Source organism: Girardinichthys multiradiatus, chromosome 6 (assembly GCF_021462225.1).
Source record: "Girardinichthys multiradiatus isolate DD_20200921_A chromosome 6, DD_fGirMul_XY1, whole genome shotgun sequence".
Lineage (NCBI taxonomy): Eukaryota > Metazoa > Chordata > Actinopteri > Cyprinodontiformes > Goodeidae > Girardinichthys > Girardinichthys multiradiatus.
In genome coordinates this window covers 29,635,662-29,777,744 of record NC_061799.1, presented here as the reverse complement: position 1 = coordinate 29,777,744, position 142,083 = coordinate 29,635,662, and the positions used below count along the sequence as shown (strand labels likewise).

The 142,083-nt window shown below is 38.8% G+C and overlaps 10 protein-coding genes across 27 annotated transcripts; 8 read left to right on the top strand and 2 right to left on the bottom strand.

The window, feature by feature from the left end:
• The first annotated feature begins 41,473 nt into the window (after positions 1-41,473).
• Positions 41,474-43,581, top strand: LOC124869515 (ATP synthase subunit g, mitochondrial-like). The gene is made up of 3 exons (XM_047367397.1): positions 41,474-41,631; positions 41,886-42,046; positions 43,399-43,581. Exons 1-3 carry the CDS (start codon positions 41,580-41,582, stop codon positions 43,495-43,497), a joined length of 312 nt encoding a protein of 103 aa, XP_047223353.1. The 5' UTR covers positions 41,474-41,579; the 3' UTR covers positions 43,498-43,581.
• ift22 (intraflagellar transport 22 homolog (Chlamydomonas)) lies at positions 43,582-46,323 on the bottom strand. The gene is made up of 5 exons (XM_047367396.1): positions 46,049-46,323; positions 44,614-44,696; positions 44,328-44,411; positions 44,031-44,233; positions 43,582-43,960 (listed from the first exon to the last, which is right to left on the bottom strand). Exons 1-5 carry the CDS (start codon positions 46,085-46,087, stop codon positions 43,812-43,814), a joined length of 558 nt encoding a protein of 185 aa, XP_047223352.1. The 5' UTR covers positions 46,088-46,323; the 3' UTR covers positions 43,582-43,811.
• A 59-nt stretch (positions 46,324-46,382) lies between these two features.
• LOC124870336 (outer dense fiber protein 2-like) lies at positions 46,383-54,296 on the top strand. Of its 5 annotated transcripts, none has more exons than XM_047368957.1 (18): positions 46,383-46,514; positions 46,624-46,728; positions 46,830-46,983; positions 47,092-47,215; positions 47,326-47,457; positions 47,551-47,625; positions 47,722-47,793; positions 48,518-48,634; positions 48,733-48,918; positions 49,000-49,109; positions 49,213-49,348; positions 50,790-50,900; positions 52,033-52,137; positions 52,448-52,606; positions 52,942-53,042; positions 53,417-53,579; positions 53,762-53,887; positions 54,001-54,296. In XM_047368957.1, exons 3-18 carry the CDS (start codon positions 46,832-46,834, stop codon positions 54,172-54,174), a joined length of 2,043 nt encoding a protein of 680 aa, XP_047224913.1. In that variant the 5' UTR covers positions 46,383-46,514; positions 46,624-46,728; positions 46,830-46,831; the 3' UTR covers positions 54,175-54,296. The 5 variants fall into 5 exon arrangements, with proteins under 5 accessions (XP_047224913.1, XP_047224911.1, XP_047224916.1 ...); XM_047368955.1 differs by having other exon boundaries at positions 46,817-46,983; XM_047368960.1 differs by lacking the exon at positions 52,448-52,606 and having other exon boundaries at positions 46,817-46,983.
• Positions 54,297-63,943: 9,647 nt separating this feature from the next.
• Positions 63,944-65,886, bottom strand: LOC124870362 (CCN family member 1-like). Its single transcript, XM_047369005.1, has 5 exons — positions 65,712-65,886; positions 65,402-65,615; positions 64,977-65,315; positions 64,698-64,888; positions 63,944-64,570 (listed from the first exon to the last, which is right to left on the bottom strand). The coding sequence occupies exons 1-5, from the start codon at positions 65,751-65,753 to the stop codon at positions 64,475-64,477; spliced, it is 882 nt and encodes a 293-aa protein (XP_047224961.1). The 5' UTR covers positions 65,754-65,886; the 3' UTR covers positions 63,944-64,474.
• A 12,805-nt stretch (positions 65,887-78,691) lies between these two features.
• bcl10 (BCL10 immune signaling adaptor) lies at positions 78,692-82,335 on the top strand. 2 transcript variants are annotated; one of them, XM_047369470.1, is made up of 3 exons: positions 78,692-79,170; positions 79,869-80,157; positions 80,244-82,335. In XM_047369470.1, exons 1-3 carry the CDS (start codon positions 79,120-79,122, stop codon positions 80,648-80,650), a joined length of 747 nt encoding a protein of 248 aa, XP_047225426.1. In that variant the 5' UTR covers positions 78,692-79,119; the 3' UTR covers positions 80,651-82,335. The 2 variants fall into 2 exon arrangements, with proteins under 2 accessions (XP_047225426.1, XP_047225425.1); XM_047369469.1 differs by having other exon boundaries at positions 78,699-79,170; positions 80,238-82,335.
• A 732-nt stretch (positions 82,336-83,067) lies between these two features.
• LOC124870649 (mucolipin-3-like) lies at positions 83,068-91,384 on the top strand. Its single transcript, XM_047369468.1, has 13 exons — positions 83,068-83,474; positions 84,029-84,254; positions 84,329-84,496; positions 84,575-84,728; positions 86,674-86,755; positions 86,839-86,935; positions 87,220-87,319; positions 87,435-87,547; positions 88,749-88,898; positions 88,994-89,095; positions 89,176-89,298; positions 89,604-89,810; positions 89,894-91,384. Exons 1-13 carry the CDS (start codon positions 83,311-83,313, stop codon positions 89,972-89,974), a joined length of 1,767 nt encoding a protein of 588 aa, XP_047225424.1. The 5' UTR covers positions 83,068-83,310; the 3' UTR covers positions 89,975-91,384.
• Positions 91,385-92,419: 1,035 nt separating this feature from the next.
• Positions 92,420-104,652, top strand: ssx2ipa (synovial sarcoma, X breakpoint 2 interacting protein a). 10 transcript variants are annotated; one of them, XM_047368618.1, is made up of 16 exons: positions 92,431-92,556; positions 92,639-92,684; positions 93,297-93,378; positions 94,206-94,338; positions 94,536-94,696; positions 95,850-96,056; positions 96,877-96,987; positions 97,076-97,211; positions 97,300-97,375; positions 97,460-97,640; positions 98,352-98,493; positions 100,684-100,820; positions 100,904-101,077; positions 101,149-101,266; positions 104,204-104,357; positions 104,465-104,652. In XM_047368618.1, exons 4-16 carry the CDS (start codon positions 94,305-94,307, stop codon positions 104,604-104,606), a joined length of 1,773 nt encoding a protein of 590 aa, XP_047224574.1. In that variant the 5' UTR covers positions 92,431-92,556; positions 92,639-92,684; positions 93,297-93,378; positions 94,206-94,304; the 3' UTR covers positions 104,607-104,652. The 10 variants fall into 10 exon arrangements, with proteins under 10 accessions (XP_047224573.1, XP_047224578.1, XP_047224569.1 ...); XM_047368620.1 differs by lacking the exon at positions 93,297-93,378 and having other exon boundaries at positions 92,429-92,556; positions 94,286-94,338; XM_047368615.1 differs by lacking the exon at positions 93,297-93,378.
• A 434-nt stretch (positions 104,653-105,086) lies between these two features.
• LOC124870113 (guanine nucleotide-binding protein G(I)/G(S)/G(O) subunit gamma-5-like) lies at positions 105,087-108,146 on the top strand. Its single transcript, XM_047368623.1, has 3 exons — positions 105,087-105,290; positions 107,605-107,747; positions 107,902-108,146. Exons 1-2 carry the CDS (start codon positions 105,210-105,212, stop codon positions 107,728-107,730), a joined length of 207 nt encoding a protein of 68 aa, XP_047224579.1. The 5' UTR covers positions 105,087-105,209; the 3' UTR covers positions 107,731-107,747; positions 107,902-108,146.
• Positions 108,147-113,091: 4,945 nt separating this feature from the next.
• On the top strand, positions 113,092-139,769 carry gpt (glutamic--pyruvic transaminase). 4 transcript variants are annotated; one of them, XM_047368047.1, is made up of 13 exons: positions 113,092-113,293; positions 117,845-117,938; positions 118,753-118,939; positions 126,215-126,304; positions 126,469-126,577; positions 126,704-126,837; positions 127,379-127,622; positions 129,759-129,838; positions 129,924-130,060; positions 130,207-130,381; positions 132,609-132,764; positions 134,161-134,273; positions 137,320-139,769. In XM_047368047.1, the coding sequence occupies exons 2-13, from the start codon at positions 117,862-117,864 to the stop codon at positions 137,408-137,410; spliced, it is 1,593 nt and encodes a 530-aa protein (XP_047224003.1). In that variant the 5' UTR covers positions 113,092-113,293; positions 117,845-117,861; the 3' UTR covers positions 137,411-139,769. The 4 variants fall into 4 exon arrangements, with proteins under 4 accessions (XP_047224003.1, XP_047224005.1, XP_047224006.1 ...); XM_047368049.1 differs by lacking the exon at positions 117,845-117,938 and having other exon boundaries at positions 113,093-113,293; XM_047368050.1 differs by lacking the exons at positions 113,092-113,293; positions 117,845-117,938 and adding an exon at positions 113,372-113,390.
• Positions 113,397-116,541, top strand: fuz (fuzzy planar cell polarity protein). Its single transcript, XM_047368051.1, has one exon. It carries the CDS (start codon positions 113,601-113,603, stop codon positions 114,900-114,902), a length of 1,302 nt encoding a protein of 433 aa, XP_047224007.1. The 5' UTR covers positions 113,397-113,600; the 3' UTR covers positions 114,903-116,541.
• Positions 139,770-142,083: the final 2,314 nt, after the last annotated feature.

The window sequence follows — 142,083 nt, the reverse complement described above, 5'->3', positions numbered from 1 at the left end:
TATTTGATGTACTGCTTAAATCTGCTGCTTGCTGCAACCCAACCAACTATCATTTGTCATAGTTCATGGGAACAACCATTATAAGGATCGCTAAAACAAACGGATAGGGCTTTGAGTGTGGGACACACACTGGTTTTAATGATCTTTGGCACATGAGACTGGAGGGTAAAGCACATGCTTGTAAACGTTACTGGAGCCTTTGTTTTGAAACTGTAGCGGCAACTCATGTCCACGGTTAAAAAAACTGTAAATTACTCTATTGGTAGTAATAAATGCATAACAGAACAATATTTTGAACTGTTTTTTGCTATTACTGTAAGTAAATTTCTTTTTAGATTTTTATTTCGATCTGGATAAGGTTTTTAACGTCTGGTGTACAAATGTTACACCAGCTGCAGTTCCCATACCTTTTGCTTTATAAACAACAATGGAATAATATTGTCTGTGTACTTAAATTGATAATTTATTCCTATCAGTATCCCTGTATGATTACAAAATACTGTTTTGCATTTCCATTTAGTCTCTTCTTACTTACATTTCATACCTGTAAACAAACTATTTCATACCAATTCACTTACAGAATGAATTGTAGTTCCGTATTTTAATGAATTATTGAGATAACTTGTCATAACAATGCTAAAATCTATTGTATAATTCTCTCAAGACATTTCTTAACCTCTATTCCAACTTATTTTGGTCATGATACCTGTTTGGAAGAGTTTGTTTTTATAAAATATTGCAGAATATTAACCTTAACCTCAAGTCAAAATAACTATATCTTATATAGTGGAGTCATATGACCATGTTTCTTGAAAAGATGAACGGTGAAAAAAAAACATGGAAAATGCTGTGGGAAATGCGGCCATTACAAACCCAAAAAAGTTGAAACAATCAAAACTGTAAAGGTACAAAATACAGAAGGGTCAAAATGACCAGCATTCTGTGGAATTACTTAATCACAAACAGGGTCTGATCATTAACCAACAAAAGTGTTTAGATTTTTGTTCCTCTGAAAGAAGTGCAAGAGGCCAGTGATGTTTTTTAGGGGTCCAATATGAGGCCTGGCTCTAAATTCCTTCCCACAGGACTGTTTACTGCCTTTATTTTTTTCATAATTTTTTTTTTTTTTAAGTAAGCTGACAGGAAGTGAGGTGGAGGGGGGGCGGACTCTACCCCCGGGACGACTGAGGCTCTACCGCTACGCAAAGCGCCACGCTTTTACTTTTCCTCTTAAGCACTAGGCAGACGGGGGAAAATATGAGTTGTTTTTTAGTTTTTAGACTTTTAAATAAACAAAAGTGTTGATTGTGTCCAACATTCCCCTGAAAAGAAAAATATGTAATTTCGACTGACCTTACATGCAGGTCATGACGACATTAACACTTGCATGGCTGTGAATTTATTTGAGATATAAAATGTGTTAAGGTAGAACGTGGCAATGAGGCAACCAGAAACACCAGTTTGATCTGTAGCAGGCCTTGCTTTTGCATTCACGGCACTGTAAAATCCTTCTGAATGAAAGCAGCCACCAAAGGGGCCTCATATTATAATAAAATGAGATCAAATTAACGCAGGGCAAAGAAACTGCTCTGGGATCACACATGTTTGGTTAACAGCAACCAGATGTACACAAACTGTATGATTACGGCATTGTAGTCAGAATTTATACCCACTCAGACAGGAAAGAGATGGCAGCTGTTTGCCATCAAGATGAAGGCACGACAGCCTTAAACTATAGGCTGTGCCTACACAAACACACATGAATATATGCATATGTTTCCAAAATTTACACGTAATGCAACCGGATGCAGGAGCATGTGGAGGCTTGAATACATATACTCCAGAACTGATTCCTTTTATCTTATGTTTAACATGGGGGCCCACAGTACGCCTACCGCCATCTTAAGGAGTAAAGAGCTTTTGCCAAATAACATAAACATCCTGAAACAACCACTGCTCAGCATCATCATCACCATTTACTAACAGAACTCGTTGATTGGTTTTATGGAGGGTCTAAATGACCCCCCAAAACGAAGTGTCCTCTGTCCTCCTCGGTTGTTATTTAGGGAAAACACTTCAGTGTTTCCCTTTCTGTGTGCCCTCTCCCTCCTCTGGGTGTGTCTATTTTTTTTTTTTTTTTCCAAAAGGCAAACTTATGTGAATGATGTGGACTCTCTCCAGTCGCAGTTTTGACTTAGTCCACACCCTTCAAACTTAAGAAAGAGTTAGTAGGAGGTGGAGCAAGCAGAGCAACTGCTCTAAGCACAGAGCCTTGGACTTGAGCTCTGAGGCTTCAGTGAGCAACAAATCTGCACGCCGTGGCCTGCGTTTACTTTGTCCCGCTATTCTCTGACTTGTGGATCTCTTCAGTTTGAACTTGTTATTTTATAGCAAAACCTCTCTGCACTCAAAGATAAGTGTGAGTATTAGAACAATTTCTGCTTCTGTAAAGTAGATCTTAGATTAAAAAGGGTGCTACATAGAAAGGTGAAAATGAAACTTAGAATGTATGAATGAGTGTGAATGTTTAACTTTATTAATTACAAAGCATAAGATGCACATTAGTTTTATTAGCACATTAGGCTAAAAATGTCAAAGCAAAGAAGACTGAGTAGTGTTTTGGGCATTAGTCTTGTGAAACTGGGATCCTTAACAATATTTTTTTTTCTTAAACTTGATTTGTTTGGGAAAAAAAATGTCTTTGTATTTGTAGATTGTCGTCTATTTTCTAGATTAAAAGCCTGTGACTGTAAAGTGGTGGTGAAAACGAAAATAATAATACAACAAAAAAATAAATTGTTTACAAAATGATTTTTTGTAGAAATAAACTCTTAAGCGGTGATTTGACTTCATGGTACCAGCTACAACGAATGTATTGAAGCGTATTTGAGTAAGGTCCTTTTTGTTGTTTTGGACGACAGCTGACTTAAATATTGGTAATTTTTGGTGTTGGGGTCATTCAAGTTCTTTCCATTTTAAAGTTGCTAAATTTCTTTACAATAGAATTTCACATAAACATTTAAGATTTTTTGCTTGATGTTGCTTTATTTTGTTGGTGTTTTTTCCATTGTCTGCTTTCTTGGGAAACTACTTGGCTTTTTTAAGCTGTGGACATACAGTTACTATTGTTTATTTTACAAAACTGCAATAAATAATTTAAAGCATAAATATGTGTTTGTTAATAGTGTAGGAATCTGAAAGAGAACATAGTAAGATTTCACCACGTGGCTTTGTCTTTTCTTTCTCATGCATTCTGCTTTCCTTCCTCCCTCTCCATACGTTGAAAATTGGCTCATAGAGAGGAAGGATCTTTTTCTTTTTTCTTTACCTGACCTCACTTTGTGATTACACACACGAACACATTCAGTACACAACGTCTTGAAGAGTTTTACTTCCTGTCTGATTTGCTTCTTAATAGCTGATCTGGGTTTTCTCAGAGACAAATAAAAAAATCTCACTGGTACTTTAACAAACCCCTGTGAAACTCACCCAGAGTAAACACACATGCCTAATTCTGTATGTCAGATAAGTGGAGACAGTCCAGAGCTGGTTCAGCTTTTCTTTAGCAAAGTAAGGCTCGGAACAAAGGGCCGGTGGCAGCAGTAGCATGTCACCATGACAGGACATGAAAAAAACCTTAGGATAAGTTGACTCTGAAGCTTTGCAACTTTTTTTGAAATTAAATTCCTCATTTTTAGGAAAGGAAATCAATCTGAAAAGTATAAAATGTACGTTTTCCTTTTTTCCTTTTTAATTGCAATGAGCCTTTAATTTCAGTAACATCATGATGCACAGTGTTGATGTTTTGGTGTATGACCCCTCAAGAAAATAACAGGAAAACGTCTCAGAGTTTGGCCATGGCGTCACTGTAAAACTGCTTCAGATGCATGGCGCTTCTAGTAAAATACACATCATTGGAGGAGCACTGACGGAGACAGTGTCCAGGCCTCGCCTATTGAATTTTATTGCCCTGATACTTCATGAGCACTGCAGTAACTAGGAAAACCCACACTGTTTTATAGATTATGTGGATTATACGCAACAGCTCCAGAAATACTGGGAGATCGTGTGATATGTTGACAAGGATCTGGCTTTAATTTCAGAAAATTGAGACATATGGCCGCATGTGAATGAATTTAACTCTCATTTTAGCATTTTAGATTTGTAGCATATAAGACTTTAAGTGTAGTTTACTTTCCCCAGGTATACAGCCCCTAGTGGATGCTAAATTGTATCACTTATAGGCACGGGCCTCTGTGAGATTGTAAAGATACCCCGGGTTTAACGATACGATGTACAATAATTTGTCAAACATTATTACAGATATATTACATTATTACAGATATAGTGATGTTTGACATAACATTAACCTATTCTTTTAATACTTTTGTACATACAAGCAAAGAACGTAATAATGCCATTAAATTTAGTAGTACTTTTCAAGTGTTTAATTTGCAGGATATTAAACCTTTTTACCGTTCTGCTCAGGGTTACCATAAACAGTTATGACTGGCTCTCTTTCATTGTTTCCACATCATGACAGTTCCTGTTTTGTTTTTCCATCCAGAAATATTTCAGAATAGTTGAATTATGCAAGTAGTCTTTTTTCAGCCAGCTGACATGCAGTGAAAAGCAATAGGTGGGGGAGGTGTACTACTCTATGCTTCACACAGAAACATTTTGTCACTCCAGCTCTTCCTCTGGAATCAAAGGAACTTTTAAACTTGGTAACAGTATGATGAAAAACTAACTAACTATTTAAAACCTTCAATATTTTCCTGATTAAACCAAAAATGTAGGTTATTCTTCTAATAAAGTGAAAACAGCATACTGAATATAAGAAGTCTGATGTAAGGGAAAAGAAACATGTTCAGTGAGCTATTCTGAGGATAAAACATAAACAACGACAAAGGCATAGGAGACACAAAAAGATGAGACCCAGATAGCTGAAAGCCCAGGAGCTGAAAGCAAAGCAGAGCTTGGGAAGAAATGGAGAAAAAGGGAGATGAAAGGCAAGAGCTTGGCAGCAACAATGTGCTGAAAGTGTGTGAGAGGATTTGTTCTTCTCAGACTTGTTTAAAGGAAGTTGTTTTAAAACTCCCACAGATGGCTGCATTCACAAAAAGGCTTTTTATTACATTTTTCCGAGACCCGTAAAACCCTCTTTACCTTAATTTATGTGTGGGAAACTATGATTGCTGCTGCTCCTGCTGCTGATGATGGTTGGCTGGAGGTTGGACTCATCTTTAGGGTGTCATCTTAGTGGATTGCATACTTGCTGCTGGTTCTCTGCACACAACCGTGAAAAAGTTGTTCAGTATTTGTCCGTATTGAGGAGCATTTATACAGTTCACGTCTTCCCAGACAGTTTGTTTGAAGACAGCTTAAACCTTTAGATACACTGGAACACTCAAAGCAAAGACCCAGCTTCTGAAGAAGTGTAAACAATTTTAAGTTGTATTTTGTTTTGTGATAATTTGACAAATGTGAAATGAATAAATGACATTAACTTGTCATAAAAGAACCCTGCATGGAAAATCTTCTAAAAAAGTTATGCATAGCACAATTGAGTCTCACACTCACATTCTTTAATATTAGCTCACTAATAAACCATGTTAAGACATTTATCAATTAAAACGATATTAGTATCAGCTGTAATTGTTCACATCTGCTATATTTTGAGTGCACAATACAAATACATGGATCCCTGTGTTGTGTTTTTCTGGAAACCTCCTTCAGCTGATGGATTGCACAACACTTTATAAGGTCCATAAGGTCTCTTATGTTCCATTCACCTTAAGTAGCAATTTGTTCTTGCATTCAAGGTGAAACCAAGGCTTTTACTCCATAGAGGGCAATTAAAGCAGAAGCAGACGCTTTACCCCCAAACCCCTCCCACAACACATAAAGACGTAAATAAAATGTACCCTTTTTTTTGGCTCCCAGACTCACCGCGATGTAGGCCTGCAAGAGATTTAGTGGGCAAGAATTTCCTGCAAAAGTGATTTGGCTCCTACAACCGAAACCGCTACCAAATTCATTTTGTTGATTTATTTCACAGGCAAATGTAAACCATCTTATGCTTTGTAATTAGGGATATTTGGGGGCTCTTCTTAAATTTAGTTTTACGCATATGTTGACAATTAGGACAATCTGGAAACAGGCCTCCATTCCAGGTTATGTTTGGAAATGAAACTCTTTAAATGAGCGCCAGTGGAGTTGTTAAACATGGATGTAATTATGAAATCTTTAGGTTCCAGTTGGAGAATAAACATAATTAAACACCAGTCTCTTTATCTCTTAATTTTAATAATTAATTATAAGCAGAGGGAAGAAACAAGGTTTTATCCCCACAAAAGGTAAAAGATCAAAGTTTTTCTCCTGGAGTCTGTACATTTTTGTTAAAGATAAAAATGGATTAATTTAAAAAAGCAAAATGATTTTGATGTGGCATTAGAGAGAAACCGCCCGTGTAGAGACAGTTTACCATTTTAATGGTAGAATATTAAAGTAAAATCACAGCTAAAAGTGGATCTAACAATCTTGTCTCTTCTGACTGTCCTGTCTCGACTTCTTTCTACTCTAATTTTGCTCCTAACAGAATGCCAATATGCTTTGAAAACCTCCCTAAAAATTTGTGAAAATCCAGCGCCTCCTTTAGTTTGCACTGACTTAAAACAGCAGAACTGATCCAAGTGTCTGCTGGCTCTAGTTAAATGTGTGGGTTACTGGATGCTGTAGGTCAAACTGGGATAAACCTACTATCTGCACGCCCCAAAACACACCCCCAACCAATCATGTGCGCCCTTGGCCTGCTCCCAGAAAAAGCGTCTAGTCAAAATACAGCACAGCTGAGGCTGTTAAAATCACGGGGTAATCACAAGAGAAGCGCTCAGGCGAGTAGCTCTCCAGTGAGCGAGAAGGTAAGCTGAGAGGAGCGGGGATTTATAGAGCATCCAGCGAGGGCTCTGGAACAACAGGTCCATCTGTGCGTTGAGTGTTGGCTTAATGCATTCCCAGATTGCTGTGGCAGCTGCTGATGTTTGGGTGCTTTGGAAATAAATGCACTTTCAGGCTTCCCCTGACACCACTTTTTCTATTTCAAGCATACTTTGCTACCTGATAAAAGCTCAGGCAGGAAAAAAGCTATTTTCTGCTAACATGATTAGTCTTTCCAAAGAACATGCCAGCACATGTAGATGGAAGGTCATCGTAAGGGGCATCACAGTCTCCTGCAAATGTGGCCGTTAGTGTGAAAATGTAGAGGATTTATGGAGGAGCAAAGTATAATTGTCATAAGATTTGTCTCTTTATACTATGATGGTTGAAAAGTAGAGATTTCACCTCAGTTCAAAAGATCAACACTTTTAAAGGGCTAGTTCAGGATTTTTAAGTAACTTTATTATAATATGTTTGGCAATTAATATTTTCAGCACATAACTCTATCGTCATCTTATTTTAATATAAATCCGGGTTAGTTGGTCCCAGAGGCTGAAGCTCAGTTTTAAGACTGGCCGAGACCAATGTGGACTTGAAAAAACTCCAATCTCAGAAACACCAATTTCTGAACCTTTAAATAATCTTCACGTTTGCATTGTGCTTATACTTACTCATAAGCTGATGATTCTTTGCACAGGAAAAAGAGCAAGGAACCAGTGCACCACTGTCTGAAACACATGCAAAACATTTTTCTGTCAGTGAAATTGTTTGGTATCACGGTAAAGCAAGTACAGAACTGCTATTTTATTTATAGTTATGTTGCCTTACTATACACTGCCTTATAATATGGCAGAGTTAGTTGTTTTTTTTGTTTAGGATCAGCTTTCTAAAGTCTGGTTTGGTTTTTAATATTACGGTGCAGTTAGGAGCCTACAACATGTCAGTAAGACTTCAACGATTTTAACATTAATATTTAAAAACATTGCATACAATCTACATCATAAACTGCCTAGACTTTACAGGGACAATAGGAATGTCATAGTGCGATGATCTATTTTTGACAAAAAAAAATGTACTCACATCTCGCCCTGAATATTAGCAGATCAGCTGGTGGCAGCTTTGCGCATGCCTCATTAATGTGTGGTCTAGATGTGGATGGGCTCCAGCTGGGACAAAAAGTCACAGGGGAGGTCTGAATATTAATATAGCAACGCTGCCAAAAAGGCTTTACATGTTCAGATCTCTGTACAAATTTCACACAAGAAGATCTCAGGTGGCACATTGCTTCCTACCTTCATTTCCGTTGTAAGTTAAAATTAGTTTTTGTGTAAATAACCTGTCATGGCAAACATGATTGCTTAAAGGTCCATAAAATTATGTTTTTGAGATTGGATTTTTTAATACAATAGAAGTCAGCTTCACCATTGGCTTCTCTCAAACCAGTTGTTAGATTCTGCCAACTTATCAAAATTTAAACAAAATAAAAATGACAAAACAATTATCCGCTAGAGGTAAGATATTGACTGCTTATAGATTATTAAGTGAACTTCACTTCAAAAATCCTTAATCATCTCTTCAGTCACATTAAGGCTACCCAATAAGGACTCAAATGGATAAACCATAACCTTCATTCCTAAGCAAGTAAAATCTGCATTAAAGTAATCAGGTTAAACAAAATAAAGACAAACAGCTGAACCAGGTCAGCAAGATTCAAACCCAATCAATGACACAGTATAAAATTATATTTTTGTTCTTCTCAGTGCATCTTTGGTTAAAACTAAAACCAAACTATTTATCAAATGAATAAAACTAATAATAGTAATACTAATTATGAAACCCAATTGCAAAAAATTAATAAATATTGCTTACTAATCTGTCTTTGTTGACTTTATGACCAAATTTGAAGCTTTAACGTAGTTAGCACTAGCATACGCTAACTACTTAGCAGCTAAAAAGTTAATGTTAAGTCAAAACTCATTAAAACAATCTACAGGGCCCCAGTGGGCCCACCACCTGCAGGGGAGTCGTGAGGGATCGGTGCAAAGAGGATTGGGTGGCGGACGAAGGTGGAGACCTCGACGGCCCGATCCCCGGATGCTTAGGCTGGCTCTAGGGACGTGGAATGTCACCTCGCTGGGGGGGAAGGAGCCTGAGCTGGTGGAGGTCGAGAGATATCGACTAGAAATAGTCGGGCTCGCCTCCACGCACAGCGTGGGCTCTGGAACCCATCTCCTTGAGAGGGGCTGGACTCTCTTCTACTCTGGAGTGGCCCGCGGTGAGAGGCGGCGGGCTGGTGTGGGTTTGCTTGTTGCCCCCCAGCTCAGCCGTCTTGTGTTGGGGTTTACCCCAGTGGATGAGAGGGTCGCATCCCTGCGCCTTCGAGTTGGGGAGTGGTCTCTGACTATCATTTCGGCCTACGAGCCGAGTGGTAGTGCGGAGTACCCAGCCTTCTTGGCGTCCCTGTCAGGGGTGCTGGATAGTGCCCCTCCTGGGGACTCCATAATTCTGCTGGGGGACTTCAACGCCCACGTGGGAAATGACAGTGAAACCTGGAGAGGCGTGATTGGGAGGAATGGCCTCCCCGATTTGAATCCAAGCGGTGTTTTGTTATTGGACTTCTGTGCTAGTCACGGATTGTCCATAATGAACACCATGTTCAAACATAAGGGTGTCCATCAGTGCACTTGGCACCAGGATACCCTAGGCAGGAGGTCAATGATCGACTTTGTTGTCGTATCATCAGACCTTCGGCAGCATGTTTTGGACACTCGGGTGAAGAGAGGGGCTGAGCTGTCCACTGATCACCACCTGGTGGTGAGTTGGATCCGCTGGAGGAGGAGAAAGCCGGACAGACTTGGCAGGCCCAAGCGCATAGTGAGGGTCTGCTGGGAACGTCTGGCAGAGCCCTCGGCCAGGGATGTATTCAACTCTCACCTCCGGGAGAGCTTTGACCAGATTCCGAGGGATGTTGGAGACATAGAGTCCGAATGGACCATGTTCTCCACATCTATTGTCAATGCTGCTGCCCGTAGCTGCGGCCGTAAGGTCTGCGGTGCCTGTTGCGGCGGCAATCCCCAAACCCGGTGGTGGACACCGGCAGTAAGGGACGCTGTCAACTGAAGAAGGAGTCCTATTGACTGTGGTTGGCTTGTGGGACTCCTGAGGCGACTGACGGGTACCGTGGGGCCAAGCGTGCTGCGGCCCGGGCGGTGGCAGAGGCAAAAACTCGGACCTGGGAGGAGTTCGGTGAGGCCATGGAGAAGGACTACCGGTTGGCCCCGAAGCGATTCTGGCAAACCATCTGGCACCTCAGGAGGGGGAAGCAGTGCTTCGCCAACACTGTTTACAGTGAGGGTGGGGAGCTGCTGACCTCGACTGGGGACATTATCGGCCGGTGGAAGGAGTACTTCGAGGATCTCCTCAATCCTGCCATCACGCATTCCCTGGTGGAAACAGAGGCTGGGGACTCGGGGTTGGACTCTTTCATCACCCAGGCTGAAGTCACTGAGGTGGTTTAAAAGCTCCGCGGTGGCAAGGCTTCGGGGTTGGATGAGATCCGCCCTGAGTACCTAAAGTCTTTGGATGTTGTGGGGCTGTCATGGTTGACACGCCTCTTCAACATTGCGTGGCGGACAGTGCCTTTGGATTGGCAGACTGGGGTGGTGGTCCCCCTTCATAAGAAGGGTGACCGGAGTTGTGTTCCAACTACAGGGGGATCACACTCCTCAGCCTCCCTGGTAAGGCCTACGCCAGGGTATTGGAGAGGAGAGTCCGGCCGATAGTCGAACCCCGGCTTCAGGAGGAGCAGTGTGGTTTTCGTCCTGGCCGTGGGACACTGGACCAGCTCTATACCCTCTACAGGGTACTCAAGGGTTCATGGGAGTTTGCCCAACCGGTCCACATGTGTTTTGTGGACCTGGAGAAAGCATTCGACTGTGTCCCTCGTGATGCCCTGTGGGGGGTGCTCCAGGAGTATGGAATCGGTGGCTCTTTACTAGGGGCCATCCGGTCTCTGTACAAGCGGAGCAGGAGTTTGGTTCGCATTGCCGGCACTAAGTCGAACCTGTTCCCGGTGCATGTTGGACTCCGGCAGGGCTGCCCTTTGTCACCGGTCCTGTTTATAACTTTTATGGACAGGATTTCTAGGCGCAGCCAAGGGCCGGAGGGGGTCTGGTTTGGGGACCAGAGGATTTCGTCTCTTCTTTTTGCAGATGACATGGTCCTGCTGGCCCCATCTAGCCAAGACCTACAGCATGCACTGGGGCGGTACGCAGCCGAGTGTGAAGCAGCTGGGATGAAGATCAGCTCTTCCAAGTCCGAGGCCATGGTTCTCGACTGGAAAAGGGTGGCTTGTCCTCTTCAGGTTGGAGGGGAGTTCCTGCCTCAAGTGGAGGAGTTTAAGTATCTCAGGGTCTTGTTCACGAGTGAGGGAAGAATGGAGCGGGAGATCGACAGACGGATTGGTGCGGCTGCCACAGTAATGGGGGCGCTGTGCCGGTCCGTTGTGGTGAAGAGAGAGCTGAGCCAAAAAGCGAAGCTCTCGATTTACCGGTCAGTCTACGTTCCTACCCTCACCTATAGCCATGAACTTAGGGTCATGACCGAAAGAATGAGATCCCGGATACAAGCGGCTGAAATGAGCTTACTCCGTAGGGTGGCCGGGCACTCCCTTAGAGATAGGGTGAGGAGCTCGGCCATCCGGGAGGGGCTCGGAGTAGAGCCACTGCTTCTCCACATCGAGAGGAGCCAGTTGAGGTGGCTCGGGCATCTATACCGGATGCCTCCTGGACGCCTTCCTCGGGAGGTGTTCCAAGCACGTCCCACCGGGAGGAGGCCCAGGGGACGGCCCAGGACACGCTGGAGGGAGTATGTCTCTCGGCTGGCCTGGGAACGCCTTGGGCTCCCCCCGGAGGAGCTGGAAGAGGTGTCTGGGGAGAGGGACGTCTGGGCGTCTCTGCTGAGTCTGCTGCCCCCGCGACCCGGTCCCGGATAAAGCGGAAGACGACGAGTACGAGTACGAGTACGAGTACAATCTACAGACCTTACTATTATAATACAGCATAATTTTACCATCTTACTATTTGTTATTTTATCCTGAGCGAGCGATTCAGTGAAGTCTTTACAGTTCAAAGTGCTGGTCTGTAAAGACAGATGAGGCTCCCCTCTGTGGGAGTAACTTTGCGCTCACAGCAGGGCTGCATCATGGAAGCAACTGACAATGATAAAAAATACTTATGTGGTTTGTTTTTATCTGTGGGATACCAGATAACAATAATTTGAGATCAATTTCAATTCAGTGCACTTCAAAAGTTTTTTATTAATCTAAAAGGGAAATGAAATTAGAATAGTTAAGTTAATTCTAATAAAAAGGTTTGTTAGAACTCTACACTGAATTTCCTCTCTTTTGTCCTAAGCAACGTTGCCTCTATGTCAGATGGCGCTGAAGTTTGCATTCAAATCACAGCTTGATTGGAGCTATTTCACTGCTTGTTAATAATCTGCAAGACCTTTGATCAGCTAAAAAATCTGATCAAAACAGAAAAATTATTTGATTTACTGTTTTTGGCATGTAAAACCTTTTTTCTATTTGGGGAAAAAAAAATTCAAAAGTTTGAAATTGACTTTCACATATAGAATAAAAGTTTCACAGATCAGACGTTGTGTGCAGTAAGTCAGGACAGTTTTAACTAATCTAAGAAATTTAGAACATGAACTAGAGTTGATGAAGTGTAGTCCAGATTCCATTAAAAAAGTAATTTACTCATAAACCAACAACATCAATCTGACGTAATGCTAGCATGTAAACGTTTGGTTTTGCTTTAAACGTCTGAAATCGTATGTATAACTAAAATATCTGCTGAAACACAAAAGCGTTATAGGTTGTGGTGACGCAATTCATAATCGCAGCATTTGGTTCCCAGTGCCCAGCTCTATGGAAAATCTGTGCCTAATATAGGAACTACGCCTTGGCTTGAGTACCACCCAGATTATTTTCAGTGTGTACCTCTGTATGGCTGCAGATTGAAGTTAGAAAGAAGTTGGAGGAGTCACCTCCTGTTAGTTGAGCTGCTCCATTTACTGAATAAAACTGGGCGGTCATTGTTTGTACGTTATTACTCTTAATATGTAAATAAGACTTTTAACATAACTTTTTATGTTATGTTACATGGAAAAAAAATCATAGGGAGCAAATAGCGGTGTGCAGCAGATGAACAGTATCTGAATGTCAAGAAAATAGGAAAGAAATTAAGACCTAATAGAGTTAAATTCAAAGATGTATCATTCTTCAATTGAGGTAAAATAAAAAAATTTTGGCTATCAAATTGTTATTTGGGTATTTTTTTGTGTGTGTGTTTCTGATCAAAACTCATCTTTTCATTTAGTTTTATTGGGCTTTTCTGCCACAATAATTAATATATCAAAGTTAGGTGGCCTAATAAACACACAAAAACCAAAAATACAAAGTGTTAAAGTGGATGACGATTTAAAAAGCAGCCACAGTTCAAGGGGACTTTTTCGAAAAATACACTCAGAAAGCATGGAGAACTGTTGATCAAAACCACTTCAAAGAAAGTCAGGGCTTTTGAGGTAGTTTGAAACCATTGAAGAATACTTCAGATTGAAATACACAGTGTCAGCAGCTGAAGCCACAAAAAGAGCACTGAAAATATCAGTGGGATGAAGCAAATTGGAAGGGACTCTGGGCACTGTGTGATGGGCAGAAGATCAGGGTGATGAAGTAAAGAATGGAGCATCTGGTTAGAACCTGCATCACTGTGGTTGTTTGTATCCATGGTCATCAAAGTCGTGAAAATGCAAGGATTTGGTCACCCAGCATTTAGTCAAATATGTGCATATTTTTGTTAAAAAACCTTTAGGGTTTAGGTTAACAGCTGGTGTTGGAAATAGATTTTTTTCAACCAGGATTTCTCAGAAAATGTAATCATCAAGAGGTGGAGTCCTTCGAACCATGATGGCTAAAACGTAGCAGTAGCAGGCGAAGGTTAACAATTTTAAAGTTTTCGATGTAAATCATAGCATCATGGGTCTCACATTTCAAAAAGTGTTGGGATGAACCTTTGAATCCGCCCTTCAAAAGACAACGAAAAGCGGGAAACATGAGCAAACGCTGGAATCAGATAGGAGAGTGATTGGAGGACATTAGTCATGTATGAACTTCCTGCTTTTATTGGGTAGTCAAGGCGGCGTGGCTCCCAGCCAGACCAATTGTGGCTCATTTAGCTGTCAGACGGTCATGGCTGAGAGGCAGCCCTAAGCCCGGAAGGGTACTGCTTTAATACTGATTGAAATTTGGGCTGATTTTTTCTTTTGTGATCATTTGAGACTCTTTTTTGACCAACTCATTCAGATTAAATATTCCAGATAATTAACATTTCTGTTTTTTCAAACTTCACAAGGACGTGAACAGCCTGCTGTGTTCAGAGTAGGAGTATTAATGCAGTGGTGCATATTCATATTTCCGTTCCAAACCACTGTCGTAGGGCTGGTGGTGGAAAGATGGAGACATTCAGAGATGGAGATATAGATGAAGATGAACAGAAAGCGCAGAGCTATCTAGTTACTAAGACTGACTGTCAGAGCTAAGGCCCAAAAACACACTAGTCTGTGTCTACTACTGTCAGCCAGTCAAAAATTTTACACAGGAGCGAAGTTTTTATGAGAACTTTGCTAATGCTGTTAATATAAAGGCGATTAGAGATGGTATCTGTAAAAACAAATTATGTTGAAGAACACAGTTTGCTGTTTACGCTTTATACAATATTTTATAAATCTGGAAAAGGACAAAAAAGTAAATAAAAGCATGGAAAATATTAGTATTTACAGACATTTTTTTATTTCCATCTTTATCTTCATTCTCTGAAGCTTACTCCCTTCCTTCCTCTTATGCTTTCTTGGGTCATTTCTTAATTCATTAGTTTGTTTAGTTAAAAAACTATCCATCCCTCATTTTTTATGTCTTTGGTCCATTGTTCCTTTCCTTGTCTTCTTTGTTCCTTTTTTTTCTGTGCACTTGCTTAGTTGTTTGTGTCCTTATTTCCTTCATTGTGTTGCCTTTTCCATCTTCCCTCTTTCATTATGTCCAACCTCCTTTCATTGTCCTTTCCTTTCTTGTGTCCTTTTTATCTCTTTCCTCTCGTGTTTCCTTCCATCCTTTCTTGTCCCCTCCTCCCTTTGTTCCTTGTGTTATTCCTTCTCTCTAGTTACCTTCAGTTTTTTATATTTTAAGGTAAACGCTAAGGTCTAGGAACTCTGGAAAAGTCTGGGATTTTTCCATGAAATATGTGTAGGACCCCAGAAAAGAAATGTAGAAGCACACAAAAACCCTAAAATAAAGGCTAACTCCTGCAGAGCCACCTGAATATTCTTACTGGATTTCCATCTTCAGGAGCAGCTTTTAAAAACACATAACTGGATGTCTGTTATTTTGGTTATTTTGTTTGGTCTGCAACATTTCTTTTCTCTCTCAGTAGCAACTCCTAAAGTTATGGCCCACAGCCAGAGAAATCTTTAACTAGAATATCTATATCAGATGAGCAGGAAGGCAGCTGTTTACTCTGGACTGGTCACTGAAATTTCCTCTTTCTTGTATCAAACACTGCTAGGATAAATATTTTCAAAGGACAGCCACAGGCCGCTCTTTACTTCTGTTTCTCAGATGTAAAATCAGGCATTTCCAAGTTGTCAAGTTTTATTTTCTGCCCGTTATGCTTCCTGTAAGGGAGGAGGCTGCGGTTTTATTTTACCCTCAAAATCAAATACAAACAAGGAACAATTCCAGTTTCAAATCATGTTCTAATGGGAGAGGAACTGCATAGTTAAACCTGCTTAATTATTTGGCTGCCTCAGTTTGAAATTTCAATTTTCCAATGTTTAAATCTCTCGCTGCATTAAGCTTGTCCAATATTTGTATTTCTGAGAGCAAGTTTGGCTAACTTCATACAAGGATCTGAGTGGAAATATTAAATACTGAGTCCATCGATTGGGTGAGCAAGATAAAAACAGTACAGTATGACTGTGGACATTAAAACATTTCTCATGTAAACATTTATCTTTGAGGGATCTTCCAATAGATTATGAACAAAAATAATTGGACTGAATCTTTGTCTTTCTGCAGAATATTGCACCAATTCAGATGCATCAGCTGCTTTTTCCAAACCATTGAAACATCCACAATATTTTACGTAAGATTAAATAGCAGGATATTCACTTTAAAAGCAACAAATTTGTTATCACTGCAAATATCCCTAGAGGTCAAAACAGAACAGTTAAAGAAACCAGGGTCAAGGTAGCTGGTAAACACTTCACTTCAAAGATGCTGAGGTTTTATGTTCCAAACTAATTTGTCTATTCTTAACCAGAACTTGACAGACTTTTCTTCATTCCCCTTTGTACTGATGCATTCACATATTCCTTGTTCCACCTTTTTGTTTCTCTTTTAATTGTACCACTTTGGGTTTGCCAAGTTAGGACATGTTCAGCGCCATGTTGTGTTTGGCAAACTGGTCTTGAAAAGAAACACAAGTTCATGCATACCTAGTGCTTTCATAGTAAAATAATAAAAGGTTTTATTTAATTTGGTTGAAATAATGATGATAATAATAATAACTACAATAATAATAATAAACAATAATAATAATAAACCATATCTTCATATGGAAGTATATATATATATATATATATGTGTGTGTGTGTGTGTGTGTGTGTGTGTGTTATAACTTAATTGAAACACATAATATAGATTACTTACACACATACTGATGTTTTCAGATCTTTTAATTTTGAGGATTTTCTGCTTACAGCTAATGAAGAACAACATTTAAGTTTACAATATTACATCTGACTAATTCAAAAAACATTTTTATTAAAGAAATGTGGCCTTGATGAAAAGTATGTTTAATACTTTCTTAAAGGTTGTCATTTTCAAAAGGTACTTTGAATCTGAAAAATGACAAGTATACCAATTTCTAATGTATTGAATGTGACTGTATGCCTGTACCTTTGACTGGCAACAGCCAACATTTTTTTTGATGAAACTCCTTCTTAGAGGGAATTTAAGTAGTTTTTTTCAGCTAACAGCCTTCCTGTCGACATTAGGTTTCCTCTTAATCAGCTACATTCAACAGTTCCTTGGCTTATTTAGTGCGGGCTGTATGTTTTGTTCAGACTTTGAAGGTTTTCATAAATTTCCTCATTCATTAATAGAGAAAAACCCATTAATAACATATTTCGTTAAGTTTTATATCAAATCTGTCGCCATTTTATTAGTAAATATAATAAAATGAATAAATATCCTGCAGGAGGGGTGAGGTTGAAATTCTCAAGGGTAAGATTAACTCTAGTGAAACTAAACACAGACATTCAGAGCTCCAAAGTACAAGCCTGATGGATTAGTAGCACACAATCTCATAAGCACTCAGTCAGCAGTAGCTTTAAGGACCCACAATCACCAGGAACCTATAGATGTGAAATAGAGTTGTGTTTGTCCAGGTGCATCAGTGACAGAAAACTCTTTCAGCACACACTTACACCACATGCATGACATGTGGGTGCACATGTGTTAACATTTAAAGGCGTGCGTATTGTAATTACATAGTGATGAAGGGGTAAATGTACTGTGTCACGCTGATGTGTTCTCAGACAGACACACCTGCAGTTCGAAGGCTTTCTCCGTCTGTCCTCACCTGCAACGTTCCCCTAAAAGAACATCCCTCCACCCCCCTCCTGTATAACCTCTTCATCCATCCTTCTCCTCCTCCAGTTTTGCCAAACAAGATGCTAAATGGTTGCTGTAGCTGGAGGGATTCCTGGCAGAGTGATTTGGTTGTCATGTAATGGAAATCACATTGCCAGGGATTTCCAACCAGCTATAGCAGACACCCACACGACTCTTCAAAACACAATGGCGGCCTCCTACACTCATGTCAACATGAACTGGTCTCTGTTGGGTTCTACTTCATGCCTCTTGCAGAAACAAATGCTCCTTCACAATTTGTGATTTTTTTTTAGAATGTCTTATTGAGAGATGGCTTGGCTTGATGTTTTATATATATATATATATATATATATATATATATATATATATATATATATATTATTATTATTATCTATATTTTCATTTACTTACATTTGACAAGTGAACAGAAGCATTATGGTTTCAAATATACTTTCTTTATCTTTAGAAATACCTTATTTGTGTATTAAAATAATGCAATACTTAATGCATCTTTACTGTACAGGAAAAGTGAAGGAGGTGCATTGATTTTTTTCTCCTGGACGTCCCACTCCTATGGTTTTCATGAGCTCCTTGTTTTGTTATAGGCGGGGACAGCTGCCCAAACACGATTTGCACAAATATCTGTTGATGAGAACAAATGACTGGCCTTTCTTCTACCAAATGACCCCAAAACGAACCTCACAACAGTGGAGACAATCTAAGCCTTCCCTAGAGATTAAATGTAACTAATTACTTTTTTAAATACTTTTTTAAATAACTCAGAGCTTAATTTATAATCCACAATGATTTTTCTGTTTACTTGGGTATGAATATAATGTGCCGCATGTTTAGCTGCCTGAACCTTGAAGCAAATAGAGCAACTGCACCCATTTTTTTATAATTAGGGATGCAAAATCATAAGTTAAAGTTTATATTTGTTTAACTAAAAAAAAATCTGATCACTCAAATCAGTCTGAATGATTTAACAAAGTAGCAAAATCAGGTGCAGATGCCTATTTGTCTTCAAAATGGGAAAGACAAATATGCCATTCAAGTAAGGCTGGTGTGTTTACGTTGATAAGAGTGCCAAGGAACTTTTTTTAAAGTATAATTCATGACCTCCCTATGGTCTAGAGTATAAAATTAATGGTAAATAAAAGCATGTTTCTCCTAGCCACTCTTCAAAATAAGAAAGACAAGAGAACATCCCATTAAAGTAAGGTAAATGCGTGTTGAGCTTCTTAAGTTAGAAAATAGCTACAAGAAGATGGATAGCAATGAATAATCAAAAAATAATAAATATTTAAAACGTTTAAAACTGGAACCAACAAACAAGTTTATCTTGCCACAAGAGGAGGATAATAAAGGAGATGGAAAAAATTCCAAACCTCACATTTAGAGAACTGTAACAAAAACTTATCTGAGATTTTGCTACTGCAATAAGAATGTACAATCATTTTCAGTAAATTAGAATATTACCGACAAGTTCATTTATTGCACTATTTTAATTCACTCATGTAGATTATTTACACACAAACCTTAAATACAGACTGATGTTTTTAAGCATTTATTTCTTTTAATTTTGACAATTTTCCACTTACACCTAATGAATACATGACATTTAAAATATATTACATCAGACCAATAAAAAACATTTGTTATAAGGCTATTATTTTCAAAAGACACTTTTAGTCTGGCAATCGAGCCTGAATCATCTTCTAATTTAATGAATATGAAAGTATTTATGTTAAGTATTTTATGCAGACCTTTGATTGATGTGCCAATAAATGGGGATGGCTTTGAAGGTCATTTCTGAAAAACAAGTTAGCTACCAGTGTCTTTGCACGCCACAGTGGCTCTATTCATGTGTGTATCCTGCTAATATTGTTCCTTGCAATCTAAGAAACAATCCTTGCAAGTCTAGACACCAATTACCCAGGGCGCAAAAAAACAAACACTGGTGATGTGTTTCTTTACTGTCTTACACAAAAATTACCTACTGCTTTATGTTGCAGGCATAACAACCTGGTTATATGGTTTAAAAACACATTATACAATTAAAAATACATTATATGTTTTAGGCCCACATCCATATAAGTATGGGCCTAAAAGCTACTGTTTTAGGTGACCATAAACCAGTCGATGCAGCAAAATAAAAACTAAAAGTAACAAATTACCTAAAACAAAGAAATGCTCAAATTATGCTGCCTTGGTGCATTTAGTGTTCATGAGTGGAAAGGTCATTGTGCTCATCAGGTGAAGCCTGTGGCCTTTAGGTGTTTCTGTGGATCAGTTTGGTGGAGGTGAAGGACTTAGCTCGCTCCGTGAACAGTTCAGTAAAAGCCTGTGTTCACAGTGGCTAAGTTCCGCTCCTCACAAACATTTCCAGCTTTCCACTGTTGACAGCTGCAACAAGTCAACATGGAAACAAGGCAAATATGGAATAACACACTAAAGGTGCCACATTTGAAGAAAGAAAAAAACATTATAATATGCACTTTTTTAACTTTGTGGTTCTGTCTCGAACTTCCAGTACTAACAATGTCTGGGTGTGCTGCATAACAGAGAGGCAAGGTTTCTAAGCATCCCTATGAAAATAACAAGCATCTGTTCATGGATATGTATGTAAGAAAGTCTCAAAGGCGCTCAGTATGTCATTCACTTTCTCCTCTCATTGTTTCTTTTATAAAACACCTGATTTGGAGCCTTTTTTGTGAGAATGAAGATACCAGCAATTAAAGGCGAGAGAGGACGCCTGCAGGGAGGGAGGGAAACTCTTACTCATACAGGAAGGAAGTACAGGAAATGTCCCATCAGGAAACAAGTAGCAAACATGATTGTGAACTCTCAGTTCATTTACTGTCTGGGTGGTCATGAAAGCAAACCACTGATTGTGGATATGTGCATGTGTATCCTGCTATTATTGTTTTTTACAATCAAATTGGCATTGTTTCTTTCAGTGTTATGAAAGCTAAAAGACTAGCTGAATAAACACCTGTAGAGGAGTGTAAATCTGAATTAGCCTTTTAAATAATTCAAAAATACATAAACAATCAGTGAAAAACTATGTCCTCCAAATGGTCTAATAGCTGGTAGGCTACAATTACATTTAGCTGCAATTATTTTAAATGAAATTATGATTCATGATCTTGTCAGTGTGTCTTATTGTAGTGAAGGGATTCTGTGAGCAAACCCCCACGCCCCACACCTTCCCTTTTACTACTAATAAAACTAATAATATGCCACAGGTTTTAACTCTTAAATTGAAGGCAGCAGATTTGATTAAAAATACTTCAGAATACAGAGAAGTTTGTGGTCAGCTTAATTACTGTAAGGTCTCAATTTCCTCCAGTTGTAAAACAAGCCCGTATTATGGCCCCTCCACTTCCATGCTTAAGTGCTGGTCTGGTTTTTGTGAAAAAACAAGTTGCGACTCTAGCTGCAGTCTATACCTCTTGAACAGGCAATCTTCCCAATCCTATTAATGCTTTTCCCTGTTGTGTGTGCATTATTTCCTACCACAGTTTTTCCTTCTACCAAACTTTCTATCATGCTTGGATACAGCACGCTGTGAACAGCCAGCTTCTTTAACAATGGCCTTAAGTGGCTTAACCCCCCATGGAGGGTGTCACTGACTGTCTGCAACTGTCAAGCTGGCTTTCTTCCATATGATTGTGTAGGTCATAATATAACATTTCTTTATTATAGACTCTTTTATTGGTGTTCTGTAAATCAAAATTTTCTGAGAAACTGAAGTTTGAGTTTTCTTTAGTTGTATGTCATAATCATTGAAACAAACAGAAATAAACCATTTAAATATATCACTCTTTATGTAATTAACCTATATATATATCGAATTCATTTAATTCAAATTAATACATTTTACAGTACAAGTGCATAAATATTGCCAGTATTTGTTTACAATTTAAGTAATATGTACAAAAACAATATACACACAATTGATCTTCCTGGTGAATCATTTTACACCATATACTCCCTACAATATGTGTTTTGTATCTGTTTTCAAATTGACTTATACTTGTGCTTTGCTTCAACTCATCATTCAGTCCATTCCACACATCCACCCCACACACAGAAACACACATCCTCATCTTTTTGGTACGAACACAATGTTTTTGAAAGTTAAGCTCTCCTCTCAGATCATAACCCCCAGAAAACATTCTTTAAATATTAACTGGAAGTAATTTGTTCCAAGCTTTAAACATGATTTGTGCTGTTTTAAAAGTAACCAGATACCCAGGTTTAAACATTTCTGACTTTAAATACGGAGTCTTGGTGTGCTCCCCAAATCTCACGTTGTGAACTATTTTGACTGCTTTTTATGTTGTCTGTGTAACGCCTCTATGTTGCTTTTGTATGTACCTCAACACAATAGCGCAGATATGGTAAATGGTGAATGAATACAGAATCAATGATGGTTTAAAATCCATATGTACCGAGCCTTTCTCATAACTGCGATGCTCTTTGTCAGTTTGGTTCTTAATAACTGGAGTATCACACCCAGAAATTTCATAAACTATTTCTATGTCAACATCATCTACAATAATTGTTATTTGTGTTTTAACAGGTATTTCAAATGAGAATGGCCCTGAGCTGTCATTACACATGCATAAAACTGCAGAGATGGTTGCAGCTGACATGAGTGCACTCCCCCAAAAAGCTGGATGTCTCGACTGTTGTGACTCTCCAGAGAGGGACAGTGTCTCCTCTTGTGTCTGATATTCATTTGTTCCAGCACTCCAATTTAACAGGTTCAACTGGTGTAGGCAGAAGTTGTAGCAAAAGCATATCAACACAACTATAGGAATAACACTCATTGGATTAGCTTTAGAATAACTCTTTCAAAAGATTATAGAAGCAGTTACATGTAGTATTATAGTTATTAAGGTGAAAAATATATTTTTTTAATGATTAATGCTTATTTACTTCATTTTACTGGTCTTTTAAAGTAAAACCTATTCAGGTAAATGTAATATGATATAGCCTCGTACTAATATTAGTACTGCTATTAAGGGCAGCATAGAAAAGTTACATTGTTAAATGTTTTAAAATTATATTACTGGGTACTGATTAAAAATCACAGTTGCAGAGTTATTTTTTCATATTTTTGATATCTTTCCTTTCAAACATTTTATTAAAATACACTTGAATGATTCAGATTAAAGAAGTCCCTGAACTGGTGTGTTTGCTGTTGTCCTCACATTTGCTGAAGATACTGATATTTCTTCTCTAATCGGATAAAAGTTATTAATTAACTGCTTCTTTATTTTTGGTACTATATTTTGCTAATAGAAACACTGCATTGTTCTCTCTGTTCATCTGATATGTTATTCTAAAATGTGAACAGAATCAGTTTTTTTATAACTCTTTATATTGCATGTAAAACAGAGAGCAGAGGGAGAATTTCCCTTCTCATATAAGCAAAGTAGTATTTAGATGCAGCATTATATAGATTGTGTTTACATGAAAATGTAAAAATTCATTTTAAACCTTATTTCAAATATTTGCTCTTTACCATTCTCAATCTTGTTCCTAAGGCAGTTAAGGATGTTGCTTTGTACAGAGTTATATAAATGTTTTCTTTCATAGATAAACAGGGAATCAACATTGAGTAAACATTTTTCAGTGAAGTAACTAATTAACTTTATAAAACAGCACTTGAAGTCCATTAACTAAATATTCTTTGTCTAATTTGAGGCTTACGCTTCATGAGGCAGGGTACCTGCTGATGATAACCGAGGTGCAGGTGCCTGGGCTCAACCTCCTGTGCCTACTGAGCTGATAACAGTTAGATATTAAACAAATACTGGCTCAGTTCAGCAGGAACCGGAGTTAGGCCCTCTCGAGACACACAGCAACTGGCATGAATCACCTGTCCAACTGAGATACCACGCTCTGTGGAAAAACAATTTGCATCTGTAATTAGTGTTTGCTATGTATACAATCCAAAAAGTGGTCTCTAACTTAAGTCATATTTTTTTACTCTGCTGCTTTATAAGCCCATTGTACATTTCAGGCAAAGCCTCATCACGGCATTTCTTCAAGAATTCGCCAGAACGGAGCGCAATCATCCATTAATCAGCGCAGAGGAAGCACATAATGTTCCCACACATCCTCTCTAAACCTTCACTGCAAAGCTTGTGATGGAGGAAATCTGCTTCTGTTGGTTTGGTGTATCTAAAAGATCACAGGAGCAGGGTTTTTCCAGCTGTGTTCACCACACTGTACATGTCAAAGTCTCCAGGTGTCGCATTCTGAGGTTTAGAGTGACCAAAGCACAGACAAGAGCTCAGCAGTTGCATGTTTAAAGGAGTCTTCTTTTATTTAAAGATAAGTTCAAAAGGTTTTCCAAATGTAGTAAAAACGTAGCAAAAATCACTGCAGGTACAAAAACACAAATCAAAACTCCAAAAACTTACAGAGTTGACTCTGCAGGAACATAGTAGTCAAAGTTTTAGGCGGGGATAGGTGAACGAACCAAGGAACCAGCGAAGAACAAACAAAAACAGAGAGCTTATGAACAGAGGGAAGTGGAGTATGGACCAATGAGATACTGAGGCAGGTAATCAGATGAGAATGGAAATCAGGTTGTGGACCAGTCTATAGAGAGCTGAGGGAATCTGGATGGTTGCTAAGGTGACCAAACTAGAATACAAAGGGAACATGAGGGAAGCTAGGCAATAACATAACCAAAGGAACCTGACTACAAAAACAAAACTATAAATAACAAGACTCAGGAAAACAGACCTAAGCAAAACTATAGACGAAGATAATAAACCAAAAGAGACATAAGGACCTAGAATAATCATTAACTAAAGTAAACTGAGAAACTAGAGGGAATAGAAGAAACACCAAAACCTAATATTTAACAAAGAACCCATAAAGAAACTCTGACCGTAAATAAACAAAACCTAAACCACCGAAAGCGAACCAGGACGAGGAGGAACAGAGAAAATAAACTAGTAAACAAAGAGCGCAGGTGAACAAATATTTAAACATAAATAAACACAGATATACTAAAAGGGAAACTAAACTAGAAACTACAAGGAAGACAAAGCTAGAATAACAACAAATATAATAATAGTCATAAGAAAACCATAACAAGTAATAGAAAATAAACCACTAAAGGAACTTAGACAAAACCCAAACTAAATGAAAGGTTGAAAACACAAGACCACAACAAAGACCAAAGATGTTCCCGACAACAGGAAAGTTTAATTGGGTATCACACGAGAACTAAAGTATTTCAGCATTACTTGACACGCATTCATTCAGTTTCTTTCTATTTTTTGTCTTGCATAGACTTAGACTTAAATCTAAATATTGTAAATTATGGTTGCAAGTAGTCATAAACAACAAATAGACTGGTAATTAAGGAATATTTCACTGAATTATCTTCTATTGTTGTAAAATTTGATGATCCCATCAAATATTTTGCATAAATAAATTGTGAAAAATAAATTAAATTAATTTAGAACAATTAATTATCTGAAATATAGTAATTCGGCTCCATCTTTTTTCTTAATTGGTAATTATTTGCTGTAGAACCTTTACATTCACCATTTGAGCATTAAGCTGGAACCCAATTAAAATACATACATGAATCCTTTTGCAGGAGGCTGTGTCTTTTCACGTTACAGTGCTCAGTTGGGCTCTTCAAAAGGAAAATGATCCCAAACCATATTAGAACTGGTTTTGGAATAACTAAAGCAGTTCACCATTACACTTTTAGAGTGTCCTCCCCAAAGCCCCATCTTCAGCCTATTCATTGGTTGTCTTTAAAAGCTGTGGAGGTATGTTAATATTTGAACCTGTATTTAAAATATTGACTCCATATTGTTTAGAGGATATCCACAAAAGTTCAAGCTTGTGCACCAAAGTTATCTTTGCATGATAGTTCCACCCTGGAAAAAGAACAATTCAAATGCATCATTAAAATATGACATGAGTTTATGTTAACTTGTCTCCAGAGCTGTAACGTTTCTTAATTGGTCCGCTCATAACTACCTGACAATCATTTCAATGACTGGCGAATGTTCAGGTAAGGATTTTCCAAGCAGTATTACAAAGTCAATGCTATCACCATTTTAAATGTGATTTTGTTAGGTTTACCCAGTACATCTCTGACTTCAGCAGTAGCTTGCACATTCCGTGAGAGGCAAAAACAGAAAAAGGAGTCCCATTCTGTGACTACAGCTGCAGTTTTGCTTAACTTATTGGCATTGCACTTGCAACAACTTATCCAAGCTGTAGAAAGATAACAGAAAAGCCACATATCATTCAGTGTGAGACAGTTATTAGAGACACACCAACTGTATATCATTGGGGCTGATAAAAGGGTGGATCTATACAATACAATGTTCTGAACTAGTTTTCAAAAGGACATTCCACTATACTATACAGTTCCTTGCAAAGTGTTCATACCCCTTGATACCACCTTTTGTCGTGTTACACCCACACACTTTAATGTTTTTTAATGGGATTTCCTGAGCAACACAAAGTAGCACATACATACAGAGGGTAAAATAAATATTAAATACGTCAGCATTTTTCTTAGTAAATTTATTTCTAATATATTTATTGACATACAATTTACTCCAGATGTTGGAAACAACCCAAGTAATTCACACCTACAAAGAAGTAAGAGCAAATTAATCCACAGATAAAGTTTTTGTAAAAAACTGGAATTATAAGACATAAGTACTGGACACACTTAAAGAAATGTCTTAAATACGTCAAGAAGTCCCATGTATCGAGAAACTTCTTACATGCATTGGTCAGGTCAGCTGATCAGCTGCTGCTAGGTGTTTCATAGACCAAGCGTGAGCTTAAAGGGGTCCGTGCCTTTTTGGTTGCAGCTCCTAGGATGTAGAATAACTTACCACTGCAAATTAGACAGGCCTCTTCTCATTCAGTTTTTAAATGACTCCTTTAAACTCGCCTCTTTACTCTGGCCTTTGACACCACTTGAGATGCTGATTTTTACTCTTTTTTGTGGTTTTACTTGTTTTTTTATTGTATGATTGCTCTTACTCCTGTTTTATGTTTTGTTTCAATATGTTGGGTACTTTGGTACCTAAAGTGTTTTTATAAATAAAGTTGGATTGGATTTGATTGGATGCATTGCTCAGGTGTGATTTTGACACATTCTTCCAACTGTCTTTAAATTTCAAAGCTGTGTTTGTGACTATTGCATTTCTTGGAAACCACACTTGTTTCATCTTTAGATTATTTTCAAGAATGTCCCGATACATTTGTCCATTCATTCTTCCCTCAGTTATATAGTCTGTCAGTACCACATGCGGTCAGACAGTGAAAACGTCACTTTTGGCACTGTGTTTTTGGGGTGATTTGCAGAACCATTCTTTTTCCAAACATGATGAGTGAAATGATATTGAAAAAGTTTCAACTATGGGCTCATCTGACCAGACTGTAATCTCCCCATATGTCACCGGCAAGTCCAAATGTTGTGCAGCAAACCTTAAACAAGGTTCCACATGCTCTTTCTTCCTCAGTTGAGTCTTGTGCAGTGAGTGTGCATAAAGGCCATTGTGTTTCTTATTGTCAGTCAGTAATTTTCTACCGCTTATTCCATAGTGGGTCGCAGGGAAGCTGGTGCCTATCTCCAGCAGTCTATGAGCGAGAGGCGGGGTACACCCTGGACAGGTCACCAGTCCATCACAGGGCACCACACAAACAACCATGCACACACCTAAGGGCAATTTAGAGTGATCAATTAACCTAACAGGAATATCTTTGGACTGTGGGAGGAAGCCAGAGTACCCGGTGAAAACCCATGCATGCACGGGGAGAACATGCAAACTCCATGCAGAAAGACCCCTGGCTGGGAAATGAACCCAGGACCTTCTTGCTCCAAGGCAACAGTACTACCAACTGTGCCACCGTGCAGTCCACAGTAATTATTGTTTTCATATGAAAAGCCGTACCTGACATTTCCAGGTATTTGGCTCTTGGACAACTCTTTTGATTATTCTTTTGACTTTTCTATCAGAAGGCGTACCAAGGACACCAGGCCATGACTCTTTTATGGTGAATTTATCTTCTTTCTACTTACGGATTATGAATTCAACAATGCTCACTGGAACACTAAAGTTTAGAAATGCAGCTGTAAGCATTGCCATTAGGAGACTATGTTTTGCAAGGGTAAGAAATTTGTTTTCCCGATCTTAACACTCTGTGGAGTACTTTTGTAATGAGCAACATTTTTATAGGGCATCATTTAATATTAAACCGGCTGATATTAACAGCAGGAATGCCTTGTAAATACTGATAGATTTCAGTTGGTTTCTTAGAATTGAGTGCTTTTTCCTCACATCTTTTTTTTTTTTGTTAAGTTACTAACTTTATCATTGTATTTTATTACACATAAATTAATTTGTATTGATTTCTTTGTACGTGTGGATTACTTAGGTTGTTTCCAACATTTTGTGGGAATTGTATCTCAATTGAAATATTAGAAATATATTTACTAAGAAAAACATGGACATGTTTAATACTTATTTAAAGTGATAGATGGCTTTCTTTTTTTTTAAATGAATATCTGAGAAAATGATGTGCCCTTGTATTCAGCCCCTCCAAAGCAATAATTTGTAGAACCACCTTTAGCTGCAATTCCAGCTGCAAGCATTCTGGGGATGTATCTCTGCCAGCTTTGCACGCTGTCACAGTGTGTGTTTTTGGTTCGGTATTTGTTTACGTTTAGTCAGGTGTTTTTCTGTTACTAAGTTTGGTTAGTTCTTGGGTCCTCGTTTCTGGTGTTTTATTTCCTACGTTCTATTCTGTTGGCTGTGTTATTTATTGTATTATTAGATCTGTTATCTTCCTGTATTTTGGTGCCTTGGGTTTGTTTACTGTTTGTCTTGTCGGGCTCCTCATGTTCTCGTTTATCCCTATTTGGTTCACCTGCCCCTCTGTCTGCCCGCACGCCTGTTCCACACCTGTGTCTGCTTTCCCTGATTACCTGCCCTATTGTTTCGTGTCCACCTTCATCTGTATTTAAGTTCGTTTTTGTCCTTTGTTCCACGCGGTGTCATTAGTCTATTTAGTCTGTCTGTTCTTGCTACGTTGTGGTTATGCTGCGACCCAGAAACCAGGACTGATTATTCACGAACTTTGTTACCTGGATCTCCTGTTAAGCCTGCACTGGCATTTGTAAGTTGGCTCTCCTCATGAAAAGAGTGATTATCTCATCAACTGTCTCTGCTCGTCCTGCACCTCTGGTCCACCACTAAATTGAATTATGACACACGCATTTTGCCCAGTCTTAAAATAGCCATACTTAGTCACACCAGATGGATAGTTTTTGTAAATAGCAATTTTCTTTCTGATTAAAATTGAGATTCTCTGGCATAAATTATTTCATGGACCTCTGGAACCAATTACCTGTATATCTGAAATGATAGGCAACTGTTGGCTCCTTCACATCAGGTCTGAAAACATAACTGTTCACTGCATCTTTCCCACAAAAGTCAGAAATCATGTCCTCATTTTATCTGTATCACCTCTTAGTTTTGTATTAGCTTAAACTTGTCATTTTAAGATTTCAATCTTTTTATGCAATAATCAGTGTTTTTTGTGTTTAGAGTGTCTTGTTGCTGATTCATTGTTTCAGATTATATGTAACAAATGTTAAACTGTATATCATTCTCTTTCCCAATTACAATTTCACATTTCTTTGTGTTGATCTATCAAATAAAATGCATTAAGGTTTGTGGTTATGAGGTGACCTAAATGTGGAAAAATTGTAAGTTACTAAGAATTGGTACAGGGTCCTAATTTTCTTCCTGAGTTGGAACAATGTTCCAACTTACACTAATCTTTTATTTACAAAATTAATCATATCATGCAAACACCTCTTTAGGCAGTACAGAGTGTTCTGTGACAGATAATTCCTACTTCAACAGATGTTGAATCTTAGGCTTAGCCCAGTGGACATGAGATAATTAAGAACTGTGACTGTGATCCCAGGTTTACAGGTCTAGAACAAGATAAAGGAGATTATTTTTGCTTCTTATCCTCATTCTTTCCACCATCTGGATTCTCCAGCATGGAGTCATATATCTGTTGTTTTCTTGTCATCTAAGCTTTGCATTAATTTAAACAGATGCATCTATAAACACATCTGCATATGTGCGAACCTAACTCTTACGTAAGGCATACTTTTTCCCAGCTACATTTCAACTCCCACAAGCTCAATACCAGCTGCATACTCCAGCCTGCAACGTTTTCTAACTTATACAACATTAATGAGTCACCAGTGTGAGTTTTCAACATTGTGTATTTAAATAAAAAATGCACAGGTGTAAGATTATCCTGGTGGATTAGCCATTTTGGGTGACATTGAATGATCTTCCCTGCTTAAGAAACAGCACAGAAACAACATAATGTGTGTTTGCATTGTTTCATATCTCTGTCAATATGATAGTGAATCATTTATAAGTGACTTTAAAGCTGAAGGCAGCATGAGCTCTGAGGCTTTAATAACTAAAGATGAGACTAGATTGAGTAGATTTCAAGACACATCTATTATTAACACTTTTTTTTTAAGAAGTCTTTTGGTTTAGATTAAATTCTACTTCTTAATATTCTGTGCTTATAGGCTTCACATTGTTAATTAGCAATCATTCACACAGAGTGTCCAAATGTGGTAATTTCTGGGTGTTTCAAATCCTGTATTGGTTACCTGATATAAGTAATGACCAGGGGTATAAAGGAAATCAAGGCATTTTATTGGTTCCTTTGTGAGGCAATGTTTTCTTGCTCTGTTAGCTGGGTGTTGTCTGGCTTCTTTCTGCATGTTTACTTGATTGCTTGTTCATTTTTTAAGCTTATGTTTAGATTAAAGCTATTTTTTACCTGAAAGCAAAACATAATTACATACACATGCACACATCTGCTAGAGATGAAATTGACAGCCCAAAAATACAGATGACTACAGTCTATATGAACTGCAACCACATGGTTATCGTGTGCATTAGAAACTTGCTGGATTATGTTTTTACTTGTAAACCACTATGTTTTTCTTTGTTGTGATTTTCAAAAAAAGCAGTTATTTCATTAAATCATTGGAAACTAAATTAACGAGGTACGTAGCTACTAAACATCTACTGCACCAGAACCTTTTTTCACCTAACTTGCGATATGTGTAAAACATTAACATCATTATAGGTTAAAAAGGGAATGCCTCCTAAAGTCAGAAGCTGTGGAAGTAATTCAAAAGGCCATATATAAGAACACACACAAAGGTTTCTGATCTGCACCAAGTGTACCAACTGTTACCTGACAAAAAAGTCGTTTGTCAGGTAAGGGAATAAAGCAGTGGACAATGATTATATGGACATTCTGTAACCACTAACATAAGTTTAAAACCTGAAAATGCTTTGACGTTGCCTATGCAAAACATTCCCAAATACTTGTAAGTTGGGAAATACAGTGTGTTTAGAAAAGTGATATGACAGAACATCCTAAGAAGGGAAAATTCACAATAGGCATTTCTAACCAAGTGTTAATCTGTATTAAAAAGGGAATGAGAATGAATTTACAAGCAATTAATAGTTGTAGAGAACTAATAGCTGTCCTTTTAACAGATTCTTCTACCTAAGCTGTGAATCTCTGCTGCTTTGCTGAGTAGCAGAGATTGTCCTTTCTTTAAAGCCAGAGCCAGAAGCTCCCTAGCTACACCTCCTCACCAAGTTTGTGGAGAGCTCACTTCCTGATGGGACCGATGGTTTTCAGGAGCCACTGTACAGATGTCTAGGTGAAGTGTCTACATCCAACCTCCACTGGAAATATGAATGCTCTACACCCAGATTGTGAGCATGTTGCTGATAGGTCCGGTCCGTACACTTGTCCTTTCACTCGTATGCAGCCTCCATTTGTTTCTGCATGGGATGGTCGGTTCTACTGTGATTACTGCTATGACAGGTGCTGATCCAAGCATAATGTCTGGACGCAGAGCTGTCATGGTGATCTCTGCAGGTGATCTTCAGCTGGCAGTCAATGTCAACTGCCAGCTGTCATTCGCCTTATAGTGACGGGACGGACCGTTCTGTCTTGGTGCAACGCTTGGTATTCCCTGGCCTGGTAAAATTGATCCACTTCCGGCCTGCCGGTGGGTTGATCCTGTTAACTTCCTGTCTGCGGACTTCCAGGATCTCTACTAACTTGAGCAGGACCTTGTTGTGCAACCACCTGAATCTGCCCTGAGACAAAGCTGTCTTGCAGCCAGAAAGGATGTGCTTCAAGTTTGGGTTTGGAGAGTTACACAGGTGGCTTGGTTATGTGCCTTACCAGGTGTATAAGCTCCAGGAAGTGCGCAGTGTATCGTATGTGGTCCTAATCTGGAAGCTCAATGTTGTAACAAGTGATGGTCCCATTGGTCACGACTTCCCATGTGGTCCACCTGCTATGCTGCTGCTGGCTTATCACTGTGATCTTGAAACTTTCCTCATCCATTTTGGAAACTTTAGAGATTATAAGATCGTTACTCTCTGTCTTCTTGGCTTTTGACTATCTCTTTAGAGCTGTTCCCCATCTAAGAACAGCTCTGCCTGGTTGTGTGGGGCCATCTCCTGATGCTTTAGCCAAGTTATAGCCTGTTCTAATGTTGCGTCCCTTCATTTCATTTGTGTCCCATGCGCGTCTGAGGACTGGCAGCTTGAATTTCCCAGTTTGTTGGGTCTCTCAGCTTGAAGAGGAGTCTCACCTTCTCCTTTTTGTACTCCAGGCTGACGGACTGAAAAGGAAGTTGCAGAGTATTTCTCCAAAGAGTGCCGAGTTGGAGAGCCATCAATGCAGCCCGAGCCATTTCCTGATGCAATTGCTGGCCAGGGCCTCCAGTTTCAGTACTGTTGTCATCATGATATCGCTCAGCTTCAAGGGCCACATTATGTGATGGTATAGTATACACCTGGTAGCAGCAGACTCTGAATTTTCCTGGTAGGGTGCACCAATCTATCTTGTGCAAGCCATACAGGAGTTGGGTTTTGACAACTTTAGCAAACTAACATTAATCATCTCCACTGTTGTTAAACTCTCATACTGAATACAGAGCCTTATAAAATGAGCTGGTTTGCAAACTGCTTCTTTAAGCCTAATGTTTTGCAGTTAGCTAGTAGAAATCGTACATAGACTTTGCAATTTTGACACACACTGAGCAGATTATGTAACAGATTTTGTGTGCAATGCTCTTTCATTTAAATATTGATAAAATCTTGTGTTTTTACAGCCATAGAATTATCTGGTATCCAAATACTGGCAATGATCCTTTTTGCAGGCTGCATGGCTAAAGATAAACTCTGCAAACACTGATTAAAAATGTAATCAAAACATGTTTGGCTAAAATGTTATGTGATTAGGAATTTTTTTAGTCTATCTAGTCACAGTCCAATATCAAATGTGAAGAAAGCCAAAGACAGGGGTAAATTAAAATCACAACAGAAAGACAAATAAACAGGCTGATTAAGACAAAGATGGTAATTAGAGGAAAATGGCTGTTCATCTCGGATTCCAAAATATCTACAATTCAGATTAAAACAAATGACCTCAACCTCCAGACTTGGCAATAAATCTCACTATTCCCCAAAATACTGAATGAGGTCTTTATCTGTCTTCATAGCGTAAAGTACTGATTACTGCCCAGCCCTGTTTGTTCTGTTAGTGAGTGTGCTGGTGTTTAATACCATGACTGAGGAGGTGATGTCATTTGTTTCAGCCATGTTTGCATGTAGAGACTATATTAAAGAATGAAAGAAAGAGCTACTCTGTCAAGGCAGCCTCTACTCTGGCTTGTTAACATTATTTGATATACACTCTAGCTGCAGAGAAGATCTCACTCTTGTGTGAAAGTAGAGTGAATCTCAAACGTGTACACATCCCTGATCAAATGTTAGGTTTCTGTCATAAAAAATAATTTAAACCAGGAAAAATTATTTTAGAGCTTTTTCCACCTTTAATGTGGCATTTATGCTGCATAATTCAAGTGAAAAACGAATTTATTAGAGGAAATAATAACCTGGTTGCATTAGGAGGCACATCTTTGAACTGATACTTTGTCATTGGATTGAATCTGATTAACCTGAAACACACGTACAACTGTCACAGCTGAGGATTTTCCTGACATTTGCTTCGTTTTGGAGGTTACAAAGGGTCCAAAGTATTTAATCGAACAAAGGTTTCAGTCAGGAGCAGGGTACAAAAAGATTCCACAGGGATACACCGTATGTACACCAGTGAAGGCAGTCGCCAATAAAATAAGGGACGACAATAATTTTACAAAACTGGGAATTTCTCCAAAACAAAAGACGAGACTGAAACTGATCAAAGAGGCTGCCAAGAGGCCGACATCCACACAAAAAGCAGCGGCAGGAATTTCCACGTGTGACAACATTGTCCTTATGTTCAACATGAACAAGGAGTGGGTTGCGAGACAGAAGCAATTTCTCGTAAAACAACACCCAAGCCTGGCTAAAATCTCCCTGAAACTTAAGAAAGGATGTGTTTCAGTCTGATGAAACCACAATTGAGCATTTGGGACACAATTCCATTAGGTATGTTTGGTACAAAAACAGCACAGAGCATCACTGAATGAATACCATCTTCACAGTGAAAGTTTGTGGTGGCAGCATCATGATCAGGGCTAACATACTTTTAAATGGAAGAGAGGAGGTTTTTGTCAAGATGGAGTAAATGCCAAATACCAGCCATATCTGTCTTCTAACCTTCAGGATTCAGGACAAAAGATGAAAATGGGCTTCAGTTTTCAGCATCACAGAGTCTAAGCATATACCCAAATCAACAAATAATGACTACCTTGGAGGACAATTTGAGTTTTGAATTGGCTTAGTCATGATGCAGAATTAAATTCAGCAGAAAACCTGTGGGGTCACCGGTAGATGACACAAGATGTCCTCACAATCTGACAGATTAGGAGACTATTTGCTAGGCAGAGTGGGGAAATATTATTCAAGATGTGGTATACTGGTTATTCCTACCAAAACAACTGAATGCTGAATTTAAATGAAAATGTGTGCTCTTGTTTCCAAGCTTTTTATGTTTAGGCTTCTTGCAGATTTATTTGATTTTCAACTTAATTGCACATAATGAATGTCACATTATACAGGAAAAACGTTTTAAATATGTCATGATCTAATTTTTTATACCACAAACACCTCCTTTTTCTATAGCAGTGTGTAGACTTATGAAAGCTAGCTACAAGATGACCTTGTGCCTGATTTAAAATTCTAAGTTTTGCCAATGAAATAACTTCCTTTTCACAGAGATTTTTTTTATTGTTAATTTTAAACTTTTCAGTCATGTTGCCTTAAATAGTCATATTTCATGTGTAGCACTCTAATAGCAGCTGTGTTTGCCAGGATGTAACTCTCTCTGTTTAAGGGTGTTTTTAGCTCAGAACAGCAGGTGGAAATTTTGTTCTATTAAAGCTTATTTAGGTGGTCATAGTCATTATAATTTTTCCTTAATGTTATGGCGGACTCATAACTCAGTTTTTAATTTGTTTCTTCAAATGCACTGATGTTTTTAACAGGAGTCACACCTACTATGAGCCAAATTTAATGTGACTTGTATTGCATGTTGAAGTGGAAATTCTTATAACAGCTGCTTTTTTTTTTTTTTGGTAATCATTAATGTATTTCAGGCTGATGTGTCTGGTATATTTGGAAACTATGATCATTTATGTTTATCTTAAAAACATGATACAAAGAAACATCAGTGTGTTGTTTTTCTGGTTGTTACTTAGCATTGATGAAGCCACATAATCAAACAAAACTGACATTTTTAGTAAAGACTCAAATCGCTTTACATTTAAAAAACACATGATCTGAGAATATACATGGCTTGTATAATAACAATTAACACTCAGTTACCAAAATATAGCAAAAACTTTTAAACCCTCCAAACCTATAAATCTGGGCACTCACTGTTTCATAAAGGTTTCAGAAAATAACAAAGAATTTAATGCAGAATCTCCCCATGACATGCGAAAGAGCTCCCCCTAGTGATTTGTATGAAAATCTGATCGCAGCTCATGTCCACAGCAGCAGTAAAACTTGACAGTAGGAAAAGATTAGACATCAGCATGTGAACATTGCAATTGCAAAACAAGCACACTTAGATCACCATGACGTGGCTCTGCAGTATTTAAAGATATCATATTGCACAATTTATTTAACATCTAATGTGACAGTCTCAGATTGCATCATGTGGGCTGTATAGTAAAAGTTAATCTCAGTTTATTAGATTATTGTTGAAAAGCTCATTTATTTCGGTAATTGAATTCAAAAAGCAAAATTCAATACATTATATATATATATATATATATATATATATATATATATATATATATATATATATATATATATATATATATATATATATATATATATATATTATATAATACATAACGCTGCATTACTTGGAGGGTGATGTATTTCTATTTATTTTATGAAAGCCCAAAATTAGGTTTTCAGCCAAGAATATGTACTCAATATGGTCAGGACTATTTTACATGGATAACTGCATCAATGTGGCGCGGCATGAAGCTGATCACACAGTGCCTTGCGAAAGTATTCGGCCCCCTTGAACTTTTCAACCTCTTGCCACATTTCAGGCTTCAAACATAAAGATGTAAAATTCAATTTTTTTGTGAAGAATCAACAACAAGTGGGACACAATCATGAAGTGGAATGAAATTTATTGGATGTGTCAAACTTGTTTAACAAATAAAAAACTGAAAAGTGGGGCGTGCAACATTATTTGGCCCCTTTACTTTCAGTGCAGCAAACTCACTCCAGACGTTCAGTGAAGATCTCTGAATGATCCAATGTTGTCCCAAATGACTAATGATGATAAATAGAATCCACCTGTGTGTAATCAAGTCTCCGTATAAATGCACCTGCTCTGTGATAGTCTCAGGGTTCTGTTCAAAGCACAGAGAGCATCATGAAGACCAAGGAACACACCAGGCAGGTCCGAGATACTGTTGTGGAGAAGTTTAAAGCCAGATTTGGATACAGAAAGATTTCCCAAGCTTTAAACATCCCAAGGAGCACTGTGCAAGCAATCATATTGAAATGGAAGGAGTATCAGACCACTGCAAATCTACCAAGACCCGGCCATCCCTCTAAACTTTCATCTCGAACAAGGAGAAGACTGATCAGAGATGCGGCCAAGAGACCCATGATCACTCTGGATGAACTGCAGAGATCTACAGCTGAGGTGGGAGAGTCTGTCCATAGGACAACAATCAGTCGTACACTGCACAAATCTGGCCTTTATGGAAGAGTGGCAAGAAGAAAGCCATTTCTCAAAGATATCCATAAAAAGTCTCGTTTAAAGTTTGCCACAAGCCACCTGGGAGACACACCAAACATGTGGAAGAAGGTGCTCTGGTCAGATGAACCAAAATCAAACTGTTTGGCCACAATGCAAAACGATATGTTTGGCGTAAAAGCAACACAGCTCATCACCCTGAACACACCATCCCCACTGTCAAACATGGTGGTGGCAGCATCATGGTTTGGGCCTGCTTTTCATCAGCAGGGACAGGGAAGATGGTCAAAATTGATGGGAAGATGGATGGGGCCAAATACAGGACCATTCTGGAAGAGACCTGAGACTGGGACGGAGATTTATCTTCCAACAAGACAATGATCCAAAACATAAAGCCAAATCTACAATGGAATGGTTCATAAATAAACGTATCCAGGTGTTGGAATGGCCAAGTCAAAGTCTAGACCTGAATCCATTTGAGAATCTGTGGAAAGAGCTGAAGACTGCTGTTCACGAATGCTCTCCATCCAACCTCACTGAGCTCCAGCTGTTTTGCAAGGAAGAATGGGCAAGAATTTCAGTCTCTTGATGTACAAAACTGATAGAGACATACCCCAAGCGACTTGCAGCTGTAATTGTAGCAAAGGGTGGCGCTACAAAGTATTAACGCAAGGGGGCCAAATAATGTTGCACGCCCCACTTTTCAGTTTTTTATTTGTTAAAAAAGTTTGACACATCCAATAAATGTCATTCCACTTCACGATTGTGTCCCACTTGTTGTTGATTCTTCACAAAAAATTTAAATTTTATATCTTTATGTTTGAAGCCTGAAATGTGGCAAGAGATTGAAAAGTTCAAGGGGGCGTACTTTCACAAGGCACTGTATGAGGGGCCGTTTGGGACATTATTCTAAATTTGCTCTCACACACAATACTGAAACACTACATGCTTTTACACACATTACTGAAACGCTCACCCTGCAAATGCTGCCTTAGAAGGATGCAGCCCCTGAACTTGGACAAAGCCCCTCTCAACGTCTTTCCTGTGCTACTTCCGTATCTAATGAAACATTTTCCGTTTCTACTGAAATAATTAGAAAACATTTCAGTAGTGTGTGTGTGTGTATGTGAAGTGAGAGCATTTCAGTAGTGCATGTGAGAGCATTTCTGTCGTACTTGTAAGAGCATGTAGCATTTCAGTAGTGTGTGAGAATAAATTCAGAATAATGGTTGCTCTAATAGCGATCTTCAAAGCATTTGCATTTTTGGGTCTGGTGTCCCCTCATCTTTTCCTTGACAGAACTGTCCTGACATATACTCCATACAGAAACAACAGAGCTCAAAGGTATCACACACAGCAATACTAAGGTCATTAAATCAGGTATTGGTACTTTAGGTAGTGTGGTCGTGTGATGAGTCCTGCTGAAAAATTAAATCAGGATCTCCATAAAGCTTGTCAGCAGAGGGAAGCAATAGGTGCTCTAAAATTCCCATGTGGACATCTATGCAGACTTTGGCGTAGCACAGAGGACCACCACCAGCAGATGACAAGGCTTGATAAATAGTCACTTTACTGTGGAAACTTCACACTGGATCTCAAGCGACTCTGACTTGATCTTTCGACTCTTCATGGGCCTTGATTTCCAAATGAAATGCTAAATTTATTTTCATCTGAATAGAGGACTTTGTACCACTGAGCAACAATCCCGATCTTTTTTCTCCTCAGCCCAGAGAAGTCATTTTTGTAATTGTTTCTGGTTCATGAGGGGCTTAACATAAGGAATACATCAGTTGTTGTAGCACATGTTATGGATATGCCTGATGTGTTAGCTCTTGAAAAACTGACTCCAACTGCAATTTACTTCTTGTGAATCTCCACACATTTTTTTATTGTCCTTTCTTCACAATCCTCTCAAGGCTGCATTTATTCTTATTGCATATGCACCTTTTCCAACCACACTTATTTCTTCCACTGAACCTTCAGTTAGTAATGTGTAAGCAGTCAGCTTCTTTAGCAATGACCATTTTTGGTTTACAGTCCTTGTAAAGACTGTCAGGGACTTTTTGCTGGAACACAATCAAGTCAGATGTCTTCCCCATGATTGTGTACGCCATAACGTGACATTTCTGTATTAAAAATGCTTTTTATTAGTCTTGTGAATTATTGTAGTTTTCAGAAAATTTGATTTTTGTATCATCAATACTAACGGGAAAAATGCTTGAAATATATAACTATGCTTGTTGAATTTATGAATTTAAATTTTTGATGTGAATAGCTAACATAAAAGCTTTTCTGTAGGGGGGCACCCTATTTTGATTGAACAAAATATGCAACATACTAAATATTTTTATAAAAAACAATAAGCTAAAATAAACTTTATTAAAATCACTAACAAATCAAGATTTTTTTTCATTGTTGCTTAATGCTGGCTTCACATTCGGAACCTGTATTTATTTTCATGTATTCATATTAGTAAGACCGACTTGTTGCTTTAACAGTCACAAAAAAACTGTGTTAATCAATAAAGAAGGCACTGAAGCTTGGCATTTTAGAAAGCTCAGCTCTTTTCTACGTCACATCTGGTATTTCCAAGTAAAGAGCTTTTTTTGGACTAAAAAAACTAAGTCAATGCTGTCTTCTATTACTGTATTAAATGCTGTAAAGATTTAGAAAACAACGTGAGAATGTCTGGATAAGTTGTAATTCTATGTCTTAAATTGCATTTTTACACACAGACTCAATTTCAAGTGTATCCTGCAGTGATAAAGTAAATTAAATCTGTAATTAGATGGCACTGGAGGTTATTATTTTGTTTTACAAAAGTAGCTCTCAGTTGTTTTTGTTGGTTGTGTTTTGTATTCTGTTTTGAGGGCAACGGGATGAGTCAGAAAAGAATGAGTCATCTATATTATACATAAAACCCCACAAGAGATATATTACAAAACTGACACTGTTTATTCCCTTTCTTTCATAACTACAGTCAGAAATACTCACCCCTCCAAAGGTTTTTGGGATTTATCAATGTTTTTTTTTCAAAGACTAATGTACTGCTTCGGATTACTTCACTGTAATGACGTTTTGGTACATTTTATAGCAACTTCCTGTCAGCTTGATGCCAGTAAGAAAAGTGTTTACAGTATTGTTACTGTAATTTCATTCCAAAAATAACAAAATAACTACAATAATTCATTGACAGTAGTATTGCTGTACTTTCATTTACATGAATACTGTATCACTACAGTCATTTGTTTACAGTATTGCTGTATTTTCACTCTTTGAGTTGAGTGATACATAAAATCAGCACAGTAAATGTATGTAAGCTGTTAAAATTGCTTGTTATTCAGCCCATACCTAATATTGTTGTCCCTAAAGCTTATGACAGTTTTCAGTGCCTAAAATGAAGTTGTTACATTAAGTCTTTTGGAACTCTAAAATGATCCTTCATCAGCTTCAGCTGGGAGTTCTTTATATCCATCCAGGCTGGTGTCTGTCATTAGCAGTCATTGGGCGAGAGGCGGAGGTCTTTATAATTCTTTCAAAAGAAAAGTTTATATATCTATGCCTAATCCTGTTTTATTTAACTGCAGAGAAGGAAGTGATTTAACTAGAAGTAAACACCAAAACTAAACTTGATTTATTCACTAAACAAAAAACTTTTTTTCCACAGATGGTCTCACATTTTCCACAAGCAACCTGTGATACACTGTAGAAATCATATTGAGCTGGCCAGGACCTTCTGCAGTAGGTAAACCATCCCTAAACCATGACACTAACAGCTCTATACATCACAGTTGGTGGAGATTCTTTTCCTGGAATGCTGTAGTTGATTTATGTCAAAATGACTTCCGTTCTAGTGTCCAAATAATTACATTTTAGACTCATATGGCCATAGAACATTTTTCCAGAAGTCCTGGTCCTTCTCTATGTTCCCTCTGGTAAACCTGAGGTGGCCTCCATGTTTTTCTTAGAATAAATGTTTTCTTTTTGCACACCTCCAATAAAAGTTAAACAAGTGCAGTCTCTTTATGATTATACAGAAATGCACTTTCATATCAACAGTAGGAAAAGTCTGCTATAGGTCCCATGATGTCATTTTATGGTTTTTAATTACTTCTTTTTTCACACTGACCTCTACTTTCAGAGGGAACTTGGTTGGACGGCCAGACCGGGCATGTTGGCAGTACTTTTAATGATTCTAAACTCCTCAATTATTTCAAATGATTTTGAAACCTCTTTAAAATACCTTACCTGACTTATTATATGCTATGTGTAATGTTAGCTGAAAAAAACGTTGTGTTTTTTTTTGTCTCAATAATTAATTATTAGTACTAAAATTACCATATATTCACATATAAAGATTAATGTATTCAAAAAACGTTTTATTAAAATTCGTTGAACGTAGACGTTAATATTTTAATCTGGAAACCGTTTCCGCTCATACTGCCACTCACAATAAGGCAGTTATGCGGCGTCTGGTTTTCCATGTTAGTTCTATTTTGAAATTACCAACCCGGAAACGGATCCCTTTTCTTCTTCCTGTTTCCTCTGCTGTGCACTTGGAGAGGATTTTACTATGGCTCAGAAAGTTCAGAAACTCGTCGCTAAAGTTCCCACACTTCTCGGCGGTAAGTGAATGTAGTTTTTCTTCTCTTTTCAGCAGGTATAAAATCATTTTATAGTATTGACCTTTTAAAAAAACTGCGTTGTTAAAGTTTCTCACACCTGCTCAGGTCCTCTGTGACCTCTGCTTATTTTCATCTAAGGTGTAGGCATTGAACACTCTGCTGCAGGTTTTTCTGTCTTATGTTTGGTCATTAAAACCGAAAAAAACTCTCCTGCCTTTCACTTTTTAAATAAGGTAGTTTGTGTGTCATTGCAGCCGCTGTCACATACTCCAAACCACGGCTGGCGACCTTCTGGTATTACGCCCGGGTGGAGCTGGTGCCTCCGTCCCCTGCGGAGATCCCCAAAGCCATAGAGGCCGCCAAAGGTCTGATCAGGAGCTACCAGACGGGACGCCTCGGACAGACCACAGTCAAAGTAAGTTTTATTGACTGCGACCTTTTAGACTGGTTTAACTTAACATCCATTGGAGCTAAAAATCTTCAGCATGAAAACAAGATTGTAGGAACTGAACTAGACATTTCGATCCTTAATTGAAACAGCACCTACTGATAAAGATATACTTTTAAGCAAAGTTTTTTTTTCATGCAGCCTTATTCAGTGTTTAAAAAGCCAACCTTTAAGTCTCTTAATTGTATTGTCCAGATCAGTTATTTCTATTTCATCTCCATACATTTTAATTGACAAAAAAAAAAAAAATACACAAACCATTTTCCTACATTTTACTTTCCCCGTGTTTCTGTCATGTGTAAAATGTAGTTGGAACTAGAACATCTAATTCTAGTTACTATCAACTCATGCAGCTTTTAGGTGTTCCCCTGCTGCCACACGCCTGACTTAAATGAATAGGTGTTTATGGGGCTTCTGCAGCACCCGATGGCATGCTGAGGAGGTAATACAGTCATTTGAGTCAGGTGTGGTGGAGCAGAGATAAATCTAAAACATGAAGGACAGTGGGTGCTGGGTTGAGAACCACTGATCTACATTATCATTTACAGATTTCTTCTGGTTTTGGCTTTTTTATCACATTTAATTGTTTCAGATTATCAACGGATTAACAGCAAACTTATTAACAGAAATAAAATTTTTATGAAAACGTAGCTAGATGACCATTGTTGTCTGATTTCTCTTCAAAATGGGAAAGACACGTGAGCTTGGCAAATGTTTTTTTTTTTTTACCAAAACATTTAAAGCAACTACTAGTGTGACAAACAAGGGTAAATCAGGACCCGACTTTGCCACCACACACACACACACAGTGAGCTGGTTATGGTAAGGAGCTCACTATTTGAGAAGTGTCATCATACTACTACAATTAAAGGAGTTTAAATTTTAGAAATCGGCAGGGCATTATTAGTCAAGGACAGGCTGGAGCCAATATAATCCCAACAGAAAAATGCAATAAATAATCGACAAATATATAGGAAAGTTTGGCGGGGGGAAAAAAAGAGTGTCTTTCAGAATTATGAAAACAATTTCCAACACATCATGACAAACGTGACATTTCAGAAGGAAGGTTTCTGACAAAATTAGATCAGTCTTGTCAACAAGGAGATTAACAGTAATGGATTATAATGAACTATCAATAAGTATATTCATCCACCAGGAGCTACCTTTGACAATGGAAAAAAAACATTAAACCTCCAAATCACAAGAGAAACAATGTAGAGTGAAAAAACCCCATAATACTCCTGTTTAGGTTTTTAAAGTTTGAACATAACTTGAAGCACTTGTCTTGTATGAAAATGTTATCGTTTGTTCTGCTTCAGGATGTCGTGAGGAATGGACTTGTGACCACTGAGGTGTTGATGTGGTTCTTCATCGGAGAGTGCATCGGCAAAGGAGGCCTGATTGGATACAATGTCTGACTAATGGATTTCTTCTTTTTGCACTTGTGATTATGACATTCTCAACAAATTCCACTTCATTTTAAAATAAAATTATTGAATCAGTTTTGGGTATTAACTTCCATTATGTTCGGCTATATTTTATTTACAGAAGATTTACAAAAATACAACAAAAGCCAACAAGAGAACCTATCTGTTAGAAAGTATCAGGGTTACAAAACGCTTTATAATACCTCATGGAGCTCTTATTAAGGTATTAATAATAACTTGACATATTTTAAATGTATGAGTCAAAGTGTATGCTAAATAAGATGGATGTTTGGTAGATTTTACTGCTATGTGATGATGGACATCTCCTCTCGCTCTCGACTCTCGGACATTGCTTTCACAACATTTCCCAAGTATCTATAGAAAGCATGTCGCAAATCGTCTGGCTCTTCCTCCAGGTTGGAGTGAATAAGTGGTAGCTTGCTCAGATTTGGTGCTGTGTCAAAACAATAAAACCCATTAGTCCAGAAAACAAATAACATTAATTTAAGAGGGACAGAGATTACCTAAAGGCAGTCGGCCATCTGCTATCTTGCTCCCAGGCTTGTGGTGAGCTATGAGTAAACACTGGCTGTCCAGTAAACTTTGGGTGGAGATGAACATGGAGTGCCATGTCTCGATTTCTGTTAGGTGACTCGGAACATCAGGATTAAAAATGATCACCACGCCGCTGCAGTCCTTCATGAGTGCAGGCCAGCAGGATTCAAATCTGCAAGCAAACAAAAAAAACATGTTGGGTTCAAGTTATGAAAAACTGCATTTCCATGGTAAGATTTAAACCATTTTCTAACAGGTCAACTAACTTAAAATCCCCTGAACAGTCCCAAAGTTCAACATCACAGGTCTTGTCATTGCTGCCCTCAGGCTGGGATTCAAATTCCAGGATCCTTGAGAGAGTAGAAAGCAGTAGCATTTAGTTGAAAGGGGTCCAACAATCAAGACAAGAATTTTTAAACTTTGTGAAATGCTTTAAACTTCTCTGAGGTAATTTAACATTAATATCTGTAAAAGGACATAAAATGGGTAATATGTTTGTGTAAAGTGTAGTATTGCGTGTAGTACTCTACATCAAACACAGGATTTGTGTACCTGGCTCCTTGAGTTGGTCTGTATTCCCCACCCACGTTTTCTGTTGTGTCCGAAAGAAAGTTTGCAAGAACAGTTTTCCCACTCTGGAAAAAAAAAGCAGGTAGGTGATCTTAAAAAAAATGTCCATATCTTTTTCACATTTGGCAACAATAACACTTATTCACTTTAAGGTGTTATTGTGTTTGGCACTTGCAGGCAAGGAGAAATAAACTGATGAAGCTTTTCCTGACCTGTTTTCTCTGATGTCGGACCTGCAGATTCCAGTTTCCTTTCTAAGGACGATGATTGTTACGAAATAATTTCTAGAATTATTTGTTTTAAATGCTTCAAAAAGGGCCATGAAGATTAAAAACAAAACTACAAGTTTATTTTTTTGTTTATAACAGGTTAGTGAATCCTACAGAAAAAAAAAATTTCTTGTTTATTTATCAAAGCATATGTCCCTAAACTTTATCTGATTTTTAATGAACTCAAAAGAAAGTCCATCTTTAAAACAGGCAATTTGCGGATCCATTTATGGACAAAAAAATAGCTGGAGCTGTTAGTTGTGAAGCATTAAATGAACTATAAAAAATACAGATATTTTCGTATTAATATGCTGATCACTGATTTAAGTAGACCAAGGGAAACCTAACAGTGATCTCTGGCCAAACAATTGCTGCATCACTATGTCAAAGTCAATTTTACAAATAAAGTTACAGTATTAAAACTAAAGAATAAGATATACAGTTGAAAATTTATGCATTAATGCAAATAAAACTTTGTTTAGAAATGACAGAAATAACTGCCATAAGGGATGACATTTTTGATACATATTTGACATTATAATGCCCTGAAAAAGGCAGCTGTATAATATGGATATTATACACTTATTTTTTGGACAAACGTTTTTTATTCCCTTGAACAAATGACAACCTTTAAAATACCACAGAACTACAAAAATGTTACTAATAACAGGTGTTGTGTTAAAATGTTTGTGGTACTATGGTTTTTTGGACAAGTGATATTTGAAGTTAATTTTTTGTCATCTATAATTCTCTTCATAGAAAAGTATTGGGACACAAATTAAGCTTGTATCATGATAATATGATTTGTTTCATGGCATTTTTTTTTTTTTTTTTTTACTTGCTCGTGATATAACTAAAGACTATTATCAATCATCCACTCCACAAATCTGGCCTTTATTTCAAAGTTGCAAGAAGAAAGCTATTGCTGAAAGAAAGCCTTAAATAGTGAGATTTACAGTTTTCCACTAAACATCATCCTTAACACACCATCCCCACAGTGAAACATTTGTGTTCACAGATGCTCTCCGTCTAATTTGACAAAGCTTGATTAATTACTTAATGAAGCATTGTATCATTGTACATTTTCATAATCAGGGTGACTGTCTACTTGTCAACACATTACAGCTACAGGCAGTACTCAATCTTACCTCAGAAGGACCAACGAAGAGAATTTTTGCTTTGAACATTTTCACCAGCTGAGCATTAGCCTGTCAAGCTAACTTGCAGTGATGGAGCCCCGGCCGCGCAAAGCTATCGTCTAGAGTAAAAACTTATATTAACATATATCTATGAAGAAATACCTATAGTATTTTCAGCTTCAAGTAGTCACATTTATATGAGCTACGTAGATGTTGTCGAAGCTGTTCAGTGGCAGTAAACATCCTCTTCGTTTCTATGGTTTCAGCCAGTTCCTTTTCCTTTGTTTTATTCATTGGCTGTGCGGAACTCTACTCAAAGTTAGCCCCGCCCATTTCCGGTCTAAAAAAATCCAATAAGCTTTTGGCAAATGTATTTGCGTTGTCACGTCGCTTGAAAGCTAACCAATCAGGCTTGGATATTGTGAAGGAGCGTTTCCAATTGTAGTAGCGTTAGTAACAGAGACAAAGCGAAAGCGTGAGTAATATTTCTGCTTTCAAAGCATATATTTGTACGGAGCTATGTTTAAGTGAAGTAAAAACAATAAATCTGTTGGTGGTTTTGCTTGTTTCATTAAACTAACAAGTGTTTAGTGGGTGGACCGAAAAGCTTAGCAGCTACTGAGCCTCATCTGTTGCTATGTGGTGATCTCAGCGTCTGTTCTGACACAAGTCTAGTTATTAATGCCAAGGTAATAACACACATGCTGTAACAGTAAACTACATTGCACAATTGCCATGTCTTCTGTTTTAGCACTAACTGTTACTCTCTTGTTTTAGTTTTTAATGTGAGGTATGTCTCCAGAGGGTAATCCCCAAAGTCCCCCCCTTGGTTTCAGCACCACCAAGGAGGATCTCCCTCTAAGTCGTGGTGACCTAGACAACAGTCATGAACCAGGAGGAGAGAACAGGGCACATAGTAGTCTCCAGACAAGAGCTGAGTCTGGGTGAGGATCTGGAATGCATGTTCTTTGTATAGCACAGCATAAACTGCAGAAAAAGTGCAAATAACTGTTGGATACCTAAAGGTTTTCTCTCTCTTATCTCCCTTTTAGCCATGAGAATTTCAACAATGGAAGGAGCCATTCTCTTAAAGTCCTAATTGATGCAGAAGTTGCTGCCAGTGCTGCAGCAATACAGCTTGTGGCTTTCAAAGATGCAATGGAAGACGAATTTGCCGTACGCTACTTTTGTGCAATTTTGTATCCTACGGGTTTTGTTTAAAATATTTGCAGTTTATTTAGAACGTGGTTGTTCCAGAACATATCTTAGAATTTGTGTTATTGTAGGGTTCTGGGAGGTCTACTAAAGACAAAAGACAAACTACACGGCAGAAAGGACTTTTGCTGGAGAAATTGGAGGAATTTAAGCGTCTGAATAAATCAGTACGACAGAAGCTGAAACAACTGCAAGATGAAGAGGTACATTTCTTTAGGATGTGGTCTTACTTTTGTAAATTTAGACCAGCAAACATTTTTCACTCATAAGTTCGTCTTAATCTGCATTGATTCTAGATCTATCGAATTGATGCTGACAGAAAGATGGACACTTTACTGAAAAGGATCAGAAAGGCTGAAAGTGAAAATGAGGTGACTGTTTTGTTAAATCATATTTGGTCAAAGAAGTTTTCTAAATGAGGTCTGAGGGGAGGGAATGACAAAATTGTCTTTGTTTTGGTACATAAGCACTTAAAAAGAGATCTCAATGAGACAGAGCTGAGGATTGGGAAACTGATTGATATGCGGAGAGAAGAGCAGGTAAGAACCACAGATGCTTTTATACAAATTTTTCAGAGTAGGCCTGGGCTCGTTACAGGTATCAAGTTATCGGCCAAGTGATTAAAAGGTCATGGTTTCAAGACCTCTAAAGCTTTCCGTCACACCGTCCCAACCATACTTTTAATTAGATGCCAGAGAAAGTGAAACCAGACTTTTCTCCAGCTTTTAGTTGCAAAATTAGCTCAAGTCTCCCCCCTCCCGTTTGTTGCTGCACACTGCTGGTCAGCAGGCTGAACGAAAGGTTTGCTTAAAATAGAAAGCTTTCCTGGACTAGGCTGTTAGTTGTATTAAGGTAATGCTATTTTTAAAAATGCAGTTGATATACTACGAGCTGCATGTCTGCCAGGCAGTCAAATGCTAACCGAGCAGATAGCCTCACAGTCTTTGTCTCTACTAGCAGATTTTATATTACAGGAATGCCTAAGTCCATGCATTAAAATTAAAATAGCAGTGAATTCATGTTGTAGATGATGTTATCAGTTGTAATCAATATGGGAAAATTTTTTGCTTTTTATGTTTTAAATAAAAATAATTACACCATGTTATTTTTGTAACCATTTTTTACATATATAGATTTTAACTATACATTTGGTATCTCTGCTAAAGATGATCATACCATGAGAATCTCATGCCAGCCCATACCTACTTTCATGCCTATTGAATAATTCAGTTTGAAAGCATGGGTTATTTTTTTTTTTATCAGGAGAACATTAAAAGCATGGTTCACACCAGCAAGTCTGCTGAAGCAACTCGTGCTCGTCTGCAGGGGCAGCTGCGCAACAAGGAAGCAGAGAACAATCGTCTGACTGTGCAGTTACGGGTAAAAACCCTCCACCCAATTAACCCGAGGCTGTGGAGGAAAAGTTTTAAAATATATGAGATATTAAGATACATTTTTGTTTTCTTGATGTGTTTTAGACCCTGGAGAGAACATTAACGGAGCAGAAGTTGGAGATCAATCAGCTGAAGGCATCCTTTGCCTCCCTGACCAAAAAGGCAGCGCAGGACAAAGAATCTCTGAAGAAAGCAACTCGAGCACAAAAACTGAGAACAGAGAGATTTGAAGCTGCTATAGAAAAATGCTATGCACAGCTAAAGGAAAAGGTACGACATTAACACAAATGTGAGTGCAAGTTTTAAGAACTTTAGTGCATCAAAACGTCAGGATATTGCATTCACTGTCAGGATGCTGAACTGGCTAAAGCCCATTCAGAGAGAGACTCCAGGAGACGACAGAAGGAACAGATGACGGATGACAGAGAAAAACTTGTTGCTTATATAGACCTTCTGAAAAGGTCTGCTGTGCACACACAATAATCATAGTCATAGACTTCAGCATGCACATGAGACAGCTACACATTTATACTGATGAACTGTATGACTGTTCTTTTCCAATAGTCAATTTGCAGATTTGACACTGAGGTTTCAGAAAGAGAAAGACGAGCTAAATGCAGCTAATGAAACAATGACACAAAGGCTCGAAAAACTCATTGCTGAAAATGGAGACCTCACCATCAGTAACGCAGCACTCAAGGTATGAAGCGCCACACAGCTTGTGTATGAAATTCACTTTTTCAATTTTACAAATTCTATGTGAAATTTTCTATGCACTGGTATTTGTAGTTTATTTGATGCTTTTGGGTGCAATTCAGTAGATTAGAAGATCATCGAAAAGCGTGGTAGAAAAAGGTGCACAGGGATAACCACAGCCATGTGAGGCTGGTGAAGCCAAACAAAGAGTTTGATAAGGTGTAGACTGTGGTTAGAGTCAGTGCTTCAAGAGCTACCACACACAATATATCAAGGACAAGGGATACAACTAACAGATTCCTTGTTTTAGTTTTTAATATAGAAAAGTTGGCCTGTTAAAATGTCCATGATCAGTACAGTATTTCCATTCAATAGTTGGTAAGGGCTCCTTTTACATTAATTATGGCACCAGTACTGCATGACATGGAGGAGAGCAGTCTGAGGTTCTGCTGAGATGTCAAAGAAGCCCAGGTTGTTTTAATAGCAGCCTAAGGAAACACAACAACAATCGGGATACAGGAAGTGCTCTAACATTTCCTGGCAGAGGACTGCACTGGCTTTGGACCTAATAAAATACGGTAGACCAGGACCAGCAGATGACATGGCACCCCAAATTATCACTGACTGGAAACTTTACACTGGACCTCAAGCAACTTGGATTGTGTGCCTCTTCTCTCTTCAAGTTTCTGGGACTGTGAATGAAATGCAAAATTCAATTTCACTTGAAAAGAGAACTTCACTTAAGAGCTCTCCAGCCCCTTCCTTGTAGCCAAGGTAAACCACATCTGATGTAGTCTCTGGTTCTGTGTGATTTAACATAAGGAATATTGCAGTTGTAACCCATTGCCTCTATACGTTTGTCGTACCCTCTTGAAGCACTCACTCCACCTGTAGTCATCACCTTCTGAATCTCTGCAAGCTGTTGAATATGCTTTGCTTAACAACACCGTAATGGCAGCCGTTATCCTTGTTGTTTGTGCAAATCTTTCTACCTCAGGTTTTCCTTCCACTCAACATTGCATTAATATGCCTGGGAACTGCTACCCTCCCTTACAGCAGTTGACAGTGACTGCTTGCTGCACATCTACAAAGTCAGCTGTATCTCCCATTATTGTTTAGACCATAATGGGGTCAAGGCTTAGCATTTCTTCTGCATTTTTTTTATTGTTCTTATGTAATATTCAATTACCAGAATTTGTGTTTTTCATTGCTGTCAGCTACAATCAAATTTAACAGAAATGTTTGAAATATTTCACTTTGTGTGTAATGAATCTATATAATTTATCTTCTTGTATTGAATTACTAATATTAATGTAATTTATTGAAATGCAACTATTCATTGTATTTCTCACTAGGCAAGATTTTTCCCACAACTGTTATTTTCTAGCATTTTCTTGCTCTTTAATGCTGAAGCTGAAATTATATTTATTTACGCTTGATTGCAGGCGTCTGCGGCTCGGTTGGAGGAGCAGCTCGCTGATTGTGAGTCCGCGCTCGTGGAAGAAAAGACCGTCTCTCTAGAAAGGAAGCATGAAACGAAACAATACCAGTATCAGGTCTGTATTCTTCAGAGTAACAACATGTCTGAAGGGAGTTGGTTATAGGGTCTAAAACTGATGTAAGGAGCATACTCCCCATCTCTGAATTGTGTCATCCAAGGCTGCCTCAGTGCTTGAGTCAAGTTCTTTTAGTGCTCAACAGGTGGCTGTAGGGAAGAATCTTGTTTTTGTTTTTAGTCTGGAAGGATCATGATGCTACTGTAGTGTAAAAATGTGTTCGTTGCTTTCCTATAAACACTTTACCAAGACATTGAAAAAATGAAAAACAATCCTTTATATAGTTTAAGGACAATGTAAGAGTGGGAGTTCAGGAAATTAACAGACCTTTAGACTCAGACGGCGATTCACTCTCTGCGGAGGACTTTAACAATCTTGGCGTTACGAGTAATGGTAGGACAGAGCAGTACAAGATTCTGTACAAGTGGCACTAAGGAGGTTTCTCCGTAGGGTGACTGGATTCATCCTTAGAGATGGGGTGAGGAGATCCATCATCCAAGGAGATCTTAGGGAAGGGCCACTGCTCCTCTGCACCGAAAGGAGTTAGCTGAGGTGGTTTGGACTAATGATTAGGATGCTTCCTGGAAGCCTCCTTTTTGGAGGTTTACAGAACTCCAAATTTTGTTTTTCGTGCTTTATCATGATGTTCTCATTCTGATGTTCTAAGGCTTGTTTTGTTGTGTCTTATGGAAACTGTTTTTCGTGGAGGATTGCAATTATCAGGAATAACTAAGATCATCAGTCTTGCCTTTTTTTTTTGTTGTTGCATAAAAAAAATGAAACCGGTTTACCTCTGGGTTTTAAAATAAGCCCAAAGTTCTTTAAGTGGGTTTGGAATGGAACCAAGCATTGTAAACCATGATTTAAAATAAGATGCCATGATTTAACTGACCTAAGTTTGTACAAATGCCAAAAAATAGTGAAAGAGCCCTTTACTACACTGCTGAATAAGCAGCCAGCTTCAGCCCTATGTTGTTTTGTGATTCGTGGGAAATAAACTGCTAATAAAACCCAGGAAAGTGAATGTTTTGTACTTGGATGTCCATATTGGAATAAAAGTTGATGAAAAAATTTGAAAATATCATAGGAACTCTGTTATCTCAAAGACTCAACTGTTTCTCCCTCTTTCTAGGTTGCAGAACTTAAAGCTGAGATTGAGAGCCTTCGAATAAAATATGCAAATCTATTGTTGGAAACAGAAAGGACACGAGAGGGAAAGGAAATGGAGGTTGAGAAGGTATTCCCACCTCTACATTTTAATCCTTTTTACCAGTTAATGACTAACAGTTGGTTTAAGCAGAAATTCAAGCATAACTCTTGAACTTTTTCTAGTATATTCACCTCCACAGCACTCTGTTTCTTGCTGATAGTTAACCTGTCATCATGCCATTAGATTTCTTCTGTTAAACCCTCAAATAGTGTGTTTTGACAACCTAACATAGTGCCACTCTTTTCAGTTTAAGAAGCAACAATAGGGAGCTTTGCAAACATAAACCTTTCCTCTGTGCTGTGCCTATTCCCTGCACTGCATCCACTCTGGAGCCCAGGTGAGGCAGGAGCTGCAGGGGAACGTAGAGGAGCTGAGGGTTTACCCCCAGTTACTGAGTGAAGCCCAGCAGAGTCTCCTCGAATGCCAGGAGAACCTGCAAAGCTTGGAGAGGAAGTGCTCAGAAAAGTCAGAGTCTGTTAAGCAGCTGCAGTTTAAGGTGTGCAACACTAGCTGTTGTTATCAGCAGATGTGACATGTAAAACTCATTTCCCAACATCCCACCACTAGGTGGTAGTACACCCCCTGTGTATCCTGGTGCATTTTGCTTCCTGATGTGAGTTCTTCTGGTTGCAATAAAGAAAATACTTGTTTGCAGTGTAGCATATGTGCTGATGCACCCCTGTGTATATTTTGATATGTTTGTTTGTGCTGTGTGAGGTCTCTATCACTTACATTGTGTGTCCCACATATTTTATTTGCTAAATAATTAATTTCCTGTAATTCTATGTCTCCAAACAATGCGTTTCTGATTGAAAAAATTTGGATGTGCAGGCGGAGAGTCAAGCTAAACAGCTGCAATCATCTGTGGAGACGAAAGAGTCCGTATATGAGGCCAATTTGAAGGTACAAGAAAAAGTACATTCTCTCCAAAGGTGAGACACACACTCTGCAGAACCACCTTATTGCTGCCCTTACAGCTGCAAGTCATTTGGTGGAAGTTTCTATTAGCTGTGCACATCTAGAGGCTGAAATGTTTACCCGTTCTTTGGCAAAGAGCTTCAGCTTAGATAGATTGGATGGAGAGTGTCTGTGAACATGCATTTTGTAGTCTTGACAAATGTTTTTAGTGGGATTTTGGTCTGAACTTTGACTGGGCCATTCTAACAGCTATGCTTTAGTCCAAAACTGGGGTATTTGATTCAGGTGTGTTGAAGCAGAGACACATCTAAATGTTTCAGGACACCAGGCCTCAAGGACTGCAGTTTGACACCTATAGACTAAGGGGATATCAATACTTTATCTTTAGAAAAATGGAACAGCTACAGCAGGAGAACTTGGAGCTCGTACAAAAGCTCACAGCTCAGGAGGAGGCTCTTAGCTACGGCAACCGGCAGCTGGATCAGCGCTCATCGGAGTGTCAGACTCTGAACCGGCAGCTGGAAGCAGCTTTGTCAGATGTCAGAGAACAGGTGAGGCTTAGCAGTCATCTGGCCCCCGGTCAGCATTTACTAGAAGCAATGTTTAATAGCATAGACCAAAAGAAAAATGCACCACAAACCAACAATTAATAGCCCAATATAAATGTAATCTAATATGTAATGCTGTACTTGTCCGAGAGAAAAAACACTAACGCGCAATTGATTTGTCTTAGGTGAACAAAGTAAAAAGCCATGCTTCCTCCAGAGAAGAGGCTCTGCAGACAAAAATCCTGGAACTCCATGCTGAGAAGAGCAGAAGGGATAATGAACTGAGGCTTCTACGCCAAAGCAAGCAAACTGTGAGCATCATGTTCCTAAAACATCCTCTTTTTCTCAGGTAGCAAATGATGAGATGACTGATTGTCGAGCTGATGTCAGAATAAACTGCTGCTTGTCTGTCATCGATCTCCAGGCTGAGAAACAGTTTGAGGTGCGTCTGAAGGACCTGCAGCTCAGCCTGGACCAATCAGAGAGCCACAAACGGAGCATTCAGAACTACGTTGATTTCCTCAAAAATTCTTATAAGACAATGTTTGATGAAGGGCTACAAACATCAGCTTTTGGACCATCGTATTTTCTAAAGTGATGGTTTGCATTTCTAATGTGTGTGTGTGTGTGTGCATGCATGCACTGTAATGTTCATTTCAAATGAGAGTGGAGAAAAATGTTTTATTGTTTTGCTGCAAACTAAAAGCAGTCTTCATTTTATGCTGTCTTAAGACGGTAGCTTTTGCATTTAGCTGATAGGGATAACCCTGAATTTATAGAGAGGTTCGGATGGCTGGTTTTTACCTCGGGTCCAAAGAGAGGCTGTATAATACAGGTCCTTCTCAAAATATTAGCATATTGTGATAAAGTTCCTTATTTTCCATACTGTCATGATGAAAATTTAACATTCATATATTTTAGATTCATTGCACACTAACTGAAATATTTCAGGTCTTTTATTTTCTTAATACGGATGATTTTGGCATACAGCTCATGAAAACCCAAAATTCCTATCTCACAAAATTAGCATATTTCATCCGACCAATAAAAGAAAAGTGTTTTTAATACAAAAAACGTCAACCTTCAAATAATCATGTACAGTTATGCACTCAATACTTGGTCGGGAATCCTTTTGCAGAAATGACTGCTTCAATGCGGCGTGGCATGGAGACAATCAGCCTGTGGCACTGCTGAGGTCTTATGGAGGCCCAGGATGCTTCAATAGCGGCCTTTAGCTCATCCAGAGTGTTGGGTCTTGAATCTCTCAACGTTCTCTTCACAATATCCCACAGATTCTCTATGGGGTTCAGGTCAGGAGAGTTGGCAGGCCAATTGAGCACAGTGATACCATGGTCAGTAAACCATTTACCAGTGGTTTTGACACTGTGAGCAGGTGCCAGGTCGTGCTGAAAAATGAAATCTTCATCTCCATAAAGCTTTTCAACAGATGGAAGCATGAAGTGCTCCAAAATCTCCTGATAGCTAGCTGCATTGACCCTGCCCTTGATAAAACACAGTGGACCAACACCAGCAGCTGACACGGCACCCCAGAACATCACTGACTGTGGGTACTTGACACTGGACTTCTGGCATTTTGGCATTTCCTTCTCCCCAGTCTTCCTCCAGACTCTGGCACCTTGATTTCCGAATGACATGCAGAATTTGCTTTCATCCGAAAAAAGTACTTTGGACCACTGAGCAACAGTCCAGTGCTGCTTCTCTGTAGCCCAGGTCAGGCGCTTCTGCTGCTGTTTCTGGTTCAAAAGTGGCTTGACCTGGGGAATGCAGCACCTGTAGCCCATTTCCTGCACACGCCTGTGCACGGTGGCTCTGGATGTTTCTACTCCAGACTCAGTCCACTGCTTCCGCAGGTCCCCCAAGGTCTGGAATCGGCCCTTCTCCACAATCTTCCTCAGGGTCCAGTCACCTCTTCTCGTTGTGCAGCGTTTTCTGCCACACTTTTTCCTTCCCACAGACTTCCCACTGAGGTGACTTGATACAGCACTCTGGGAACTGCCTATTCGTTCAGAAATTTCTTTCTGTGTCTTACCCTCTTGCTTGAGGGTGTCAATAGTGGCCTTCTGGACAGCAGTCAGGTCGGCAGTCTTACCCATGATTGGGGTTTTGAGTGATGAACCAGGCTGGGAGTTTTAAAGGCCTCAGGAATGTTTTGCAGGTGTTTAGAGTTAACTCGTTGATTCAGATGATTAGGTTCATAGCTCGTTTAGAGACCCTTTTAATGATATGCTAATTTTGTGAGATAGGAATTTGGGGTTTTCATGAGCTGTATGCCAAAATCATCCGTATTAAGACAATAAAAGACCTGAAATATTTCAGTTAGTGTGCAATGAATCTAAAATATATGAATGTTACATTTTCATCATGACATTATGGAAAATAATTAACTTTATCACAATATGCTAATTTTTTGAGAAGGACCTGTATGTTTTAAATGAATGCACATACTCTGGTGCAATATCTTAGTGCTACATTGTTCAGTGTAACCATGATCCAGGTGTAGCAGCAAAGATTATCCTCATCCATGAGATCTGATAATTGGGTAGATTTTCCTCTTTTTCAAGTTAATTTGAAAGGTGATATTTGGTGAATTGTTTTATCAAAAGATCAAAGAAGCTTCTATGTTGTAGGCTGGTAAATCACCATTCACAGCAACTTCCAGTTTGTTTTATCTTCCTGCAGTGTGACATTTTATCAATAATACAACATGGTCTCTTTTCCTTCTTTGCCATTGGCTGCATCAGAATGGCTCCTTAGTCAATAATGACATAAGCAAATGTTTGGAAAGTACATTTCATGCAAACACATTGGTGCTCAAACATTTGTGAAACTTGTAGGACATTCTTTGGGAAAAAAGACAACTCTTCAAGCAAGATGGTTTCTGTTTGAACAAGCCAGGAGCCAGACGTCTCACATCTAATCTCTTCTATTCAGTAAATAATCCGTCAGCAGCTTCGACCTTCAGCAGAGAACATGGAGTATCAACAACAATGATAACGCTGCCTCCAACAGCTCCAGCAGAAACAATCAGCCAGTTGGCTGAGAGAGAGAGGTCATCACAAAAGGTCTCCCCGTCGAAATCCACAGGAGAAGTGGACCCCCCCATTATACCCTCATCCCCCCATACCCAGACCGACACCCCCGGTAAACCCTCCTCACCCCAGACTGCACAGAACTCTCCCATCTCCCCACTGAGCCCGCTTTTTGCTTTACTGGATTCTGATAACATGAAAGGAGCTCTTAAAATCGGGACCCAAATGGCTCTGACATCTTCTCCATTCAACACCCCTCGTGGCCGAGGCCCTGCTACTGAACCAACATCTTCCAAATGCCGCAGACCTCCACCACCTCCTAATCTATCTCCTCCTAATCAGGACCTTCAAATCACTTCTCTGTGATACAGTCTGGGCCCCAGTGGTAACTATCAGAAATGAGCATGTCCAGGAAAGACTTAGGCCCCTAATAGGAGATAGTTGTAAAATCTCTGTGCTTATACGTGACAGAAAGAACAAAGCCAAAAGGATAAGAGACAGTAATAAACAATCAAGCTTAAAAGCCATAAACTGTCAGGTACAACCAGACACAGAGTTAATATCAGCAACTAAGTCATATAAACTGGCTTTACTGAACATTAGATCTATGTCAGGAAAATCATTTTTAATCAATGACTTCATTACTGACCACAATCTTGATGTTATGTTTTTAACAGAAACATGGTTACATGAATTTAATGAAGCTCCCATTCTGATAGAGTCGACGCCTCCAAACTACAATTTTCTTTGTGAGAGCAGACAGCAAAGAAAAGGTGGAGGTGTGGCCACTTTGTTTAAAGATTTATCAGAGTGTAAAAAATTATTTATGGGCAAATTTGACTCTTGAATATTTGGCTTTCCGGGTAAAGAGCCCGGTCCGAACAATGTTCTTGAATATTTACAGGCCTCCTAAGTCCAAAACAAACTTTTTCAGTGATTTTGATTAGCTTTTATCTGTGATATGTGTTGATTATGACTGTTTAATTATTGTGGGAGACTTCAACATCCACATGGACAATCCTGAAGACAGAAGTTCAATAGATCTATGTGACACTCTTAGATATTTTGGTTTGACTCAACATGTTAAACAGCAAACACACAAACAGGGACATATTTTGGACTTGATCATCACTAAGGGTCTAAACATTTCCAAGGTGTCTATAACTGATGTTGCCGTATCTGACCACTTTTCTGTTATTTTTGAAAGCATCATCTGCAATGACTCATTTTGCCAAAGAGACATGATAAGAAAACGCATATTTAAGGACGATGCTGCTGAAACCTTTAACCAGATTTACTCTTCTACCTCTACTTTGCCCTGTATCACTGTAGATGAGCTGGTAGATAACTTGCATTCGAAAAATCTCGGACATCATTGATATAATTAATCCAATTAAAGTGAAAGTCGTTTCTGGGAAGGAAATGTCTCCATGGAGAAGTGCTCCACCAGTCAGAAGTGAAAAAAAGGAGTGTCGAAAAGCTGAACACAGGTGGCAAAAGACTGGACTCCAGGTTCACTATATTATCTATAAAGAGAGACTATACAGATATAACCTGCAACTGAAAAATGCAAGGGAATCTTTCTTTTATGAGATCATCAGCAAAAACATTAACAATGCTCGTTCATTATTTGCCACGGTCGACTGGTTAACAAACCCTCCTGTAACTGTAGCATTTGAACTCCACTCTACCAGGGCCTGCAATGAATTTGCTAACTTCTTTACTGAAAAAACCCAAAAGATCAAAGAGGCAGTCAGCACATCCACATCAACTCCAGTACAAATGTTGTCTCCAACTAGAACTGATTTTGACAAAATTTCCCAATTTCACCAAATAAACTACAAAAACTTTGAAGAAATCTTACAGCAACTAAGCTCTTCTTCCTGCTGTCTCGATCTTTTACCCACAGCCTTCCTTAAGAAAGCTTTGCCTGTAATAACATCTGATTTAACACAAATAATAAACACGTCCCTTTTGTCAAGTGTTTTCCCCCAGGCCCTGAAAAGAGCAATTATCAGACCTCTATTGAAAAAGAGCAATTTGGATAAGCTGCTACTACAGAACTACAGGCCTATATCAAACCTCCCCTTCATCAGTAAGATTATTGAAAAAGCTGTGTTTCAACAGTTAAACAACTTCCTAACAACGACCAACCACTTCGATGTCTTCCAGTCAGGCTTCCTGCTCACCACAGTACAGAGACTACTCTTGTCAAGGTGTTCAATGACATCCGTATAAATGCAGACTGTGGAAGAACCACAGTGCTGGTATTATTGGACCTTAGTGCAGCATTCGACACTGTTGATCACTCCATTTTATTAGAGCGCCTAGAAAACTGGGTCGGCCTTTCTGGTACAGCACTCAACTGGTTTAAATCCTACTTGAAGGACAGGGACTGTTTTGTGTCAGTAGGTAACTTTACATCAGAGAGCACAAAAATCACATGTGGCGTTCCCCAAGGGTCCATCTTAGGGCCCCTCCTATTCAATATCTACATGCTTCCCCTAACTCAGATTTTAATAAACAACAATGTAAGTTATCATAACTATGCAGACGACACACAGCTATACGTTACAATGTCACCAGGTGACCATGAACCCATTCAAGTGCTGGGTAAATGCTTAGAAGAAATCAATGCTTGGATGGGCCAAAATGTTCTTCAGCTGAATCAAAACAAAACTGAAGTAATAATCTTTGGACCAAAGGCAGAGCGGTTAAAAGTTAGCACACAGCTTCAGTTAATACAGCTAGAAACCACCAGTCAGGCTCAAAACCTGGGTGTAGTGATGGGCTCAGACCTGAACTTTCAGAGACACATAAAGACAGTAACAAGGTCAGCCTTCTATCACCTAAAGAACATCTCCAGGATTAAAGGACTAATGTCTCAGCAGGACCTTGAAAAACTAATTAATGCGTTCATCTTTAGTAGAATTGATTACTGTAATGGTGTCTTCACAGGTCTGCCTAAAAAGTCGATCAGACAGCTGCAGTTGATCCAGAACGCTGCTGACCGCGTCCTCACTAGAACTAAGAAAGTGGAGCACATCACCCCGGTTCTAAAGTCCCTACACTGGCTCCCTGTAGCTCAGAGAATTGACTTTAAAATACTTCTGTTAGTCTATAAATCACTGAATGGCTTAGCATCAAAATACATTACTGACTTATTGTCAGTGTATCAACCACCCAGACCTCTCAGGTCTTCTTGCTCAAATCTACTCTGCATACCCAGAACCAAATATGGAGAAGCAGCTTTTAGTTCTTATGCTCCACTAATCTGGAATAAACTCCCAGAAAACTGTAAAAGTGCCAAAATCCTAAATTGCTTTAAATCAAGATTAAAAACATATTTGTTTAGGGTGGCCTTTGACTGTGCCATCTAGGCATGATTAGTTGTGTTTTCAGTCAAATTTTCCTTTCATTTTCTTGTCCATCATTCTATTCTCTTTATTTTATTTTACTTTTTTAAATTACCTCTGTTGTTTGATTTTATCATTTGATTTGTTTTTCTGTGTCTGTATCTGTGTTTATTTGCTTTGTGATTGTATTGTAATTGTATGTACAGCGCTTTGAGTGTCTCGTTGCTGAAAGGCGCTATATAAATAAACTTACCTTACCTTCATATATCTGGATCCATTTGTTTGGAAGCTCTCCAACCTCAGACTGTCAGTTGCGTTGATTGATTGTGAAGCCTGATTAACTTGGGCTTGCCACATGTGGGACATAACTATTCTATTATTCTGTGCATTTCTATATTTTAGTTGGAGCTCAGAATCCTGAAAGTTGTTCACTGTACATGGATTTTATTTTATTATTTTTTACTGGAAACAGGTTCTGGAAACGGGTTCCTGAGTTTATCTCTCATCTTGTCTGAGACCGCTGGCCGGCAAAAACTCATTACTATGTAGTGCTAGCTTTCTGTGGTCTCTGCTTTATATTTATTTCCTTCCTTTGACCAACTTCTGTGTTCTGAGTTTAAATACAGTGCGATTATGTTTAATGCTCAGGAACATTGAATTTTGACAGACACCATTGAGAATCGTCTTGTTATAGGGTTGAATTTATTCAGAAAAAGATGCCTGGATCAGAACCAGGTGAGATTATTTAACGTAAGGAAGCCCACAATCATCGTCAAGGTGAAGTCAAACCTTCTTAAAAGCCAAATAATTTTCTTCTAAGTGGATGTTCAGCTTATTACCATGAAAACACAAAAGTTATACTGAAACATTAAAGATTTGCCGACTTTTATCACTCATAATGCATGACCATAGTGATGCCAGATTTGATCAATTCTGCTGTTTTAGTCTATTTTTAGGTGGCAGTTTTACAAACAGAAATTTACAATTCATTAAGCACTTTTATTTTGTATGCAACAGTCACAGCTATAGGTGAATCTAGGTGCTGTATAGTATTTTCTTCTTTAAATCCTCATAAATCTGCTCTTTTGATGCCTCAACAAAAAAACAAACAAAAAAAACATTTCTTCGATGTTGCTGTGTAAAATAAAAGGTCGTTTTTTGCAGTGATTCGTGTTGAAGATGTGGTGCATATTTTTGTTCTCAGGTGGCGAGAGATGAATTAGGCTGTAAATTAATTGTTTAGTTGTGAAGAACATGCTTTCAGTTTCCAAGCATAATTACGGAATAACTTGAAACTCTGGGATGTTTCCCAAACACAGCAAATCTATTTGCTGGTGATTCAGCTTTTCGTGATATAGGTGAATTACTAGGGCTAAGTTGTCTAGGTGTCAATAAATATACTTGTCTTATTTGTATTCTGTAGTGTCACTGGGGGTTGCAATATCATCCTCTCTAAATGGTTAATAAACTGCTGTTTATTAGATGTCTGTAATGGTCCGATATGTTCTCACATAGACCTTTTAAAATAAGAAGAGCCCATTGTGTCAGGGATACGATGCTGTGGTGGTTTCCATCCCAGTAACAACCTGGGCCCCGACCATTATTTCATCTTAACAATGGCTTAATGATTAATGGTCTTGACTGTTTATCTTTGGAGAAATGTGTGCCTCTTTTGTCTGCAGCTCATAAATGCAGAAAAATAATTCCTAACATGATTTGTTAGTTTTGCTGGCATGACATTTGATATACTTAAAAGATTTTTCTTATATTATTTTCATAACATCTCAAACTATTGAAATGGGACACCTCTGACTGTCTTCCTCTGACTAATATAAATTATTATGAAAAGTTTAACGTTATAAATGTGTAACTCAACCCTGGGCCCAGTATAAGCAGCACAGCAGGAAATCTTATCAGGTTTATATTGCAGACATTCTTTGTAGTATTCCCAGGTGTGTAGGCCTTTATAGAAGCGATTGACTCAGATGCTGAAGCAGCTCTATGGCTTATTTTCTAATGTAAACCTTTATTAAAAAATTGGATTTTCAGTCTTTTTGATGTTTGCAATAATTTGACTGCCATATTTTCCTTTTAACTAACATGTTAAAATACACCCATTAGCCATATTTGCTTAGGTGACCTGCTGGCAATCACCTGGCAGCAGGTCAGTTCCATTAGGCTTCTACATATGGTGAAAGCAGTTGCTGAAAATTAAACCGAGCATCAGGATGAGGGAGATACAAATAAATCGGGGAACAGAAAGATGATTTTAAGTGACTTTGAACTTGGATGATCTGCTGTGAGTTTCATGAACATCCATCTCTAAGGTTTATAGTGAATTGCCTGAAAAAGAGAACGCATCCAGTATGGGCAAACTGGTGTGAAGCAACAGTAGCAAAACATAACACTTACAACCAAGGTACACTAAATTGCCAAAACTATTTGTCTACTTTTATATGTAGATGAACTTACATGACATCCTATTCTTAATCTATGAATTCCAATTTGTTGATGAACCCACTGTTGCCAACAATAGCTATTCTGTAAACATCTGCCACAAGATTTAGGAGTGTGTTCAAAGTCAAATGAGAAAACCAGAATTGCAGCATCTGCTCTAATTCATCCTAAAGGTGTTTAAGAAGGTTAAGGTCAGGTCTCTGTGCAGGCTAGTGAATTTTCTCCACACCAAACTTTATACACCTGCAGCAATGGAAGTGATTGTAACACCAGAATTAATCTATTTGGTGGTGTGACACAATACTTTTGGCGAGACATGTGGAATGCCATCTCTGAACACACAACACATCAAACCTTGAAGCAGATACATGGTATCAATCCGGTCAACTAATAGCAGAATCTAGGCTATAATTTGACACAGTCTCACCAAAGTTGGACATAAGAAAGTAGAAATTGTGGGATTTTTTATAGCACACTTTGGACCTCTTAGTACCAATCATAAATTTTATAGTATTGTTGCTGACCATGTCCATCCCTTTATGACCACAACGTACCCATCTTCTAATGGCTACTTTCAGCTGGATAATGCTACATTTCACATCGTTCAAATCTTCTCAAACTGGTTTCGTGAACATGACTACGAGTTCACTGTACTCTAATGGCTACTGAAGTCACTAGATCACTAGATCTCAATCCAATAAAGCACTTTTAGGTTGTGGTAGATCAGGGTATTTGCATCATTAATGTGAATCCAACAAAGCTGCAGCAACTGCATGATGTTTTATCAATATGGACCAACACCTTGTTGAATCTATACAACAAAGAATTATTGCAGTTCTGAAAGCAAAAAAGGGGTCCAGCACGGTACTTCATAACAACCTTATGAAGTAGCCAATGGGTGTATGAGACATAAATAGTTCCAGCTTCACTTTATTTCTGCCAGTTTTTCGGATGTTAGGTTGCAAATTATTATGGTAGTTCTAAAGGCAAATAGGGCCCAAACTTTGACTAGCAAGGTTTACCTAATGCACTTTGGCTGCTAAAAGTCCAGTTGACATACACTCCTTAAAATGATAGGGTGTCTGTAACATGCCAATAAGATATACTTTTTGGTACATTCTGTGAGAAAAGCAAGGTGACAGGGCAGTATCAAACAGAATAATTAGCAACTGTACTGTCTGTCAGTTAACAATGGACTGATACCTTGGGTAAGATCTGTGTCAGTCTGCGGTCTTCTACGCCTCTGACCTCAATGCTTTTTCTTTCCTACTTTAAAAAGCTCAAAAACAACCAGGTTGCTTTTTCCTGTTTACTGCAGTTGAGCCACAGAAATTTAAGGGCTCGTTGGGGTTGAGACTTACAAAAGTTACAGCTAGAGTTGCATCATTTTATGATGCACACCTCAATTAAATATTTAATCTGTGGCATTAGGAAGTCAAACCTTGATACAGTATGGCTCGACTAGTCCTGCAGGTAAGTAAAGTAATACAAAAAACACACCATGTCACTACTAAAGGCTCCTTTTTATTCGTTTTGTGTGGCATTATAATAAAACTGAGAATCTAACACTTGTTACTCCAGTTTGAAAAACAAGATTGCAGAATAACACTATTCCAATATATAACAGAACAAAAACCTCATAGAATGACACAAAACCACAAACAATGTAATTTTAGTGTTATGAGGAGAAGATGCTGGTTTTAAACAGGAATTTAAATAAAAATATCAGAACTTTCACAACATAAAAGGCTTTACAAAGAAGTAAAGCACAAGGCTCCAATTTCCCGAAGCAAATTCCTGAATAATGATTTTTAAACACATTTTCACTTGAATTAGACTCCGGTTCACAGTTACAGTTTTTAAATGTCAATAAAACATCCATAGAGACTGGGCCTCTAGGTACGGCTCTTGGCGCAGTTCAAATCACACCGACAGGACTTTCATCATCATCTTCCTCCTAAAGGCCTGTCTAGGTCTGTAGTTGAAACGGACAGATAGTGTCCGGGTCCTGTGAGGCCGACAACAAGGACCCACATTATTTTAGTTGGAACGTCTTCAGGCTATGACAGCCATCATAGAGGATCTGAATCGGATGGTGAGCCTTTCCTTTGTGGTTACATTTCTCAGCTTTCTGTGAAACAAAAAGGGGAAAACTTACATTGTAGATGCTGAAAAAAGTTAAAGAACACAATCTAAATTCTTTTGCAGAAATAATTAAGAAGAAATAATTTAACCATCTTGCAAAACATTGTGAGTACCTTTGGAGGGATTTCTTTGCAGGGTTGGATCTCACAGGTCTGAGTTTCAGTCACTGGTTTGCACTTGTTGTTGGTCACCCTGGTGGAGACTCCAGGACCACAGGATTTGGAGCAGGGTGACCAGAATGTGGCCTGAAACTGACACTGGGCTCCATTATTTAGCATGTGCCTCTTTAGATGATTACTGAAAGCTAAAATTAAGTATTTTTCGTAAATGCGTCTCATTGTCGAGCACTTTAAACAGTGTCACAAGAAAGAACAATGAGTATAAATGCTTACCTGTTAATTTTCTTCTCCAAACATGCACAGACCCATTCTTGTTAGAAAAGTAATCTTTAGATCGGTCTTTATTGTACTTTCTTCTGTGCGTCCTTGACACAGACCTTCCTGTGCTTGCACTCTTGAGGCAGATGAGTTGTTTACAGCACTGTCCTTTAATTTTAACCCTCTTCGGTTTGGCACAGCCCACTTTGTACATCGAAAGGTCACGAGTGCAAAGTGAGACGCACCCGACAGATCCGTCCATGCAGGTACACTGATACTTGCAGTTTGGCTGGAAGGTTTCTCCACTCTGGTACATCCTGCTGTTGAACTCACAGCTTCTCCCATCTGATTTGGCTGTTGAGAAGAAAAGTGAAAGGTTAGGTGTTGAGGGAAAGAAAGACATTTAAATTAGACAATGAGAAGAGCAGTAATCAGCATGCCTCGACAGATGCCAGGTGCTAAATCAGATCCTCCCCCAAAGTTGCACTCCAGTCCCTTTGCAGTGTCACATGGTTGAGTTTTACTGCAGTCCTCATAGAGCTGCTGTGCACAGACCTTACAACATCCGCAGCTGTCAAGCATGAGACTCACTCCTGCTGCACATACAGGGATGTCAGGAGGACACTGGCAGGCTGTGGGGCATGAAGCTGAAACCTGACATCAAAGAGAGCATCACTTTTTAGATCAAAATCAGTTATTACAAAAGAATCAATCAAACATCATATGAAGAAATAGTAATCACTTTCTCACCAGAGTAACGCACAAGATCACAAGTGCAAAGATCTTCCACATCTTCACAAGCCGACTCTGCTGATCAGAATTGGCAAACGCTGCCAGTGAGCTCTTCCCTTTAGACTCAGTCCCCTTTTATCAAGCAGATCTGACGTGTATGATAGCTGAAGAGGTGTCCCAAAACTATGAGAGGAATGCTTTGCTCTATGTTCTGCCATGAGCCAGGCAGCAAAAACTTTTCCTCTCCCTAGTGTGCCAAGAACTATCCCGCCAGAGCGCTCCCTTCAAGTTAACCTCTTAAACACTGCTTCAAGTGATTAAAAGCCAGGATGGATTTGTTTGCCAGGGGAAAGAAAAATGCCATAAATATTGCAGGAGTCATATTTAATTTTTAATAAGTAAATTACAGCTGAAATAAATATTATTATCTTTTGACTGCTTGGTACTTGCACATTTTCAGTTGTGCATTCTTTTGAAGAAACTGGGATTAATTGCAAAACTCGTAGTTTTTCAGTTTTCTGTTTAGTTTTAGTAGTTTAAGTAGACAAAATGCTAAAATAAACCAAGAGGTATCATACAATGGTGATTTCTATGACAGTAAAACTGATGCTGCAGATTATTTAAGACTAATTATGGCTTTTGCTGTTTTGTGTAGTATGCAGAGAACATGTGCTGCATATTTACCTAATTGAAAGGGACTTTCTAATATAAACATAAATACAGGTACATTTGTACCTGTATGATGGATCTTCCCATACAGTGACTTGCAAAAGTATTCAAATAACTTGAACTTTTTCACATTATACTACAAACTTCACTTTATTAAGGCTCAGACACAGCTTCTTCCCTGAAGCTGTCAGACTGCTGAACTCGAGCCACATTCTGTAGACTCTCTCATTACACACTGACCTGCACTAAACACTTCGCCCAGCAAAGGGGCAATATTTCACTCACTTATAGGTGCAATATTAAGGACTACCTCATGCCTTACATGTGTATTTACTACTTTGCATAGTTCATTTCAGCTTCACTTAACTGTGTAAATAGCTCTTGGATATATATATTTTTTAATCATCTATATTTGGTCTTTTTATTGTTAGATTTAGAATTGTATGTTATGTTATATTCATTTTCTTTTTATTTAGGTAATAGGCTTCTTAACCAGGACCTGTCACGGTGGGGTTTTGGGGTGGACCGAAGCACAGACAAGAGCTTGGAAGCAGCTTCTTAAATAATCCTTATTTTATTTGAAGGATCAAACACATAACAAAATCACTGCAGGTACATTACAGAGCCAGAATCCTAAACAAACTTACTGACACTGCAGGAACAAGGCAAGGACGAGGGTAGGGAGCATGAATGCACAGGCAGAACAGAGTGTAAACAAACAGAGGAACCAGAAAGGAACAAAGAGCACAGACCAACTAATATACAGAGAGAGAACAAAGGCAGGTTATCAAAGGAACTAAGGACAGGTGATGCAAGGAGGCAGGAAGGCAGAGGGAACAGGTGAACCTAATACAACTAATTAACAAGACAATGAGCAGACCTAAAACAAAACTATAAACCAAGATAAATAATACATAAGAATCAAGAATAAACATGAACTAAAGGAAACTGAGAACCTTGAGGGAACACAACAACCTAAGGCCTAAAGACTAAGCAAAAAGAAACCATAAAGAAACCATTCTAAGTAAATAGGGAAGCAACACAAAGGGAACAAGGACGAGAGGAGAACACACTGGGAGGGAGAAGGAAACCAGAACAGCCAGGAAAACAAAATACCCAAACATGAGTACAAACCAAAAACTTCTAGCTAAAGTAAACAAAAACCTAAAACAAGGTCCAAAATGTCACATCCTGACAGGTCCTGAGTCCAAATTTCATACCTATCACATATCTTGGTGGGTGTGGGTGTGGAGTTGTGTCAAAACTGTTTTTGTGCCAAACTTATTTTATTTTAAGATTTTGGATCAAACATAAAATGTCCAAGGTTGATGATACTGTTCATAATATTGTTTGTTTTCTATTGTTCTCTAATAAACCTCCGAGGCCTTCACAAAACTGTAGGATTTACACTGAGATTAAATTACACACATGGGGACTTTGTTTACTAATTAGGAATGAAGACATTTCCCTGCACAGTATTTTATTTTGGAGTGTCAAAGTGAAGTGCATGCAAAAAAATCAGATTTCAAAAACCAAATATAATTTTTGTCGCACTTCAAAACCCAGCAGTTCTTTGTGTTGACCTTTCACATAAAATCTCACAAGAAAAACACTATAGTTTGGGGCTGAAATGTAACAGAATGTGGTAAATTTCCAGTGGTATTTTCTAACTGCAATTTACTGTAGTTGTCATTTGTCCTTAACAATTCTGCTGTATCTGTTTAAAAATGTCCAATTTATACACTGATGTGAATTCATTGTACTTACCCTGTGTTATAAAGTCACTCAAATTTGTAACGTACAATTTGAGGTAATCAGAATGAGGGTTATCTAGAGATAGATTGTGGTTGGTGCAGGTTACTTGCAGCAGGAAGCTATTGGTTTGGAGTCTCAACTGTGGTTAACTGCTGGTAACAACTGAACCTAAGCATGTTGTGTGTGTGGTTGTGTGTGCAAGCTTGACAGATCTGACCTGTTGTACCCCTCCTCATGCATGATTACAGAACCACCCACCCACCCCTTCCCCCAGAACAAATCAAAGCAGCTAAAGAAATGTGGCACAACATAAATTATATTTTATATATTTAGCATTGTGTGTGGGGTTCAAGCTGCAACTTCTAACACATTTTACCTCTTCTGTACAGCTCACTTGTTTGTGTTTGGAAAGTGCATGAATGTTTTTTGTTTTTTTCCTGATCTGCTGCAGATCTACTATGAAGCAGCGGCGCCGGATTCATTTTATAGGTGGGGGGGCCGTGCAGGTGTTGCGTCGCACTACTAGTTTTGTCACACTATAATGTTGGCGCGTACTTAAGTGGCGTTTTAAGGGTCTTGATATTCTGGGAGCTTTAGTCCAGAACCCTCCTTCCTCCTGTTCCCTCTTTAAAAGTTGCCATTTAGAGTCTCTTTTTATGTATTTCGACCACTATGTTTATTCCTCCTGCTACCTGCTGAGCGGGTCTCAGGTGAGACCCGACAAACGGTTCCCAGAGAAGATGTTTTTTCTTCAGCTCTTAGGAACCAGTGAAGCCCAGACCTTAAAGGGCTGTGCCTATTCTCATAGAATCGGGGGTCATGTAACCCCAGATTCATAAGAGAGACGCATAAAGAGAAGCATAAAGGCTTCGAATGCGTAAATACGCAGTCAGAGGCGCCCTGCGCAAATGAACAGGGAGGATAAATAATCTTGTCAGGGCAGAGGCAGACATGACAAACCTGCTGCTGTGGACAGTGACGACACAGCTGAACAAACTGTAACAGTCCAGAAAAGCAGGAGCAAAACATAACAGAGGCAAAAACATCAGCAGCAGGATCAAATAATGACGCAGCGCAACAACCTCTTGCGTGCTTCAAGCGGCCAGAGCAGAGGGCATCTGCTCGCTACACATGCCAGCTGTGGTTCTCACTGAGTCCACATGGATCCGCCTTTAGGAGTGGACGACTTCCATCACAGTCTATGGCCGAAGACGCTCCTTGTGGTTTTGCTCCAGTTCCGCTGAACCCGCAGCCTCTGGATCGGGTCACTGTTTTCCTCTTGCAACCCATCCAAGAGCCGCAGGAGCAGTGGAAAATAAAGAATAATTTTAGATGGTCACATTTGACCTTATATTAAATATTTAGTTTTTCTTGCTGTCGTATTGTTGAACAGTATTACTTAAAGCATAATTAAAAGCTTTTAAAACAACTAAGTTGTAACTGAGTTAAAAACGATGAAATATCAGTTTCTGTATTGGGTTCATATATTTGTACATCCGAGTCTAGAGGATTCAGGGCTTCACCGGTCATGGACCTCACCGCACGTCACTGAACTGAGATCTAATATAGCCCGGGAAATACTAAATATGTGCATCTTATAGGCTATTATTATATCACAAATAATCCCAACAACAATTTATTAAGAACAATCATTAGGCCTACATTGATACACGAACCGGTAGAATAATGATAAACATTGTAAATCTGATGTGTCAGATTTAATATTTTCTTATTAAAATAAAAAATTAAAATAAAACATTGTCTTCTGTTTTGTCGTTATGTTGTTGAACAGTTTTTGCAGAACTTCTGCTGACAAAACAACCGTTTTTATTTTCCTTTTTTTCATATAAACCAATATTGTCTTTAATAAAAGAAAAAGTAAAACAGAAGTTCTCCATTCATTAAAAACTGTTTAATGCGTCCTGGGTGTCTGGAGAGATAATGTGACGGCAGTTCCTGACTGGCAATGCATTCAGAAAACAAAACAATGACCCTGACAGGCTGCCACAGGTCCGGATTATTTTATTCTTCAATTATTTCAAAGATGTTCCCACGAACAAAGAAGGTCATTGCTGTTCTTTTCATCTGCCTGCATTTTCTCCACATAGCGACCTGCGCGGTGCTGTTGCAAATTGCAGCTGCTTTTGGGACACGGTGAATGACAGACAAATAATGAACACAGCTATTTGCAGTTTTAGTGAGTTAATAACACTGCAAGTGGTATAGAAACATATTGGCATCCACTCTTCCCAGAATTTGACAACTTTGCGGTGAAACGTCCGGTATTGCACATTTATTCATAACAATCGTGTTAACTGGACAGGGGTGTTATTGTGCGCGTCCGATTTCATTGCGTAATGTTTTGTTTATGACTCTGTCTGTCTCTAGACAGCGAGAGAACCAGAGAGGGAGAGAAAGAGATCCGTCACAGCCTCTCAGCACAATCGGGTCCAGTCCACGTGTGGGGACAGCCAGGGCCGTAAAGTGAGGGGGGTCAATGGCCCCCTGCCCCCCCATTCCAGCGCCACTGCTATGAAGTTATTCATAGGGCATGCCTTCATTTGGACCGGAGTCTTTAAAAAAAAAAAAAACTGCTTAGTCAATCACTTAACCTGGATGGCATTAAATTGATAATTGATAATTCATAAAAAACCTTGGTGTTATTTTTGACCAGGACATGTCATTTAAATCTCATATTAAACATGTTTCTAGGGTTTCCTTATTTCATCTCCAGAACGTTGGCAAAATTAGAAATATCCTATCCAGGAGTGATGCTGAAAAACTAGTCCATGCATTTGTTACTTCAAGGCTGGACTATTGTAATTCTTTACTATCAGGATGTCCACAAAATGCAGTTAAAAGCCTTCAGCTGATTCAAAATGCTGGAGCAAGAGTTCTGATGAAAATTAAAAAGATAGATCATATTTCTCTTATTTTAGCTTCCCTTCATTGGCTCCCTGTTAAATCCAGAATATAATTTAAAATTATCCTCCTCACATATAAAGCCCTTAATGATCTAGCTCCATCATACATCGGAGATCTGATTGTTCCATATGTTCCTAACAGAGCACTTCGTTCTCAGACTGCAGGTGGTTCCTAGAGTCTCTAGAAGTAGAATGGGAGGCAGATCTTTTAGTTATCAGGCTCCTCTCCTGTGGAACCAGCTCCCAGCTTTAGTCCGTGAGGCAGACACCCTGTCTACTTTTAAGGCTAGGCTTAAAACTTTCCTTTTTGATAAAGCTTATAGTTAGAGTGGCTTAGTTTATCCTGAGCTATCTTCCTTATTTTTTACCTCCATCTTCTTCCCTCCCTGTTGGATGGAGTAAGGGGGAGTCAGGTTTAGCCTAAACCGGCTCAGTTATGGTTGAGGTGCAAACACACCCTCCATTTCTGCTACCTGTATGACCCCCTCTCTTTTCCAATGGTTATAATCAGTCTGACAGAGAGAGGTATCCCAATCATTGTGGTTTTTAGTATAACAATGACCATCAGTGGGCTCTAGATGGACAAACTGTCTACTTTTAAGGCTAGGCTTAAAACTTTCCTTTTTAATAAAGCTTATAGTTAGAGTGGCTTAGGTTATCCTGAGCTATCTCTGTAGTTATGCTGCTATAGACTTAGGCTGGTGGAGGACATAATGACCACTTTCACGCTATTCGCTACATTCTCACACTACTCTTCAATTTTGCATTATTTGCTGTTATTTCAGCTTTTAACTTTGTTCTCTCTTTTCTCTTCCTAGAAGCTACACCTGGTCTGACTCTGTGTCTACCTGTGACACCTTTCTGGAGAGGGGCATCGTCCAAACTTCTGTTGGCAACAACTTAATGCTCACCTTCTACCGATGACCCACATGGCCCTGTCTTTCAGTCTTTAACCCTTTCTCTTTCTTAAATATAGCAATTGATTGAGCTTTACTGTAACTAATTATATGTGCTCTCTTTCAGACTCTAACCTTGAAAACTGGCTCAGAGTTTATCTGTTCTATCTTTCTAGGTGAAACAACTAAAGGAGCTACATCCATTAACATTTACTATTCCTTTCCATAGAAAGCTCTCCTGGATCAGTGCTTCTGTGTTCTTTTTGTGTCTCTGCTCTGTTCTCTCTAAACCCCAGTCAGTCGTGGCAGATGGCCGCTCACACTGAGCCTGGTTCTGCTGGAGGTTTCTTCCTGTTAAAAGGGAGTTTTTCCTCTCCACTGTTGCTACATGCATGCTCAGTATGAGGGATTGTTGCAAAGTCAACATCAGTGACTGTCCACTGTCTCTACATGCTCATCCAGGAGGAGTGAATGCTGCAAGTCACTGACTGGATGCAATCTGCTGGGTTTCCTTAGACAGAAAAACTTTTTATCCAATTTGAATAAATGAATCTGACTGCACTGTTCAATGATTAGAATTAATTGGAATGTATGTACCTGACTTTTGTGAAGTGCCTTGAGACGACATGTGTTGTGAATTGGCGCTATATAAATAAACTGAATTGAATTACTGACACATGAAAGATCTCACCATCAGTCCATGCATGTGTGAGTTCATCCACTCGAGGGATTCAACATCAGGGCACCACAAGTTCTGACATAAATATTGAAGGGAAGCTACATACTTTTATAAGCAACTGAATTTCTCTTTGTCAGGATCTGTGCCTTGTCTGTTTGTTTGGTGTTTTTACTGTGCTTAGCCCCTAGATGGCGTGGTACCTGGAGGAGAGGTGACAGGTGTTCTCTATTCCCTTGATTACCTGCTGAGGAGTATATAAGGAGGAGGCTGCCAGCAACTCACTGCCAGAGTGTTGCCCTTAGTGGATTACCTGAACTTGACCTTGTGTGGAACTCTGCCTGGATTAACCACTTCTGGAAAGAAGCGATCCAGCTCCATGAACAACGACTCAAGCCTCTCGTTACCTCGTTGGACCACACAGGTTAGCAGCCTCCTGAATTCTTCGCTCCTTGGATCTCCATTCAAGAACCCTGTCCACCCTCCTCCTTCCACTGCACCTACATCTGAAACCCCTGGTCCAACTTATCATCCTGGCACACCATTATCCACCATCATCTGTCTCACGGGTAAACCACCATTTGGTCTCTCCGCTCTCCACCCTCTGGCGGATCATTCCATCAACCCAGTAAGGCAGAATTATAGTTCATTAGTTTTGACCCTGAGTTTTCCCTGCTTACCACCCTGTTTATTTTTACAGTTGGTATCCCGGTTCCAGTTTCCCTGTTCACTACACTGCTCTGTAAATAAACACTTCAGCGTAAAACTGTCTCCTGAATTGCTTTCTGCATGTGGGTCAACTCTGTTAAAAACATTATGACACTCTCTTGGATGATGGATTATTTAGACTAGGTCTTTGCATTATCTAAGCACGCTGGTGTTAAAAGTGAAGGGTGGAATTCAAGTCAGTCAGCAATCAGGGTGTGGTGTAGATTAAAATTTGCGTCAGTGTTTGTCTTTTAAATGTAGCCTCCTGCAGTGATTGAAGCAGAGGAAATCTTCATGGTTTAAAGGAGGACATCCAGTCCAATGAAAGAAGAAAACATGCCTGAAGCGTTAAACTTCCCAGAATGAACATGGCAAGGTTTCTTTGAAACAGCAACACAAAAAGCATCCTGCTCTATCCGCATCAAACAACAAAGGAAATCATGATGAGAAATATGCGCTTCCTTTTAATGGAAACTGTGAAAACAAGAGGCTGAGCAGAGCAGACTGGTACTGCCTGTTCTTATCTAACTAAGGTTGCAAAAGGTTGTTCTGAGTCAGTGCCTAAGCATAAAGATCAAACAAGTGTGAGCTTGATACAGTTAATCGTGCTGCAAATTGCTGACTGTTATGGTTTGGAAGGGAAACTTGTCTTGCCAAAGATGTGATCTAAAGAATGTGTAGAACCACATTTGCTAAAAGGAACATTGGATACATGAAAGGCAGCTGAAGGACATGAAAAGATTTGAAATGGTCCGTCCCTGCAGAAAAGCATGTGAATATACACTGCCTGGCTGGAAATGAAGAACCACCACCCAGATGTTACTGAACAAACATATCTGGAAAAGTACAGCCAAAGATATTATGCTTCAGCCAACTAGAAATTAACTGAGTTTCCCAAAAGCAGTCAGCAGCTCCTGACTCTTGATAAACCAGCATCTCATATGAGGTGAAAGTGGCAGGATTTACTGAGTTCAGACGGCAAGACAGTAATTCAGAAAACATAAATCAGGATTTTTACACATGGATTAACACATCACATTTGCCAAAAAACAACTTGATGATCCCCAACATTTCTTATGAAATGTGGACTGATCAGACAAGTCAGTACGTAAAGTAAAATTTTTAAGCGTCTTCAATAGGTAGATAAAAATGCATGTCAACAGAAAGCCTGATTGAACAAGAAATATTTGACCTGCTTTTTAAAAGAGTCCACAGTCAACTAAGTATATTGTATTGGCAGATTGTTCCACAGCCAGGGTGCCACGGACTAAAAAGATTCTGTCCCCCTTGGTCTTTAGTCGTGTGCATGGAACAACTAACAAATTCTCAGCCTCTGAGCAAATGGAGCGAGCAGGAGTAGATTTTTTCAGAAGATAAATAAATAATATGGAGCCTGACTGAAATCTATTGGAAGCCAGTGTCAAGAATCTTAAAAAAAGGTTAATGTGGACTTGCTTGCTGGAACGTGTCGGTAATCTGACCACAGCATTTTGTTTAGCTTGGAGGCATGAAAAGGATCATTTGTTCAAACCGGTAAGCAGGTCAATGCAATCATCCAAGCACAATCAAACAAATGACGATATTTCTTTTCCAAATCATAAGTGGAACATTTAGCAAGATATGTGTCCCATTACATTCGGTGTAAAACTAACATTATTCCAGAAAAAGATGTTCACACACACTGTGAAACATAGTGGTGGTACTATGATGGTCTGGGCTTGCTTGAAGACCTGCAAAAACAATTATTTCTGCTCTCTTGCAGAAAATCCCAAAAGAGAATGTCTGGCCATGAGTTTGAGACCTTAAACTCAGGATCACTTGGGTTGTGCAGCAGAACAATGATCCAAAGCACACAACAAGTCCACCCCTTAACGCCTCAAAAATTATGATTTTGGAGTGGCCTAGTCAAAGTCCACACTTAAATGTAATTGAAATAATATGGCATAAGGTTGGGCAGGCCTTTTATACTCAAACATTGGCCAATGTAGCTGAATTAAAACTATTTTGGAAAGTAGAGCGCACCACAATTCCTCCACAGCGATGTAAAACTGTTCTTGCACCTTTGAATAAACAATAAATAAGTCCTCTCTAGCCAGGACACTTTATACTTTACAAGAACTCCAGTACAAAACTTTTGAAAAGTCCTCATAGGTCCATCTTACTGCAGCACTTGTATGCAACAGTTGTGGGAGACCACAGAAGAAAAAGTTACCCAGAAGCTACAAGAACTCACACCAGGGCTGCAAGAACAGAATGATGTTCCTTTGTTCTTGCATCCCTGGGAGATAGAACACATGTCTCTGTTCTCAAGTTCAGTAGAAGTTGGATGGCATAACCAGATACTAGACAATTACTTTTCCACAAAGGGACAGATTTGTTTGTATGACTTTTTTCATGAAGAAATAAAGTTATTGCTTTAAAATTGCATTTTATGCAGGTTTTCTTCTGGTTTTGTCTGTCTGTTGTTAAAATTTGTTTGATGATTTGTAACATTAAAGTGTGACATAAAAGCAAAAACAGAACAATTCTTGTGGAAGCAAATTCTTTTTCACAAAGCTGTACAGAGATACACCAATCCAGCCTTTACTTGCCGAAGCTAGCCCCAACACAAAGATGCATTTATGTACCAGGAAAGTGGGAGTTTCACCGGTCGGAGCTCATCAAAGAAAAACTGGCCAGTGTTGAACGTTGACTGATTGACTGGTGCATCTAAAATTGCATGCTTCAAGCTTACCAAAACTCAATTGTTTTAAACTTCATCGTTTAGCTCAAACAGCCATTGTGGTTTTTGCAATGGATTCAAAGATGGTGCATTCATGTGCTTTCCCTTGTCTCCCAGATTTGTACTATAAATTCACATGACAGCCACAGACTTTCCCAGGTCTCATAGATGTTTTGAAATTACCAGTCAGCTGATTGTGAACATAACCTCATGTGATAACAGGGAAGTTGTCTGGCTGAGAAAACAGCAGCAAGCATAACCACTGTCTCTTATGAAAGTGAAGGCATTTAATATTTGCTACTACAGTGTTGTATCCAAGGGATAGAAACCTTTTCATTCAGAAATGATTTAAATGGCTAAAATCAACTAAAACAAGGGGAGTGTCCGAGTAGCTGTTGCCCTTCAGTCACTGAAAGATTTATTTCTTTTCTGGCAACTACTACTGATAATAATTTCTTCACAGAACATCCCCTTAAGGGTTTCTTTGTAAAAGCCACCAGAAATGTTTAACAAATATATTTTTCATGACTTTCATTGTTCTTTCAGATGACAATATCTTCATCTTTGACAACAAACCATAGGGCTGTTGTTTTAGAGACACGCTGCATTTACACCTATAGTTTTGCATAAAAGCTTGTTAGGTCATGGAGAGCGATAGGGCCCTGAGATATATAGCACCAGGAAGGTGGGAGAAATAATAAAGATGCAAACATAAAGGGAACAAGAGTGGCCTTAAAGATAGGAAAAGTTGATTTATAACTTCTATAAATGCATGAGTCTTATTCTTTACAGCATCCAGTCTGTACAAAGAGTTCGTGTTAAGTTAATTGTGTAATGGGTCCAAGCTGTTGTTCATGGATCAATTGTTTGGCACATACATTGTGAAATGTCACGATGGTTTTCTGGAGAGAAAATGGGGATAAATGTCATTCCTCTAGATGGTGTGTTGTCATTTAAGGTTGTTTTTTTTTTTTTAAGTCTCATTGAGTTTCACCTTTCAACACTTGACATTTCAAGACATTTCCTTTGCACTAGAATTGCTGAGTTATGACTGCAGTTATCAGGTCCTGCGTTTCTCCTCTGCTTTAAAAAGTTACTGCTACATGGAAAAACCTCTCAACGTGGCAACAAAAGTCCATCAACTGCTTTGCACTAAGCTTGGCTTTTAGTACAAACTGCACTGCAGAGCATGATAATGCAAGTCTAGCACAGATGTCTTCTGAAGGAGCCCTAAATTTGTGAAATATTTTGATTAAAAGGAAATTAAAATCTTAGTTGCATGTTTTGAGCTTTTTTACATTTACATAGCAACCAATTTGAAAACATAAACAATTACCAATATTACACTAATCAAAATGTTTTAATAGCTTTCACTTTTCTCTTAATATATAAAAGTCCCTCAAAAAACTTTAAACCTGTATTGATGCAATATTTCTTATGCCAAATAAACACCAACATGACATTTTACAGGGACTATATGTACTTCAGCACTGAAAAGAAAATGATTCTGTATGTCTGAATAGGCATTGCCTGTATTAAATAACTGTGTCTGAGTTGAACATTAAAGTAGCACTGTCTCATTCTCCAGTGTCGTTTTGTCTTCCCTTACCAAAAATGATCTGTTTGTATACATTGTTCTTACTCATATAGGATGTTGGTATATTGGTTTGTACTACTGAATTGTGTTTAAATTTGTGCCATTATGGGACAATATTATCTTTACTCAGTGGTAATTGCAGAACACATGGTTAAGGTGTGAATAACTCGAATTCTTCATAAAATCACCTGTAAAAGACAAAATAAAGGAAAATATACATAAATCTTTTTTTGTTTTTATGTAGACCCATTTCTGTGATTTGTTTTATGTCTGTGAGTGACTTTCAAAGTCTGATCTGTGATTTCATTACATCCCAGCCTGAATACCGTTTTGTATTCATTGGGTGTTGTGAAGAAGATTAAAGCACAATATCTTAAGCGATAAACATCTCATGGAGAACAGCTTAATCTATCATATGAAAACTTATCAAGACATGGTCTTCCACCTGAACTGCCAGGCACATTACCATAAACACACTATTCTCACAGAGCAACATGGTGTTTTCAGCATCGTGCTGTGAGGATGTGTTTCTTCAGCATGCACCGCGGAGCTAGTCAAAGTTAATGGATATACAGATGGAGCTAATACAGGGAAAAAGTGCAATAACCTCTTAGAGGCTGCATAAGACTATAGACTGGGGTAGAGGTTCAACTTCAAGCAGTAAAAAAACTAAACATAGAGCCATAGCTGCTGTGGAATCAATTAAATCAAACCAAATTCATGTTAGAATGTCAGTTTCTGGATGTGCAACGCTGGTGGAAATCCCCAAACACTCACAGTTGTAACTGCAGTGAAAGGTGGTTCTTCAAATCATTGCCTATTGTTTTTTTTAGAAAATATGCATCCTTTTCCTTTCACTTCCCAATTATGTTCTACTTTGTGTCAAAGTAGAACATACTTTGACACAAAGGGGGGGGGGGTGTTGTTGCCCTTTCCAAATGTATTTACATTAAAATAAATCTGTTTATTTATTTATTTCAGGCATTGTGAGGTAAATGACATTTCTGTGAAAAGGCGTCCAGCAGCGCCCCCCGGTGGTCTCAACCAGAGTAGCGCCTCACCTGTGTTTCTAACAGTTTAAAAGTGAGTCTCGGCGTTGTAATCTGAGAAAGTTGAAACTTTTACTAATTTCTGTTAATGAAGAGGTTGACGTTAGTGTTTTTATCACAGAAAATGGCACTAAAAAGACACATGAGAGTAAAAGTGAAGCGTCGGCTCTGAGTATTTCTCTCTTCTGTCGTCGACGTATTATAACCTCGACACAATCAGGAAGTCCGGGCGTTTTTCCTGCGTGTTTGAGATAGAAAACCTTATTAGAAAGGGACTAGATCGTCTTTTAACAATTAATTATGAGGTGTCACGTCCTTTAAGGGTCGCCGATCATTTACTGATGTAGTTTATTACACTGTTTTAGACTTGAAACTCGCTATTTACGTCGTCGTTGTTCACCCGGAACACCTGGATTTTGTTTTAAGAGAGATGGATGCTCCTCACCTCACTGAAGATGAAATGGCAGAGATTAAGAAAGACGTGAGTATGAGATTAAGACGTCAGCTGGCATAATAATAAAAATAGTTTCAGATTATCAGATAAGCAGTGTGGAAGCGTCTTGACTGGCACAGTTTGTGAGCTTTGTTTGGATTTAATGGCCCATTAAACGAGGAAATAGTTCACCGCACCCTCCCTGTGGGCGCATGTAAACACCCAATCCTGTCAAAAAATAAAATCAAATGAGTGCGTATGGTACTTTTTATAACATTATGCGTATGGGGATTAATAACTAAGGTGCAAATGTTTTCATACCCCTTAAACGTTCCACGTGTTTTGACAGTACCACCACACACTTCTATGTATTATATTGGGATTTTATGTGACACAAAGTAAAGCATACTTGTGAAACCAAAGGAAGGATTGGATAGAGACTCTCTGCAAGGTCAGATGTCATACCTTGCTCATCTGGATTCAGGTCTAGACTTTGACTGGACCATTTTAACACATGGATCTGCTTTGGTCTTAATCATTCTATTGTAGCTCTCGGCGGAAACCTCAGGAAACATCTCTGACCTGTCTGCATTGTTTCCAGGTCTTCATTATGCTTCACTAAAGTTCTCTGACAAACATCTGAGGCCTTTACAGAACCGCTGGATTTATACTGAGATAACCAACAATTTTATGCATTCTTGTGAGATATTTCTTTATCCAGTCACATGATTTCTCTGGATTTCCAGGTGCTGACCAGGCTCCGGCACTACCTCTGTGACAAGATCAGAGCAGACCGCCACCTTGACTACCTGCGTTCCCGGAGGATCCTGACCCGGGATGATGCAGAGGAGATCAGCTGCAGGACCACACAGACCAAGAGGACGGCGACGCTGCTGGACATCCTGGCTGAGAACCCTCGAGGTCTGGACGCACTGATTGACTCCATCCGGGAGTTGCGCGCGCAAAACTTCATAATCGCCAAAATCACGGACGAGGTCCAACGAGCCAAAAACGAGAAGATTGAGTCTCTCAGGGGTGAGTTGGGTATTGCATAGGTCAAATGTGTGAAATTGTTTTTACATGCTCCTTTTTTATTATGTTCCTCTGTCCCTCAGCTGCAGGTGCTTCCAGTTCATCCTCTGACAGCAGCTTCAGCACCCTGACCACAACAACTAACCTCCCCAACACCTTTTCAAACAACTCCACCCTCCTGTTCCACCCAGACGGGGAGCGAAGCCCTTCCACTTCAGACCTAGCCGGTTCTCTCAATGTGCCTTCGTTACAGAAGTCTGGAGACCTGCCCTCCGCAGCGGGGGCCAGCTTCGGTGCGGCCCCCTCATCAACCTCCTCCAGCCTCCCCAAGCCAGGAGACCCGGGAGCTCCTCCGCTGCCAGACGAGGTCATGGCTGAGTCGCCCTCCAACATAGACGCCACAACGCCGGGTTGCACCAGCAGTGGAGGAGATCCTAATTTCCAACCTCTCCGTTCGCGCTCGCTCACCCCAACATCACACAGGAGCATCTTTTGAGTTCACTTCTCAGTAGGACACTTATCATCCAGGGACAGACCACTTGTCCCTTCACTCAATAAGCACACTCATTTTCTCCTCCGGTTACCCTTGCCTCCTAGTTAGTTCAATGTCATGTATGTAAAACTGCATGTTACCACTAGGCATGGGCCGCTGTGAAGTTCTCATCATGATAGTTTTTCAAACATTTTAAAACAGTGATTTATAATGTGATCTTAATGCTTTGATGTAAAAAAAAAAGTAACAATCTTTCCATGTGCTGCTAAAATAATGGAAAATATTGATGTTTTAGTGCAGTTTTACAGTGTACAACAACAAGTGGGGGTGGGAAACATGGGAGTACTCATACAGCCTCAGAAAACTCCATCCACTACCATCACTTTCACTGGTGTCTATAAGGGTTTTAAACTGAAGGAGCAGTCTAATGGAAAAGTTTTGTGCTGTTTTGAAAACTGACCTTTTTAAAGCCTTGCCGGCCGGATCTTGATAGGGCTTCCTCGGGTTCCACACCATGCAGGGTTCCTACACAGTTTGGAAAAAATATGCAATTTGATTTCAGTATTTTCCTGGTCTGAACAAGTATGAGAAAAGAAAAAGGGGAATTTAATATAATTCATATTCGCAGACAAAATTCCCTATCCCATTGTTTAAATGTTGTGTCCTTACTTCTGACCTTCCTACCTAGTATATGCCCTTTTGTTCTTCCTGCCTTCCACCCCCCCATATCATTAATTCATTCCTTTCTTTCTTCTGTCCTGCTTTCCACCCTTCATCCCTCCCTACTTTAAATCATTCCTTCCTTTTATCCTTGTGTCCTTTCTTCCATTATATACCTCCTTCTTTCTTTTCTTACATTCTTGTATCCATTGTCACTACCTTCCTTGCTTCTCCCTCCTGCTTTCCTTCTTTTCTTCTTTGTGTCAATCCTCTCTCTCTTATATCCTTCCTTTCTTCCTTGTGTCCTTCATTCCTCCTCCCCTCCTTTATAGAACTCTGGTCACTCCAGCACTTTCTCTGGCAGCTCATTAAAAGAACTTTAAGACTTTAGAAATGGTAAAATAAAAACTTTTAGCAATTTTAAAACCATAACCTTTCAAAACCTCAGTAGACTTCCATACCAGTCGGCCCATGCCTAGCTACAACTATACCGGTCATTGTTTTCATGATAAAATTGAAGGTATTTTGCCACATAATGTTTGTGTATTTTAGATTCTGGCACCACCTTGATGACCTTGATTTTTAAGCCCCAAAGTGTAATTTATTTTGTATTTAAATGTTTCGGCATGTCCAGATGTGCACAGATGGTGCTCAAATGAAGTATATCACTGAAAAATAGGAATTAAATTATAGATTACAACCAGAGAATATGTTTAAAAATGGTGCAGGCACTCAATTACTAACTTATATTTCTTGATAGTTACAATTGAGACCATGTCATAACTTCCCAAATGTAATCGGCTCAGAAAGTCTGAGTCACCATCAGAAGCCTTGGTACTTTTTTCCTCTCAAAGGTTGGAGAGAGGCTGTTGGGTGTGAAAACATGGCAGCTGCAGTTTAAATGTTGGAAGAGGTGTTTCCTCTTGGTTCTATTACTGTAAGTTAACAAGAATTTATATCACATTATCCTCACTACAAGTCTTCAATCATAAAACACGATGTGAATAAATATATCCTGCTTTTTTCCATTCCTTGTATCTGGCCTCACATCTTTTGTAGCCAAAAGGTTTAAAAGAATCAGCCATTGTTTTTTTCTTTCTCATGATGTTCTTCATAAAACAATCACGTAACAGACAGTGGCGGTTCTTACATAAATGGTATCCTGGACGTGCTCCCACTTCTGCAGCCTCATGCACAAAAAAACATGGCCACCAAAGACCATTCTGAGAACCTGTAGCAAAGAAAAATCTTTTATTTTAATACATAGCTTATCAGAAACAGTAAGAGTTTAAAAAATACTCAACTTATTATATTTGAGATGGGTGGATGGATTTCAGCAATGGTTTAGAGAAAACAGATTCACAAATAACAAGCTCTCAAAACATCCATTTTCACTGTAGTGATTCAATCTAGGTGTCACAACTCCCTATGTTGTGGTTTTCTTGCTTAACCCAACGTAAGGTGGTGCCAATGACGAGAAAGCAACAAAAATACTTTTTTATGTGTGGGTGTCTTTACAATAATTGGTTTCACAAATATGATGTTCAAAAGAAGCGTTTTTTGTGTAGCATTGGTCATTTGAGGTCAGACGAGTCTAAATAAAACTTAAAAAAACATGTTTTTGCTTCCTTGCTATTCCTCAGGTGGTGCCGCCCTGGGTAGAAAGCCGTATCACCCAAATCAAAAACAGCGACTGGTGGCAGATTCATCTTACCGATTATTGTGATGATTGAGCAAAACCTTGACTTTCCGTGGTTTTCGTGGCTAATAATGCTTGATGCTGCAATAAGATGAAAAGAATGAAGAAAGAAAAAAATTTAACTAGCAAAAATGTTTATTTTAACATTTTGTAACATCTTGAAATATGATCCTATTTTTATTTTTGATAGTTTAATTTTAGGCCATTTATGGATGGCTACTTTATTGATTTAAAACATTTCTCCATCCTGTACATGATCAGCTTCTGATTGCTACATCTTACACTGAAAACCTTAAATGCTGTTATGCAAAAACTGGAAAAACCTTTAATGACACAGAGGAATGACAGTCACTGCAGTGAAGTGGCTGTGGTGACACATCGTGACAAGCTGCTCTTCAGAAAGACACAGAAGCCCCGCTCGGTGGGTGACCACTCTCTAGATCGCATGAGCTCCTCAGGTCCTGGCAGGTGAGTTTCATATTATTCTCATTATAATGATTATTCAAAGTATTTGTTACACATGTTAATGGTATTTGATGGGTAGCTCACCATAACTGGTAGAAACAGGACATGCTCAGTTAATTGCAAAACATGCACAGCTCCAAGTTTAATTGGTTCTTATTGGTTTAAATATCTTTGTTAGTTGTGACAACTTTCATGTCAAACAGATACATTTACCAGTAAGACTATAAAACAACTCATTTGTGTAATAAGCTACTAAAATCTGCACATTTGTTTTCTCCCATGTGATCCCTTTCTGTGCTACAACACCTGTCTTATGTAATCACATAAGACAGGTGTCGTTGCTTAGAAAATTTGAGCTAATGATTAAATAATTTGAATGATCTTCACTAAGAAACATGTACCCACAGCTAAGAGAATAAAATGCGGCAGAACCAGTTAGATAGACATCAGAATGATTGGAATGGCTGAACTGTGCTCCTTTGTTAATTAAGATTTCTGATTTACACTGCACTCTTTGCTTAGCTGTCTTCTTGACTGGTTTCTCCTGTGCTCTCCAGTTTAATGGAAGAATCGGAACCGCTGTTGACCCGGAGGTCAAAGGGAAGGAGGTCAAACGGACACTGCACATGGAGCACTCACTCCCTGGATTCGAAGGCAGTGGAGGACTTCAGGAGGAGGCTAAAGTTCTTCTTTATGAATCCATGCGAGAAGTACAGAGCCAGGGGTCGGAAACCTTGGAGACTGATGTTGCAGATATTGAAAATCTTCATCATCACAGTACAGGTGGTTTACCAGTTGTTTTTTTGTTGTTTTATTGAATTTGCAGAGATTTGTTGCTCACTGTTTCACCCTTACAGCTGGTCTCTTTCGGCCTGAGCAATGAAATGGTGGCTACTTTCAAAGAGGACAACCTAATGACATTCAAACATCTGTTCCTGAAAGGATTTAAGGATCACTGGCATGGAAGCTACACTCTTTACACTAAAGCTGACATGTATGATCACATCTACCACATCATAAACAGGGTAAATTAACAGCAAAGAAAGCTTTTTTTGTTTTTTGCAACATTGTATTGAGAATGTTTTTTCCACTCCTTCTTTTAGTACAATGATCTTGAGAACCTGACTATAGGAAATCTTGCATATGAGAAGGTCGATGGCAAATACACCCCACTGTTCGTCTGTAGGCTGTTTTACAGAAACAGCAGCATTAATCTGGCGAGAGATACGTTCTATATTGATCCACACATTGATGAAGGTACTGAAGGACAAACTCACTGCAGGTTTAATTCTTTATGCAGGGCATTCAGAGCCTTGTATAAGTATTACTTCTCAAATATTTGCACTTTTTTTCACATTACAACCGACAACTGCAATGCATTTTATTGTAATTTTATATGACAGACCAAGACAGAGTAGCACACAGCTGAGAAGTGGCAACAAAATGATTAACAGTTTTCAAAAGTCTTTATAATAAAATTTGGAAAAGTGTCGATGCATTTGTATTGTCCTCCCCTGCCCCTAACCTTCCCAAGCTCCGTCAGGCTAAATGTGAGCAATTATTTTCAAGCTTTACCACAGACTGTCTAGCAAATTAAGATCTGGGCTTTGATTGGACTATTCTTACACATGAGGCTTTGGTTTTTACAGCCTCTAACAGGTTTTCATGCAGAATTTGCCCTGAGTTTGTAGGGGTGTGCTGCCTTTTAGTTTGATTCCGGTTTTCTCCTGTTTATTTCAGTTAGAGAGGTAGGTTGTCATTTGGTTTATTTATGTTTAATAGGTCAAATTGGCTAAAATTTCAGATAGTTTCCTTTTGTTTTGACATAAAGCTAACCCTACAGTTAAACCTAGCTCCTTTTTAATGTAAAATCTTAAGCAAAATATATGCATATACTACCGGTCAAACGTTTTAGACACACTTTCTCATTTAACGGGTTTCTTTATGTTTCTGACTCTTTACATTGACTGACTGACTGACTGACTATGTTTTATATTTTAGATTCCTTACAGTAGCCTTTGCTGAAATGACTGAAATATTAACCATTGGTCGTCTCTCAATGCACCTCTGGGAAGTTCTTTCAAGACTCTTTGGAAAACCATTTCAGGTGACCACCTCATGAAGCTCATGGAGACAATGCCAAGAGAGCAAAGCAGTAATCAAAGCAAAGCGTGGCTATTTTGAAGAATCTAAAATATGAAAATGTTTAGAGTTATTTCACACTTTTTGTAAACTACATAATTTAATGTGTTTTCATTCACAGTTTTGATGTATTTGGTGAACATCTACAATGTAAATACTCATGAAAATAAAGAGATTAAGTGATAAATTTTATCTAAAACTGACTTTCTTTTTGCCAATGTTCTATAAAAGACAGATTTGTGGAGTTCATCTTCTCCACAGTTTCCACCGGCCTCTTGCCTGGTTCTCTGAATAATGCTCCTTTTGTCTGGGCTGTCAGTTCAGGTAGACGGCCATTTTTTGGTTTCTTGCTGTGCCACTCTTTTTACTGGATGGATTAATCAGTGCTCTGTGAGATATTCTTTTATAACCAAAATCAAACCTTTTTTTTGGGGGGGGGGGTTTATAATGCATTATAAGATAAATTTATGCATATATCTTTATGTCCTTTAATATACATATATACATAGATATATATATCTATCTATATATATATATGTATATATATATATATATATATATATATATATATATATATATATATATATATATATATATATATATATATATATATATATATATATATACATATATATGTGCTTGAACAAACTCTAAGTGCTTTCACAGATCAGCTGGTATCACAGTAAAGGGAGGCTGAAAACAAATACATGCCACGATTTTCCGATTTTTATTTGCAATGGCTTTTAAAACCATTGTATAATTTTCCTTTCCCTTCACATTTATACTGTATACTGATTTGTTGGTCTGTCACATTAAATATTATCAACCTATTTAACGTTTGTGGTTGTGACATGAGAAAATGTGCTGTAGATCCAGTATGAAAACTCGTTGCAAGGCACTGTATTTATAAAACCTGACTCAAAGTCACGACTGGAAAATAATCATAATGTGGAGATTCATGTGGCATGAAAAGAGGAAATAACATTTTTGTGTTGAATTATTCCCCCTCTTCCCCTGCTGTGCTATCTAATGAACCGTTTAACACATTCTTCCTCCTTAGATTGTGTTTCCATATCCCCAGTGCAGTCGCTTGACAATATTTATCTGGCAAAAAAAATCAACTTCTCTTTAGATTTCAAAAGGTAGGAAACTCAACCAACAAGGCTGACGTAAGACCAGCTGATAACAGATAACAGATCTGCTGATTATATGTCTGTGTGTTCAGGCTTGTGTCAGTTAACATCAACTTCACTCTGAAAACCATCAATCTGCAGACTGTGCGGCACCATGAGCTACCAGACTGCTATGGCTTCCATATAAAGGTTGGTGAAAACACCTGCTCACTGCCATGCCCTCATATAGCAAATGTTGGGCCTCTACAAAACCTGCAGATAAAGCAGTGAATGTTACATTTGCCTTAATTTGTTTTATATTTTTAACTCTTTACCACATTTTTATGATTAGCATTTTTAGTATTTCACATGTATTTATATGTTTTGCTTATACTATGATTTAATAATTGAATTAGTGAACAAATGAAACATTTAAACACGTTTCACACATTTGAAATTGACCAAAATTCACTTAATTCTTTTCACCCACACAGATCATATTTGATAACCGTGCACACAGCGGAAGGATAAAAGTGGGTGTTGAAAATGATGTCACAATTTATGAGTGCAGAGACTATAACGTGAGAGGCAATTGTAAGTTTTTACCCACAACCTATGCAGGAAAATTCTTATAAAATTACTTTTTTATGATGCAGAATAAGACAAAGTAGGAATAAATGACCTGAAAGCTGTGACTCTGGTTTTCCAGCTGGGAAGATTGATTATCTCCTCTTGATGCTTGATTCCTTGGTCATCCTCGCCTGTGTCGCCTCCCTCATCTTCTGCCTGCGATCTGTTGTCAAGGGCATTCAACTCCAGTTTGTAAGTTAAAGGAAGTTAAAATGCTAAGCAGTGTAATACTGTTCATTTACATCTTTCTCATTCTTCTGCAAATGATTTTGTTTTTTGACGTCAAGTTTTGTTGTATATGCCTATGTAATAATTTTCCAAACTCTATCCGTTCAATTATAAGTGTTAGATTAAAATTCAGGTTTTTTTGGGGGGGTTTTTTAGTTACATATAAATGTACTTGATGTCTCATTGCTGCTATTTTGCTGCCTTTTTTGTTTGTTTTGTCTAATGTTGCATCTCTAGGTTTATTCAGAAATGTTAGAACTTTATAACTATGACTTAAACTAGACAGTTGTTATTTGCATCATAAAATACCCACCAAGTACGACACGAAACAGCACCCTCTATTGGCACATCCTGGTAAAGATGTACAAAAATCAATCAAATAAATGTAATGCTGTATAATGTCACACTCTAAATTTTAGATATGTTGTTGTTGTTGTTTTTTCACAAGGTTGGGGGCCTGTAATAATAATAACATAAATTAATTATTAATAATAACTTTTGACAAAGTAACCTGTCCTCAATAATTGGTAAACTATATCGTCCTTGTATCTTTATTTAAAATGTATTACAAAGTGTCTACGAAGTCATGCACACTAACAAGGTTTCCAGGACCTTTGGAAGACAAAAAAGGCCCACAGCATCATAGATCATCCACCATACTTAACAGTGGGCATGAGATGCTTTTCCTCATATTCATTTTTTGTTTCATCCTGCCCATTTTGCTATAGTCAAGCTCAGCCTTAGTCTCATCTGAACAAAGCACATGTTCCAGTTAAAGTCCCAGCAGAGTTTAGCTGCATACTCACTAGACATGGTGGTAAGACAGACTTTGATTAAACTGGTGCTATTTATACACAAGGAAACATTAATACGTGGATTACTAATTAAAATTTCTGGATACTCTGATCAACCTGAAAAATTAAAAAATAAATTCCAAAAATACTTTAGTTATATTAATTCACAGGACTTGTTAAAGGTGCTTATAAGTGCGCTGCCTGTGATTTTGTTAGAAACAAAAGGATTTATTATAAGCCTTTTGAAATAGCTTTACTAGGATTGTAATTAAATGTAGAGGGCACTATATTAGATTAAAAGGGGAGCTCATTAGAAAAAGATTTTTGTTATAACAAGTTGTTTTTACTCTGTGCTGTTTTCTTTTATGCAGGAGTCCAACATTTTCTTCCATGCCTACTTCAATAAACTGGTGACTTGGTCAGAACGTATGGAGTTTGTGAAGGGCTGGTATATATTCATCATCATCAGTGACACACTAACCATCACCGGGTCAGTGCTGAAAATAGGAATTCAAACCAAGGTTGGCTTCAGTTGTATTGTCACCTACTGTGACCGTTTATAAGAAACTTTCAAGAAGAGGCTCACAAGCTTGTAATGCAACTCTTTACTCCGTAGTTCCTGACCAACTACGATGTCTGCAGCATCGTACTTGGAACAGCCACCATGCTGGTGTGGATTGGTTTTATTCAGTACCTTGGTTACTTCAAGAAATACAATGTGTGAGCTTCCTCAAACCTTCACCTCAGTTCTGGAAATGCATCCTGTACAGAGAGCCTAAAACTGCTCACTTCTTTCAGATCCTAATCCTGACCCTGAGGGCTGCCTTTCCTAACGTTATCCGTTTTTGCTGTTGCGCTGCAATGATCTATCTCGGGTACTGCTTCTGTGGTTGGATTGTACTTGGACCTCATCATGACAAGGTATAAATATTTAAATAAACCAAAAGGGTATTATCAGAATCAACTCAATTAACCAAGTTTGTGTGCACAAACAAGGAATTTGACTTTGGTTTCCATCGCTCACATTGTATATTAACATTAATCCAAACAACAACCACTTAAATAAATAAAAGACAATCAGCAGTATGTACAAGTGTGTGTCTCTTATGCATTCAAGATGAGGAAAGGCAGGTTGTGGTGGAGCAGTATGCTTATTTGTCTCCAGGAGAGTAGCTGACTACCCTGGCTGAATGGTCTTATCAACAAAACCAATCTTTATTTTTCAGTTCCGAACACTTGACAAAGTGACAGAGTGCCTTTTCTCTCTCATAAACGGAGATGACATGTTTGCCACCTTCCTGAACATGAGAGACAAGAGCTACATGGTGTGGCTTTTCAGCAGAGTCTACCTCTACACCTTCACCTCTCTCTTCATCTACATGGTACTCAGCCTTTTCATCGCCCTCATCACCGACACCTACGAAACCATCAAAGTCAGTTTGTGTTATCAGTGCTGATATTTTGATGAGTTTTACAGGTTTCTCATTTTTTTTTTATGGCGTGCTATTTTTTTCAGCATCACCAGAAAGATGGCGAACCAGTATCCCTGCTTCACGCCTTCATAGCAGAGTGCCAGGACCAACCTGAGTCTGGATAATACCAATATGAGGAGGAGTCTTCGAGCTGCTGCTTCCCTCCATGGGAGTGATTGAAAAGCAATTGCACGGACATAGCATTAACTGTGTGGGCAAAATTATAACATATAACTGCAATATTCCATAAAGGTATCATCTCAATAGGTTCTCAGATTATAGTAGCCACTGATAAAAACCCCATGAGGGTCTTCTTGTTCAATACTTGTTTAATAAAAAAAGAAGTTGTTAAATAAGCTGCAGCTTCCTGATTTATTTTTTACAGAGGCCTGTATAGAAACCAGTATAATAAACTAATGTACTTATAAAAGCACACCTTTTCATTGCCATGATTAAAAAATAAAACCTTTATTCTGGCAATATTTTAAGGTAATAGTCAGCTGATTTAGTAAATAACTTTGTGGTTAAAATTCAACTCTGAGTGCATGTTGACATCTAGAGTTTTTTGCATGCTCCGTGGTCCTCATCATGTCTGATTAAGGGCTGATTTCTAACCTTTTTGGGACCAAAAACAACAACTTCTTCCTGTTCTGAATGGAGATGGAGGTAATTCTGACCCAACCCTCATGGACATTTTGTACACATTAACTAGATGCCTCTGGTGGACTATGATCAAGTTGTAAGTTGTACTTTAGCAGCATAGATATTGTAAGATATGTTTTAATACTCCATAATCTAGAGGGATCTTTAAAAAACAAGACCAGAGTGTGTTTTCCAACAGTCAAAGTATTACACTTTGCAGCCTCCTAGATAAAGTTCACTTGACCAGTTCACATGTTTGTTGTGGAACTTGAAAAGTCTTAAAACTATGTCTTTTGAGGCATTTCGTTGGTGGTGCTGCGGGTCTACAGGGTGCTGGGAATGCTTTAAAGGTACCGAGTCCTTTTATAACCAAATCAAAAGTTCTGCCTCATTTTTGGCACAAAGCTGAGTTTGTTCACCACCAGGGCTGACCATGGCTGTGGTTGCCCGTTGAGTGTGAAGTAGTCAGGGTGAAAGTCAGCTCCTATGAGTCTGAGGTCATAGCTCCTAACTAGAAAGAGGTGTAATGTTTGGGAGGTCAGCCTCTGCCACAGGTGGAGTTCAAGTTTCTTGTTTTGTTCACAACTGATGGAGGATGGAGCAGGAGATGCTTAGACAGATTTGGGCCTCATCTGCAGCAATGCAGCTGCTTTTGTTTGGCACCTTGAAGAAAGATTTTTTTTTTTTTCAGGTCTACCCTTGCCTATGATCATGAAAGATGGATCATGAATATGTATGTATGCATAACACTATATATGTGTGTATATGTATATGTGGTTTAAATGAAGATCATATGTAGTATTCCTTTGATTTTTTAAACTGGTTTACTGTCTTTTGGTTTGCTTCCCCGACCGAGTAGACTTCCTTTCAGGTCTTGGGGTAAAGTTTTGTACTTTGTGATTTTGACTCATACACAATGTATCTCATTAAAAAATATCTTTACTGGCATGTAAAAAATGTATTTCTTAATAGTCTGATTTTAAAGAAGGACTGGCTTATTTGACTGTTAAAAAACAAACACGCAATTTCACACACACAGCATCACAGCAGCATGGCTATGCTCATCTGACCTCAGCATCCTTACTTATATCTTGAACTGGGTCCTCAGGAGTGTTATAAAGTCACCCAGTGCAAGACAGGAGTTCAAGTTCAAATGCACATTCTCAAATGTATGAAATGTTCAGTAACCAAAGCACTAATAAGTCAGACTTTATTTACTATTTGGCCTCTAGAATGGGTCTAGTGCATTGATTACGTTTCACATTTTCTTTATAAAATGTCCCTACATCTCCTAATTACCAGTTTTAATTCTTGCTTTCTTCTATATTTCTAGATATATTGTCATGATCATTTTTTGTCTTCCAAGTTGGCCCATGGGTATTTTCATGAACTCATTGTAACCGCTCTATGGTGGGTGGGCATTCAGGGCTTCGAATGAGTGATAGAGATTTAAAAGTGGTGCACGAGTAAGACACAAGATCATAAATAAGTAATGTTTATACAATGAATATTGAAATTTACTAAAATGTGCCCTTTCTTTTTTTAAATATATATAAATAATGAAATATTGTCTATGTGACTGACTGGGGAGGCCAATAAGGTGACCAGTAACTCCCTCTAAGTGGCACCACTGCTTTATGAACAAGAATGAAATGAAGGACTATCTATGCTAAATTCTGAGTTCATTAAATATTAAATATTGCAAAAGTGGGCTCCCAATAAAAATTCTGGGGCTTCATAGAACCTTGGGTCGGCTCTACATGTGCTGTCATGTTATTGTTACACCAGGGGTGATATCTACCTTCTGTTGCCACTAGAGGGCGCCGCAGTATCTTTCTGCATAACACACCTGACAGCATTTCTCATCTACGTCTCACAGCACATGTTTGTCCAATGTACGTCTGGCACACTGGTTGCCTAACTACGGTTCCTCCAATAACAACGCAGTTTGGTTGGAAGACACCAAAGTGATAGACTTCAAAATAAAAAAAAAAAGAAAACAGCGGCTGCAGCAGCAGGCTGAGAAGACCTGCCGAGGTTATTATATCCAGTTGGTTATGTTAAGGTAGTGGGTTTTATGTCATTTAGTGCTTCTAGCACGATGTAGACTGAACTCGGTTTGAAGCTGTATGTGTTTTCAATGACAGAAGGTTCTGCTAAGCGAAGCCTCACCACCAAACTTGGAAAGACGAGGTTAGTTGACCTGATTCACGCCCAACATGAGTGATCGTGTTTATGGTTTTATAACCTAGCTTGGCGGTCACCCAGGTAAACGAACGAGTGACGTTAGCGGACATAATTAAAATAATACAAATCATAACCGCTTGGCTAGCTCAAGTGTAAAGTTAGGTGAATTGACGCAATTGTTTTTTTTTTTTTTCTTGTTAATACCTATGTTAAATCGTCACCTGTGGACATTTTTAGACGAATACAAGTTAGTCAACTTAACTGCATATGTTGGGTTTTGTCACCGCGTCAGTTGTGTGAGATAAAGTTGTGTGTGTTTTCTGACTCGGCTTGATAAGAGCACTGGAGAGCGAGCCTCGGTTTTTCTGACCCGTCCTCAAACGCACCATCATCACCCTCAATTTTCTGCGTCCCTGAACACCACAGCTAGTTTTCCCGTTTGTTTTCGTTGACACAATGTTATTTTTTTTCTGTCGATGTAAAGTAATGGGAGTGGCTGTTGTAGTGTCTCTCTGGTTTAGCCTGTATTACCAGGATGTTTGTGATCATTCCCTAAAGGCATAAAAGTTGAATACCTATTTTTTGAAAAAGTAACTTTCATATTTTTGCACTCCTTAGACGTTTTGTACGCAGATCAGGTCTAATATTAGACCACTGATGGGAGAAAGGAGTAACTCTTCAACATGGCTCCTATTATCAGGTTAGATGTATACCCAGCAAGTTAACATGTTGTCCTCTTGGTTGCGGTCAAGCGCATCTGACAAGAAACTCTGTAATATATTTATGTCCAAGAGATTTTTATTTATTTAGACTTTACCATATTTTGTCCACAAGCAGGGAGCCAGTGCAGATTTTCAAGGACGGCTGTGACATGATCCATTTTCCTAGTGTTGGTCAGGACTCTGGCTGCTGCATTTTGGATTAGCTGCAACTGCCTGTTTAGTTATGATAGCAGGCTGTCTTGGGCTTAAACCTTATTTGAAGGTTAGATAATATGGCCAAATCTGGCATATTCAGATTTTTTTTTATTATTATTTTGCTGTAAAATTAGAAATAATTTCATGTGTTTAAATGTTTCTCACAAAGCCTTTAGGACAGTGAACATTTTTGAACAGATTTTTTGCTTTGAGTAAATTGATAATACATTTTAATTATACTCATTCTCACGCTGTTTTGGCCAACTCATAAAAATTCAGTGCTAGAGCATGGAATATACTCCAGGGCTCTAGTGAAGTATTTACCCCAATTTGAGGCTTCTTTGGCAGCCAAGGAGGAACCAACACACTGTTGGGCAAGTGGTTATAATGCTATGTCTGACTGGAATATGTATTATTCCTAGCAAATCCTCTCTTGAGTATAGGGTCAACCTATTGCTTTGCCATTTAAATATCAGTGGCTGACGCCAGGTTGCGCTTCAATCCCAGTCTAGAGCCCCCTTCCAGGGAAATCTGCCAGATAATCCTGTGTGCCTGAAGCATCAGCACAGATTATTGCTGGTCCATCTCATAGATTGATGCTCTTTTGCAGGGCTCTCCTCCAGTGAGGCCTTTTGATTGACTGCTCATCCACCTCCGTTCTGATAATAATTCATGACCTCACACCCCCGGGTCCAGATGTTTCCATGCAATGGGAGAGTGGAGGGCAACTGCTGCATCTATGGGTAATTTTCTATAAAGTGCTGCAGTATTTCAGGAATGGGACCATTTGCCTGTTCCTTTTTTAGTGATCGGCTTCAGGCGACCCACTTTTCATTCTTATTTATAGAATCAACCCAGTTCAGGCTACTCAGTTGGAGAAGGCCCAATAGATGCAATGCACTAACGCCCTCTATGATTTCTCTCTCTGTTCTCTTCTCAGAAGACCCTGAGATCTCGAGCATATCGCATGTGACCATGTCTCCCTCAAGACATAATCATGTGTCTGTGTACTCTTTGCCCTTGTCTAAAAGCTCCTGCAGTGTAATAAGTGCCTTTTGCACTGAAGATAATGTTCCTCGGTGCATTACATATCTCAATCAGGTATGAAAACGTCAAGGTTCAGTTTGTTTTGTGTTTAAGACTTTATTTAACCAGGAAGATCTCATAAAGAGAGCTTCCCTTCTTATTGTCAAACTGGCAGAACAGTTAAAATAAAAATGTCGTCATGTTAGTTAAAAAAGAAATGAAACGGTTGCAGGGTTTATTTTAAAATCGGGTAGATGGATTACAATCCATTTGTTTCTTTCACAGCTTTTTAAAACCTTGAAAATAGGATGACATGTTTCTGTTTTATTTTCAATTTGACCAGACCTTTCAAATAGTATTAGGCTTAAAAAAATAAGTACATAAAATATGTTCAAAAGGTTTGACATAAAAAAGCAGTGTCCATCCTAAAGATTCATATTTAGGTTTAAGTGCAATAGTTGTTTAGGGAGTATGAATTCATGACAAAATGTAATATAATGTTAAGCCGGTTCTAGCAGATATATATTTAATAGAGAAATCATAAATATCAGCAAAATAAAGAAAACCGTTAGGATCTAATCTTTTAGATTTAAAGTTTTAACAAACGATCAAAGATTTGAATGAGTTTGCAAACCCAAACTCTGATTTAGTTCTAGTCCTGGGAACCCTGAGTAACGAGTCTCTGATAACCTGAGACGCCTGGACCATTTGTACCTGTCAACTCCGCCATGTATTAAGATCCCAGATCTTTAACAGCCAGCACCATTATTTAAGGACTGGTGTAACATGATCCATTTTTCCAGCATTTTGGATTAGCTGCAGCTCCTTGATGATTAAAGACTGTAGCAGACCGATTAAGGTACAGACTTTATTTGATTTAGGAGTAGATGGTTTAAAAGGATAGTCTTTTAAATTGAAGGTGAAGAACTACAGAACCAAATATTCTTGCTAAATCAATAAAAAAGAAGCTGCACAGTGCTGATTGTCTAATGAAAACGACATTGGTGGTTTAACCGTAGTATGAACTGTTTTAAACCGACATTTTGTAATAGATTTTAAATCTCAAAATTATTTTCTTATGGAGATACATTTTGTTTAGGCTTTTCAACAAGATTTTTGATCTGTGAACACTTGGTTCTTTGCTGAATTATAAAACAAACTGGAGATTATTTGACGACGCATTCAAAGACAAATGATTTGAATCTTTTTTTTTTTTTTTTTTTAACAGGAGCTTTCCTCGCTCGGCCTCTCTATGTGTGTTGAGGCCGGCTCACCAGAGGGAGCTAGCCTGAATGCGGTGCCAGCTATAAATGCCATGTATGAACTGCTCCAAATTCATAGACAAAATATGTGCACGTTAGAGGAGATGGAGGAAGAACAGTTGAAGAAGCTGAGCACCTTGGAACATATGCAGACCAGCAATTCCAGACTAAAGGCCAGTATCTCAGGGGATCTTGTGGCATTATGGAGCCTCTGAAATTTGACTTTTTACAAGTTCATACACAGATTTGAGTTGACTTCAGCCAACCTTTATACTGCTATATATATATATATATATATTTATATTTATTTATTGATTTATTTTTTTCATTTGAGTACACTGCCTCCAACCACTGATCTGTTTATTAGGAACAGTCTCTTACATTAAAACAAACACAAATATAGATTTTCTTCTTTTTTAATGGCTTTCTGAGACACTTGGAAGCTTCTCTGGCATCGCCGAGTCCAAGTAATGAGCTGATGGAGTAAGAGAAGCAGAGCCAAAACCAAAAGGCTCAACAGGATTTATCAAGCCTGGTCCACTCAGTGGAGATTTGGTTTTTGCGTGTTTTATTCATTGTAATTTTTTGTTCACCTTCGACTCTTTAAATTTCAAGCAAGGTTTTTTCTTTTGTTTTTGCCTTCATGCACATGATGTCGAATCCCTAAAAGACAAAGCGCCAAACATCAATCCCCTATGCCAGATGAAATCTGTCTGAAATCAGAAAAGGTCCAGAGCGTCAGTCCGGTTCATTCAGGGGTTGACGCAAGACCCCTGGGCAAGAGTAACGTGTGTTAACAGTTTGGCCTGGTGTGATAAAGGATTTATCGACTTTTTAATAAAGTCTTATGAGCAATTTACCTATTTTTTTTATGTGTAGTTGGAGTGATTGCTTAAACTTTAATTGGCACAAACCAGTTTTAGGGTGGAGGCTTTTAGTTTGGGAAAGGGTTCTTGTAATTTTACCGTTATTTTGTTTCTGATTTTTCTTCAGGACCAGTTGGAACTGTTAATGAGGGAGAAGTCAGGTCTGCATGAGACGGAGAGACAGCTTCAGCTCAAAATAAAGACTCTACAGAGCTGCCTAAAGACTGAAAAGGAGGAGGTAGAGCTTTCCTGTATACTGTCAGAAACATTATGACTATCTTTTTTTTGTCAAAGCCTGATGAGCTCTTCGGCTTAAATCTTGACAGATCCAGAAGCTCCAAAGCATCATTGCTAGTCGAGCCTCTCAATATAGTCATGATGCCAAGAGAAAAGAGAGGGAAGCTTCAAAGCTGAAGGAACGCCTCAGTCAGCTACTGGTTGACAGAAAAGAAAAGAAACTTGGTAAATCTGCTAACCTTTAATAAACCGTTCTTAAATAATAACTTTTTTAAATCCAGAAACATTTAAAGTGTTCCCTCTTTTTTAATAGCTATTGATGTTCTGAATTGCTTGGGACGATCAGATGGAAAAAGGAGTCTGTGGAGAACAGCAAAATTGACCGCCAGGTATTATGGAAGCCAACTCGCTAATAACGGTTTTATTTGTAGGGCGCGTACAATCTAATTGAATGCCCAAATGTCTTTCTGAAGCCATGAGAGTGAGATGTATAAAACTTTGATCGGTGACTACGAGGCAAGTCGGAAGGCTTTGCTTCTGGAGAACGCCGAGCTTAAAAAAGTCCTCCAGCAGATGAAGAAGGAGATGATGCACATTCTGACGCCACGGCAGAAATCTACCAGTGGGGCCTTTGCTGATGACAGCCAGCAGCAGGTTTGTAAAGCAGACAGACAGACAAAATAAATGAGCTTGAATTAAAGATTGCAGATTGATTATAAGATAAAGTTTGGTTGTGATTGACAGAACTAATGCAACCAGATTTTGGATGCTTTGCCTTTTGTTTCTCACTGACATTTTAAGAGCCCATTCCTCCTGATTGAACTGTTTGTAACAGTTATTTTTTTGGGAAGAGCACAAGTCTTTGGTTTCAGCGTGACACCCCAGCATAATGCTGCCACCCCCGTACGTGACGTTTGGAATGGCGTTCTCACGCTCGAAGCTACCCCCTTTTCCTCCAAATAGTAAATATAGCTAAAAACTATAGTTTTAGTTTCATCAGACCACAGGACATGTCTCTTTAGTTGAGGTATTTCTCCCTGAATGTATTTGCAAACTATAACCAGTTTTTTATTTTTTTATGTTTCTTTTGGAGTAATGGCATCTCAGCCCATGTTTGTGCAGAACTTGTTTAACGTACGATAATGACCAGCTTCAGCCAGAATCTTCGTAAAGACTTTTGCTTTTCTTCTGGGGTTGATACTTACATTATACACACATTTCCACCCCATGGGGAGGGGGTCCCTTTTTATACAGTGTGTGTAAGCATCTGGTCTTAAACTGTTATTTCTCGATAGTTAAATCTCAACACGTTTGGCTTGTTTTATCTGGTAAACAGATTATATTGTTTTTGCTGTTTTGTTCAAGGTTGATTCGGATGAAGCGAAAGCAGGAGACACAAGCAGGGAAGCTTTGGACCAGTCTTGTGAACTTGCCAGGGAGCAGCTCCTCAACAGCATCCGCCAGCAGTGGAGGAAACTAAGGAACCATGTGGAAAAATTAGACCAAGGTACAAGTGTTGCTACATCATGTGCTCTTAAGATGTTCCCTAATCTGTTTTGATCTTAAAAGTACTGACTCCTGCAGTATTCTTAGACCAGCTGCATTTTTTTTTTTTTGTGGTTAAAATCTTTGTTCTCTTTGCATTTGATGCAGACATTTCCTCAAAACTTTTTTCACATTTTTAAGTTACAACAGCAAACTACAATGTGTTTTTATTTGGATTTTTTTGACCCACCAACACATCATCATTTTTAAGGGGAAGAAAAATATAGATGGTTGTCAAAGTTTTTGTACAAATGCAAATTGAAAACGGTGGTGTGTATTTGTCTCCATCCTCTGTAGAATCGAGACTTTTTCTGTCGTTTCATTACTGCTCTTTTGGGATATCTCTTTACTAGCTTTGCTTATTTAGTGACTGATTTGGTTTTTTTCCAGTGCCTGTGACATCAAATTTTTATGATGAATCCAATTACATTTCTAGAAAAGAAACATTAATGAAATATTTCAAAAAGTAAATTCATACTGCAGAAATGAGTTTCATGAGATATATGGTCAGAAATGTCACTAAAAAGGCACTTTTTTTCCAGACTACTCCTTTGTGCTGTTTTATGACGTCAGAGGGTAACCCCGGCACATAAACTGACAACACAGGCAGCAGCAAAGAACCTGATATTTCTTTAGATATATTTCAGTTCCCATCGCAGAGAGAATCAGGAGAGTCAGAAGAAAACAGTCAGCTTTCATCAGATGGCAAAGCACAATCTAATTCAACCAGAGTCTATTTTTGCTGGATGCCAGAGGGCTGGAGTCGATATGCATGACTCATACCGCACCAATAGGAAACAGAACGAGCACAACATCTGGATTTTCAAAATGATTTACTAAAGACAGACTTTATTTCGCTATATTAATTAATACATGCATATATACAAGTGTATATATTAACAGTTGTTAACATGAGATCAGTTACTGGGTTAACTATGGTAAACAGCAACTAAGCAACAAATATAGTATATACTATATCATATATAGTACTCGGCCATTGTAGAAAAAAATACATGAAAATATCTGGATGCATAAAACAAAAAATGAAGCAGTTTAACTTCCACAGAATGAGTTGTTTTGGACTTACTACTGCATTTATCACTGGCTTTTATTGTGCAACCTGCGTATGGTTCTTGGAGCTCCTCCGGGCTTCGCAGCGGACCAGTGCGGATGCAAATCAGAAGGGCAGAGAAGCTTGTGACCCGATCTGAGCAGATGCAGTGTAAATCCAGGGTTACAGTATATACGGTTCTGAGTGAAGCGGCAACAGTAGCAGCTGACATAAGGGATGATTCAAGATCTGTAGACACGACCTGGTGTCATTTATTTAAAGTTTTTATATTAAAATCTTTAGAGAAACATTTATTTAAATATATTGTATGCAGGTGTAATTTCTTATTTTGATAATAATTTGGGATTATGATTATTATTATTAATAATAATTAATCATAATCATAATGATGGTCATAATCATGATCATAATAATAAAAAGTAATAAACAAATTGGATTATTAACAATAAAATAATTAACAATATATTGAGCCTTGATCTGTTTAGCAACAGCAGCAACAACCTTTTCTTGGTGATCTTTTCCCATCAGATGCTCTGAACAGCTTGGCTATAGCCTCTGCTTTCAACATTCTCCATCTGTCAGATATCTCGACCTCTGACATCATTTCTCTTGTTCAGAGGTTCCTTGTTTGAAGCAGTTTGCCAAAGCGTCCTCCGATCACGACTAGCTGTGCTTGGTGGGACCAGTCCATCTGTCTCTCCTCAGTTTTCCAGCTCTGATCCTCTTCACTTGAGGAAAATAGTGCAGACTAACGGCCGCTGTCGTAGTATTGCAGCCATATTTCACCATATTAACGCTGTTTTTAATGCAACCTGGCTTCTACCTGAAGCGTTTATCAATGACTTTCACACAATGAATGACCGGAGACTTCCCCTCTCATGTCATTTCTGGGCGACTTTGGACTTGCAAAATTTAACAACGAAATATGCTAATTTTGTGTCACAATTGTCTTTTATCACCTCTTTAATCCTAATATCAAGTTTTGTCAAATATTCTCATATTTAGCTCTGGACCTTAACTGGACCATTCTGACATCCTAACCCATTATAAATGCCGTATGCTGGTTTTCTGTTTGGTCAGCCTCTCAGGTGCACAATCAGATGGAGTCCAACAAGGAGACAATACCTTTGGAAACTCATGAGGATGAGATGGAGAGGATGAGGCAGGAAGTCCGGCAGTGCAGAGAGTTCATTCATGCACAACAGCAACTTCTCCGGGTCAGTATCGGCTAGTTTGTGAAATGAAAGATCAGCAAGTCTGTTAAAGGAAATGGTTCATTTTTAATTTGTTTTTTAATTAGCAACAACTAAACACATCATTTGATGATGAGACAGCAGCTCTCCTTAACGACTGCTACACACTGGAGGAGAAGGAGCGCCTCAAAGAGGAATGGAAGCTCTTTGAGGAGCAGAAGAGAAACTTCGAGAAGGAAAGAAATAACTTCACTGAGGCTGCTATTCGATTAGGGCGAGAAGTGTGTGCTAATGTACCTCATTTTAACTGCTGTAATGACTGTTTTTATTAATTAGATGTTGTATTCCACAGAAAATGGCATTTGAGGAAGACCGAGCAGCCTGGCTCAAGAATCAGTTTTTGAACATTACGCCCTTTACAGATCGCAGGAGATGTTCCTCATCAGATGGTCAAAGTGCCTTATCAATCAGTAAGTCCTTGTAATAAACATGCTGCGTGAAAGAAAATTGTCATGGATATAGTCATTTAAAAATGTTTAAAAACCTGGGTTTTACAAATTGTCTGCTCTATACAGGTCATAACCACAGAGACGAATAAAAACGTCATAAAATGATGTCCTTAAATATTCAGCAGAATAGCAGAAATAATTTGAAGAACTTGGTTAACTCCTTGCTTTAATAACCATTTCTAGCCTACATAACCTCTGTATCACTATATTATTCACTTGATATGGAGGAAGTTTTGAGTCAGATGTCTTCATTTTTGCACGTGTCGTTTAATTGTGGCTTACCAGCAGTTGTTTATGCGCAACTCTCACTAAACTTGAATTGCACTGGCTCTGTCTTAGAAACCTAATGTCCTTAAATGGAATGGTGAAAAATGCCAGATCCAAATATTTTCCAAAACACAAGAAGGGGCCGGCTCATCTTCAGGTTTTCCAAACCTGCTGCGAAACTGACTCGCTCGAACATGGGAACTCATATAAACCCCGTTATAAAGGCGCAACACTAGCTTCCAATTACATATGAGGTTGGGACGTTGTGTAAAACGTAAATAAAAACAGAATAAATCTTTTGCAAATCCTGTTCAATCTATAAAGAATTAAATACACTACACAGACAAGATAATTTAAACGTTTTTGTTTTTGGGTTTTTTTTTACGACTATTTGCTCATTTTGAATTTGATTCTTGCAACAGGTTCCAACCAAGCTGGGACAGGAGCATGTTTACCACCTTTCCTTTTAACAACACTCAGTGGGTGTTTGAGAGCTGAGGAAACTAATTGTTAAAGTTTTTTTTGTAGGTGGAAATCTTTCCGATTCTTACTGGATGTTCAACTTTAGTTGCTTAACAGTCCAGGGTCTGTTATATTTTGAGCTTCATAAAGCGCCACACATTTTCACCGGAAGACGGGTCTGGACTGCAGGCAGGCCAGTCTAGTTCCTGCACTTGTTTTAGGATGAAGCCAGGTTGTTGTAACATGTGCAGAATGTTTCTTGGCATTGTCTTGTTGAAATAAGCAGGGATGTCCCTGAAAAAGATGTTGCTTGGATGGCAGCATATGTTGCTCCAAAACCTGTATGTACCTTTCAGCACTAATGGTACCTTCACAGAGGCAAGTTACCCACGCCATGGCCACAAACACATCCCCATACCATCACAGATATGCTTACGTGCAGAGATTTCTCTGGACTTTCTGAATCTTTTGATGATATCATGGACTGTAGATGATGAAATCCCTAAATTCCTTGAAATGGTACGTTGAGAAACTTTGTTCCTTAACTGTTGGACTATTTATTCACGCAGTTGAACCTCACCCCATCCTTGTTTGTGAATGACTAAGCTTTTTGGGGTTGCTCCTTTTTTTATAACCCAATCATGACACTCACCTGTTTCCAATTAATCTGTTCACCTGATTAATGTTTCAAACAGGTGTTTTTTGAGCCTTCCTCAGTTTTCATGTTGCAAGCTTCAAATTCAAAATGAGTGAATAATTGCAAAAAATACAGTGTTTCAGTTTGAACATGAAATATCTTTGTAGTGTATTCAGTTGCATTTTGGTTGAACAGGATTTGAAAATCATTATATAATGTTTTTATTTACGTTTTACACAACGTCCCATTGGGGTGGTAGTTTTCATTATAAAATTTCAGTCGTAACCTTCAGAGCTTTACAAAGACAGGATCCTTCCTATATTGCTGATTTTATCCAATGATGTAACTCTTCCAGAGGTCTGAAGTCATTGAATCAAAACCTTTTTAGTGGTCTCCAACATCTGCTTCAGAGCTTCAGGGGGCTGATCTTTCCAAGCTTTTACACTCTATGGATTGGATTGCCTGTCTTCCAACAGAGTTTGTACTCTGAATACTTTTAAAAAGCAGCTTAAGTTTTTACTCCAAGAAGCTACGAGATGCATTTGACAGTTTTATTTTTTTTTGGTTTGTCTTTTCTGATGTGTATTTTGTTTGGTTATCCTTTTTCTGTGAAAATGTGCTATATAAAAGAAAAAGTTTACTTACTTTAGCCACATATTAATCATGTGAGGTTTGAACTTGTGCAGAAGCAGTGAGTAGCTAAGTATGTTTTTGCTGTTTGAACAGGTTGAGTACCAGCTATGTACTGCTAATTAAATTCAATTATTTAAGGGATTTTTAGCAAGTCTGAGCATGTCTATGAAAGCAAAGATTTTACTTGGAATCTGGTCTTTGGGTGTTTTTATTTAAAAAAAAAAATCCTTAAGGAAAGGTTTCAAGAGGGATCTTGAAGGAGGTGTTATGTCCATTAATCTGGGAAGAATTTCATTACAAGTTCATATTTTGTACGGGGAAAACATTTACTCTAGATTTTAGTCTCTTCAGGTTGATGCAGCTACACCTAGATCGTCCATTGCAAATTAAATTTCCAATGGTTTGAGAGATTACACTCAATGTGGAGCCTAAAGGTAAACATGATAGAAAACATGAATCTACTGTATATATATTTTTTTTCGTTTATTCAACTCACCCAACGTTTGTGAGCCTCAGAAACATTTCGCCTTGAGTAAAGTTGAATGATGTATTGAAACAGCCATTGCAATATTGGTGTCTGCAATATCGCAATAGCAAAGAACTGTAGATGCAATCATTTCAAGTGCAATGCCTTACCGCTCTGCATGTTGATGATACATTGAGTAATTTAAATGGACTCAAACTGCCCTTAATGCACAAACCTGATGTATATTTTAAGTAGCTGAGATGCTAAAGCTCATGGAGATTGGTGAGACATTGTGCTCAAGGGTGAAAAGAGTTAATCATGATTGATTTTGTTATCCAAATGTTCTGAAACCGTATCCCAATTACATACTGTCCCATTCTAACCTTAAATCTGTCATTACTGGTTTTTAATCATATGATGTCTGGCATGGCAGGAAGCGAACCAGAGATCAGGATGTCTTCTGCGAAAGCCAAGCGATCAAAGTCACCAACCTACACTACATTCTCGACTCCTAAACCTTCACGAAGTTCTACTGTGCCATCCACAACTGAACTTTACCGGACACTTCGTATCCTATCAGACAGCAGGTAGAATGATTATTTTGCTATTTAACTTGTACTTTTTTTTATTACAGAAAAGCTCTTACTGAATCATAAATTATTCATTAATCTCACTTGTCTTTTTCCAATTTCAGTGTCTCCAAACATTCAAATCAAGCATGCTGGCGAGAGTCGAGCACAATAGAAAATAGATGCCCTCGGATAAAGCCCAATATCCAAGCTCACACTGGTGAAATAAGTATTTTCACATTTGGTGAAGATCACAGTGTCACTTAAAAAAATCACTGGTGCCATTTATTTTAAATAAATATTTTAAAGTTTTTTTTTTTGTTTTGTTTCTTTTTTTTTTTTCAATGATGGACTTTAGCATTGGATTATTGCCCTGTCAGCAGTGAGTGAACACTCATTTTTTTTTTTATAGTTGCATGGATCATTCACCAAAACTGATCAAGTAAGCACTTTATAGAGTTCTCAGTTCAACGTTATTTCTTTACAAACTGATCAGCAATGACAATTTAAAGTGTAAGCTTTATCAACTAAGTAGTGAGTTAAATTATAGCATTTTTAAATGTAGATTATGTATGTAAAGGATTGTGGTTTGTTGATAATGGGTTTTAATAAAAGGGGGCCGTGAAAGTATAATACAATTTGTTTGATGCCACAATAAAGATGTTCTTTTCCAAATAAATGTTTAATTTTCTCTGTGCTTTGGCGCCCTCTGGCGTCTTAAAGTAGCAGCAGCAGTAGAACAACCGGAATCCGGATGTTCTCATCTTTGCTTTTGCCACCGCATTGTCGCCCCAAGAATCGCTAACGCTCTTTTTTTCTTTCCTTAAAAAAAAAAGGACAAAATCGTATTTAAAAAAAAAAAAACCAAGAATGTCCAGTTCTTCTAGCTTGGTTACCATGAAAAAGGCGGTGCAGCAGCTCCGTTTCGAGGCGAGCATAAACAGAGTGAAGGTGAGCAGGAGTTTCAGTTTTTATGGGGAAAACGGTTATCTTGCTAACAGCACTATCTGGAGCTGGAAGCTATCCGCTTCGTGTAGGCCGTGATCAACAGGCCATGGGAGGTAGTTTTGGTTTAAAGAGTTTAAATTTAAGAACATTTCTCTTTGTTTTGATAACCTAAAAAAGCACAAAGGATGATGAATTATCAGGCTAGCTGTGGGTAGCATCAGCAGTTCGCTAATTTGTACTGGGGAAAATTGAACGCCTATAATTACCTAATTAAAAAACGAGTTTTTACCATAAATATAACCTGTAATATATGTATGAAGGCCCAAACGTGCTACAATTCAATAAATAAGTTCATACAAATTGTCCCAATAATTAAAATTGGAAGAAAATGTATAGAGTTCAAGTAAGGGTTTTTTTGTTGTTTTTTTTTTTATACAAAAAGATCAATTATTTCGCTATTTAATTATTTTTATGGCATTGTGCAGCAACATCCCTTCGATTAATTTATCCTTCAAAGTCAGTGGGGCTATCGCTGCTCTGGTTTATATAACTGGTCCCAAACTGATTGTCAGAGCAGGTTAACCAAACATTAGTCTATTTGACATTACATGGTGACAGACGAACCATTAAAAAAATTAGAAATAAATGTCTAACATGTCTTCAAATCGCTATTCTCTGCAAGTACTTGAAGAAATTTGGATATTATGAGTTACAACGTATGGGAGTAATAAAGCTTTTTTTTAATTGATCAAAATGTAATTAACACATTAAAAGTTATAGTCACATTAAGGGTATTTTCCACATTTACATTTTAATCATATTGTGGAATGTCTGGAATTAATTTATTTTTCTGTTATTCAACTGAAAATTTGAACTCATTATATATGCAGTTCCCATGCAATCATGGGAAAGATTGTTGACTCAACTGTTTTCAAGTAGACAATCACTGACTACCTCCATGAGGAGGGTAAACCACAAAATGTCATTGCTAAAGAAGCTTTCTCTTCAGAATGTTGTATGCAAGCATTACGGAAGGTTTGGTGGAAGGAAAAAGTGTGGTAGAAATAGATGCACAAGCATCTTACCTGAGCTAAAGAGAAAAAGGACTCAGTCGTTAATCTTTTCAGAGGAAAGTACATTTTGCGTTTCATTTGAAAATCAAGGCCCAAAGTCTGGAGGAATAGCGGAAAGAACTTCATGCTTATGTCTTCTGACAAACAGAGCCTAACACCTGGCCCCACTGCCAAAAATACCACTATCTGTTTTAATGACCACAGTATTAATGTGGTTGATTGACCAGCAAACTCACACACTGACCCCCTCCATACAGCGCTGAGTTGATGCTGTAATCAATGCAAAATGAGCCAGACATACTTTTCAGTGGACTAGTACAACTAAAAATTACAGTGTTTTGGTCTTGAAGATACATTTAAAATATTTTGTTGTAGAATAATTGAAATTTAACAATTATTAGTTTCTAATAGACTATACAATATAACGGTTTTTGTTATGGCAAAGTACTGTTATTACATGTTCTATTTGTTTCTGCTTATTAACAATAATCAACACTCATACCATTCGTAGTAAAGCGGACCACTTTAAGCTAGACATTGCACTGGTTATTGTCATTAGAAAATTATTTAAACAAGCTTTTCCATTTGCCAGCACCACTTCTTCTCTGTCACATTATATGTATGCCTTTGTGCTCTCCCTACTTCACAGAAATGATTAGGATGCCCTACCTCTTAAAAATGTATTGTTAAAGAGCAAGAACTGAAATCAGATTAATACTACATTATAATAGTCTAATATTTGGTAAGAGCCTAATACAGCACACTCTTCTTTTTGATATAGTCAGCAAAAACATAAAATATATGGTCTTCTATCAAATTTTGATTGAGCAGTTTAGAGTGTCAGATTTTTCTGGTTCTTCTAAGAAAATGCTCAGCATGCCTGTAATGGTGTGATCAAAACATAATAAATCCAAAGGGATGATCACCAGAGGATGATTTCTGCAAACTCAAATAGTGAGAGAGGTAAGCAGTACTTTTAATGCCTTCCTGCAACTAAAGACTGGAGCTGCTACGTGGCGAGAGATGGGCTGTTTTTTTAGCATTTCTCCATTTCCAGTTGGCCTCCGTTTAAACTGACGCAACAGGTTTTCAACTACAAGCTTAAATAACACCCTGCAGTTTTAGTGATGCGGTATTTATTTTCCTTAAATATTTTACCTGGTATATTTATTCTATTCGATCTGCCAGGTTTTGGCAGATTATGTATATTACCATGAAAAACCCGGTTGCTCTTTGTTCGCCAGGTTTCGCAGGCAGCTGTGGACCTGCAGCAGTTTTGCTTGCAGAATGCCTTGCAGGATCCTCTGCTCACTGGAGTGTCCTCCAGCACCAACCCCTTCAGGCCGCAGAAAGTCTGCTCCTTCTTGTGAAATTACACTCTTCATTGGTAAGTAGGCCATACATGTGCAACACAATCACATGTACAATTAATATAATATCTGGAAAGTAGCTTTAATACTCGCCGTGACTTTTTTTGTTGTCTTTTTTTTTCAAATGAAATCAATTTTCTCTACCGGTGGTTCTGTTTGCTTATCCTGCAGGCCTTCAATTAGACGCTACAGGAAAATGTTGACCTCAGCAATGGTCCTCATGCCAAGCCATTGTACTGCCACGGGACGTGTAAAACACATTGAAGTCGTTTCAGGAAAATAAACTATTAGTAGCATTAGAAAAAAAGAAAAGTTTTTCTCGTGGCACACTGTGATTTTTAGATAAATGTGCCTTTTTCTATCAATCTGTAGTGGCTTTGGACTTTTCTATTTAAAAATAAAAACATTCATAGCTACAAGGTTTTCTTTGTCTTTTTACATTTAAGTTATTTCAGATCAAATCATTTCGACAGGACAGCCTATGGAAGAGTCAACAAAAAGTTAAGGTGATAATTTAATGTGACGAGTGAAATATCATATATTTGTCCAGTACATAGTAACAGTCAAATATAGTGTGGATTTTTTATATAGCACCTATAACGTTATAAAGTCTTGATTTCTTTGCTGTGCAGCTGGTTTTGCAAGTATAAAGATCACTAGATACCTGTCATCTCAGCTACTCATAGCATTATGTCATGTAGTAACACGCTGGGTGCATTCAATCAATTTTGGGAGGATTTAGGGTGTATTCACACCAGGAAAGTCCATTGGTCTGGACCAAAAGTGAACTTTATTTTTTTTTTCATTTAGTGCGGTTTGTTTTCACATTGTACTTTTTGCAAGTGAACTATTACTTGTAAACAAAGCCACGCGGTTGACGATCATTGTTCCCATTGGACAGAAGTCATGGGGGCGGGACAGAGCACAGACCCGGAAATTGAGGAAAACAACTGTAGACGTGCTGCGTGCAGCGCCTCTGTTCTGCATATTTCTGCTGTTATTACAACTAATATTATTGTGAAGGTGAAGAGCAGCTCATTAAACAGATTTTGAGGTGTTCCATTTATAATGTTGGAACCCCGTCGGAGAATACGTGCTAAACGCCGACGTTCTCTACGTGCAACAAGCCAGTAGCGTTGCTAAGCAACACACAGCTTATCAGGTATGAATACCTTACAACACACACCTTTGCTACCGGCTACGGTGGCTTTTTATGTCCAAAGAAACGTACGCTTTTTGTAGTTGGTTCGGATCGGGGCCGGTTTGTATTCAAACCATAAGCGAACCGCACCAGAGTCCGTTTGGAAGCGGACCGAGACCACCTCAAAAAGTGGTCCGGACCAGGGTTCGAATGAGTGTATTCACACCTGCACAAAAGGTCCGGACCTATGGAGTTAAATTTGTCTCAATATTATTCAATCAAACAAAAAACTAATCTCAATCAAAAAATATTAAGTTGTGATCAAAACTTTTCAGAGTTTTTTCTCACAAAGAGAAAAAAGTTATTTGCAAAACATAAACTTTTATTTGCGCATGTCAAAAATCTGTGGTTACGAGTCTGGCTTTTTTGGTTTTGACGCTCTCTGTTTTTGGTTGAACTCAACGAATTTTGAGTTCTGGAAACATGAACATCCTGGGCGGGGCCTAAAGACGAACGCTGTAAGACGTTTCCCTATTGGTTAGCGCTGACTAAAGCGGCAGACTCTGATCCCCTCCACCTCTGAACTTCTGCTCGAACTGCAGGGCTTGCAGCGTCGCTTCACTGAGGAGACATCAACTCTACAGAAGAAAACTGCGGTCAAGTGAGCCGACGGTCAGAAATACGCGGTGATGTCAGCCGACACTAGCTCTCTCTTAAAGATTAGCGTCACGCACACAAGGTGCTTTACGGTAATGGAGCAGAAAGGATCCGATCCTGGCAACGGTTGAGAAAATAAGAGGAAAACAGAAAAGTAACCTACAGAACATTTATATTAATTACATTTTTACAACGTTCACATTCATGTTTTATGTAAAAGAATAAATATTTTATTGTACAGTTTTGGAGAAATATCTTGTCAAAATACCTCAAAATGCTCAACCATTATATGCATTTGTCCCACTTTCAGGAATTTATTTATCCAAAACCATGAGAGGTGACAACATAATCTCTTCAGTTTATATTAGAGGGTCATCTATATTATAACCAGAATTAGTATTTCATAATTTCACTGTAGGTTTCTGGAGAAATACACAACTACCCCAACAAAGTACCACAAACGCTTCTTTTTGGTGAGGTCAATGAGGTCCTGGGAAGTGGTCTGGACAGCTTAAAGTGCAAGAGCATCCAGATCTCCTCTGACCTCTTCTGGACCGGAAATGCCCCTCGCCTGTTGAAGAAGGTACAACAACAGCTCTTCTTCATCTCCTCAGCTGCTGACAGATATCTACAGGGCCACGGTGGAAAGCACTCTGTGTCTCAGCAGGACAGAGTGGTGTGGGAACTGCACAGGAGAGGAAGTATCACGGGTTGTGAGGACAACACACAGGATTATGGGATGCCATCTGCCCAACATGGACTCTGTTTTATACTACACTTGGGGTAGTTGTGTATTTCTCCTGAAACCTACAGTGAAATTATGAAATACTAATTCTGGTTATAATATAGATAACCCTCTAATATAATCTGAAGAGATTGTGTTGTCACCTCTCTTGGTTTTGGAGAAATAAATTCCTGAAAGTGGGACAAATGCATATAATGGTTGAGCATTTTGAGGTATTTTGACAAGATATTTCTCCAAAACTGTACAGTAAAATATAAAATATTTATTCTTTTACATAAAACATGAATGTGAAAGTTGTAAAAATGTAATTAATATAAATGTTCTGAAGGTCCAGAACTCAAAATTTGTTGAGTTCAACCAAAAACAGAGAGCGTCAAAACCAAAAAAGCGGGACTCGTAACCAAAGATTTTTGACCTGCGCAAATAAACGTTTGTTTTGCAAATAACTTTTTTCTCTTTGATCACAATTTAATATTTTTTGATTGAGATTAGTTTTTTGTTTGATTGAATAATATTGAGACAAATTTAACTCCATACGGACCAAGGGAGGAAAAGAACTCTGGTCCGTTTAAAGCGGACCAAAAGTGGCAAGTGTGAATACACCCTTAAAATGCTTTGAACAAATTAGTACCATCCATAGTCAGAAAAAAGGATTTTGAGTTTATTTACCCAAGGCAGAACCAACTGAAAGCAGACATTTGTATGACCCTGTCTAGACATTATTTGTTGCTAAAATACAGGTCCTTCTCAAAATATTAGCATATTGTGATAAAGTTCATTATTTTCCATAATGTCATGATGAAAATTTAACATTCATATATTTTAGATTCATTGCACACTAACTGAAATATTTCAGGTCTTTTATTGTCTTAATACGGATGATTTTGGCATACAGCTCATGAAAACCCAAAATTCCTATCTCACAAAATTAGCATATTTCATCCGACCAATAAAAGAAAAGTGTTTTTAATACAAAAAACGTCAACCTTCAAATAATCATGTACAGTTATGCACTCAATACTTGGTCGGGAATCCTTTTGCAGAAATGACTGCTTCAATGCGGCGTGGCATGGAGGCAATCAGCCTGTGGCACTGCTGAGGTCTTATGGAGGCCCAGGATGCTTCGATAGCGGCCTTTAGCTCATCCAGAGTGTTGGGTCTTGAGTCTCTCAACGTTCTCTTCACAATATCCCACACATTCTCTATGGGGTTCAGGTCAGGAGAGTTGGCAGGCCAATTGAGCACAGTGATACCATGGTCAGTAAACCATTTACCAGTGGTTTTGGCACTGTGAGCAGGTGCCACGTCGTGCTGAAAAATGAAATCTTCATCAAAAGTGGCTTGACCTGGGGAATGCAGCACCTGTAGCCCATTTCCTGCACACGTCTGTACACGGTGGCTCTGGATGTTTCTACTCCAGACTCAGTCCACTGCTTCCGCAGGTCCCCCAAGGTCTGGAATCGGCCCTTCTCCACAATCTTCCTCAGGGTCCGGTCACCTCTTCTTGTTGTGCAGCGTTTTCTGCCACACTTTTTCCTTCCCACAGACTTCCCACTGAGGTGCCTTGATACAGCACTCTGGGAACAGCCTATTCGTTCAGAAATTTCTTTCTGTGTCTTACCCTCTTGCTTGAGGGTGTCAATAGTGGCCTTCTGGACAGCAGTCAGGTCGGCAGTCTTACCCATGATTGGGGTTTTGAGTGATGAACCAGGCTGGGAGTTTTAAAGGCCTCAGGAATCTTTTGCAGGTGTTTAGAGTTAACTCGTTGATTCAGATGATTAGGTTCATTGCTCGTTTAGAGACCCTTTTAATGATATGCTAATTTTGTGAGATAGGAATTTTGGGTTTTCATGAGCTGTATGCCAAAATCATCCGTATTAAGACAATAAAAGACCTGAAATATTTCAGTTAGTGTGCAATGAATCTAAAATATATGAATGTTAAATTTTCATCATTACATTATGGAAAATAATGAACTTTATCACAATATGCTAATATTTTGAGAAGGACCTGTAGTAATAAACCTAACTGTGCTTAACACAAATCTGGCCTTTATAGAACAATGGAAAGAAGAAAGCCATAAGAAGTTCTGTTTGCAGTTTGCCACAAGCCTTGTGGAGAACAGATGTAGATGAAGATGCTCTGGTCAGATGAGACCAAAATTAAACCTTTTGGCCTGCATGCAAAACCCAAACAATGCAGCAAAACTAATACTGCACATCACCTATAAAGCCTATTTCATCAAGGCATCTTTTTGAAACAGTAATCCATGCCTTTGTTCCAAAATGGATTACTGTTTAGGTGCCTGTAGGTTGTGCAAAACGTTGCAGCGCCTCTTAAGTGCAACAAGAAAATCTGAGTGTATTACACCTGTTTTAACCTATTGGCTGCCTGTACATTTCAGGATCCATTTTAAAGTTATTTGCTTTTAAATCTAATGGCCCGCAACCACCCACTACCTCTCTGAGCTGCTACAGCCACATATTGTGTGTCATTTGTATATGTACAGCACTTTATGGACCTTGGTTTATTTTTAAGTGCTTTATAAATAATGGTATGGTAAATAATATTTTACAATAATTCAGAGAACGTCTTTAAATATCTAAAATACTTAAAGTATTTCTAGCCATCATGGGTTTTCGAATTTGTTATATTACAAATATATATATATATATATAAACTTTTATTTTCAAATTATTTCAGCAAAGTAAAATCTACTTGAGAAGTACGACGTAATGATGCAATGGAGACGGCGTCATGACAGAGGGTCATCTGCTCGCGAGCCCGCGAAGTTATTAAATCTCACTCTCGCGAGATGCGGATTCCGGGTAGTTCAGTTCTAGGTTGTTAAAAACGTTTCGCGGAGCTTCTGGGGCTGAACCCAGATCTGTGTCCCTGTCCCGCTGCTCGCCGGTTACAGCATAGGTCGTTACTTGGAACTGCTGCTCGACCAGCCGGATGAAACTGCCCTCGCAGATGTAAAGAATGAATCATGGGACATCGTTACTGTGGAAACGACGGTAACCTCTTTTGTTAACCTAGCATGTTTAAATACAGCTAGAACAAACAAAGGCTAACGGAAGACGAAGCGGCTACGCGTGAAAGGGGTTTGTCACAGTTAAGTTTGTCGGCTGATTTCCGTCTCCTTTATTATCCAGTGACGTAAGCGACGCTATCGGCTAACCTTTACTGATGCAACATTGGGAATTTTTGCTTCTGTTCTCATTATACAACCGGCTCAATAAAAAATCGTTAGTCGAACGCTTTGTTAATCTGCCACAGTTTAAATACGAGTTTGTTGAGTGGGTTTGTTAGCGGTTGATTGTGATGATGATGGTACAGGATGGTTGTATTCAGCTGCTCTGCCTCACAGCCAGCAGCGGGGTCCCTCTTTTCACAAGGGGGGCCTCCAAACAGCTGCCCTTCTCGGTCATCGGCTCTTTGAATGGGGTGCACATGTTCGGAGGAGGACAGGGGGTGCTTTTGTCCTCCTGCGAGACTGAGGGTGGTGGAAAGGTGGTGTGGAGGGTTTTCCACGACAGTGTGATGCTCATCGCTGTGAGTGGAGGTGGATCAAGTGGAGCTTGCAGCAGAGAGGAGGAGATCCGCTTACAGCGCCTCCTTGAGAATGTTTGGCACTGCATGGTGCTGGTCCTGGGACAAGATGAGCTGGTTAATCTCAGGAACGTTGAAAGACTCAAGAGGGACCTGCGGTCCTGCTTCTGCCTCATCGATCAGCTGCTTGAGGAGAAGCAGCAAGGAGTTCTAGGGAACCTCACACACTGTGCTGATTCACTCCTTCCTCCAAACCCAACTCTCCTCCAAGAAGCTGTGGATGGCTTTGCTCAGGCTGCAGACAGCGAGTTCGGGTGCCTCTTTGTCCATGGGAAAATTGCTGCGGCTACTGAGAAGTGGTGGCGCCTGGCACCTCAAGAAGTAGTCTTGTTGTCTGCTTTGGTACGCACCCTATCTGCATCTGGATCAGCTTCTTGTGATTACCCAGTTTTCCTCCCTCAAGGCAGCCCCACCGTTGCCCACCGCCTCCTCCGCTTCCAATTGCTTCCTGGAGCTGATGTGTGTGTGCTATGTGGTCCCACCCCGTCCCTGCACAGAGCTGAATCTGAGCTGGTGGGCCAGTTGTGGTCGCCCCTGGTAGAGACCCTGAGAAGCTGCCTGTCTGTTGGAGAGCGCAGCTTACCAGGATCTGTACCTCTGCGTCCCGATGTGCTGGCACTTCTTCTCATTAACCGCGAAACCCGTCGCTCGGTCTCATGTGTGCAGCTCTCCTCTTATCATCTCCTTAGTGACCACTCACTCTCAAAATCCCGCTGCTGGGAACTACTGAAACTATTTTATATCTTCAGCATGTCACGGTACTTCACCCATGAGGAGACGTTATGTGTTTCAGCAGAGGACGGTGCTCAGGGGGGGCACACAGAAGACTTTCTACATGGATTCTCCCACCAGCCTCAACAATGCTATCTAGTTACAGAAGAATGCAAAAGTTATGGACTTCAGACACCGCGGCACCAGCTCTTTCTACTCATGTTGCCATCTGTGCCCACCTTAGCGCTGCGTACGGTGGCTACACAGACTCTCTCTGATATAACTTCAGCAACAGCGTTTTAATTGAACTGATTCATTTTAATTACACCCATACTGACAGCCCTAATTTTGAATTAATTAATGGAAAACTGAGTGATTAAATATCGGCAGTAGGACTGATGCACATTGTTGATGAAACTGTGAAAATGCGCCAATGTACTTTATTATTAATATTAACGATTAAGTCCCAGGTAAAGAGTTGTGTCTAAACTACATTGGCTTTTAAGTTGCCTTAGGTAGCGTTGAAATCTGGCCAAACTGTTTTGGAAATCAACGGGAAGATTATGTTGCTCTGTGATGAATAGGTACCTGCTGTTTTCTGTTTAAACATCTTGAAAAGCTTACTTTTAAGGTCCATTTGTTCAGTTTTTTGTTTGATTGAAGTGTGTATAATGAAAATAGCGTATAACATAAAAACAAGTATATCCCATAGTTACTGGAACGCTGGGTAAATTATGAAACAAAAAGTACTATGAAGGAGAACTGAAACGGTTGAAAGGTGGAATCCATTTCCACTTTAAAACAAATTATGCAACACAGGTGGACAGTCCTTTTCACAGTCGCAATCAGAAAATAGACTTGTACTTTTTCAGATCGAACATTTTGCACTTAATCTTTACACCATTACCTTTTATAAATATGGGGTTTGTGTTCATTTTTACAAGTGATCCTAATTGGTTCTGGTGATGTTTTGACACCAAAAAAAAGCATTTGCTCCAACTGTGTTTCACTAATTCTCTGTCTTGTTTTGGGATTTTAACCGACACATCAACACAAGCTAGTACATGATTTTGAAGTTGGAGGGAAATGAAAGGAGAAGGAAAGATCTGAAAGTAACGTGCGTTTGCATTACCCCGCCTTACTCTGATACCTAAATAAATTACAGTGCACCCAGTTGCCTCAAGAAGCGGCCTACTTAGTAAACTATCTGACATCAGTACGACTACAGCTATTCTGTGAAGCCGGTAGAGGTTTGTTAGTGAACAAATCTGAACAAACACCATCATGACGAACAAGGAACACAGCAGACATGTCAGGGAGAGGGTTGTGGAGACGTTTAAAGTAGAGTTGGGTTATAAAACAATATCCCAAGTTTTGAACATCTCACAGAGCAAAGATCAGTCCATCATCTCAACCTGGAAAAAGTATTGCAAACATACCAACACAAAGCTGATAGGCTGGGCAAGAAAAGCACTCGTCAGAAGCAGCCAGGAGGCTCATGGTAACTCTGGAGGAGCTGCAGAACTTCCATAGCTTAGGTGGGAGAATTTGTAGACAGGACAACTATTACTTATACACTCTACAAAATAGGCACTTAATGGACAAGTGACAACGAGAAAGTCAGTAAATGTTTGTTTGCAGTTTGCCACAAGCCACGTTGGAGGCAGAAGAAGATGCTGTGGTCAGCTGAGACCAAAATTGAACTCTTTGGTCCACATGAACAACGCTCAAGTCTTTGGATGTGCAAAGCTTGTAGAGACATACCTTAAAAGTCTTGCAGCCTTAACTGCAGCTAAAGGTACTGACTCAGGGGAAATAAATACAAATGCATGTTTTGATTTTTACATGTAAAACATTTTTTAAAACCATGCATCAACTCAATTCCGCTTAACAGTTATAAACTACTCTGTGTTTCTCTATCAAATAAAATCCCAGTGAAATACATTGAAGTTTGTGGTTGTATAGTGGCCAAATGTGAAAAAGTTCAGGGTACTCTTGAAAGGCACTGTAATATTCTAATGACCAAAAACGAAAAAACGGTTCTTTAAGTCCAGCTTGTGTTCCCTGAGACCATCACACCCTGCCTTCCTGTAAAAGGATACATTTAAGCCAGTGCTGCTTCTGTTTGACCCTGCAAGCAAGGGACACGACAGGAGCTTTTATATATAACAAGACAAAGTTTTCCACGTACCATCACCTTGACAGGCATTTGAAAATATCACAAAAAGCTTTTTGTTGTTTCAAAAAACAAAGTAAGAAACAAGAAAGCTCCATGAAAGCATTATTCCACACGAGAAAGTCTTGAGTTTTCTCACCATCCACAACCTGAAAATCCAACATGGCTGCCTTGCATATAAAACGTAGTGATATTATATGGTTGATTTGTCTCAGAAGTCGCTGATCGGGTCTTGGAAGCAACCCACGAGTTGAGTGCCTTCTGCTTGCAAGTTGGAAATCCAGTGAGATTTCCCACACGTTTTAGTGCTTAGAACTATACAAGCCAGTAACAATGAATTTCCCTTCATTTAATACATTGAATCACTAAAAGGATGTGTTCACAAACAGAGATACTAATGTGTACTAATGGTTTGTATTGGTTTAATGCAATACAAACCATCAGAAACACTAACAAATAATTTATACCAGTTATTTTCACTACTTAAACGCACAGAAGCCATATTGGATAATTCCCTGCATCAGGGAACCTTGTTGTTACCTGTGACCCACAACGTTAAAATAGTTTGGCTTTCACACACATTACTCTTTTTATTTTGGTTTTATTGTAACTGTGATATGTTAGAAAAAGATTGCCAAGTACAGTTTTTAAGAAAAAATTACACTCAGTTATTTCATGAAAAGAGGTTTAAAAAAAAAAACATTTTATTCCAACTTTATGGGCAACAGTCATGATAAGTTGCATCGCAGTATGTCTGTGACACAAACAGCACTACATGAACTACATTTTAATAAATATGTTGCAACAGGTGCAAAAAGCAGAAGTTCATTGTTATTGGTTTGCATTGCTCATAGCAGTTAGCTTAGCCTCTGATCGATCAATTACTCTGGAACTGGAATGTGGTTAAGTTGGATTTGATGTCATTCCCTGATCCATGTTTTCACTGCAGATGTAATTGAAATGACATATGTAGGAAATTGTATGTGTATGAGCACATTTCAAATGCAAAGGAAAATTTGGTGGCTTTTATGTTTTTGGTGACATGCATTTTAAATCTGCTTGCCAACAGCACATTTGGCCACTTGAATGGGTTTTCACTGTCCTTTATTCCCACACCTGGTGAGGATCTGGGTGACCAAGATCTTAAAGCTTGGGGGAGAGAGGTGAGAAGTTTGCATTGATGTTTTTCATCACAAAGTGTACAGTTTTGGTTGCATTACATGCAGGAGGAGCATTCAGAATAGTAAAGCTGACAAATAAGCCTTCCAAGTCTCCTCCCAAACTGCAAGGAAGTCCGGACAAAGGAAAAGACAGAGCGGTCAGATTCTGGTGAAAAGTGGAAAGGTCCTTCCGGGTGTCCGATGGACGTAACACCGGCTTCTTCTTGAGCTGTCCTGGTTCAGTAAAGTAGAAGTGGCCCTGATCGGCAGCCGCACGCTGCGTCGGATAACTGGATGGGGCAGAACAGGGGAGGGGGCAGGGTAACAGGCTACGCCCTCTACGCTTTTTAACTGTCCCCTTATGCCCCCCCCCAAAAAACTTTAGCAGAGAGAAAACTTTGTTACAGGGTTGTTGATGTTACTGGGTTATTAAGCGCCACCTTTTGGTGTCGTGGAAGTCGCGTTTAAAATGTCCAAAGGTCTGATTGCTTAGTCATTTTTAAGAGCGAGGAGCTGCCAATTACACAACTTTGGTTTCTCCTCTTGCCGTGTGAGGATCCCGGCGTGGGCTGGTCGCTGTGCGCGGTAGAGCTTTTATTTAGATTTTTATTTCAGTTTTTTCTACTTTACCGGCTTTTTAAACCATGTCAGCCACGCGTGTGCAGCTTCTGTCACCCAGAACCCTTCCGCTACTAAGCCCGGGGCGAGTCGCGCTGTTCTTACAAGGCGGTGGTGGACCGCATCGGGGTGGCGTTGGTCCCCGGTTCCGCTCACTGACCTCTCCCCCTTTGTCCTGCTCCTCTTCTTCTCCTGGCAGAGCCTTGTCCAGTTTGAGCACTACGCGACGTGGACTTCCCAAAGAGAAGATGTCCGAGAACGGGATGATGTCCCGGGCCAAGGTGTTGACCATCGACACCATGAACCCCACCGTGAAGAAGGTGGAGTACGCCGTGCGGGGGCCCATCGTGCAGCGGGCCGTGGAGCTGGAGAGGGAGCTCAGTGAGGTTAGTATATCAGACCACCTGATGGAAATACCACCTGGAGCCTGAATGCGTATGTTTGTTGTACCAGTTCGTGTTTGTGCTTTCAAGATTTAGATTTGAATTGTATTTAATTTAATTGTATTTTAACGAGGAAGAGTCCAGTGTATTTACATAAAGGGACAATGCAAACGAATTAATGGATGTTGATGTAAAGGTCCCAGATCCAGGCTGCAATCCCTGCCAGACAGAGGAGTTAAAAATAAAATGAACATTACTGAACAAACATAAAAGAACACATTTATTTATCTGTTCTTGATGGTTAAAAACTACAATATGAAGAAAATGAAATTGCATCAGCAAGACAAATGCCAACAAGGAAGAAAACAGCTGAACATTTTGAGTGTACTCCTAGTTTTCAAAGTCCACCAGCTAGTTACTAATTGCGGAACCTGATCATTCTGAACAAGCTAGACCAGTTTGAACATGTTGAAACTGATCTCACTTTTCTCTAGACATTTACTCTCTGTGTACACAGTTTGTAATACGATTTCTGCAGGGTCTTACATTTCTCAGTATGTCCATCTTAAATGAAGTTAACTTCCCGGGCTTTAGTTTTTGTAAGTCACAGAGTCTAAATTTAAATAATTGCCAAAGGTTTTAAATGCAACATACTGAGACTTGCAGAAATCCTGTTATAAGCCACCTCCCCCTTTTTTCTAATTGTTTTTGTAGATTATAGCTGCTCATGGAAAAATCTAAACCAAACTATTTATCTTACCTACTTGTATCATTGTTGCACAGTTTAGCATCAGTAACTCAAAACAGAGTTTTTCTGTACTTTTTTTTTTTTTTAGAACTGTTTTAGTATAAATGCACCGATCCAGGTTTTTTTTTTTTTTTGTCCAAAACCGACTTCTATTTTTCTTTTCTTTTTTTTCAGGATTAACAGATTGCCTTTTCCCTCCAAAGCGCTATAACATAAAGAGGAAAAAATATTCTGCAGGTTCTTCAACAGAGCTTTGGTTTTAAAGTGCAAAATAATAAATTCAAATGTGTTGGGATAAGCTAATCAAATTCAAATTACCATGTGTTTTTTTGTTTTTCATTGTTGGTTTTGATGGAAAAAATTCCAATTACTGTATAAAAGCGTACAGTTGAGGACAAAATTAGTAGCCCCCCTATGAAAAATTTCCCAAGTGCAGTTAAACAGATGAAGTTTTAACAAGGCTTTTCCAAACAAAACCAAAGTTATTTCACAAAAACCACCAGGGTCAAAACTGTCAGCCCCCCTGATGCTAATAGTTCATTGCATATCTCTGTTGCTAATTTACAGAATGTAGCTGTTTGTCGTAGTTTGTGTCAAGTCTCTGGCACATCTCCAGAGGAATCCCAGCCCATTCTTCTTTCACAAATCTTTCAATCTCCTCCAGATTTGATGGTCTTCTTGCATGGACCCTGGTCTTGTTCTTGTTCTTTGGGTTATACACCTCACCCTCCTTTCTCTAAACATAAGCAATGTTTCTAAGGCCAAAAAGCCCTAGTTTGGTCTCATCTGTCCAAAGAACAAGCCTCCAGTATGCATAATCTTTTTCCAGATTGTCCTTAGCATACTTCAGTCTGGCTTGAAGGTGTCTTTTCTTTAAAAGTGGACTTTTTCTTGGCCTGCGTCCTCGTAGTCCATTTCTGTATAGGGTTTCAGAGACTGTCTTTTTTGACTCCATGATTCCTGACTTTGCTAAGTCATTAACTAGTGTCTTGGCAGTTGTTCTAGGGTCTTTAGACATATCTCTCAGCAGTTTTCTTTCCAATGTCTTTGAAATCTTTCGCTTCCTTCCTCTGACAGACTTGTTCTGTACTCTGTGGCTCTCTTTGAATTTCTTGATGATACTCCTCGCTCCACTTCTTGACACTTGGAAACGCTGTGATAACTTCTATACCCTTCTCCGGCTTTGTGAGCATCAACAATTATTTTTCTCAAGTCAAAACTGGATTCTTTTGTTTTGGGCATGATGTTAATGGCTCAAACACTTAGGACCACCCTCAGTTTTCCCTTGATTGACTGATTGATTACAAGCTGAGAGCATTACACAGTCAAAGCACACGATTGGACAACAGTAGTTTGTGCTTTGGCCCAAGAAAAAGGTCAGTTCTTAAGGGGTCTGGTAGTTTTTTACCCTGGTAGTTTTTGGGTTTTGTGAAGTAATTTTGTTTCCGATTCCAAAGTAAATTAATGCAAGCATCTGAAATAAAACTAAGATGTTTGGAAAAGCTGTGTTTAGAATTTGCTGATCTGTTTAACTGCACTTAGGAAATTTTGGAAAAACAACTTACAGTCCTGTCCAGGGTGTACCCCGCCTCTCGCCCATAGACTGCTGGAGATAGGCACCAGCTCCCCCGCGACCCACTATGGAATAAGCGGTAGAAAATGACTGACTGACAACTTACAGTTTCATAGGGGGGCTAATAATTTTGTCCTCAATTGAATGTCCCTTACCTACAGGTCCTTCTCAAAATATTAGCATATTGTGTTCATTATTTTCCATAATGTCATGATGAAAATGTAACATTCATATATGTTAGATTCATTGCACACTAACTGAAATATTTCAGGTCTTTTATTGTCTTAATACAGATAATTTTGGCATACAGCTCATGAAAACCCAAAATTCCTATCTCACAAAATTAGCATATTTCATCCGACCAATAAAAGAAAAGTGTTTTTAATACAAAAAACGTCAACCTTCAAATAATCATGTACAGTTATGCACTCAATACTTGGTCGGGAATCCTTTTGCAGAAATGACTGCTTCAATGCGGCGTGGCATGGAGGCAATCAGCCTGTGGCACTGCTGAGGTCTTATGGAGGCCCAGGATGCTTCGATAGCGGCCTTTAGCTCATCCAGAGTGTTGGGTCTTGAGTCTCTCAACGTTCTCTTCACAATATCCCACAGATTCTCTATGGGGTTCAGGTCAGGAGAGTTGGCAGGCCAATTGAGCACAGTGATACCATGGTCAGTAAACCATTTACCAGTGGTTTTGGCACTGTGAGCAGGTGCCAGGTCGTGCTGAAAAATGAAATCTTCATCTCCATAAAGCTTTTCAGCAGATGGAAGCATGAAGTGCTCCAAAATCTCCTGATAGCTAGCTGCATTGACCCTGCCCTTGATAAAACACAGTGGACCAACACCAGCAACTGACACGGCACCCCAGACCATCACTGACTGTGGGTACTTGACACTGGACTTCTGGCATTTTGGCATTTCCTTCTCCCCAGTCTTCCTCCAGACTCTGGCACCTTGATTTCCGAATGACATGCAGAATTTGCTTTCATCTGAAAAACGTACTTTGGACCACTGAGCAACAATCCAGTGCTGCTTCTCTGTAGCCCAGGTCAGGCGCTTCTGCCGCTGTTTCTGGTTCAAAAGTGGCTTGACCTGGGAAATGCGGCACCTGTAGCCCATTTCCTGCACACGCCTGTGCACGGTGGCTCTGGATGTTTCTACTCCAGACTCAGTCCACTGCTTCCGCAGGTCCCCCAAGGTCTGGAATCGGCCCTTCTCCACAATCTTCCTCAGGGTCCGGTCACCTCTTCTCGTTGTGCAGCGTTTTCTGCCACAGTTTTTCCTTCCCACAGACTTCCCACTGAGGTGCCTTGATACAGCACTCTGGGAACAGCCTATTCGTTCAGAAATTTCTTTCTGTGTCTTACCCTCTTGCTTGAGGGTGTCAATAGTGGCCTTCTGGACAGCAGTCAGGTCGGCAGTCTTACCCATGATTGGGGTTTTGAGTGATGAACCAGGCTGGGAGTTTTAAAGGCCTCAGGAATCTTTTGCAGGTGTTTAGAGTTAACTCGTTGATTCAGATGATTAGGTTCATAGCTCGTTTAGAGACCCTTTTAATGATATGCTAATTTTGTGAGATAGGAATTTTGGGTTTTCATGAGCTGTATGCCAAAATCATCCGTATTAAGACAATAAAAGACCTGAAATATTTCAGTTAGTGTGCAATGAATCTAAAATATATGAATGTTACATTTTCATCATGACATTATGGAAAATAATTAACTTTATCACAATATGCTAATATTTTGAGAAGGACCTGTATATCTCATCTTTATCAAACGCCCAAAAAGTGCATCAAAGTTTATGCTGTGGTAAGTGTTCATAGGCTGATAATAGGCTGAGTTTGTAATTTTGTGGTATTATTGGATAGGAAAAAAATAGACCTATCGATGATCAGTCAGAGCCGATCAAGGGATATTTAATCAATTCAAATCTCTGGGGGATTGACTGATGTATCTTCACTATTTATGCAAGTCATCTCCTTTATCCATAAATACAGCACTTCAAAAATAGAAATGTGTCTACTGTGAATATGCGAAACATGTCTGCATTTATCTTTTGTTGCCAGCTTAATATTTTTCCCCCCAGATGAATCCCTTCCTTTCCTGCTGTTCATGGTGATGTGGCAGCTGTTAATGTACCGTGTGCAGTCTGGTGTGAAGACTGCCTCTCCTGAGTGCTTTTTTTGACAAACAAAAAAGCATGTTAGCGCGTTTCTGTGGCGCGTCCTGGCTGAGAGTGTAATGATAGTTGTAACCCTTTAACCAGATGCTTCACTGGGCCACACTGATGTAATGTTCTGTTTACTCTTACACAGGCGCGTCCTCAGCTGATCTCCCTCTTTATTGACATGATTTTTCATTTGGTTTTCTTCCAGCTAATTTATTTTCCTCCCAGCAGTACAAAGGTTTGATCAGGTGTTATTGAGCTGATATGTTGATGGTCAAAAAGCAGAAGAAATTGATGTTGGATCTGACTTGTAAAGCTCAGCTAGAAATTGAAGGATTTTAAATAATAATAATAATAATCGGGCAGAGATCAGAACTGGATCATGTTCCTTTTACTCTGATCAGAGATCGGCAGGTCAAATACAAAACAATCGTTTTTTTCTCTTTGCCATTTTTAGTCTATAAACTCACCAATACCAGTATCCACTTTGATACACTTTTTTGAGTTTAATTAAAACCAGATAACATAAGCTTTGGTGCATAAATGGGGACAACTGTGTAACTTCTTCCTATTCTGAATGAAGGATGAGATTAAAATCTACGCGCTCTATAAAACAAATTGCAGAATGTTTTTCTTTTATTTTTAATGTGTTATAGATCATAGGTCAAACCTTGAAAAAAAACAGAAATCAGTATCAGTCATAAAAACCCTGATCGGTGCAGTTTGATCCTGAAGAAGGGAAGTGCAGCATTTCCTTCCCAAACTAAATCAGAGGAAACATTATTACTCTCAATCCTGAACATGTTTTCAATACATTGCCTAACTACTGACCCGTGCATAAAAAAAACTCTTCATGGTTTTAGGTTTCAATAAAAGCAATCTCAAGCTTTTCTTTGGATGGTGTTGGGTTGCTTTGGGAAACGGGTCTCTGTGGTATTGTCTCGTTTGTCTGGGATTTAAACACACACACGGTAAGGTACAGTTAAATTCCTTACTCATATTACCTACATGATCAATTTCTCAGACTGAGATTGGACCGGTATTGCCTTGTTTTTAACATAATACGTGTTATACCGCCACCCAGCAGGTGCACTGATAAAAGCTTCATGTGAAAGTATTACATTGCACCCTTTGTTTAGTCTTAATGAGCCACTTGTTGATGATTAATGATGACATTTTAGAGACAGTAGCCAAGGTGACGGACGCAAAGCGCTTTCATTAGTTAGATTCCAGCCACAGATTTTTCCAGAACAAAACGTAATACATAAGAACTTTAATGTTGTTTTGTTTTATAACTGATGATTTATTATATGCTATTGTGGGCCTAATACAACATGTTGAACTCACAGTCAGGCTGATTAAAGCAGAGATGCAGTGTCTGAATAACTTGGTATTTTTATTTTAGTTTGCATCAGTGATTGAGAGCTATAAGCACGTAGTTCTCCCTCTGGTTCAATGGTACAAAAGATAACTTGTTTCCAAGAGGTCACCATCCTGAATGGGAGGTTCCCTCCACAAAGGGGGGAGTTATTCACATTGTTTGATGTTATTGGCTCAGCCTCAGAGACGCCTCTCTTATGCCCAGCCAATGACGCAGACAGAGATCCAGGTTTCGCAAAATCCGAGCTGGACTGGACAAATCAAACAAAACAAAACAGCTTTTTGGATTGCTGCGGGGTTCCTGAGGTTCCTCTTGTGGCTTCTCTCTGCACTGTCACCCTGTTTCTGATCCCTGCCGTGAGCAGCATGCTGTGTCAGCAGTTCCAGCAGCTCTGAGGCTGTAGTATTTATTGGACTTTTAAGATATTTAACGAAAAGTTTTATTTTAATAATACTCCTAACTCTTTAGTAATATGACATGAAGTGTGCTGCTTCTTTAGGGGATCCTGCTCGTTTTTAGTTTACAGCAAATTGGTTGAAGGCCTCATTAAAAGAAGGTTCTGTTTTAATGTTTCAAATGTTTCACAGTCAGATAAGAGGCTTTGCTCAAGCTGCCACCTTGTCCCCATATCTGTACAGTCTGTCTTCATCAAGGCTGTTTCAGATAGACAAAATGTTTGTTTTTTTTCCTTAATTTTATGAAAATAGTTTCTTTCTCTAATGTCGCAAATAATCTGTTTCCCTTGAGGACTTTGTGGTCATTTGCTTTTAGTGTTCGTTATTATTCCCATTATTCATTCTGTTTAGGAGTGTTTAAAAGAAGAAAGCAATTCTGAACAAAGGTGTGGAAATACAGGGCTCTACTGACATGATCACGTCCCTTAGACCTTTTCTTGTATTGTGAGGTTACACCTAACAGTAATATATTTTACTTAGGTTTTTAGACCAACACAAATGAAGTGGAAGGGAAATGATACATGGTTTTAAACATGTAATATTCTAATGTGTGTCCATTGGTCCACATTGTGGCTCTGGCTGTCAGGATCTGTCTTTGTCTTAGTTTGAGTTTGTGTTTTGGTTCATTTATACCTGGTCTGGTTCTCTGTTTACCCTCAGTTCTGTGTCTTGTCTTCCAGTAGTCTCACCCACACATGTTCTGTGTTTCCCTGATTACCTGGTCTTGTTGTTTATTGGTTCTCCCTGTACTCTTTGTTTGTATTTAAACCCTGTTGTTTCTGTTGTGCAGCAGCCTTGGTGTCAGGGTTGTTTATTTGACCAGAGAGTTTGTAGTCAACTTCCTTCTTTTTTGAGAAATTACACTATTACTGTCATTGTTTTTACAGATTAAATTATTTGTTATGCAAAGTGTTCAAACACTTTCTCTATATTTCTTTCATGTTTTCAGGGAATGAAGAAGCCCTTCGCAGAGGTCATTAAGGCCAACATTGGTGACGCGCATGCCATGGGCCAGCAGCCAATCACTTTCTTCCGACAGGTCCGCTCCTCTGCCCTCTCTCCAACTTTTCCTCTAAATATAGCAGCTCAGATTAAAAAAATGGTCCCCCCCCCCACCAAATTAAAAATCTCCTTTGGTTTTGCTGTGCTGTGTGATCCCTGCTGGATCTCAAATCATTATGCCAACTCATGTTTGTTCTTAAGGTATTGGCGCTGTGCTCCTACCCTGAGCTGCTGAGTGACAGCACATTCCCAGAGGATGCTAAAAGTAGAGCATGTCGCATTCTGAACTCCTGTGGAGGAAACAGCATGGGTATGTGTAGCCATGGTACTCATGATAAGCTTTAACTTTAATGATTAATTCCAATTAAACATTGATACTGATCTGTGGTAAATTTGTAAATGCTTTATTATAGCAGCATTAGTTCTCTCCCTGCAGGTGCCTACAGTGCCAGTCAGGGAATAGAGTCTGTGCGTCAGGATGTGGCTCGCTACATCGAGAGGCGTGACGGCGGAGTGCCTTGCGATCCGGACAACATTTACCTCACCACTGGGGCCAGCGACGGGATTGTGGTACAAAATTAAATAGGATAAAATTAATTATTTATTATTTCTATTTACCAAAAAAAGAAAGCGATACCTTTACAAGTACAACGAAGCTTACCGACCTATGAATTATTTAAGAATAAAAAGGAACCTTGAGGAACAAACCTGTGACAACCGAACAGATAACTTTTATATTCAGATACATTATAAAGTTCACGTGTTTGCTTAGTTAAATCTTAAAAAATGTAAAATATAAACCAGTCTGACAAAGATAAAATACTATTTTGGTACCTACAAGGTGAAAATGTGGTTAATTTGTGAGAAACTTTTCTAATTATTTTGCTAGCTGATCAACAGCATATAAAGTGATAAAGACACTTCATTTGTTCAAGCTGTAAAGCAAATGCAGAGCATCCAAAATAAGTAAGAACGTACTATAAGTTAACCATGCATACTGTATGCATGCAAATCATTCTAACGCAGAATAGTTCATTCTTATTCAGCAGGTAAACAGGGTGAATGGACTCTTTGTGTGTCTCACTTTGTGTTCCACATTCTCCTCTCTCAGACCATGTTGAAGCTGCTGGTGTGTGGCGAAGGAGCAATGCGCGCAGGCGTCATGATCTCCATACCTCAGTACCCCCTGTATTCAGCTGCACTTGCTGAACTCAGTGCTGTGCAAATCAACTATTACCTTAATGAGGAAAAGTGCTGGAGTCTGGACATCAGTGAGCTTCAGCGAGCTTTGGATGAGGCCAGGCTCTACTGCAACCCCCGAGCCTTGTGCATCATCAACCCTGGAAACCCCACAGGTACATTTTTAATTGGTTAAACCTATAGAGGTGATGCACTTGGTGTTTTTGTCTCATAATAGAGCTACGTTAGAGTGGCAGGAAGAACAATGGCTCTGATCACAGGCTGTATGAGTGGCTTAAAAACAAAATCTCAATCAAAATTCGGAAGAGCTAATAAATCATCCAAACAGATTCTTGAAGAACTTGTGGCTGTGTTTTTACACAATAAATTGTTGCTTAATTTACAACAATTTGTTCCACTTGATTTCTTGGTACCAAAAATTAGCTGACACATCCTGCTCTCATGACCAACCAGGATTTTATGTCTGACTGTGGACTTTGCTTTGTGAGTTTTTCCAACATAGAAACAAGTTACATATAACTAACTAGGAACTTCATTGAACTGTAACATGTTAAAGTCCATACTCTGAATAGTTGTTTTTTTTTTTTGGCATGCCTCAGGTATCTCAATTAAGACCTGCACACTTTAGCTGATGATGGAGCTCATTTGTCTTGCTTTGGATCCATTCAGCTGACGGTGGCAGCAGTGTTTCTCAGGGGAACGTCTGAAAAATAACATCACTGTATGACTTCTATTGGGGTTATTGTTATAATCACACAAAGGGGACAAAACAGTCACAGATGCACCGACCAGAGGTTTTGGCTGATTTGCAGCCAAACGTTTTGTAAAGGTCCTACCTGGTGATTCTGATTTGTAACTAATTCCGATTTCTCTTTGAAATCTATAGATAACAGCAAAATCTGTTTTTTCTTTTACTTTTCGCATAAACTGAGGTCAATTCAAAATAAATAACAGCTGTGTCCAGCGTAAACCTTTATATCACTTATTTATATATTTCTTTTATTCATAACTTATTGTAATGTATTAGATTGTCAAATTATTCACTGCTTTATTGTGACTATACAGCAGCCTTAAGAAAACTCTGTTTTGATCAATTATATATTAGATACATTAGGGCAAGAGGTGAGGTCATACTCCATGTGGGAGCAGTTGGTGTTACACAGCTCTGTATTTCTGCAGAATTTTACTGTTTAATTCAAAGCGTTTTCAATAGTCTTTAGCTTCTTTTATTAGTGATTAGCACAGGTACAATTAACAATTGTAAACATTCAAACTCTGTGGATTTGCCGTTGGGTTTGAAGACTTTTCCCATAATGGGGAAATTTCCAAAAGAGGACATATCCTAATCCAGCCTGATCCATGTCTGATGGAATTGGATCGTTCAAATGGATAAAACCGAACAACTTTGCTGTAATACATTCAGCTTCCTGTTTTTTTGCAGAAGCCGTCCCTCTGTTAAAATGAGCAGCCTACAGAAACAGCCATCATGTCTCGATAGAAAATACTTGTTTCCTTTCCCAGAAGCTTCTACACCGACTGTGCTTTGAAGCACCTCACTGGGACCGAAAGTGGATAACTGAGCTTTCTCCCGCAGTGACTTCCCCACCCAAGAGTGCTGTTGTTAGCTCTTAGGTATGGGGCGTTCACTGAAAAAAGATTGGATTTCTAGTTTCCAACTGGCTGATCACTGATCCAAATCAGTCCAGTCAATTTCAAAGCTAGCTGATTAGGGTCACCGCCAATTTCTCTGTGCATCTCTACAAAGAAGCAATTTAATTGTATTTTTTATAACAAAGTAAAACATTGAAATTTTACAGTATTTGATGAAACTGCTGTTTTCAGCTTTTTTTCTTTTTTGCAAATAATGTCCCTCCTGCTCGTTTCTTGAGCAATTTCATGTTGCAAAGTTGCTTTAGAATCTTTCAAAATGTTTATGTAGTAAAAAAAAACTGTCGGTTTAATTGACAGTTTCTATGCTTTAAAAAAGAAAACAAAGGCTTTTTAAAGGTTCAGTTTAATTTTTACATGTTTTAGGATTCGTCAGATTTAAAGTACAGCATTTGTTGTTTGATATTCCAGCAACTGTCCTGTCCATTTTATATTAATGATATATTTGATTTTGATTTTGATTTTTGAAGTAGTTATTAAATGTAGGACTTGAGCAGAGGGACAAGAACTATTTTTACATTAAATATTTTCTTTGTCAGTCCATTACATCCACTAGATGGCAGCAGAACAACATAACTGCCTCCTGGCAACAGCTTTATAATGGTTCTTCCTCTTTCTCTTAGGTCAGGTGCAGAGCAGAGAGTGCATTGAGGATGTAATCCGATTTGCTGCAAAAGAGCGTCTCTTCCTCATGGCTGATGAGGTACTACCACGCATGTTTTTGAGCAGCTATGTGCTTTAGATCTTGTTCACCCCCTAATTTCAGGCATTGTGTCCCATACTGCCAGGTTTACCAGGATAACGTGTATGCGGAGGGTTGCCAGTTCCACTCGTTTAAGAAGGTTCTGTTTGAGATGGGGCCGGAGTACTCTGAAACAGTCGAACTGGCTTCGTTCCACTCCACCTCGAAGTGTTACATGGGAGAGTGAGTCTTCTCATTTCTATGTTAAAAGAAATGAATTAATCAGGAAATAAACACCTAAAACATATGTTAACATTTTATCTTTTATTTATTATGCCTCTGTCTTTCTTATTTTGCCAAATGTCTTGGTTAATCTTTCTTGCTCTCAGGTGTGGCTTCCGCGGAGGCTACATGGAGATCATAAACATGGACGATGATGTAAAGGCCCAGTTGACTAAGCTGCTGTCGGTCCGTCTGTGTCCTCCTGTTCCTGGACAAGCTCTAATGGACCTGGTGGTCAACCCCCCTCAGCCCGGGGAGCCTTCATATGAGCACTTTATTAAGGTAAACACAAAACTTACATAAAACAAACAGATCTGGTATAATGTGATATTCATAGCAAATTATGAAATTGCCAAATACTGGCAGTAGAATAGGAAGGTTTTTAGTTCTGTTAGCAACTTGTGTCTGAAACCATATTCTAATTGATCAGGTATTTCTTTGTATTTCGGGTTATTCTGGTAATCTTCAAATATTTCTGATACTAAATGGTTTCCTGATTTCTTAAGAAAAAATGTGTGTATAAATACATGTGCCCATGTTAAGTTGAATCAGCTGAATTCATTTTGTCATAAGTGATAACACAAAAAGTTAATAAAAAAAAAAAAGAAAGAAATCAAGATATTTAGTTTACAGCTACAGTTAAACACTTTGAGCTCACAATGCCTGAGCCTATGTGGGCTTTTAGTTATATAAAAACATAAAGAATTTAAAATAAAAAGCAGAGTCAAAACATAAGACCCATTACGACCAAACAGAACAAAACGAGGTGACTAACTAAACAAACACAGATTCTAACATGAATGGTTCAGATTTAGTCATGACTCCATGGTGAAGTAACTGCTTCAGTTTTCTTTTTAAATAAATCCAATTATGCCCCCGGCGCGGCTCTGCACCACTCGGTTACGCTCTACTCGGTACGGTAACTGTTGTGTTTCCTCTGACCCGCCAACGGCCGAAGCTATGGCGACTGAAGCCCCGCCTCCAGCCATGACTGCAAAGCGCTGTGCTGCTATTAACGTTACTGTGTTACATTGTAACATGAAAGTAATCTGCGTGAAATGATAAAAAAATAAATAGATAATAAAAACATAAATAAACTAAACACCAATAATGTTTGTATAAATGTATATGCAAGAATGTCTTATTTATGTTTTTTATGTCTAAAATGATCCACTGGGATAATTATCTGGACCACAGCCCAGCCAGAACTTATAAAATAAGGCTCAGAGGTTCTGATGTGAGGCGGTGCGGCAGGAGAAGCAGAGAGGAGAGACGCTGCTGTCTGGATGGTGAAGCTCCAAAGTTTGCCTTAAGTTACAATTTTGGGCTTAATGAGGAAGTTTTTGTCAAGGACTTGAAAGTGCAAAACCGCTGACGTTTGACCTTTGAAGTTAGTATTTGGTAGATATTGCATATTCGTGCTCCGCAAATTTAGCGAGCTTGTCCTCCCATTTAGTCCGATGCAAGCAGTCTGATTACGGGGCAGCTGCTCTCTGCCTGCTCCCTCCTCCTGCAGATGGTGGTTCGCTAAAGGACCACCAATAAATGTCAGAACCAAACATGTTGTTTCATGGTGGTTTTGTGTGTGTTTTGGGAGAAATGTTTGTGCCTCTGAACAGCTGATTTTATGTGTGATCAGCTGATTTAGGATGTTATAAAATACAGCGCTCTGCCTACGTGTAATTCAGAAAGCTGATTTGTCCTTTTTCTTTTCTGTCAGCCTTCAGAGTGGTTTATGATCAATAAATGGTAAAACCTGCTCTGCCCACTGTGGTCCCTAATATTATTGTAGTTGCTCTAGAGTTTTATTAACTTTTCCTTGCACTGTCTCAACAAAAACCTTCTCATTTCTCCTTGTCCCACGGCCAGTCAGTGAACAGCAGTCTGTTAACGTCGCATGTAGTCCCTACTCAGCCTTGGTCGTACCTGCTCAGGAGAAGGAACCGAAAAAGTTTATACCGGTACGGAAAAAGAGTAATGCAAACGCTAGCAAAGCGAGCCGAGTGGAGTCGAGTAGGGCCAAATCCAGCCAGTGGAAAGGGGGCATTAGAGTTCATTTTTAGTTCTGGGGGGATTGAAGTCCATATGTCACGCCCTCGTCCAGGGAAAGCTGTTTATAAACCAACCTTACAATACCTGCTGGGTGCACCATGACTCACTGAACCATGAGCTCCAAGTGTTGCTAAAAGGTCAACGAGCACCCCAGGAGGCTTTAATATGTGAGCATTTAAAATCAGTTTGTGGTTTGGTGTAATTTTTAAAGTGCATCATATTCAGTTTCTTAAGAACACGACGGGAATGTGATCTGATTTGCTTCCTGTCCAAAATCATCATCGTCAGTGGCTTGATTATTGTAGGAGCCACTTGTGACCAATTAGATGTAAATACTATCAGCTGTGTCCATATCTGTATCACAAATGTTGCTTATGTTTTAAAATTGTAGTTAAATCTGTCTTTAGCCTAACTGATGCTTAATTTTTTTCCGGTCTGTTCTCTCTCCCACTACTAGGAACGCACGGCTACGTTAAGTGCCTTAGCAGAGAAGGCCAAACTTACCGAGCAGGTACTCAATACTGTGGAGGGCATCCGCTGTAATCCTGTGCAGGGTGCAATGTACTCCTTTCCTTGCATAACCATACCTGAAAGGGCAATTCAGGAAGCCAAGGTCAGTTCAGAGCCTTCTTCTTTACGTGTTTCAGTGATTCAAGCTCAGGGTAACAGCAAAAAGCGAGAGAATGAAATGAGGGAAGCGCATATTTATTTTTACCCAAAACACTCTAATCTTGTCATTCTTCGTTGAACTTGTTTTTCTTTTGTGACCTCAACAGCCATAAACGTACTTAATCACACAACATAAATTAGGGCTACAATTATGTTCAACAGTTGGGACGAAATATTTAAACTTGTTCATGATGTTATACTTCCACCCCACTGTTTGCTAACGAGAACAAATGATTTCCAATAACTTTCAGTGGCCGTTCTGTCTTAACAGTTGACTGCCCAGTAGTTATTTTAGGGGGTGTGAAGAGTGGAGCCATTGAGAAACTGATGAATTTCACAGGGGATAAGGTCAGAGTCAACCTGACCAACTGAAACCTGATCAATATGCCTCCCCCATTACCTCAAAACGTACACAAGCAAAGATAGAGCTTCCTTATGTCAACAACATTATATCTATATATATATATATATATATATATATATATATTAGTTATATCCAATAAATTAGAATATCAGCAACTCAATTGTGTAAGTGAAACAACATTATATAGATTTATTCCACAAAGACTAATGTTTTTAACCCTTTATTTCTGTCAATTATTATGATTTTCTACCTGCAGCTAATAAAAACACAACATTTAAGATGAGAATATTACATAAGACCAATAAAAAAATAAATGTTTAATACAGAAACATGGGCTTAATGAAGAATATGTATGTTGTTATGTTCAAAGGCTTATAATCTGACTAACGAGCCTTGCCTGAACCCATATTCTAATTATATATATATATATATATATCTATATATATATATATAGATATATATATGAGTTATTCAAAAGCTTCTTAGAAAAAACTTTTAATCAGAAGTTATTTGATGTGTTACTGGGAATCTGAACAAAGAACTCCTTGTTTAAAAAGCAAAATAAGGTCAATTAACACAGTAAAGAATAAAGTCGAGCGTTTTCAGAAGAGTTTGTCAGAAGTGCGTAACTGATTAATAAACCATTCATTTCTGAAGTAGGTACAGCAGGGAACTCTTGCTTGAAAGCGTGACTAACATGGACATGCTGACCTTTTATTTCGGTCCAGCACTGTGTAAATGGACTTATTATGCAATCATTCCTGCATAATTGAAGTAATCTCTAAAACAGAATTCTGATAAAGTCAGTGAGTTTCATTGTGTATCTACCTTTTTTTTAAATGAAAGACTGTCTGTTCTCTTTTAAAAATGTATCCAAAGCTTAAAGTAAAGTCTTATTTTCTCATCAATACCATTAAACTCTCTTCAAAAGAACATCAAGCTTCAACTACAGAATTTTCCCCGTTTTCTCGTCCAGGAACTTGGTCAGCAGCCGGATATGTTTTACTGCATGAAGATGCTGGAAGAGACAGGAATTTGCCTCGTTCCTGGAAGTGGTTTTGGCCAAAAGGAGGGAACGTACCACTTCAGGTACAGAACGTTTATTCTTATAGGCTGAAGCAAATAGTTGGAAGGCTGATATAATTTTATTATAAACAAGAAAGTCAATTTATTTAATATTCCACACTTTGTCATAGTGCAACAAACTTTACTGTATTTTATTGGGTTTTTATATGATAGACCAACACAGAGAAATATAATTATTAAGTGGGGTGAAAATGATGCATTGTTTTTCTTTTTTTTTTTTTTTTTTTTTTTTTTTTTTTTTTACAAAATAATTTCTTGTGTAGTGTCCACAGTTGAAGTCTAGACCTAAATCAACTGAGAATCTGTCTCTCTCCAATCAGTCTGACTAAGGTTGAATATTGAGGTTAAAGACTGATGTTGAATGAACAGAAGAATGGGTGAAATCTTCAGTCTGTAATTCTGCAAAAGTGGTAGAGATATTCGCCAAAGAACTTGCAGCCGTAACTGAACTGAAATGTGGTTTTTACAGTGTTGAGTCAGAGCTGCCAATGCAAAACAAACATTTTGGTTTGTAAAAAATAAAAACAGTAGGAAACCATTTATCATTTTTCTTTCATTTCAAAAATATGCACTACTTTGTGTTGTTTTAGCACATAAAATCCTCAAAATATACCTGGAGGTTTGTTGTTTTAACTTGACAGCATGTGGAAAATGTTTAAGGGAATGAATCCTGTTTGCAAGGCACTGTAAGCAGGCACAACAAAGAGCGCTTTCTATACTGGATAAACAGCTCCTGGGCGACCTTATTGGCAAGTGAATGAACGTCTTTGTTGTAGAACGTTTCAAGCTGAATGAAAAGATTCAGAAGTGGCAGCCATGAGAGATATCTAAATGTTTGGGAACACAGCTGCAATGTCTTATTGTCTCTTTTCATTCAGAGCTGGAAAAACACAAATTTACTGCAAAATGTGGGCCAACAATTACTTATTTTGTTATTAATTATTTTTAAACAGTCCTTCAAACATATAGAAGAATATGAGCAACAAAGGCTATGTTTTCAGTGGGGGTGTGTCTGTGGGTCCGCTGCAAAAAGCCCCCCTGCCTTCTGCCACGACTTTTCAGTGATGGTCTTGTGCTAAAAGAACACACTCAGGATAAGATGAGTACTGGACCTGTAGTAATGGCAGATATTTTAATTTAGAATAAAAGCACAATCATAGCTTTGTTTTTGAGGGCTGCATGACACTTAGTAGATGTTTCGCTCTTAGGTTCGCTCTATGGGTAACCAGCAAGCACGGGTGGGGAAGTGGAGCCCAGCCTTTGTTTAATTCAGCTTCGCTAGCCCTATTTCATATCAGAATGTCTGCTTTGAAATAGGCCTGTCCACTAGAACATGTTAATCTTTGTTACTTATGCTTTATATTTTAATGAATAATAGATTTTATAAGACTGCAACAATCAGTTGTTGTTTTGTGATTAGCAGTAGAGTTGTTGCTTAAGTTCAGTGTTCTTTGTTTTTAAGAATAAATATATTTTTTTCATAATATAAAATATGGGACAAAACTAATTAAAAAAAAAAGTAAAGAAGCTAATGTATTTGTAAACCCGTGTAGACTCCTTTTATTATTTTCTTTACTGCCCATATATGTTTTTCCATTGAAGTAAAAAAGTGCTTTGCCAACTTGTAAAATAGCTATTTTTTTCCAGCCCTTTTTTAACTTTGTTTGCTTAAGGGTTTAGGTCACAAGACATGGGGTCAAACTTGTTCACAGACGGGATGGTTTTAAACAAAGATGCCGCTTTTTTCACACATTCCAGTTTATACTGATGGGTTTAAAGGAGAAAATAGTTTCAGCATCATTTGTAATGGGTCTGGATCAGTGTGGTCATTGTATTCCAGCACTTTTCTGTGTATACCATTAAAGGATGTGTCCTGCTCCTAATTCTGCAGCTCAGTACCTTGAAAGCATCAAATAACAGAGCTCCTATATTTTCAGAGTTGTAATATTACGTCTTCAAGCACTGGTATTTTATACTCTACTGTGGTCATGTATAAGAAGTACCTGTGTACCCCAGGGCTCTGTTCTTTGCCCACTTCTTTTTTAGTATATACACGCAGTGTAGTGAAAAACAGTGTGTTCCTTTATAGATTTCTTCTGTTTTTGCATTTGTCACAGTTAAATATTTCTGATAATTAAACAAGTTTTATTATCAAAGATAACTGTAGAAAATACAAATGCAGTTTGGAGGTAAAAATGCTATCCAAACCAAACTGGCCATGATCTTAATCACGTTTTTTTGAAAAAACTGTGCTCATTTCACTAGCCGCACCCACCTATCAGTTTGAAAAGGGTGCAGAAGGCACATCAGCGAGTCATCCAGGATGTCACTAAAGAACCAACATCTAAACCACTGCAGGCCTCACTTGCCTTAGTTAAGGTCGATGTTCATGATTCAATCGCTGGAAAGAGACTAGGCAAAAATTGCATCCATGGGAGAGTTCTGAGGTAAAAAAAAACAGTGATTACCGGAAAAAAAGAAAAACACAAAGGCCCATCACACATTTGGAAAAATAATTTTGATTTACCAAAACCTTTTGGAAAATATTCTGTGAACTGAGGAGACTATACCCAATCACATCTGAGATAAATTAAAGCAGCGTTTGGAAAATAAAAAACAGTCAAACGTAGTGGTGGTGTGATGGTCTGAGGAAGCTTTGCTTCTTCGGGATCCGAAAGTCTGGCTGTAACTGGTGGAACCATGAATTCTGCTCTCCAGCCAGAAATCCTGAAGGAGAAGGTCCAGCCATCAGCTTAAGATCTTAAACTCAATCACACCAGCAAGTGACAAAATTAAAGTTTTGGGGGGGTCAAATTGAAATGCTGTGACATGACCTTTTACAGGATGTTCAAGCATGAAAACCATCCAATGTTGCTGAATTAAAACAATTCTGCTAAGCAGAGTGGGCCAAAATGTCTCCACACTGATGTAAAAGAGTCATTGTCAAAATTTTAGAGGCCCCACATAATATATCTCTTCCCAGCCGAGTCAGTTTTACTTCAAGATGTCCAAACATTCATGTTAATGTCTTTTTCTCTTTGCCAACCAGAATGACCATCTTGCCACCAACAGATAAGCTGAAGATCCTGCTGAACAACGTTAAGGCGTTCCACCAGAGCTTCACCCAGCAGTATTCTTAAATTAAAGCATCTATTTTACCTCCACTTCATAAAGACGAAACATTGCCAACCACTAAAAAGTCTACACCAATCAGAATATATCTGTCTCTAATAAGTGCCTTTTCTTCAATGGTTTCTCTGGTGATCCCTGTGACAAAGCACTTATAATCACGTACATTTGGACTTTTACGGACCCAGTGTACAGGGGAACTGGAAAAAACATACCTGGAAATGAAAAATATACAGCACTGCATTAGTTTTGGTGCACAAAGTGCAGCTTCCTGTAATGTTTGTGATGTTTAATTTTCAAAGACTGTAAATACGTCCTGTGTGCGACAGGGCTTATAGTAACTGTTAATGTGAAACCGATAAAAAGGCAGTACAGCTTAAGAAAAAGGTAACGCAGCTTACAAAGTTGAGAAAATGTATAACTGGGTGATTTATGTCATTCCTGCTGACTAAACCTGATAGCAACGATATAAAGTCTCACTTGCATGAATAGGCATTTATTTTGTAATGTAGTAATAAATGTAAAAACATGTTTTATGAGTTTATGACCTTTTAATATGAGAAAAAAATTATTCAGAATTTAGTTTACTTTTTTTGTTTACATTATTGAAATTTTACATTTTATTTGTTGAAACACAAATGAAGAGGAGTTGCATTGGTTTACCTAATTTCACCAAATCTTGACAAACAAATATCAAATTAGTTTACTCTTTTTTTTTTTTTTATTGAAACAAAATCCAGCATGTTTCTCATTTCATGGTTTACTTTTTTATTGTATATACTGGCCTGAAAGAGAATGATTCATGTCATTGCTTTAAGATGATGGGTTAAATATTAAACATGACTGTATTGATGTTTTAAAGCAGTAACTCATTTTCCTTTTTTTTTATAATTCGTTCAGTTTAAAGCAAACAAACTTGGTTTAATGACCTACGCAGGGCTATTGCTGCTTCAGCCTGATTTGGGTCAGAAGCTGTTAAGGTTTCCAAGAATCTCCACAACTGGGATTATTGTAGCACTTCACTGACTGTGTCTCCATATTATCTCCTCCTGGTAGGAAGTGAAAGTGGTTTTCTTAACAGAAAAACTCAAGAAACACCTAGAAATTCTTCTACTTTCACCCACCATGCAGTTCACTGATTCATCTTTAAAGTGAAAGTTTTCAGTGATTATTATTTTCTTTTTAAACACACAATTGTCCAAAAGTCAAACTGTAATTCAAGCATTTTTTTTTTATTTAGTTGTAAAGTTTTAGTTGCCCCGTTTGTTTCTTCTGTATATAAATAAATGAAAGAATAACCCTAAGGGAAAATCTTTTTTTAAATAAAAAAATGCAATTTTCAAAACTATTGCGTTTCATCCTGCTACTTAATAAGGTTAAAAAGCTTTTAGATGTCTAATGGATCTGAACATAACACAACTCTGGCTTGTTTTTGCCCAGACAGACGTAGGCTGGTTTGAGGTTTTTTACACTATGATATCCTCGAGTAAAAACGAACTTAATTAGTCAGGCTGTCTGCTCCTGTAGTGACACTGCAGTTTACTGCTTATCAGAAAAACTTGTGGAAGTTTTCCAACTGTGCTTTTAAAACAGTGTTACTTCAATAAGAGTGAATGTTGGTGCTCCTCCGTGACTGGAAATATCTGCAAACACCCAACATCTTTTCTTGTAAAAGAATTGTTTAGGAGCTTTATTTTGGCCAGCTGAGCAGCAGTGCACAGCAACAAATTGGGAGGGAGCAATGCTTTATCACTAAATGCTCCATACAGCCAAGAAAACTCTAGTACCTCTGCCAATTTAAAAAAGAAGGACTTTAAACCGTAAACACAGTATGATAGACACATGTTTGGAAATCATAACTTATTGAAATTCTCCAAAGACCTTGATACTGATAAACATCCCTAAATGTCCAAAATGCATATGATGGTACTGTACTAATTTCTAGCCTATATTTGCTGTATATTTATAATGCTGTCCATGTTTTCTGTGTTGAATGACTTGTTTTCAAGTACCTTTCAGGGTGCAAGCATTACCAGCGGGTTTATGCTGAATGACCTTTAGCTTTTCTGGTTCCAGCATCTTAACCTGGACACTTAAGCAAACTCATGGACCTTTGACCCAAACCAAGGAGTTCCCCATTTCCACAGAGAGAGGAATGTACATGCTCACCATCACTGTTTGAGAACTTTGAAGAAGGAAGTGTTGCTGAGATAAAACTCAAGAGAGATATCTTGATGTGAACAGTGGAAAAGTATCCAAGATCAACAAGGAGAAATGGTTTGAGAACATTCTACTTGCCAAACACAGAGCTGTGTCTGTATTAGCACTGTTAAATGACACAATTAAAACGTTTAAACATGGCCAGATGAATCTAGAGTAGTGCTGTCTGTGTTTGTTCTGTATAACTTAGTTTATAGGCACTTCATACTGACTGGTATGAAAATGAATGAATGAAAAACATGTGCTTCTGTTACTGTTACACTATATCTACAGGGGTTGGACAATAAAACTGAAACACCTGTCATTTTAGTGTGGGAGGTTTCATGGCTAAATTGGACCAGCCTGGTAGCCAGTCTTCATTGATTGCACATTGCACCAGTAAGAGCAGAGTGTGAAGGTTCAATTAGCAGGGTAAGAGCACAGTTTTGATCAAAATATTGAAATGCACACAACATTATGGGTGACATACCAGAGTTCAAAAGAGGAAAAATTGTTGGTGCACGTCTTGCTGGCGCATCTGTGACCAAGACAGCAAGTCTTTGTGATGTATCAAGAGCCACGGTATCTAGGGTAATGTCAGCATACCACCAAGAAGGACGAACCACATCCAACAGGATTAACTGTGGACGCAAGAGGAAGCTGTCTGAAAGGGATGTTCGGGTGCTAACCCGGATTGTATCCAAAAAACATAAAACCACAGCTGCCCAAATCACAGCAGAATTAAATGTGCACCTCAACTCTCCTGTTTCCACCAGAACTGTCCGTCTGGAGCTCCACAGGGTCAATATACACGGCCGGGCTGCTAAAGCCAAACCTTTGGTCACTCATGCCAATGACAAACGTCGGTTTCAATGGTGCAAGGAGCGCAAATCTTGGGCTGTGGACAATGTGAAACATGTATTGTTCTCTGATGAGTCCACCTTTACTGTTTTCCCCACATCTGGGAGAGTTACGGTGTGGAGAAGCCCCAAAGAAGCGTACCACCCAGACTGTTGCATGCCCAGAGTGAAGCATGGGGGTGGATCAGTGATGGTTTGGGCTGCCATATCATGGCATTCCCTTGGCCCAATACTTGTGCTAGATGGGCGCGTCACTGCCAAGGACTACCGAACCATTCTTGAGGACCATGGTTCAAACATTGTATCCTGAAGGCGGTGCCGTGTATCAGGATGACAATGCACCAATACACACAGCAAGACTGGTGAAAGATTGGTTTGATGAACATGAAAGTGAAGTTGAACATCTCCCATGGCCTGCAGTCACCAGATCTAAATATTATTGAGCCACTTTGGGGTGTTTTGGAGGAGCGAGTCAGGAAACGTTTTCCTCCACCAGTATCACGTAGTGACCTGGCCACTATCCTGCAAGAAGAATGGCTTAAAATCCCTCTGACCACTGTGCAGGACTTGTATATGTAATTCCCAAGATGAATTGACGCTGTATTGGCCGCAAAAGGAGGCCCTACACCATCCTAATAAATTATTGTGGTCTAAAACCAGGTGTTTCAGTTTCATTGTCCAACCCCTGTATCTTTCTGCTTTCTACACTTGATTTGTTACATGACAAACGTTTTCAATGAGTTATTTGTAGCCAAAAAACTAAAGGAAAGAGCTGCAAATAATAGGAGCTGGCTTTAAGTCTCAGCACATTTACTTTCACCCGCCACTTTAGTAGCCTGTTCAATTGCTTGTTATAACAAATGGCAAATTACCCAATCAAATGTCAGCAACTCGATGCATACAAGCATCTAGATGTGGTGAAGACTGAGCATCAGAATGGAGAAGAAAGACGATTTAAGTGACTTTAAATGTGGTGTGGTTTGGAGAAAACACCCAGAGAGTAGCAGTTGTGTGCATAAAAATGAACTTATCAGGGGTAAAAGGAGAATGGCCTGATTAGTGTTAGATGATTGAAAGGCAACAGAAGCTGAAAAATCCAGTCAGTACAACCAAGCTATGTAGAAAACCACCTCTGAGTACAAAGCCTCGATTTTAGTTACAACCTTCAGAGGTTGGGATAAAAATCTGGTGTAAACAACATGAGAACTGTGATCCATCCTGACTTGTACCAACAGGTCAGCTTGGTGGCACGCTTTGGCAGCCGTTGTACCAACTGAGCATCATTTAAACAACACAATGTACCTGACCATGTCCTTCTCTTTAGGACCACTGTGTGGCCATCTCCTGATAGTGGCTTCCAGCAGGATAATGCACCATTTTGCAAAACTCAGATCTTCTCAAGCTGGTTTCTTGAACACGAGTTCACTGTACTCCCAATGGATTCCATAGACACCAGATCTCAACCCAGAATATAGCAGCTTTGAGATAGCAGCGGGATCATAGAGGTGCAGCTGACAAAGCTGCAGCAACTACTCTATGAGGAATGTGTCTGACACCTTGTTGAATAAATGCCACAACGATTTAGAGTCCAACATGGTAGGAGCAAGATGTGTCTCATAAAAAGC

Excerpts from the sequence above, each read along its gene's own strand:
- LOC124869515 (XM_047367397.1), top strand. The coding sequence starts at position 41,580 with ATGGCTCAGAAAGTTCAGAAACTCGTCGCTAAAGTTCCCACACTTCTC. Across the intron at positions 41,632-41,885 it reads AGTTCCCACACTTCTCGGCG|CCGCTGTCACATACTCCAAA; the intron begins GTAAGTGAATGT and ends GTGTCATTGCAG. Across the intron at positions 42,047-43,398 it reads TCGGACAGACCACAGTCAAA|GATGTCGTGAGGAATGGACT; the intron begins GTAAGTTTTATT and ends GTTCTGCTTCAG.
- ift22 (XM_047367396.1), bottom strand. The coding sequence starts at position 46,087 with ATGTTCAAAGCAAAAATTCTCTTCGTTGGTCCTTCTGAG. Across the intron at positions 44,412-44,613 it reads AGACCAACTCAAGGAGCCAG|GATCCTGGAATTTGAATCCC; the intron begins GTACACAAATCC and ends TACTCTCTCAAG. Across the intron at positions 43,961-44,030 it reads AGATGGCCGACTGCCTTTAG|CACCAAATCTGAGCAAGCTA; the intron begins GTAATCTCTGTC and ends GTTTTGACACAG.
- LOC124870336 (XM_047368957.1), top strand. The coding sequence starts at position 46,832 with ATGTCTCCAGAGGGTAATCCCCAAAGTCCCCCCCTTGGTTTCAGCACC. Across the intron at positions 46,984-47,091 it reads CAGACAAGAGCTGAGTCTGG|CCATGAGAATTTCAACAATG; the intron begins GTGAGGATCTGG and ends TCTCCCTTTTAG. Across the intron at positions 47,216-47,325 it reads CAATGGAAGACGAATTTGCC|GGTTCTGGGAGGTCTACTAA; the intron begins GTACGCTACTTT and ends GTGTTATTGTAG.
- LOC124870362 (XM_047369005.1), bottom strand. The coding sequence starts at position 65,753 with ATGTGGAAGATCTTTGCACTTGTGATCTTGTGCGTTACTCTG. Across the intron at positions 65,316-65,401 it reads AGCACCTGGCATCTGTCGAG|CCAAATCAGATGGGAGAAGC; the intron begins GCATGCTGATTA and ends TCTTCTCAACAG. Across the intron at positions 64,889-64,976 it reads TTGGAGAAGAAAATTAACAG|CTTTCAGTAATCATCTAAAG; the intron begins GTAAGCATTTAT and ends ACTTAATTTTAG.
- bcl10 (XM_047369469.1), top strand. The coding sequence starts at position 79,120 with ATGGATGCTCCTCACCTCACTGAAGATGAAATGGCAGAGATTAAGAAA. Across the intron at positions 79,171-79,868 it reads TGGCAGAGATTAAGAAAGAC|GTGCTGACCAGGCTCCGGCA; the intron begins GTGAGTATGAGA and ends CTGGATTTCCAG. Across the intron at positions 80,158-80,237 it reads GAAGATTGAGTCTCTCAGGG|CTGCAGGTGCTTCCAGTTCA; the intron begins GTGAGTTGGGTA and ends TCTGTCCCTCAG.
- LOC124870649 (XM_047369468.1), top strand. The coding sequence starts at position 83,311 with ATGCAAAAACTGGAAAAACCTTTAATGACACAGAGGAATGACAGTCAC. Across the intron at positions 86,756-86,838 it reads TTCTCTTTAGATTTCAAAAG|GCTTGTGTCAGTTAACATCA; the intron begins GTAGGAAACTCA and ends CTGTGTGTTCAG. Across the intron at positions 89,299-89,603 it reads TTGGACCTCATCATGACAAG|TTCCGAACACTTGACAAAGT; the intron begins GTATAAATATTT and ends TTTATTTTTCAG.
- ssx2ipa (XM_047368612.1), top strand. The coding sequence starts at position 92,632 with ATGACAGAAGGTTCTGCTAAGCGAAGCCTCACCACCAAACTTGGAAAG. Across the intron at positions 96,057-96,876 it reads CCAGCAATTCCAGACTAAAG|GACCAGTTGGAACTGTTAAT; the intron begins GCCAGTATCTCA and ends ATTTTTCTTCAG. Across the intron at positions 101,078-101,148 it reads CTATTCGATTAGGGCGAGAA|AAAATGGCATTTGAGGAAGA; the intron begins GTGTGTGCTAAT and ends TGTATTCCACAG.
- LOC124870113 (XM_047368623.1), top strand. The coding sequence starts at position 105,210 with ATGTCCAGTTCTTCTAGCTTGGTTACCATGAAAAAGGCGGTGCAGCAG. Across the intron at positions 105,291-107,604 it reads CGAGCATAAACAGAGTGAAG|GTTTCGCAGGCAGCTGTGGA; the intron begins GTGAGCAGGAGT and ends TTTGTTCGCCAG.
- fuz (XM_047368051.1), top strand. The coding sequence starts at position 113,601 with ATGATGATGGTACAGGATGGTTGTATTCAGCTGCTCTGCCTCACAGCC.
- gpt (XM_047368046.1), top strand. The coding sequence starts at position 118,580 with ATGTCAGCCACGCGTGTGCAGCTTCTGTCACCCAGAACCCTTCCGCTA. Across the intron at positions 126,578-126,703 it reads CTGTGGAGGAAACAGCATGG|GTGCCTACAGTGCCAGTCAG; the intron begins GTATGTGTAGCC and ends CTCTCCCTGCAG. Across the intron at positions 130,061-130,206 it reads TCGAAGTGTTACATGGGAGA|GTGTGGCTTCCGCGGAGGCT; the intron begins GTGAGTCTTCTC and ends TCTTGCTCTCAG.